We start from the raw sequence: 144,179 nt of genomic DNA on the forward strand, positions 1-144,179 counted from the left end.
ACCTGACACTCACAAGTCCAGTTGTGGTATGTATTACAGTCAGCTCTCTGCACTGTGGGACAACTCCTTTAGGTTTTGGACACGCATGATCAGTCGAACATTGACCACTCTGATGATCACAGTGATCTGGTATCACCACAATGATCAAGTACCATGTATGTAATCACACATTTAGAAATTCAAAAGAATCGCAGATCCATAACCTTATATATCCAATACTTTACTCCTCTCTTTCACCTTTCAGGGGATTTCATTTCCACAAAACTTCATCTTTGTATAGTTTTGCATGCTGTTCTCAGTTACTTATGTCTGTGACAACTCCATCTGTAGTTCAAATCTGGCAGTACTATTGCCATAAGATACACACATTTTCCCATTTATCATCATGTAACTCACCACCGTGTACTTTATGTAACTCACAGCTTACCCCATAATCTTTGTATGTATTTCATGGTACTCTCGCTCTTACTTTCTCTCTGCCTTTGTAAACTTTCAAAAAACATTATCTCATCTATATGAATTTTCTGACACTAAACTGAGTGTCACATAACAGGTTATTTAGTATATTCATTTAAAGAGTCAGCAACCCCATAGCCTTTTTGGTAATTAGATGAACAACTCTCACAGAATATGTCTGCTAAGATAACACAAGCTATTTTAGTTGGGTTATCCAACTATCTTTGTAATAATAAAATGCTTCAGAGCTTTACTTCACCCAGTATACTGCAGTCAGTATAGTGATCTCCCAGTAAGTCTCCTGTAATGGGACTATCCATTGCTGAGTATTAAGGATACCATGATTTCATTCAATGTCTTATTTAGCTTGTGTTAAACTACAGATTTGTAAAGAAATTCACATAATGATGATCACAACTTTATATACTAATGGAAATGGCATGGAAGTAGTGGGCTATTCTGATAACAAGAGGAGAATAGATGGCAGATCAAGAGAGATAGAGCAAAATTAATTTAATTTTATTTGTTGATTGTGTATGTGAACTGGCCTTCCTTAAACCATAATAAAAATAGTCAAAGAAGGCACCAGAAAGCCAATGGGAAGGGACACTGCCCAGGGACAGGATACTTTGAACTGTATGTGCAGAAAGGGGTGTATTAGGGAAGATAAGATGGAGGAATGCAATCATTAGCAAATGAACAGGAAGATACAGAAAGAGGAATGAGACGGCCTTGGAAGGTGGATTCTAAAAGCAAGGTGTCCACCTAGGGAAACACTCTGGCTCCCTGACAACTGAGGTAAACCATCATCACTGCTGCTGGTGAAGACTGTGGGCAAAAAAATACAACCACATGGCAAATAGATTGCATCCTATCTGATGCACACAATACTGGAACTGCTGAACTATATCCTTTTGAATGGTGTTCTTGAGGGTGCCTTTCAATCAACACTAATTTCTTTGAGGGTTTTGTAACAAAAGAAGTCAGCAGGTGGTATACACAGATTTTTTTAATTAAATATTGCAAGCAAGAAAACTGTAGTTAGTTTATATGGCAGCATGTGTGAATCTTAGCAAGTACACTGTGTTTCATTTCTTACACTTCCTAGACTGTGGCTGAAATCTGGCTAGCAGCCACATAGCAAAATAAACAAGCATAATTGTATACTTATGTATTTGTTATCACATTTTTCCAACAATAACTTCTGATAGCTCCCTCTAACTGACTTTTCCAGTTATTTAGTTAAAGCCTTACTATGTCAGGACTAGCCAGTCCACAGCAAGGCTAGTCACCCTGTGACAAGGCTAGTCACCTGACAATGTGAATGATGTGACACCAAGACCCCGTGTACAAAATGGGAAAAAAGGTGTTGATAAAATGCCACTTAGTTAAAGCCTTATTCTGCCTGCAGTAATTTCTACCTGTACTAGTTTAACTAGGTAATGCTGCGGTGGTGCAGCGGTAGTGTTGTTGCCTCACAGTAAGAGGTTCTCCCATTCGATTCTCGGCTGGAGTGCGGGGAGTGCCTTCTGTGTGGAGTCTGCATATCCTCTGCGTGATTGGGTGGGCGTTCGAAAGACATGCATAAATGGGCGTGTTTTCGTTGAAGGTTGAACGTCGAGCTGGCACCTCGGCGTTCGTCAAAATCTACTGCCAATCATTAGCAGACTGGAGTTCCGCTGTGGCGACCCCTAACCAGCAAAAAGCAGAAAGACAACAACAACAACTAGTTTAACAAGGTAAACTGTTATCAATGGACACAAACATGCCAAATTCGGCAGTACTAAGCTGTGTTTTAACAAGCTGGGTACAATAATTTAATTTATACATGCAGTCATACTTCTCCAGAATCAGCTTCCTCTTGGTGGTATAGAAAAGTCAGATACACTTATTACAGCCACAAACCTCAGTAATCATCCAGTTGACAGCAATGAAAACCATGTGGCAAGTAGGGAACATCAGAGGAAGCAAATAATAAAATAACTCTCTGAAATGTAAGTAAAGAGTTACCCCCCCACACCCTCCCCATAGTGGAAGCACCAGATGAAAAATGACTATTTCACTTCTTCAGATATTAAGGCCTTTTAACACAAGAGACATCATCTCAGTGATTGCAACAGCATTGTTGTAGAATACATCCCTGTTCCTAGCGATACATTCCAAACTATGAATATAAAGGTCTGGGGCACACATTACTTGTTTAATCTTTAGATTCCATCTGATGATATACCTAGTTTCATAGTTTCATAGTAGTGTACTAGGCTATCTGCCCGGGGGCATTTATAAGCCTAGTCAACAGTGATGTGGCTTTACGCCACCCCATACTATATAGTTGCGCCTCTCTAGTAGTGACACATGTGGAACCCCATTATTTAGTAAACTATACCTCTGTCTAGTAGTGACACTGAGGTCACTCCTGGGGTAAACTTGCGATCTCCCATCCATGCATCGAGATTTTTCTTGAACAGTGCCAATGAAGGGCTCTGTCTCACGTGAACTGGGATTTTGTTCCAGAGTATGGGTAACCTCTGTGTTATGAATCTATCCCTCCAGCATGTCCTATTCATCTTTGTGCAGAGGTTGAAATCTTTAGCTCGTGTGGTTCTGGTGGATTTGGATTTTTTGAGATGGAGCATGTCCATCAATTCCTGGTTGGACATGGCCCTGTATGTTAGGCACAAATCACCTCTGAGCAGGCGGTATGCTACTGAATAGAGCTGGAGTTTCTTTAATCTAGCTGGATAAGGCACATGTTTTAGACCTATGATCCTCTTGGTGAGGTACTTCTGGGGTCTTTCCAGTTGTTGCATGTGCCGGGTGAGATACATCCCAAATGGAGCATTATATTCAATCATGGGCCTGACAAGGGAGGAATACAGAGGTACAATGACCTCCTTTGATCTGGATGAGAATCCCTTCATGATGAGATGGGCAAGGTAGAAAGTCTTTCTGACCACTTTGGCAACATGGTTGTCAAAGGAGAGGTCACTATCGACTTGAGTCCCCAGGTCTCTGATTACATCTTCTGTATTCAGTGGGTTATTGTCTACGTGATAGTTTGTGGGTACTTTGTTTTTCCCAAAGGGATGACTATACATTTTTGGCGTTAAGTTTGAGGCCATGATTCCGGCACCAGTTGTCCGTTTCAGTGAGACCTTTCTGTAGGATGTGTGTGTCGGCAGGTGAATCCACTATGGCACCCAGTTTGCAGTCATCTGCAAACTTTGTCAGCCATAATCCTTCCATATTTGCTTTCACATCTGAGAAATAAATGCCGAATAGGAGTGGACCCAAGACTGAGCCCTGTGGGACACCACTTGTGACGGGTTTGGAGTCTGACATGGCTCCAGCAATTTTAACCTTATGGGTTCTGTTTTTTAGCCAATTTGCTACCCATCTTGTGACATATGGATTTACATTTAGGCTGCTGAGCTTGTCAATGATGCCAGAGTGTGGTATTGTGTCAAAGGCCTTAGCCAAGTCCAAATAGGCAGTGTGGACAGCCTTGCCCTCATCGATGGCACTAGTGACTGTCTCAAAGAAGTCAACCAGGTTTAAGAGGCAGGATCTGCCTTTTACAAAACCGAACTGTGTGGGATCAAGGGTCTGCAGATCCCCAATGTCGCCATTTATGAGTTCCATGATGATTCTTTCCATAGCCTTACAGATCAGGCTGGTCAAACTTGTGGGGCGGTAGTTACCTGGGTCAGTAGAATTTCCCCCTTTGTGGAGTGGGACCACTGTTGCTGTGCGCCAGTGTTCAGGTACATATCCTGTTGTGAGGCTAAGATTGAATAGAGTTCTTAGGGGTGAGTTTAGTTCATCTTGGAGTTCACGTAACACGCAACCGGGGATACCATCGGGTCCCATAGATGCTGTGTTTTTTGCCTTGTTGAGTGCTGATTTCACCTGTGTGTCTGTGATGACAGGTAGGTTACATTCAGCAGGGATAGTTACTTCATCTTTAGGGGGTGAGGGAGGGGAGAAATTTGCACTGAACCTATCTGCCAGAATGTTGGCAATGTCAGTAGGGTCAGTGAATTTTTTGTCATTGTGTACTAGCTCAGAGCATATCTGAGAATTTCCTCCCAAGGTTCTGACATAATTGAAGAAGGCTTTGAGATTGTCTTTGGTATCCTTGGCAATCTTTTTCTCAAAGTTTGCTTTAGATGTTTTTATGAGAGAGAGCCTAGTTTTTTACTTGTGCTGATCAGGGAAGCCTTTCCCTTGTGGGATTTGGCTCTGTCCTGCAGTAGCTTCCTTCTTTTGTTGTACAGTTTGTTTATAGCCGGGGTCCACCAAACCGGGCGTTTTCCCTTGGTGGAGAGGGTCTTGGTTTTGGTTGGGATTGCCTGATCCATGCATTCCTGGAGATGTCCGTAGAAGGCTTTTGTGAAGGATTCAGCATTTTGGGATGTGGTTTCCATTAACCCAGTAGGCTTAAAGGATATCATTTCTGACTTAAGGAGCGCAAAGTCAGCTTTTGAAAAGTTTTTCACTGTAGTCTTTTGTTCTGGGGGTGAGGGTGGGATATGTACATCCAACGTGATCAGTTTATGATCAGATCTTACTAGTGAGGGGTTTATATCTGGTGCGGAGCATTTGGACCCCATGTTTGTGATAATCAGGTCAAGTATATTATCTCTCCTCGTAGGAGAGGTGACCAGTTGCTCCATAGCATTTGAGTTTATGAATTCCAGGAATCTTTGGGCCAGGGTGTTAGGGCTAGAATAGTGGGCCCAGTCTATGTTGGGGTAATTGAAGTCACCCAATATGATGGTGTTTGGTGTGACATTCATATCCTCCAGTGTTTTCAGGAATGCTTGATGGGATTCCTGGGATTGGGAGGGTGTTCTATAACATGCGACCAGTTGTATGGCAGTTTTGCCTATGGTGAGTAAAACTTGTATGGTTTCTGATGCTTCATGAGTAGCCACCAATCGAGAGGTGTAGGTGTCCTTTATGAAAATGGACACTCCCCCTCCCTTTGTGGTTCGGCCTGGAACTTGAGGCCGAAACGCATGATATGAGGTATAGCCTGGTAGCGCTGGAGTGCTCTCAGGAGCCTTGAACCAGGTTTCAGTTACTGCACAGACATCGATGTTCTCCATACTGAGAAGTGCTTCGAGTGCCTGCATCTTGAGATTTAGACTTCTGGCGTTGAGCAGCATTACCCTTAATTTTTTTCCATTTTTGTTTTTATGGAGGTTGATTTGTCCTTTGAGCATTGCCTAAAAAGGCACTATGGGGTGGCAAGAGCCTTGGCCAGTATCCGGAAGCCCAGTGGTGACAGGTGCAAGCCATCCCTTGCGAAGCAACGTGGCTTGTCCAGCATATCATCCCAGGCTGACAGACATTGGATCCCCCTAGAATGACACCAGTGATTAAGCCAATTGTTAAAACTGATCATTTTGTCTTTGTACTGAGGCATCATTCTTGGTGAAAGCAGGATGCTGCTCAGGGTCAGGGTCATACCAGTCTGGGCTACATAATCGGAGAGCTCCTCAATGTCTCTTTTCATGTAGTCCAGGAGGTACGTCTCAGGTCATTCACACCCGCATGGACAATGACTGAATCATATTTGTACTTGCTTTGGAGTGACCTGAGTGCGTGTGTAATGTGGCGGATCCTAGCCCCCGATAGGCAGCTCACCGTTACCCTCTCCTTATTCAGCCTGGTAAGTGGAACATCGGTGTGTCTGACTATAGAGTCACCTATTACTAATGTCTCTGGCATAGTATTTTGCCTTAGGGGCTGTGATTGTGTGACACACCTGTTGCTTGAGGTATGTGTTGTAGGTGTTGTGTTTTGTGGGGTGTATTTCTGGGTGTCTGCTTTGGAGGCCTCTGTTGTTTTGGTAAGTTTTTACAAGAGCCTCCGAGTATGTCTTTGTGTTTTTATGTGTTTGGTTTGAATTGGTGGTGGTTATATGTGTGACTGGTTTTGCTTTGGGTGTGGGTACCATCTCTTCCTGACTGGTCTTGCCAGTCCTGAGTTGAGAGAGTTCAGCCTCCAGTCTGGCTATATAGTTGCATCTCTCACAAGTATATGTGTTAGTAGGAAGGAGGAGAGGGTTGTCTGTGTACATGAGACAATTGTAACATTGTCTTAAGATTCCCAGATTAACCAGCTGAACAAGAGAGGATGCTAGTGGTCTACCACTGACATACTAGAATATTATAAGGAGTGTTGTGCCTTTAAGGGAAGTGGGTATTCACAGGGGTAGTGGATGCCTGTGGTGCTTACTTTAGGGTAAGAGTGCTTGGTTTTATTATGAGTGCTTGCTAAGGATAGAAGTTGCAAAAACAAGTGCTAATATATACAGCTAGATAGACTGAGTAGAGCTTCTAAGGGAAAAATTGAAGAGCAGACTTGGCGGAGCCAGAAAAAGTTAAAACCTGTATAGAATAGTTTACACCTGTATAACCGCTGTTGCGCTAGGGCGACCCATAAAAGCGCAAAACGCCCTGAGGCGGATTTTTATACAGGGAACTTGAAAAGAGCTGGAAATGGTCCAAGGCAACCAATGAATTACAGCTCAAGTGCTGAGATCACTTCCCCCAGGGATAGATAGGCTGCTCAAGGCTCCCCACTCCCACTGGTGAGCTCAGAAACTTCCTTCTGTCCAAGTAAGGCAATGGCCAACACAGGAACTACACACAGCCCAGAATACAGCAAAGCCTGTATACTGGTCTTAACTAGTCGAGCAAAGGCGGGAAAACAAGGAGTATTTTTTTTTGTTTTTTGTTTTTTTAGAAAAGAACACAGAAATGCAGTTAGGCAAACAGTAAAATCGATTAACACAGGCTAGCACACTTTAGTGAGCAGCCTCAGCAATTAAATTAGCAAAAAAACAGTAATATTCGACCAGAGTCGACCAAAATCCTCATTTGTTTCATTATCAATTGCAATCACAGAAAATTAAATCACCCTCTTATTTCCAGGGTAGAGTGTGGCAAATGCTGAAAGAAAAATAGTGAATATTACCATAACTGTTTTTCTCAAGTGATATTGATGTGAAGGGGAATCGGAGATTGCAGAAGAAAAAGGATAATCGATTATTTCTATTGTGTAGCCTTCTGCAGTGGTTTAAAAAAAAAACTAATTTAGCTTTTGTCATGCATGGTAGCTGAGGAAAATAAAAATGAAGTCTGTTCCCCCGGGGTATAACGACTGCGGGGAGGACGGTGTTAACTGCCTCCATGGTGATTTTGATGATACCTGCCCTTGCTCACTGATCCTATCTACTGGAAAGATTGTTTCCCTCTATATTTACTTCGACTGCTGGGTAGATTCATTCATTCTATAAAATGAAGTTTTATTTGTGGGGTAATTTTTGGAGAGCTGTGACATCAGGGAATGAAACATATCCTTAAAAAAAGTCATGGATATATCTATTTTTCTCAAATATATCATCACCTGACAGCTTTGTTGCTGTAGAGACATAAAGCTGACCTATGACCCAAGAGAGCCAGATTCAATGACTGGCTCAGGCACTTGCTACAGCTGGTATGTGGTAAGACAGGAATAAAGGGGATGAACCAACTCACCTCTCTTTTTTTTGGGGGGGGGGCATACTGTGTGCTGATCTCCTTCACAGAAAAGAAGAAACATTCAAAAGTACCTGTTCTACAGGAAGTGGGATCATCTGCAGTCTCATGCTGCTTGCAGATGTCACAAAACGTAATCCAGTACCCGAGTGCATTACATGTTGTCCTCAGACCACCTACTAGGCATGCACAATCTGGATTCAGCAGATGGTGACCTAAGCAACTGCCTACTGGTGGGGTGAGGGGGCTTGGCCACAGCATTATTTTAAGAAAATAAAAAATAAGTATTTTTTCCCTTTTCACTTTGTGTCATGTCTGTTTTCTTTCTGTTTGTGTATGTGCGTATCTTATGACTTTTACATCCAATGCAGATGGATACAAGAGAATTACAATACTGGAACAGCATTATGTAGCAGATGGGCACAATCAGAACTTGGATGGAGCCTTACTTTAACTTGCACCCCCATGAGCAAACGCCAGTTGGGGCAACTTACAGGTATAAGACAGAAGCTGTGTGTGTGTGTGTGTGTGTGTGTGTGTGTGTGTGTGTGTGTGTGTGTGTGTGTGTGTGTGTGTGTGTGTGTGTGTGTGTGTGTGTGTAATGCCTAGTTAGACAGGGGTAGGTTGGTTACTTAACTTGCTCAGGCTAAAACCCTGTACCTTGACAACAGGAGACAACAGCCTTAATCCTCTACACTGTCAGTCACTTTGGTTACAGCTAGTCATTAGAGTTGGTTGAAATGTTCTGAAATGGGTACTTATGTCATTTGTTGGTTCATACATTTTGTTTCACTGCATAATTGGAAAAAAATTCAAAAGTACAAATATAAAATCCACTCAAATAAATGCTGCTGTATTTATCAAGAAATGCATTAAATCAGGAAGGTGAATCAAATAACACATGCATTTATGCAGGGTCCTAAAAATGTATGCAGGGGGCCTGTGGTTTGAAAATAGACCAATGACCAAGATACACTTAATCCACCATTGTCCATGAGCATAAGGGTCCTAAAAATGTATGCAGGGGGCCTGTGGTTTGAAAACAGGCCAAGGACCAAGATACACTTAATCCAACATTGTCCATGAGCATTTTCAGTGAATGTGAATTTCAATGCATTTTCAACTAATTAACGTGAACTTCAATGCATTTTCAATGAATGTGCTCTACAATGAAAGAGAAGTTAACTACTGGTCATGCTAAGTCTGTTTTCAATGTGCACCTGGTTTTGTTTAGCAAATGGCCATCAGGGTTTGTACTATAAATTTTGAAAGGAGTATTAGCAGTGCAACAGGTGCAGAAGCTTGTGGATACTAATACTACATTGTGTAGATGGACTGCAGACACTGCAGTGCAGTACAAGGATTGTACTGCAGTCCTGAGTGTGTTGTCCTTTATCTAAGATGTTATACCTAGGCCCCATCCACCTGCATTGATGATCTTTTATATCCACCTGAGCTACTGAAAAGAAAATGGGGAAGTCCCCTGGTGGCCTGGTCAAATTTCCTCTAGTAGTATAAATACCACCAATGGTCTTCCCTGAAAAGAGGCAGTACTTAGCCTAGTGCAACTAACCTGATCAAAATAACTAAAAGCTTTAAATTAAATTCATATATCTGTCTTAATTTTAAAAATAAATAAGAAAATAGTATGCACACTGACAGTTTTAAACAGTTTTATGGTAATGGAGGGGAGACAAGTAATGGGACACTGGAATGGCTGTGGAGGGGAGGGATGTATGGACTATTACCCTATTTAGGGCCCCATCTAACCATGATCTGGCTGTGTAGGCATGCATAAGGTTTAGGGCTTAGCCAAGAGAAGCCAACCCACTTCAAATGAAAGCACTGTACCCCAGCATCCAACTGTCACCCCAACAAGAATGAATGGTCAGAAGAGCTGTCAATAAATGAGTTAATTTGTTAATGGTCAAGGGTGGTGAAAGACCACTCCCAAAAATATACAATATATAAATATCAGATGGCTGATCAAATAATATACCTTGTATTAAAAAAAAAATGGGTATTTTATTTGTCTGTTGAAAGCCAAGCATTTCTTAAGACTACAGGAGGCGTGGTAACTGAGAAAGAAACATCAACAGAATTAAGAGACCAACTTCATAATGGGGTCACATATCTTATCTATGGTCTTATATAACTGATCTATTTTGCAGAATTAGATATTGCAAAGTTGCCCTAGTGAAACAGTTGTTCTACAGCATAAACCACTGTTGGCCACAATCATCTGGAACCAGTGATCAGATGTTGCTCTAAGGTCAACTGAGACTAGGCTGAAGATCTGAAAGTTTATTGGAGTGAAACCACAATAATTCAAGGAAATACTCAGGGTTCTAGCACCTTAGGATGAAGAGTAAATAGAGTCAATGAAGAATGGAAATGTTTCATAACAGCATGCATGAAGGCTATAAAACAGTTATGTGTCTGAGCCAGGTTAAGATGCATAAGGAGAGCTGATGGTGCAATGCAGAAGTGTAGGAAGTTATTAAAAGAAAGAAGAAGTGCAGTAAAAAGTGAAGGATAGAAAAGATGGACCAGACTAAGAGGAATACTGGTTGGCTAACAGAGAGGCTAAGAGACCGGTCACAAATAACAAAGAACAAGAAGCGGACACTCTGCCAGTCTCTGGAAAGCAACTCAGCAGATGGCTCAGAGAAACATTTTCAGGTTGCAAGGCAAAGACAGAAAGATAAAGAAGATAGTCAGACACCCTTCATATGGGGCTCACCAGCCCACAGGACATCAAAGGCAGATGGAAGGGTTACTTCCAGCAACTACTGAACGAAGAAAACTGCACAGAATCTGTACTGAACAATATACAGTCTGTGATGAACAAAGAAGAACTCACAATAGAGAAAGTAAGAAGAGCACTAAGGAAAATGAAGTCAGGGAAAGTAGCAGACTCCGCTGACGTCATGGCTGATATGATCAAGTATGAGTTAGGGAAGAAATGGCTCCTGAGGGTACTCATAGTAGTATGGAAAAGGAGGCATATCCTAGGTGACTGGAGAATAAACATTCTAATACCAGTGTACAAGAACAACTGTGGGCACTGTAGAGATATTAAACTCCTGTCACGCTGCACGAATGTTCTAGAGAGGATAACGGATAAATGAATATGCAGAGTAAGATGGGAGTTGAGCAGTTTGGATTCAGATCAGGATGCAGCATAACAACCTGATGTTTGCAGTTAGACAGAATGAGGAAAATAAGCTAGAAATGACAAAAGAGACTAACTAGGCATTCCTAGACTTGAAGAAAGTATATAACAAGGTACCAAGAAAGCTGTTTCTGGCAGCCCTGTGATGGTACAAAGTCCTGGAAACATTGGTAGAGTTAGTGCAGGTTATGTACGAGGTACCAATGATACAAGAAAGAACAGTGTTCAGACTCACAGAGAGGCCCCCAGAGAGACTGGGTGTGCATCAGGGTTCAGCTCTGAGCCCAGTGTTGTTCATACAGGTGGTGGACTACATTAGCAAACAGGTTAGAGGAGATAGACCATCAAATCTGCTGCATGCAGGCGATGTATCCTTACAAGCAGAATATGATCTAGAATAGCAAATGATAGGGGAATGGAATGCAAGACTGAAGGCAAATGGGATAAAACTCAATACCCTTGTTATGGATGTAAAGAGGTAAAATCAGAAGAAGCTAACAGTTGAGAGAGAAACACAAATAGTGAAACTGGTAAAAAGCTTCAAGTATCTGTGAGGGGTGATTGAGGAGATGGAATGTTCTGAGGAGGTCAAACCTAGAATCAGAGGGGCTGTAGTCAAATGACAGAGAATGCCAGGGATAGTGCGACAGAAGAATGCCAAAGAAGCTGAAAAGTAAGCTATACAAAACAGTGATGTGATCAATGCTTTTAAATAGCACAGAAACCGGACAGTGAAGGCAGAGCAGTTCAGAAAGCTAGAGGTGACAGACATGAAGTACCTGAGACATATGGTAGAATCACACTGTAGAACAGATGAAGAAATGAGGAAAGTAGAGCAGAATCCCAAGAAGTTCCAGTAGCACAGAAGGTCAAAGAGAACAGATTACAGTGGTGTGGATACATGCAGGAAAGCAAAAGATGATTTAGTGAAAAAGATTTGGGACAGACGGGAGAAGGGAGAAGTTAAGATGTTCATCAAACAGATGGATTTATTTCTTGAGAGAGGACGTGTGACAGCCAATAATGAATGCTGAAGAAGACAGGAGAGTTGCACTGAACTGAGACTGGGGGGGCAACAGGTGACATGACTACCCCACTATGTGTCAAAAATTTGAAAAAGAGGTTGAGGATGATTATCATTTTGTCTTTGCTAGCAGAATATGGCATGTTTTCTAACCAGTCATTAATTTGTTTAATTAACTTTGGTAAGATACAATATAATCTAGGTAGTTCTGTGCTCTCTTTGCCCAACTGTTGGAAGTGTACTTTTTTGCCCCCCCCCCCCCTTTTTTTTTGCTATATCAACCTTCTCTATCAAAAGGAAAATATACTTTCAGGATATGCTTTATGGGTGTTGTACAAATGAGGCCTGTCCTGTTTGGTTCTGTTCAGTTTGTCACCCTTTTTAGGAGCCATAGGCCAAGTTTTAGTATAATTCGCTTTCTGTATGTCTCTGAACTGAGGAACTAAAGGCGGTACTTCTCATATCCATTTCTTAACTCTCTGAATTTCTCATAATAGAGGAAGACAGGTTATAAGATTCACTATAAAAATTCTCCCATGTCATTTAATGAATTGCTGTACCTTAAAAGGCAATGCCCTCTGGAGGTCAGCTTGAAGACCACAAATACATAGAGTCTACTTTATATTCATACTCTTAAAATGAGACTATGGGCCAGATTCACAAAGGCTTGCACGGAGTCTAAGAGTAGAGTAAGACTCCATGCAGCCAACATGTCTACCGAGCGATCCAGGAACAGCCGGCAGGGGCGTGCAAGAGAGCTCCTAAAACTCCTCTTACACGGACAGGGCTAGGTTATGCAAATTACCTCATTTGCTGCTGAAAGGTATGCAAATGAGGTAAATTTGCAATTCAGGAAACCCTAACCTGTCCGAGTAAGAGTAGTGTTATTTGCAGAAATGTACTCCGTTGACAACTGAGTACGGTTCTGCAAATAGCAAAACGAAACCGTGACAGCTCCAAAAAAAGGATGCATCCAGTCGAGGAAGCATGCCAATGGCCAAAAATACGGCCATTGTCAATGTTCACCGATGCAAAAAAAAAAAAATAAATACATTTTTTTATCCCGATCGCCGATGTTTAAGAGTAGCACAGCGCCACGCAAACACGCTGTGCTGTAAAAACCAGAAAACCAATAATTAAAATCCACAAATGTGGATTTAACAATAATCCATAATATACAATGCAAGGGAATGGCAGTCCAAAGACAACATGGCTACCGAGTAGAGGTTGCTAAGGGGGAAAGCTCAGTCTAAGAGATGTAACCAATCATTAGTAGGTAATCCTATGCAAATGAGGGTAAGGATAGTGAAGCCCAAGTTAACATAGCAAAAGAGCACAGTCGGTGGAGTGTAGGAGTAGGATAAGGGGTGTAACAGAGTAGAAGATAGGTGACATCATGATGGGGGTATGTCTGAAAGAAGTGAAGCTCATTGGAGTAGAGTGGCATGTGTCTGCTGTCAGATACTAATCACTGGAAGAGGTGTGTCAACAGGTACCCTAGCTAAAGGCAAGAAATTGAAGGTGTATGCCGTGAACAACACTAAAGTTTCTTGTAGAAATGCCTGCAATGTGTATGCGTGCGTGTGCGCGTCTGTAAAACCGAATAAGCCAGTGTGCGCACGAGTTTAAGCTGGATAAAGCAAGCGTAAGGTTGTTGAAACCCGTGTAAGTGCGTTTGCGCCTGTATGCTAATGTTTTATCAAGAATAAGCAAGTTGTAGTCCGTGTAAGCATGTGTGCGTGCGTGTGAGCTGGTGTGCGTGTGTTTGCACTTGTTTGCACGGCGCTGCCCCCTGTGGAAACAGAAAGGGAAAAGGAAACACAACAAATAGTAGGAAGTTAAACAAGGAGGACTAGCAGAGCTAGCAGGTGAAAACAATCAGAATCAGGCAATTACACAGGCAGTACACTAGCCCAGCCCAGCACTTAAAACTCAGCAAACAACTTTCCACTATGTTTTTCTCAGAGACACTGCAACACTGCAGTAAGCTAATAGAAGTGAAAACTGAAAAAGCTTTACTGAGACAAAGAAATGTTAGGGGCTGCCATTGCTGCTATAAGGCGACATATGCAACATGCTGAGAGTGGTGACAATGTGAATGCTGCTAAGCAACCCACAGTAAGGAGACGGAGAAGAGTGTACAGGCCCAGGGTAACCTACCAGGGGCTACATGAGCTGGAGATAGTGGAGCGCTATAGAGTGGACAGAGACCTCATGCAGCAAATTGTTGAGCTGTGCAGGCCATGCCTCACACACAGAACCAACAGAGAGGAACCCATCCCAGTGGAAACCAAAGTATGTGTTGGCCTAAGAATACTAGCAACAGGTACCTTCCAGAGACCAACTGGCGATATGATGGGGATTTCACAGGCATCATCATCCAGGGTACTGCACCAGTTCCTGAATGCCATGTCAGCACATGTCGGTGATCATGTATATTTCCCCAGTTCCCGTGAGGTATTGGCCAGCAATATGCATCTCTTCCAGCAAATAGCGGAATACCCTGAGGTAGTGGGTGCAATAGACTGCACGCACATTCGCATCAAAGCACCAGCTGGTGAGCGGGGTAGGGTCTACTATAACCGCAAGGGTTACCCCTCCATCAACCCAGGTCGTGTGTGATGCCCAGGGCATAATAATGAATGTGTGTGCTGGCTGTCCTGGAAGCTACCATGACTCCCATATCTGGCATCTGACACAGCTGTACCAGACATTTGCCAATGGGGACAACCCTCATGGTCATCTAGTGGGGGATGCTGGATATGCACTTGAGCCATGGCTGATGACACCCATCAGAAATGCACACACAGCTGAACAGGAATGCCATAATGAGGCACACGCACAAACACGAAATGTAATCGAGCATGTGTTTGGACTACTCAAATCACGGTTCCAGTGCCTGGACACATCTGGTGGAGCCTTGCAGTACTCACGAACTACATGTACCTAAATAGTCATGGCATGTGCTATTCTACACAATATGCTCCTGTGAAAACAGCTGCAGCAGGAGCAGCATAGGGCCGAGCACTACAGCCCTCCACCATTGCCAAGGCCATCACAGGCAGAGCGTGACTCGGAGGAGGAACAACCTGAGCCTGCTCCAGTAGGCAGAAGGAGGCATGCCCAGTATGCTTTGGCCTTGGCAAAGAGGCAACGCATAGCATATACACTGGCTCAGTAGGAACCCTGGAAATGATACCTCTCTCCGACTCGCACATATAGTAAAAGGGATGCCTAACTTGACACTACCTGTTAACGAACATGTATAGGGAGTGTAAAATGTGCATCCGACATAGGCAGCCCTGCAGCACCACCTGAGGCATGATTGCCATGTGTTAAGCAATATAAAGCAGTGCTAAACAGCTCTCACCACTATTTAGTATATGTAAGCAAAATTGCACACACTAAGTAGCACAACTTCAGGCAATGTTGAGCAATATTGGGCACTGTTCAGCAAAGTTGGTTAACATTGATCAATGTTGTGCAAGCTTGGTCAAATATGGGCATAGTTCAGCTAAAGCAGGTAAACATGGTCATATTTGCTTCACTGTTCCTGAAGCAGTCTGTTCTGCCCAGTATGAAAATATGAAGCAGTGACAGTCCTTGAACCCAGGATACTGTGCACTATAGTCATAGTACAAAACCACTAAACCATGACAGTATGTCAGTGGTCAGCTTGTATGAAGAAATGTTGATAAGAGTATGCAAAGTATCTCATGGAAACCTTGCAGGCGTAGCATAATCCCTGTCGAGTTAAGACACAAAGGTGAGGCCTGCAGTAAGAGCAGAACCTGATTTTCAACACACATATAGTATAAATGTTAATATTGGTAATGTTCACACACATCAACAAATGTAGTGGACCTCAGACAGCAACATATTGCAAGGTCACACTGGGCATGCTCACACACTTGAATAAATGAGACAAATGTCAGTCAACAAAACAGTGAAAGGCCGAACTGGGCATGCTCACACACTTAGGGCATGTCTGAGTACAGCAGTAGGCCACACATATCTGCCAGTTGCATGTGTTAACCCAGGAACCTCACACTGTTCACCAATCCGCCTTGTGCACACAGTTATATGACAACAGACAAATATATAATATAGTGGAACCCTGTCATAATCAAGTATGTTATGCAGATACTTAGGTTGTTCATAGAAAGTGAGAAAGCAAAGAAGAAACAAAACCTGCAGTCAGTACCATCAATGAACAATGTGCATCCCAAACATTATCATAGGTTTAGAGGTTGATACTAGGCTATCTGCCCTAGGGCATGTATAAGCCTAGCCAGAGTGTGTTTGGCTTTCACAACCCTGCTAGATTAGTAGACTGTGCCTGTGAATAGTAGGTCACACAAGATAGCCCACATATGTTTATTTTATTGTGCCTCTGTCTAGCAGGGACCCAGAACATATCCAGGGCTAAGCATACGATCACCCATCCACTTGTCAAGATGTCACCTGTAGGTGGTCAGTGGGGGTCTCTGCATATGTGGGACTGGGATCTCATTTCAGAGTGAGTGGAGCCTCTGGGATGGGAATCTGCCACTCCAGCATGTCCTATTAATATCAGTGCTGATGTTTCTGTCCCTGGAGCATGTAGCTGTAAGGGACTTTGATATCCTGAGGTGGAGCCTGTCCATTAATTCTGTGATGGACATGGCTTTAAACAACAGGCACAGATCACATCCGAGTAGGCAGTATGCGACTGCGGAGAGCTGGGGTCACCATAGCCAAACTGCGCAAACCATCTGTGTGAGTCTGGTTAGGTACTTTTGTGAACATTACAGTTGCTGCAGGTGTTGGGTAAGGTACATCCAAAATGGGTCTTGTATCCAAGCATGGGCCTGATGAGTATAGGGGCACAATGACCCCACTTGATCTAGATGTGAAACCCTATGGGATAAGGTGGGTTATATAGAAGGTGTGTCCACCAACATTGGCAATGTGATTGACAAAGGCGAGAGTACTAACTACTCATGTCCACAAATCACAAATAACACCCACTGTACGTGATGTATCATCACCTATGTGGTAGTGTGTGGGCACGTTGTTATTACCAACGGGGATGACTATGCATCTAATGGAAAGTAGCTGTAGGCCATGGCTCTGGCACCAGTTATCCATCTCTGTGAGACCCTTTTTGAGGATGCTTGTGCCAGCTGGGGAATTGATTATGGCACACAGTTTGCAGTCATCTGCGAACATGGTCAGCCATATTCCTCCTGTGTTAGCCTGTACATCTGAGAAATATATACCGAACAAGAGAGTTCCCAGGACTGAGCCCTGTGGGATGCCATGTGTAACTGGTTTATAGTCAGACATGGCACCTGCAATACTGACCATGTGGGTGCTATCCATGATCCAGTTAGCAATCCATCTTGTGACATATGTGTAGATATTGAAGCGGGTGAGCTTATGTATAATGCCCGAGTGGGGTATTGTGTTGAACTGTTGTGCGAGCACCAGGTAGGCTGTGTGGACAACCTTCTCTATGTCTATGGACCTGGTAACTGTATAAAGACATCAAACAGGTTCAAGAGGCAAGATCTGCCCACAACAAAGCTGAATTGTGTAGGATCCAGTGTCTGTAGATTCCCAATGTCTATGTGTTTGGGTTCCATGACGATATGCTCCATAGCTTAGCAGACCAGGATAGTTAGGCTTATAGTGCGATATTGTCCAGGGTCCCTTGTGGCACCACCTCTGTGGAGCAGGAACACTGTTGCTGTACACCATTCCTCGGGTACATATCCTGTAGTAACTCTGATATTGAACAGTGACTTAATGTGAGTGTTAAGTTCGTCATGAATCATGTGTAAGCCACAGGCCAGGACACCGTCTGGTCCCATTGATGCTGTGTTGTCTGCTATGGAGAGGGCAGCACTCACCTGTTCATCTGTGATGTCAGGGAGGCTACACCCTGTTGGGATGGACATTTGCACTTTAGGTGGGATGGGGGAAACATTTCCACTGAACCTGTTTGCCAGGATGTTTACAATGTCAGTGGGTTCAGTGTATGTTTTGTCATTATGCAGTAACTCACAGCATATCTGTGAGTTCCCACCCAGGTCCCTGACATAACTAAAGAAGGCCTTGTGATTGTCCTTAGCGTCTGTTGCAAGTGTCCATTAGAAGTGGCCCTTAGATGAATCAACAAGTGATCGTAGCTTTTCCCTAGTACTGATCAGAGATGCCTTCCTTTCTGGGATTGTACTCTATCATGTAATAGCCTCCTCCTGTCATTGTATAGCTTATTAATGGCCGTGGTCCACCAGACAGGTCCCCTGCCTTTGGAGGAGTGAGTCTTGTAGTTATCTGGGATAGCACGATTCATGCATTCCAGTAGTTGTCCATAGAAAGGGTTTGTAAAGGATTAAGTGGTCTGAGCCATAATTACCACTGTCCCAGTGTCTTTGACGGATACCACCTCAGTTTGTAGAAGTGTGGCATTTGCTTATGAGAAGTACTTCACTGAGGTCACCTAGGATGGGGGTGTGGACAGGATATGTATGTCCAGTGAGATAAATGTATGTTCTGACCTTAACAATGAGGGGTATACCTCTGGTGTGGAACATAGAGTCCCCATGTTGGTGATGATCATGTCCCACATGTTTTACCCTCTTGTGGTTGTGGTGACCAGTTGTGCCATAGCATTTGAGTCTATAAATCCTAGCAACTGTTGTGCAAGGGTGTTGGTGCTTGAGTAGTATTCCCAGTCAATGTTTGTGTATTTGAAGTCAACCAATATAATGGTGTTTGGAGAGACCTTCATATTCCCCAGTGTTCCCAGGAATACTGAGTGTTGTTCCCAAGTTTGGGAGTGTAGTCTGTAGCACTCTACAAACTGAAATGCAGTTTGGGCCACTGTTAGTTGCACATGTACATTCTCCAATGCTTTGTGTAGTGCTACAAACCTGGAGGTGTGTGTATGAATGATGTGTATGGATACCCCCCCCCCTATTGTTGTTGGCCAGTCTGAGTCTTGTGTCTGAAAAGCATGGTATGAAGTAAAACCTGGTAGTGCTGGTGTGCTTTTGTGAGCCTGAACCAGGTGTCTGTTACTGCACATATATCGACAGTCTCCATACTGAGGAGAGTCTTGAGTGCGTACAGTATGAGGGTTAGACATCTGTTGTTGAGCAGCATTACTCTCCGTTTCTTTTACCCTGTAACATCTATGGAGGTGGTTTTGTCTTCTGAGCCTCGCTTAAAACAGCCACTATGGGGGTGGCAAGAGCCTTAGCCAATATTTGCAAGCCTAGGGGTGACAGGTGCATGTCATCCATACCAAAGCTATGTGGCATGTCGAGCATGTAATCCCAGGCTGACAGACACTGGATCCCCTTTGAATGACACCAATATGTTAGACAACTGTTAAAAGTGATCAGTTTGTCTGTATACTGTGACGTCATTCTTGGTGAGGGTAAGATGCTACACAAGGTCAGGGTCATACTGGCCTGGGCTACATGATTAGAGAGCTCCTCTATGTCTCTTGTCATGTAGTCCAGGGAGGAACGTCTGAGGGTTTACACACCAGCATGGTCAATGATGGAGCCATATTTGTACTTGCTTTGGAGTGACCTGAGTGCATGCGTTATGTGGCAGATCCTGGCACCTGACAGACAGCACAAAGTGACCTTCTCCTTGTTCAACCTGGTGAGTGGGACGTCAGTGTGTCTGACAATGAGTCACCTATTACAAGTGTATTAGGTATGTTGTTTACGCCTAAGGGCAGTGACTGTGTGGCACACTGACTTTGTGAACTATGTGATATGTGTGTATAGTTGTGGGTTAGCAGTTGTTTGGGTGTCTGCTTTGGATGTCTCTGCTGCTTAGGCAGAGTATATTCAAAGCCACTGAGTATGTTTTTGTGTGGTAATGTATTTGGTTTGCTGTCGTCATAGGTCCATGTGAGACTGGATTTGTGGTGTGTGTGGTTACCTTCACCACCTGATAGACTGTGCCAGTCACGGGTTGAGAGAGCTCAGCCTCCTGTTTGTCTATACAGTTGCATCTCTCACATATATCTGAGTTTGTTGGTAGGAGGACATGATTGTCTGTGTACATAAGGCAGTTGTAACATTGCGTCAAAATTCCAATATGCACCAGCTGGACTGGAGAGTACACACTAAACCGACCGTTGGACATGCCAGGATATTATGATGATATACTCTGTTGACTGATCACAAAGGATCAGTAGTGTGTTAAGTGTGTAAAAGAGTATAACAGAGGTTTAGTGGTCAGGTTTGTCATTGTTTTGGAAAGATTATCTGCGAAGGAGTACAGACAGAACCATGACACCTCCTTCAGCTATGTCAGAAATAGCAATGTACACTCATATATGTCCTGAGTCAGGGTCAACTGTACCTGACTGACAATGCCGACATCCTGTCAGACAGGCCCATACATACATACCCACCTCCCACTGACAAAAGGCCCTATCATCATACCAGGAGATATCACATGTAGAATGGGTAAACTGCTCCTCCCAAAGCCGAATGAATGCCATCACTTGGATAACATTGTTTCCCCATATGTGTCATAAGTGAACAACAGAACAAACAGACCCTGCACCTGAACAGTCTGTTGAGCCTCACCCTCTCTATAGGATCTTACACTGTTGAATGTGTTACAGCAACATATGGCACACCCCACAAGTGTTGGTGCACAACAGACCATGGGAACTATAGTCCTGTAAGCCTATGAAGTCTGAACTGCTAGGCCATGGAGTCCATCATGATTGCAGTCAGAAACAGAGCTATTGTAATCTGACAAACACACAACCCATCCAACTGTGGTATGTTAATGAGCAGATCATGTTCCCCAAACCTGCTAGATTGTTTTCAAGGCAGCCACCCAGGACATACATCACTGAAAGGAGCTACACACGTCCCACATAGACTTTGCATAGCCCTTTATCAACATCACAGACACATGTTGTATCCACAAAACCAACAATCTGTGCATAAATATGTATTGTCATATGAAGGAATGGCAATTTGTCCATGGATAGATCACACAAGCTAAGAATTGTGGAGTCCTGTTCAAGCTGTTCACACCTGCTGACCCACATGGTTCATTCCTGGGATTGCATAAAACAAAGTGCACACACATTACCATATCCAGTCTGATGATGTCAGCATCCTACAAATATAGCAGGAGAATCAAAACCACCCACTAAAGCATATAACCCGTCGTGTTAATGTGTATCTCTCTAGTATCATAACTTAGTTCGATAGGGGTTTGAATCCTGCAATTGCTGAGTGTGTGCGTGTGTTTTCTTTGAGAAGAGTGGCCTTTTTGTAGACTGTGAATACACAACAAAAGAGTTGAATTCCTCTTTGCCAAGCGTGATGATGTCAGTATCCCACAAATACAGCAGTGGAAATAAAAACTTTCAGTAAATCATATAGTGTGTCGTGTTAATGTGTATCTCCCAAGTGTCATGACATAGTTAAGTAGGGATTTGAATCCTGCAAATGCTGACTGTGTGTGTGTGATTCCCTTTGAGAGGAGTGGCCTTTTTGTAGACTGTGAAAACACAACAAAAGAGGTGAATTCCTCTTTGCCAAGTGTGATGATATCAGTATCCCACAAATACAGCAGTGGAAATGAAAAGTCCCAATAAATCATATAGCGCGTTGTGTTAATGTTTATACTTCCCAAGTTCATGAGTTAGGTAGGGGTTTGAATCCTGCAAGTGCTGAGGGTGTGTGTGTGATTCCCTTTGAGAGGATTGGCCTTTTTGGAGACTGTGAAAACACAGCATAAGAGGTGATTTCCTCTTTGCCAACTCTGATGATGTCAGTATCCCACAAATACAGCAGTGGAAACAAAAATGCCCAGTCAAGCATATGGCTTGTCATGTTAATGCATATCTACCTAGTGTCATAACATAGTTAGGTAGGGGTTTGAATCCTGCCAATGCTCAGTGTGTGTGCGTGATTCCATTTGAGAAGAGTGGCCTTTTTGGAGACTGTGAAAACACATTAGAAGAGGTGAATTCCTCTTTGCCAAGTCTGATGATGTCAGTATCCCACAAATACAGCAGTGGAAAAAAAAATTCTCACTAAAGCATATAGCGTGTCATGGTAATGTGTTCCTTTTTAGTATCATAACATAGTTAGGTATCGGTTTGAATCCTGCAATTGCTGAGTGTGTGCGTGTGACACTGTTGATCAATGTGTTGTGGGTTTTGCTTTTACTACTGTATGGCATTAAAACAACAGTATGTGCATTGCACACTTCAGGTATCTGTGTGGCAAATACACATATGTACATGTGACCTAAATTGGTAACTGTGTGGCCAAGACATATATGTACATGTGACCTCAATCACTTCATAGGTGTGTAGCCTGCTTTCAACATGAGTGCATCTGTTACCATTGACAGTTGTTGCTGCTGCTTCTTGGACCATAGGTCACATATGTATGTATGTGACAAGTCCAGCCACTGTAGTGATCTGTGCCCTAGGTCATCTGTGTCACACACACACATAACAGTTGCTATAGAATAGTGTGAGTGAGGGTGTATGCCTGTGGCATATTTCAGACATGTTAAAACACAGCCCAGTCTGTCAATAATGGCCATTCATTGTAGGTACACAACAACTCCGTGGATATGCATACAGACCCCTTATTGCTTATGTGATACACTGAGGGACATCAGCACACCTTTGGGAATGTGGATATCAAAGGACTGATGACATCACATGTGGCTGTTTGTACACATCGGTACCCCTGCTACATGTTGTGTGCTACTACCAATGTGGTACTGTCAGGATACTATGTGTAGTAAATGTGGATGACTATGCTATTGTTGGCTCATAGCTTCACAACATGGGTTTGTCAACAGGTATCTGTCTGTATGATACCCTTGTGGAGGATAATTGTCTAATCCGGGGAATGCATTGTAGGTCACTGTATGCATCACCAGATGTGGATGTACATATCCCTAGTGTGTCTGCTTGTACCTAGGATGGACACATGCCAAACAGGAGTGCTCACGGGAATGTGTGGTGGTCAATATCACTGGTAACTGGTATAGTACAATACCGGAATGATTCTAATGCTACTGTGTATCCCACAGCTGTGTGTCAGTTGTCAAGACATCATCTAACGATTGGTTAAAATCAGGCTGTTGAGGTTATGCACACTACCAGAATGCTAACCAATGACTGATATGTTTAGTATCACCCACAGCATAGTGTCATACCATGTCATACACACATGTGTACCCAAGTTGTGACATATGTGTAGTGAAATGCATACTGGACACCAATATGAAATATGAAGTATTAACACTGTGTAATACAGGGCATGTCACCCTTCCCATGTGCCCACCATGCACGCACATGCAAACAGTGCATCTCCACCATGTTCACAAATGTACACCTTGAAATCTGTACTGCACACATCACACACATAACATCCACTCACCGACACATGTTGCCAGTACCACACACATCAGCCAACTGGCACATGTGCGGACAATCCATGTTTGGAATTAACACTGGTGTAAACAATACTACATTGATAATCATTGCTTTGATGCATCATGCCTGCTCAGATATACCTACAAGGATATCATTACACTTTACTGTTGACAACATGCTAACATTGCTACACTGCTATTAGGTCACCCTGTGCATCAGCACCATGTTATCCTGTTCCTGCATCAATGTCACAGATGACAGGAGGTGGCATAGTTTCATCATATGCACAGGGTGTGTTATTGTTTTTCCAGAGCCCGACAATGACCCATCCAATCAACGTGTGTGTGTGTGTGTGTGTGTGTGTGTGTGTGTGTGTGTGTGTGTGTGTGTGTGTGTGTGTGTGAGGGACACCAGTACAGTATGGGTCAGTGTTGATGTAATGTGTGTGTGTCTGCATGCACACAGTACCCCCTTGTGGCTGCCAAATACGGGAGGTTGCAGGACAGCCACAGACTGTACCTGCCAGGCTGTACAGATCACTGTATCCAGCCACGGACACAGTACCTGTGCCTGGCAGGGGTGACACGGACAGTATCAGGTACTAAGCCAGACTGAGTACTATCGTCAGAGGCAGAGGGATGTTGACTGGACCCATATCCCTGCTGGGACTGGCCAGAGCCACGTGCACGTGGTCATCTCGGATAGTCTACCGACAGCCCAGCCACAACATTGTTGGGGCTGGTACTGCCACTATGGCAGCGGCTGGCACTTCTGTGTCATCCCCGATGACTGCCAGCTGATGATGTTGCTAGCATATGTCCATGTCGACGTCCCAGCTGTCCTGCACTGACCTGGCACATGGAGATTACATTGCAGAGGACATCTAGTGTCTCCCCACAATGTCTATCAATGACATCGATGTAATTGCGGATGGCACCAGCAAGGTCATGGATGTGGTCATTGATCGCGGTGTTATGAGCCCTCTGCACCCTTAGTCCCTGCCTAGTGTACAGTTCCATACATGCCTGTGCTTGCATCACAGCCCAGAACATACCTGAGGTTGTGAGACCTGTGCGGGCACGTCTGCCAGGGGCATTATGACCAGCAGTGCTCCCATGAGAACCCCTGGACATATGCCTATATGGTACCATTCTGGGTGTCTGGGCATGGCTGCTGTGTGGGGTTGCATGTGCCATAGATACCACACTGTCCTGGTCAATGACTACCATATGCTGTTCCTCACCTAAGGCCATTGGTGTTGAGGGATGTATTGGCAGTATGTATGTGCGCATAGATGGGGTGGAAAGCTGTGCACTGTCGATTGGTGGACCAACGACAGACCCTGCCAAACATGCCTGTGCCACAACACATGTATCATCATGTTCACTATTTGTGGCAGTGACCTCAGGTTCACTGCTGCACCCATCCAACAATACCTCAGCACCTGTGAGAGGGAGACAGGAAGCACACTTTAACATCTGTACAGGATGTTCGCACACATGCACACATGCACACATGAACACATGAACACATGCACACATGAACACATGCACACATGAACACATGAACACATGAACACATGCACACATGCACACATGAACACATGAAGACATGCACACATGAACACATGCACACATGAACCATGCACACATGCACACATGCACACATGAACACATGCACACATGCACACATGAACTCATGCACCCATGCACACATGCATGCATGAACACATGAACACATGCACACATGCACACATGAGCACATGAACACATGCACACATGCACACATGCACACATGAACACATGCACACATGCACACATGCACACATGAACACAAGAACACATGCACACATGCACACATGCACACAAATACACTACTCAGTCAAATTGACACACACACACACACACACACACACACACACACACCAACAGCAATATGGAACATATTCATTAGTGGTTGATGGTGGAGTACAGTATCACAAGCCAAAGAGTCCTATCACACGTGTCAGCATGCAGGATGTGTGTTGCTCAACAGCATGCAGTGCGAGTGTAGCGAGTCCTTGTTGATAACAGTATACATGTCGTTGATGCATGTGTGTTGTTCAATGATTGGCATCACCCTGGAACACAATGTGTACATGAACACAACATTGCACTGCAAGTCTGAAATGCTTTCGAATGTCCTGTGCACCATCACTCATAGGTATACATACCATGGCCAGATGCACACAACTGTCAGGTGTATAACAATGAATGCTATGTGTAGTACTGTAGGTACTGTAACTGGATGTAGTGTAGTACCATGAGCCATCATCAGGCAGCATCATGTGGTCACTCAAGGTCACTGATGTAGGTCACACTGGCAACTATCTTGCTGTACCTGACCTGCACCACTTAGGCTACATTTAACATTTCACAGACAGTTGTTACATGGGCATGTCAGGTGTTCAATAGGGAGCATTGCCTAACATGACTGTGTTGTGTGTTGACGTGTGTCACACTGCCCCATGATAGGTCTCTACCCCCAAGTATAGTATGTGTGTTGTGTTGATGACATATGGGATACTGGAGTATGACCTTACAGCAGGTGTCTACATATGCCATGTGTATCATATTAACACATATTGCATATGACAAAGTGGTGTATGTTGTGTGCATGTGTATTGACTCTGCCTATACAATGTCCACTACAGTGTACCCCACTTGTTTGGGATGCTCTGTGTATTGCATGTGTATGAGTCAGCTACTCATGTCACTGGAATGTGCATAGTCCCACAGAGAACATGCAGAGCATGCATTATGTGTAGGTGTTTAACATGTGTATATGGCCTACAACTCTCCTATGACATGCACATGTTATATGCTATATTAACTGTAGCCCACTCACCAGCATGGGTCTGCTGTCTTGCTATCACACCAGAGGGACCTGCAAGGATATGAGACAGTTTGTCAGTGTCAACAACTATAGCATTGCTGCTGTGAGTTTGCAATTATACAGTAGTACATGAGGTGACAGTCACAGGCATACAGATGATGTCCCAAATTATCAGTATTGCATGACACCAGGCTTCACATATTCTGCATACACAGTACACATCTGATAAATGCATATTATAACACTTGAAATAACAGTGTTCTACAGATATGCCATGTTACCTGCATGCTCTGTATCGCCATGCTGGGTGACTCCAGCCTCCATGATGACACAGGTGTGTTGTACTGGTTGGCCAGGGGCCACCACACTGAGGAGCAGCTCTTCCACTCTGGTGAGGGGGGGATGTGTGCAGCACCACCACCTGTGGCAAGCTGTTGTCTGTGGACATCGGAGGCATGCTGCCAGACATGTCTGATTAAATCACTGCAGTGATGGCATACCTGATCATAAGTCCGGTTATGCATGCCTACATCATTCACCCAATGGACAACATCGTGCCACAGTGCAGTGCGAACATGCTGGTCTTGACAGGTTCTGGAGAACAGCAGGTTATAATGGTGTATGAGGGCGTCTGATATTACTTCATCCTCCTCAGGAGAATATGCTGGTTTCCTGTTGTGTGACATTACCCTGGAAGACAATAAAACAGTAATTGTGAGCAAGTCATGTGGCGCACTCAACATTCTAAAGTACAGACATCAATGAAATGCCATATATATCAACCTATGGGCTGTCAGTAGATACACACTTTTAATACCACATATGACTGCTAAGCCCACAACTGCCTGACAGTGCCTGGCACATAATATATACCAAACCATGTTCTGCACAGCAACAAAGTGGAACCAGTATGTAAGACTATACAACAGTACATGACACACTGTATGTGACACAATGCACCACCTAGCCAAAGGCGGTGTATATGACGCTAATGCATACAGACATGTGTCATCCATTGAAATGAATGTACAGTACGGTTACAGTACTACCAGTACACCACGTTACTTGTTGATAACAAACCCCTCAGTAACATATGTGCACATTCATCACTATAGGTGGCATACTGCTGTACTACACTATACATGTTGCTAGATACACACTTATATCCTGTGACACACATACCACCGAGGCCATGTTACAGGCATACCCACACACACATCAGACATACCTACAAGACACAAAGGTATGGCAACCCAGATTAGATTTACCTGTGTACCATACCAGTACTGTGTGTCAGCACCTACATAACCTCATGCCTGAGGTATGTAATGTGTGAGGACTACAGGTAACAAACAAAACAGTGTTACCAAGCCATGTGGATATAAACCATACTGTGCTATTGAGGCCTACAGCTTCAGGTAGTACTACAGTTCATACGTGAGTTGTATTCACTAGTGTTAACAATCAATAAACATACATGTACTGCTTTAGCCTACAATGGCACACTCCAGTCAACAACATGGGACTACGTCACAATATATGCCATACTGCGTTTCCTGCCTGGCAATAGCATATGTACCTTTTGATGGGATTAGAGCTACAACACTACATACCATGGTATACACAGTTTCCCACTAGGCTATCACACATATACACATCTTTGACACATTCGCCTACACATTCTCCATCACACCCAGTCAACCTCACATAGCATGTGATGCAACAGGTACATGCGTGTGTGTATCGGGTCCTAGGTAGCTGATAGGCTGTTATCCGTAGGGCCTATGGAAGTCTAGACATATGCTACCCTGCACTTCAACACCCATGTAATGTAGGTTCATGTGCCCCTGTCATGCAGAGCCACAGAGGTGATTACCGGGTTGTGTTTCCTATCCCACATCCAATTATCATGATTATTCATGCCAACTGCTACTGAGGACCTTCATTTGCTGTTGATAGGTAGATGGTTCCACAGTATGGTATGTGTCTCTGGTGATAATGTGCCACTCAAGCATGCTCTGCTTTTTGACTTTACAAGGTTTAGATCAGTACAGTGTGTAGCTTGTATGGAGTTCCATCGGTTTACATGGAGGACGTCCAACAGCTGTGGGTTTGACATAGCTTTGTATATTAGGCAGAGGTAGCCTCTGGGTGGGCGGTATGCGACACAGTGTAGCTGTGGTTTTGTAAGACAGTCAGCATAGGGCAACTGTTTGAGTCCAGTAATACTCTTTGTGAGGTATGTGTCTGGCATCTACAGATGCTGTGGATGTCTTCTGAGGTACATACCAACAGGGACATTGTACTCTATGATGGGTGTTATGACTGATGAGTAGAGTGGAACACTGACCTCTGTTTCCATGGATGACACACCTTTACTGACGACATGTGAACTGTACTCAGTTTACATGACTAGTGTGGCACTGTGATTATCATAAGAGACACTACTGTCCACCTGTGTCCCGTAGTCTCTTATCACACCTTCAGTGTTGAGTAGACTATCACCTATGTGGTAGTTCATGGGTACAGGGCTTTTAACAACAGGGATGGCAATACATAGGTTCATAGGTTCATACTAGGCTATCTGCCCTAGGGCATTTGTAAGCCTAGCCCAGAGTTTTGTGGCTTTCACCACCCCTTTAGTATGAAGGATACTATGCCCATTATTTTGCTGTGCCTCTGTCAAGCAGTGACACCGAGGTTATCCCTGGGGTATACCTGCGATCTCCCATCCATTGGTCAAGATTTCTCTTGAACAAGGCCAGCGAGGTGCTCTGCCTCACATGTACCGGGATTTTGTTCCACAGCATAGGGAGTCTCTGGGTGATGAATCTGTCCCTCCAGCACATCCTATTAATAGTTGTGTTGAGGTTTAAGTCTCTTGCCCTTGTAGTTCTGATGGATTTAGATTTTTTGAGGTGAAGCATGTTCATTAATTCCGGGTTGGACATGGCCTTGTATGTCAAGCACAGGTCACCTCTGAGCAGGCGGTGGCGACTGAATAGAGCTGGAGTTCCTTCAGTCGGGCAGCATAAGACATATTTTTGAGACCCTTTATCCTTTTGGTGAGGAACTTTTGGGGCCTTTCCAATTGCTGCAGGTGTCGGGTCAGATACATTCCGAATGGGGCATTGTACTCAATCATTGGTCTGATGAGTGATGAGTACAGGGAATGATGACCTCCTTGATCTAGATGTGAATCCCTTCATGATCAGGTGGGCAATGTAGAAGGTCTTCCTAACTACTTTGGCAACGTGAGTGTCAAATGAAAGGTTACTGTCAACCTGGGTCCCCAGATCCCTGATAACCTCTTCTGTGCTTAGTGGATTGCCACCTATATGGTAACTAGGGGTAACCTTGTTTTCGAAGGGTATGACTATGCATTTTTTGGCGTTTAACTTTAGGCCATGGTTCTGGCACCAGTTATCCGTTTCTATGAGACCCTTCTGAAGGATGTCTGTGTCAGATGGGTTTTCAACTATGGTGCCCAGTTTGCAGTCATCTGCAAACTTTGTCAGCCATAATCCTCCTGTGTTTGCTTGTACTTCTGAAAAGTAGATGCTGAACAAAAGTGGGCCCAGGACTGAGCCCTGTGGGACACCACTTGTGACAGGCTTGGAGTCTGACATGGCGCCAGCAACTCTGACCCTGTGGGTTCTGTCACTTAACCAGTTTGCAACCCATCTAGTGACGTATGGGTTTACATTTAAGCTGGTGAGTTTTTCAATGATACCCGAGTGGGGTATTGCGTCGAAAGCTTTTGCCAGGTCAAGGTAGGCTGTGTGGTCTGCCTTGCTCTTGTCAATGGGCTTGGTGACTGTTTTGAAGAAGTCAACCAAGTTTAAAAGACATGATCTGCCCTTGACAAAGCCAAACTGGGTTGGATCCAAAGTCTGCAAGTCCCCTATGTCTTTATTTATGAGTTCCATTATGATCCTCTCCATAGCTTTGCAGACCAGGCTTGTCAAGCTGATGGGACGGTAGTTTCCGGGGTCGGTGGAGGCACCTCCTTTATGAAGTGGGACCACCGTTGCCGTACGCCACTCCTTGGGTACATATCCTGAAGTGAGGCTAAGATTAAACAGCTGCCCTAGCTGCGGGTTTAATTCCTCATTGAGTTTGTGGAGCACACAACCGGGGACACCATCTGGTCCCATGGATGCTGTGTTTTTCGCCTTGGAGAGAGCAGTTCTCACCTGAGCATTTGAGATGTTTGGGGGACTACAATCCTCTGGTATAGATATCTCTCCTTTTGGGGGGAAGGGGGGGGTGAAATTTGCACTGAACCTGTCAGCCAGTATGTTGGCAATGTCTGTAGGTTCAGTGATGTTTACGTCATTTTGAACTAATTCTGAGCATATCTGGGAGTTTCCTCCCAGGTTTCTAACATAGCTAAAAAAGGCTTTATGATTGTCTTTTGAGTCCTTAGCGATTTTTCTCTCAAAATTTGCCTTGGATGCTTTTATGAGAGATCTCAGTTTTTTACTTATAATGATCAGGGGTGTCTTCCCTTTTACGGATTTTGCTCTATCTTGTAGTAGCTTCTTCCTTTTGTTGTAAAGCTTGTTTATGGCTGGGGTCCACCAGACTGGACGCTTGCCTTTGGTACAAAGAGTCTTTGTTTTGTTTGGGATTGCCTGGTCCATGCAGTCCTGGAGGTGCTGGTAGAAGGCATTTGTAAGTGATTCAGCAGTTTGAGTAATGGTTTCTGCTGGCTCGGGGGCCTTGAAAGAGACCACACCAGTCTTTAGGAGTGTGAAGTCGGCTTTTGAGAAGTTCTTCACTGTGGTCTTTTTTATCTGGGGTGGGGGCGGGATGTGGACTTCCAGTGAGATTAGCTTATGATCTGATCTCACCAATGATGGGTATACTTCTGGTGTTGAACATTGTGACCCCATGTTTGTGATGATGAGATCTAGTATGTTTTTTCCTCTTGTGGGGATGGTGACTAGTTGTTCCATGGCATTTGAGTTTATGAACTCTAGGAACCTTTGGGCTAGAGTGTTGGGGCTTGAGTAGTGATCCCAGTCTATATTTGGATAGTTGAAATCACCCAGTATGATGGTGTTTGGAGATATATTTATCCCCTCCAGTGTTTTCAGGAAAGCTGTGTGAGGTTCCTGAGTTTGAGAGGGTGGCCTGTAACAGGCTACAAACTGCAGTGCAGTTTTGCCTACGGTTAACTGCACCTGGATGGTTTCCGATGCATCGTGCGTTGCCACCAACCTTGAGGTGAGGGTGTCCTTGATGAATATGGACACCCCCCCTCCTTTCTTGGTGTTGTCCGGATTTTGGGGCCGGAACGCATGATATGAGGTAAAACCTGATAGTGCCGGGGTGCTCTCAGGAGCCTTGAACCAGGTTTCAGTCACAGCACAGACATCGATGTTCTCCATACTGAGAAGGGCATCGAGTGCGTGCATCTTGAGGTTGAAACTTCTGGCATTGAGCAGCATTACCCTTAGTTCTTTTCCTTTTTTGTGTTCTAGGATGGTAGGTTTAGAATTTGAGCCCTGCCTAAAAAAGGCACAATGGGGGTGGCAAGAGCCTTTGCCAAAATCCAGAAGCCCAGGGGTGACAGGTGCAAGCCGTCCCTTGCGAAGCAGCGTGGCTTGTCTAGCATGTCATCCCAGGTGGACAGACATTGGATCCCCTTTAAATGACACCTTAGTTTAAGCCAATTATTAAAGCTGATCATCTTAGGGCGGCCATGGTCGTGCAGTGGTTAGCATTGCCGCCTCACAGCAAGAGGTTCTCCGGTTCGATCCTCGGCTGGGGTGCCTTCTGTGCGGAGTCTGCATGTCCTCCCTGTGGTCGCGTGGGTTTCCTCTGGGTGCTCCGGTTTCCTCCCACATCCCAAAGACATGCTGCAGGTGAATTGGACACTCTAAATTGGCCCTAGGTGTACGTGTGAGTGTGCCTTCTGTGGAAGGTTGGGTGCCGGGCTGGCAACTCGACACCGTAAAACTCCACTGCCATTCAATGTGCGGACAAGGTGATCCGCTGTGGCGACCCCTAACCGGGAAAAAGCCAGAAGAAGATTAAAGCTGATCATCTTGTCTTCGTATTGTGGCATCATTCTTGGTGAAGGTAGGATACTGCTCAAGGTCAGGGTCATACCTGCCTGGGCTACATAATCAGAGAGCTCCTCTATGTCTCTTTTCATGTAGTCCAGGGAGGTTCATCTCAGGTCGTTCACACCAGCATGGACAATGACTGAGTCATACTTGTACCTGCAGTTGAGTGACCTGAGTGCTTGCGTTATGTGGCGGATTCTAGCACCCGATAGGCAGCTTACTGTGACCTTCTCCTTACTCAATCTGGTGAGTGGGACGTCAGTGTGTCTGACTATGGAGTCACCTATGATGAGTGTGTCTGGCATTGTGTTTTGCCTTAAGGGCTGTGACTGTTTGGCACACTGACTCTGTGGTCTATGTGTTGCATGTGCTGTGCCCTGTGGAGGCAGTTGTTTGGGTGTCTGCTTTGGTGGCCTCTGCTGTTTTGGTAGGTTTTTGATCAGAGCCTCCGAGTATGTCTTTGTGTGTTTATGTGTATGATTTGAAGTTGTGATAGTGCTATGTGAGACCGGGTTTGTGGTGTGTGTGGTGTGTGTGGTTACCTTCTCCTCCTGTCTGGTCTTGCCAGTCCTATGTTGAGAGAGCTCAGCCTCCAGTTTGGCTATATATTTGCATCTCTCGCATGTATTTGTGTTTTATGGGAGAAGGAGAGGGTTGTCAGTGTACATGAGGCAATTGTAACATTGCCTCAATATTCCCAGATTCACCAGCTGAGCAGGAGAGGACACTAGCAACTGATCCATCGCCATGCTAGAAGGAATAGACAAAAACTTTATGTAGATGAGTTTGAAAAAGACTTCGGGGGATGTGGTGTTTTTTGGCCGGTGGGGTACTATGTATAATAAAAAGTCCTATATCAGAGTAAAAAGTACTTTAGGAGCAAGTGCTAGGCTTTACAGATAGAGAATAGTCTACTTAGGAATCAAGTAGAGCTGAACTTTTTAGTTAGAGAATAGGCTGGTTAGATTAGCAGTACAGTTCAAGAAGAGCTGTTCTAAGGGAAAAAATGAAGAGTGGACTTTAGGTAGCCCGAATAGTTTAACCTTGATTAACCGCCGCTGCTCTTGTGTGCTCCTGTGGCAACTCCGCGCTAAATCGCTCTAAAGCGCGCTAAAGCGTGCTTTATAGCAGGGGGCTGGAAAAGGCAGGAAATGACCCAAAATGGCCAATGAACTACAAGTTACTGTCTTAAACCACTCCTTTGAGGACAAACAGGCAGCTCAGTACTCCCCACTCACACTGGTGAGTAAAGAAACTTCCCCCTGACCAAACAAGGAAAATGGAGAAGTACAGGAACCAAGACAAAGCCCAGGGATCAGCAAAATCTGATCACTGGAGCAAACTAATCAGGAAAGTATGGAAAACAAGAATATTTTTTTGTTTTTTTTCAAGTTTTTTACACAGATAGGACAGAAAACACAGTAAATGCTTTGATTTTCGATTAAATGCTATCAAAAGCTAGTACCCTTGAGTGCATTACCTGTAGTTTAACTTTTAAGCAAACTTAAACTAGAAAGTGCAATAAACAATTCAAGCTTATAAAAACAGGAAAAACAGGTAATAACTCTATAAAATAGGCAGAAACAGTCGTCGAAAGACACAAAAGGTCGAAAATGCAGAAAAAAATACTTAGAATCTGGAAAGTTTGTCTTTTCTGGTCTCTGCTGCTCTAGGAACTCTGCTGGATACCACGAGGAGCTGGGCTGAGTTCTCTACAGCCAGAAAAGCCCGCCAAAGCGTGCTTTATAGCAGGGGGCTGGAAAAGGCAGGAAATGACCCAAAATGGCCAATGAACTACAAGTTGCTGTCTTAAACCACTCCTTTGAGGACAAACAGGCAGCTCAGTACTCCCCATGTACAACATTGAGCTGGAGCGTACATATGAACATCCACTGGTGTACACATAGATATGCATATCAGCACATATACAGTCCACCTTTCATGGTGGGAATATCAATTATGCAAAGGTTGAGGGGGTACAGTTGTGTAATGATATTGCACAGTCTTGTGCAGAATGCATGGAAGGTGTTCTCAGCCCATATATCTTTAGCAGGACCCCCAATCTGGAAGACTATAAACCTAACAAATCATACCCATGATGTTTGAACAACACATGTCATATGCCAGCACTGTATGCTGTCTTGTTTGACACACACTACAACCTACATATAAATATGCACATAATAACCTGCACAGACATATAAATGTCCACCCTTCACAAACAGTTGCAGTATGTCCCGTGCTCTATGCACATGTTCAGATGCTTATAAATCAGACACATATGTATCTCGCCATATGTGTGTGCCATACAGACACAAGGTCCACACTGTTGTAAGTCCGTACACCTCACGGATGACCTGTTGGGCCTTGCTACAACATGGACAGTTGTCACGTGTGCATATAGTAATAGTACAAGGGTATATATAGCTGCAAATGATACATTACTATACTAGCCTACTACAGCAGTTGCCAGTGCTAAGCTACACATTATTTGACTATCATGCATATCTTATTGTGTGACATCCAAGTTTATATAGGTGTTTGCACTACTCTCCCAAACTGCCATTAAATGCAGTACTGTACAGACCATAGATAACATGTTCAGATGTTTGACATGTAATGCTAAGCTACATATGTCCCAGTTATGTCCCACTGCACACAGCTACACACCAATTTCTCCATGGCAGTAGTTATACATGGCATCAGTGCATACATACCTACTGCTGCCACATATGCATGTTTCAGAGGATGTACAGTACTATTCATAAACATCTACTACTTGCGAGTAACTACAGAGTGTTACATACCTGTATGTCCCTTTCAGGTCCATCTGTGTATGCTTTCACAGTTTTTTTTATTATGTACAGATACTTACTTATGTTAACTTTTTTTTTTCTTAATTGATAACTTTAGTTTTGATTAGGTATATATATTTGTTACCTAATTTTTAATTTTTTTCTTACGTGCTACTGTCTGCAGGAGCTGTTCACTTGCTTGAACATGCAATGTAATGATTGCACGTGGGGATAGCAAGTACAATTTGCTTTTATAGGTATCTGCGCATGTGCATGTGATGCCCTCTGCATCAATTGTTGCCCAGCACTTGGTAAATGCATACAGCCTGCTGAGTGGTAATTGCAGTACTCACTGTCATAGCAACCCAATGCTATAAATTGCTAAGGTATGTAGGCATAGTCCTTTCAGATTTCCAGAGTGGGGCCCATGCTTGTTTGCTGTGGACACTGTTGTGTAAGTGAGAAGGTTGGTATACGTCTTATAATTGAAGCTGGAGGTGTAGACAGTGATGTACATGTTGTACTCAGACCTGACTGTTGCCACTTCCAGTACTGAGCTATCAGTGTAGAGTTTTACTCACCACTACAAATGCTTACACAAAATTTATGTGACTATGTAGTTTCTTTTCTACTCATATAATTAACTGCCATACAAATGTAGTTATTGAGACGTATTCTTTTGACACATGAACTGTTTGTGAACTGTTATACTGGGAATATTAATGTACTCACTTCTGCAGGGTTTGTGTTTTTTATTGTTGACATTAGCACAGGGTTTGCAGGACAACTGGACAATTCCAGTACTGAGTATACCTACCTACACACTTGGTAGACCCTAGACACACAAGTATCTTTTAATTGTTGGGGGGGTGGGTGCTTACATACAGAGAGCATTATGTATTAATGTGTAAATATTATCTTACTGGACTTACAGGATTGGTGTGTACCTGTCAGTTTATCAGGGCAGGTGGTCTGTCTGCATAGTTCCCAACTGTGAACCTATCCAGATGGTAGCCAGATGTTACACTGTCATTCTTTGTCTGTGCAACTCACAGGTGTTTTCAGCACTGGTACAATGGCATTGTTGCAGTCAGTTGCTACCAGTACATGGCTACATACATTGGTATTTCTGTGTTGTACTCCTACATAGGGGTATGCTTGTGGAGGTCCTACCAAAGTTATTTGCAGAGTGTGTAACAGCAGTATAGCCTATATGCCTGTGTGTTTGTGCCTCTGCCAGGCCTATGGAACACTCAGATACATCTTTGCATGGAGTCAGGGATAGGTAGTTGAAAGTGAGGTACACCTTACACATAATAGGGACAGTGGGTGTAGACTTCAGTGATGCAGTGCATGTGGATTAGTACTCCTTTCATGAAGTACAGGTGGTGTCTACTGTTATTATTGTCAGTATTCATTGTGTAATAGCCCACCTTTCTGACTGACATCAATACTTTTCTGAGGGATTCGGAGGGACACAGCTAAAATATGTTTCACAATCAGGGACATCCCTGGAAAGTTGTCACAGTTAGGAGGCCTGGCCTCTGCCCTACTTAGATATGCCAATGTTTGTCCTGCTATGATACTGTGTGGGGGTTGTAAAGTACCTCAGTAACATTATTCTGCTTGAATGGCTGCTTCTCACATCACACTCATGTAATACAATTCCACAACAATTGCTGGTAAAGATCCACAGAACAAGCTTTGTGTTATGGCCTTCCTATTTTTCTTTTACATTCACTCATTGTAATGCATGATATATTTTTGGCAGCACCAAGTTATTGTATATCTGTTGTGGCTTAGTGGTACTTCATGCAGTCTAATGTGCCCAAGGTCTGGGGTTCGAGAGTGACAGAGGTATTTTATTTTGCTGCTGAGCAGAACAAGGGCCCTAACAGAGTGGTTAAGGCACTTTTAAGCAGTTGTAAGCGGATGCTTAGCAATGCTTAGCTAAGTGCACACATGCGCACACTTGCTTAAACCCGCTTACTACTGCTTAAAAGTGCTTACTCCCACTAACCCCCGTGCTAATTTCTTTGAAAGAAAAGAAAATGGGGAGCTAGGAAAGTGGTGAAAAAGGGGGCACAAAGAGGGAAAGACAGTAGGAAAACAAGCTCGGGATGTGCAGGACGGCTGTAGAGAAGATCCATAGCTGCCCATTTCTTTAACAGCAACAGCTGTGCATATGCAATAAATTTGGATTGCAATTTGAAACCTTTCACCCCTGGGAGAGGGGTGAGGAAAACAAAGTATGTTGTACTGCCAATTATAATTATCAGTTTACATGTCCAGTGGACATGTGTGTGAAATGGGCAGCTATGTATGGGGCGTAATTTTTTTGTGGGTACAGATTGCCCTTTTTTTTCAGGTGAGAGTGGAAAGTGAGGTACAGGAAGTAGGTTTATTTGGGGAGGTAGGTTGGGGAGGTCAACAGACAAGACAAACAAGACGCATACAGGGGCAGAGTATGACACATGGGGTGGGTGAACACAATTGACGGGGACGGATGTTTGGAAATCGCAAGCCCATGAGCCTACAGATGGTAACAGTGGGACTGAGATCCCCACCCATGGGCAGTCACCACTGAACCTTCACACACCTGAGGGTAGCTGTGCTGGGGGCTGCGTAGGAGGGGCAGGCTCACCCGTGAGTTGCGCCACTCTCACCTCGAGCTGGTGTAGGCGATCAGCGACACACCACAACCTGGACCCTTCTGAGGGTGACAGGTGGCCATTCTCCGCCCACGCTTGTGGGGGGGGATGAGCCCCATCCCCTGCAGTGCTTCCACCCGAAGGTGGCACAGGGCCAGTGGAGGAGAGTAGCCCGGGCTGGGCACCAGACCTGCTGGTGCCAGGTGCAAATGCCAGCTGAGGAGGGACAGGGAGGTCCGCTGGGACCGGCCTTCCCATACATTCTGTGATTAGGTGTGTTTAATTACAACATAGACAACAGAATTCCAAATTAGTTGTAACAGCATGCAGTAATATTCCCATTAACACAACACACCAGGTTTACAACAGTTGAACAGCAAGCATAACACATGCATATTTTGAATGACAGTGGACATTCCAACAGCATGCAGGATGATTGGTGGCAACAGGCCACCAAGATTGTGGTGTTTGAACAGGGCACATGCATCAAAATAAGTGCAGATTTTTATAGAACAATAGGACATATATCCCAACAAATTATTTTAGATTAGACATACCCATTGAGGTGTGGAATTGCATTGTTTATGCACACGGAGTAGGGTGTAAAATAGAAACCTCCATTAACATCTTATTAGTACTTTTACTCTACACTACATTCCTATTGACTGCAGGTGTATATCCCCTACATGTATAATTACACTAGGCAACATGCATTAGATTGTGTAATGGGTTTGGCTAGTTCATTATATACCTGACCTATATCTGACATACTAACTGTCCAAGATGCAGATGTTACTGCTACATACTTGTATTTTTTTATATTTATGTATCTACATATCTGGATGTGTTCACGTGACATTTTCAATAATATTCTACAAAACCCTACATTTCATGTAGCACACTCACATTTCTGGGGAATACCTTGACAAGCTACTTGTGTGCCAGATTTACCTATGCATGACAGCCATTTACCAACTGTTGAGGACTGTTATATGCTTCACAGCTACTGGCACTTCCCTCATCCATTTTATATGGGACTGCACAACTGTGGGTTGACAGCACTTAACTCATTACATCTGAGTGATGCCTCCAGGTGCATTTGCAGTTAACTCCTGCTGACGCCTCTAGGCGTCAAATATGATTTGTTCATATTTGCATCAATAATTCCGAAACCTTTCTATGTACAAGTTTTTAAAAAAATTCATCTTGAAGCTTACATAATAGCAAACTCAACTGCACTAATATTTGACCTCTGTCTAGTGCAGATAAATAGATATTAACTGTTGTTTTTATGATATTAATTTATATAGATATAATTTTCATATTTTTCTAAATATCTCCATAACCTAGCAACACAGACAGAACTCCTTAGCCTCATATGAAAGCTCTCAGCTAGATAAATAAAAGGCTGCTGACAGTATGTGTAACTTGAGTGGATGCTGAGATATTGTAAGTTCTTTACAAAATATTACAAATGTAATAGTTACCGTGTTTACTATGACTTACAAAATTTAGTTTAAGACCTAGAACCTAAGGAATACGAAGAGTTTGACATTTACACTTCTTTCATAACCCCTGTGGTTCCAGAGATATGAACATTTGCTTGAAATGTGAGTTCATAATTTGATTCTGTCAAAAGGCTTAGGCTCTGCCCATTGGAAGTTACAGTGCAAACTTCCTGAGCTCCATTGGAATGAATGTGTTAATATGACAGTACTATTTATTTACTGCAAGGGTACAACAACATTTCAAAGTAAGTGACACAGACACACTCCAGGTATTATACATTTATTAATTACATTGCACACTCTTTTCTACAGGCTCTCTCCTTTATTTGATATTACAGTGCATACGGAAGACCTATTCAGGACATATTATACCTTTATTGATAGGTTACAACACTCTTTTTCAGGCTCGCTCACTTATATTAACTGACAGTATATGCAGTGATAGTATTCCAGACTTATTTTACCTTTATTAATGGGTTACTACACTCTATTCCTGGCTCTCTGACTTATGTTATGTAACAGTACATGCAGATAATTTATTCAGGGAATAAATGTTATATGCTTCACAGCTACTGGACCTTCCTTCATCCACTTCAAATGGGACTGCACAATTGTTGGTTGACAGCACTTAATACAGCAGTACTATTTATTTAATGCAAGGGTACAACAACATTTCAAAGTAGGTGACAGAGACACACTCCAAGTATTAATACCTTTATTAATTACATTCAGCACTGTTTTCTACAGGCTCTCTCCTTTATTTGATAATACAGTGAATACGGAACACATATTCAGGACATATTATACCTTTATTAATAGGTTACAACACTCTTTTTCACGCTCGCTCACTTATATTAAATGACAGTACATGCAGAGATAGTATTCCAGACTTATTTTACCTTTATTACTGAGTTAGTACACTCTATTTCTGGCTCTCTGACTTTTGTTATATAACAGTACATGCAGAGTATTTATTCAGGGCATTTTATAGCTGTATTATTGGGCTACAACACTTTTTTCATGCTCTCTCACATATATTATATAACAATACATGCAGAATAATTACTAACTTGCCTGGTGGCGCAGCCTTAGCAGCCTATCTGCATAGGCTTGCTGATTCATAGCACGAACACCTGCAGCTGTGAAGTAAATGAAGGGATATTGAGACATACCTATCCATTATTTAGACTATATTAGCATGTCTTACATGCTGCATTCCATGGTTACCTACTTAGTAGTGGGGCATCCTGCATATGACAGGCCTCCTGGATCCATTGGTTCAGAAGGTCCTGCTTCCATCTCTTCAGGTCTGCATGGTGGTGACGGACCTGCTCACCAGTCCTAGGGACACCTGCGGCACTGGTGAGTTCATGAGCCAACCGGTTCCACGCCTCTGCCTTATACTCTGTTCCTTGGAACTGGCCCTGCAGGAGTCGAGACTCATGACGATGGACTAGGAGCCAAACCATATATTTTGACTCCTCGATGCCCCAGCGTTGCGCTCGAAAGCGACTTCCCCCTCCAGCACCTAACATTCTAACTGCAGTTGTCGGCTACAATCAGTTATGGCGAGTATTCCCGCCTATGGAGCTTAAATATGCCTCATTTTGCACACTTTTTTGTGATTGGCCATTTTTGAAAATTCTCGGCTGACTGCAGACCTGCTTAGCAATGGTTAATCTACCATTTCTAAGTAAATATATATATATATATATATATATATATATATATATATATATATATATATATATATAAATATATATATGTTAACAATGGATGTTGACCCTAAGCTGTTGTAGCTTAGTGGTTCAGTACTTTGATTATAGTGCACAGTGTCCTGGGTTTGAGCCTTGTCATTGCGTATTTTACTACTGTCCAGACAGGTTAGTGGGTGTGGCTGTGTTTAAGCAACTTTGCTCTACGTTGCTCCACGTTGCCCGACGGTGCACTGGTTGGCGCGGCGCGCACCTCCGTGCAAACAGATTGCGCTGGGTAAAGCACTGTTTAGCTACGGGCAACTACATTGCACTGGATAAAGCGCTGCTTAATTACGGGCAATTATTTTGTGCTGGGTATAGCGTGCTTAATTACGGGCAACTATATTGCGCTGGGTATAGCGGTGCTTAACTGCGGGCAATTATATGTCAGGTTCCTTTATAAATATACGTTTTGTTTGCTGATACATAGGCCATTTCAATGCTTTTTAGTAAAAGTTTTATCATATCTGTCAGGGATTATTTCATATACCGATTTTGAACATAAAATAGGATGGGGAGTGGTGGGACTCGACCTGTGAATGCCTCCTCTTTGTGCGAACGCTCTACCACTATGCTATTACTATTTGGCATAATTGGCATACACATTCCTTATTATGCTCTTCCATGTCGAGATTGCTAACTGCAGCTAAGCAATGGGCACACCCAGGCACACACGCGCAAATACGAGCAGCTATATTGGGAATTATAAAAAAAAAAATGTTTTACTTTTTATAACTGTGCTGGGGGGTTACAATGTCAGGGAGTGTGGTGTTGGGTACATAAACATTTGAGCGGACTCGCTCTTGTGTGTTGACATTTTGCATTTACCACACTCGCAGGGGCGTGGACCTTTAGACTGCTTGGCAGTCAGACACGCCCCCTGCTTGCCTGCACGGTCCTGTTAGTCTTGAGGTAGAGTCAGCGTGCCTTCATGAATATTCATGGCACGCTGATGTCATACCGTTCAACTGCAGCCTCAGAGTAAGACTTATTTAGTCTTACACGGAGGTTTTGTGAATCCGGGGGTATGTGTTTATCTATGTCATGTAAACATCTTCTTCTTCTGAAGATGAAGGTGAAGGTGTTTTTTTCCTCTTCTGTTTTCCATGTATCTCTTTCCTAAGGTGCAAGTGAAGGTTCTCTGGACATAGGTCTTACTGTTAACCTTTGTTAATCAAAACAGGATACCTGGCGATCTTTGATGGTCACAGCCTACCAGCATTTACATTTACTGCACTGAAACTCCCTCTTGAATTACTCTGGGGTACTCTTTAGCAAAAAGTTTGTAAATAAATGATGGTGGTTTAAGAGGAGTTTTAGGTCTTCTGAAGAGCTGTATGACCAAAACAACATTTAGGCTTTTCAACTATGATTCTTTCTATATCAAGATGTTATACTTCCTGGGTTGTTCCAGTGGTGCAGAGGGATAATGTTCTGCCTGTGACACTGCTGACCAAAGTTCAATTATTGCTTGGGCAACTGATGGAGCAGCAAAGAGGTGTGACCCAAAAGAGTGGAGTTGATCTTCGGTGTAGCTAACAATCTTGGGGGGGGGCAGAGAGATGGAAACTCTAGGGGACATATAAAAAAAAAAGAGATGAAAGTAAAGATAGCTAAGCCCCCAGGATGCACTTAAGTTTCATGACCAGCCTCAGCAATCCCAGAGTATGTCCGGTGGGAATAGAAGGGTAACTGGTAGATCCAGCATGGACGTGGGGCACTGGGGGATAGGCTGGTAAAAATGAGATCCAAGGGGAGTAAAACATTTATAAATAAATAAATAAATAAATATATATATATATATATATATATATATATATATATATATATATATATATATATATATATATATATATCACCAGCATATGTTGGCTGTCATGTGGCACCATGGAAATTGGCTTTGTGACCCCTGAATTTTGAGGACAAAGTGCGGCATCTTCTTCTATAGCAAATCTTTGGTTTCTTTAGCATTTTCAGCATCAACCCATTCAAACAAACATTTTCTCAGTCATATGATCTCTTCAGTCTCTCATTTTTTGGGTTACTTTCACTTTCCCTTCTCCCCTTTTGGGGTTACTTTCACTTTCCCTTCTCTCCTTTTGGGGTTACTTTCACTTTCCCTTCTCCCCTTTTGGGGTTACTTTAACTTTCTCTTCTCCCCTTTTGGGGTTACTTTCACTTCCCCTTTTCCCTTTTTGGGGTTACTTTCACTTTCCCTTCTCCCCTTTTGGGGTTACCTTCACTTTTCGTTCTCCCCTTTTGGGGTTACTGTCACTTTCCCTTCTCCCTTTTTGGGGTTACTTTCACTTTCCCTTCTCCCCTTTTGGGGTTACTTTCACTTTCCCTTCTCCCCTTTTGGGGTTACTGTCACTTTCCCTTCTCCCCTTTTGGGGTTACTTTCATTTTCCCCCTCCTTTTCCATGTTGCCAGAAATGAATAGAGGTGAACAAATCTGTAACGGCTTTAATCTTCTTACAGTCAAAAAAAATCAGAGGGCTTTAAATTGCCTAAATTTTGTTATTATTAAAATTGTTAACAATGTTTTAATCCTTAACACTATGTGTAGCATCCAATGGGAAAAGACACTAGCCGTTGTGATCTTTGTTTGCTATATTTGCCAACCACCAGCACAGCCATTTAAGTTTTTTTTTAATATGGAGACATAATCTTAAGGTATTCAATGAAATTTAAGGAAGTCAATAAAATATTTCCCTTTTCCGACAAAAAGAATCAACAAAAGGTGAAGAACTTCCCAAAGAAGACATTCAAGAATAACCCCTTTTGGACAGTTTAGTGACTTATGGCAGGAGAGTGTAGTTAGGACTCATCTGATTGAAGGTTGCTGTCACATGGCTCAGTTTAGAGCTTTTAATTGGTTAAATTGTTTAATTCAGTTTGCTCATTGTTGCTACATAAGCCCTGCCTTTGCTGTGCTTGCACTTGTTTTAACACAGGTCCACAGACTTAAGCAACTAGCCAGTGCTCTTCTGTATTCATCTGTTTATGTGTTGTGCATCTCCGTGCACCATCGAGCTCTACTACACAATGAGGGTAAACATATAGATGCAAAAACTTCAACAGATACATTTTCCCTTATTAGCTACCTCTGATCTGGTTGAGAAATCCTTAAATTGCACTTTGCTGCTCAGAGAGCAGTTCAGCTGCATTTTTGCCCCTTAAACAGTTTCAAAACCACCAAATCTACAATAGTCATATACTATTTAGAGAACCCCGCTAGTATAGACCATTTATAGAGCACCCCATTAGTACAGACCATGTTTACAGCACCTAGTTATACCACACCCCTCCATTTTCACTCCCCACTGTGAAAGCAGGTTTTAACCTAGCATTATGGATGGCCAGTTTCCCTTCATTTCTCTGACCAGTCTGATCGACATGGGTATCCTAAGGCAGTGTAGCAACTGCCTCATGTACACTGACACCCCTTTACTCCTAAATCACCCAAGTAGAATTTGTGAGAAATGCATCTACACTAAGAATCTGGAATCCTTGCTCTCTCATGCACAAAACAGCAACACTGAACAGGTTGTCAGCTCACATACTACACCTCCTACGCAAACCATGCACTCAATACATAAACCATCATATACGGAGGTACTCACCCGGAAACCTACCTAAACACCAGAGACCTTCCAAACATAAACATGCTACACCTAATACAGCACCTACAGCACTTAGTACACATACATAAGCATCAGTGTCTCACCAAATAAGCCCTTAAGGCAAAGCACATCTAAACCAAATTTTTCAGTCAAAGGTGACTCCATTGTGAGACTCACAGATGTTCCACTCACCAGGATGGACAAGGAGAAGGTTACAATCAGCTGTCTATCGGATGCCAGGATACATGAGATCACACATGCACTCAAGTCTCTCAACAACAAATACCATTATGACTCCATCATAGTTCATATTGGTGTGAATGATTTGAGACGTACCTCACTGGACTATATGAAGAGACATGATTGAGTTCTATGAATATGTCTCTCAGGCACTTATATCCCTAGCCTTGAGCAGCATTCTACCCTCACCTAGGAAGATACCACAATATAAACAAAAAATGACTGACTTCAACAATTGGTTTAGATTCCGGTGTCATTCTAAGGGGATGCAGTTCCTGTCAGCCTGGGATGACATGGTTGATAGACCACTCTGCTTTGCCAGAGATGGTCTTCACCTGTCACCTCTAGGCTTTTGGTTACTGAGTAAGGCACTTGCCTCCCATATAGTGCATTTTTTGGGTAAGGTCTTAAGAACAAAATTTCTGACATATCACTCACAAATAAATTAAAGTTATGCTGCTAAACACTAGGAGTTTTTAATCAGATGCTGCACTGTCTGGAAGCACTCCTCTCCCTGGAGGATGTTGACATCTGTGCAGTCACAGAAACATGGTTCATAGCCACAGACAGTACCCTGGCCTTGCAAGGCTACAGTGCCTTCCACATTTGCAGACTACAAAATGAACGCACGAGAACCAAAGGAGGAGGAATATCTATATTCATCAAAGATAAATAGTTCAACTAACTGTGGGTAAGACCCTCCTTCAAGTCATCATTAGCTATAGGCCCTCATCAATGAACTAAGATACCCACTCTGTTTACTTGGACCTACTTGAGTCAATCAAATTGCAACCAATTGCTTTAGTCATGGGCAATTTAACTACCCCTCCATTGACTGGGAAACATATATGAGTAGCAACATGCTCACACAAAGGTTCCTGGACTTTGTTAATACTAATGCCCTGGAACAAATAGCATGCAACCCCACAAGGGGCTCAAATATTCTTGACATGGTGTTCACCAACATGGGTGACTGTTGCATCACCACAAGTATAGGAACCTCCCGGGTTAAATCTGATCAAAAATCATTCACATTTGAAGTAGCTACAACACCTGAACCCCTCTTAGATGAAATTGGGCTAAAAAATTCACCAAAGGTAATTATATCCTCCTAAGGGATGGAATAAATAATTTCCAAGCTCCTGTAAACAGACGACATTGACAACTATTCTAAGGTATACACAAATGCCCTGTACAAACACTTATACGAATATACTGACACAGCTCTACCTGACAGGATCAAAACAAGATCCTCAAGAAAAAAAAAAACAAGCCTCCCTGGTGGACATACAACAACAAAAAGAAGTTGCTGTCTGAGAATAAAAAGGAGAGGTCCTAGCAGTAGAAGAGCTCCCTCCCCTGCTTGAACAAACAAATAAGACAACTTGTAAAATCCTCTAAGGGCAACTTTGAAAAACAATTTAGCAAGCATAGCTAAGAATAACCATAAGGCATTCTTTAGCTATATCCATAACTTAAAAGATAGGACCCATACGTATGCTGATCTAGCTGTGGATGGCATCACATACACTGATTCTGCGAAAATAGCTAACCTATTAACTGACAGGTTTGGTGAAAATTTCACCCGCCGTCCCCTCTAAACATTCCACAAAGCATTCCCTCTGTATCTTCTCCATCTTGCATCTCCAAAGAACAAATGTTCTCTCCAAATCCAAAACCACAGCATGTATGGGACCAGACAACATCCCACGTTGCATTTTAAATGGTCTAAAACATGAGTTAGCAACTCCATTAGGTACTCTTCAACCATGCCTGAGTACTGGTTTTGTCCATGCTGAATGGAAACCAGCAACTATTATCCCACTTCATAAAAGGGGTACAGCAACAGACCCTGGGAACTACAGACCCATGAGCTTAACCAGCCATATCTGTAAGGCCATGGAATGAATCATTATGAACCTTATAAATAAGGATACAGGTGATCTCCAAACCCTTGATCTGACACAGTTTGGTTTTGTCAAAGGCAGGTCATACCTGTTAAATCTAGTGGACTTCTTCAAAAACATCACCAGCACCATAAATGAAGGCAAATCTGTGCATACAGCCTACATTGACTTAGCCAAGGCCGTCAACACAATCCCATATTCTGGCATCACTGATAAACTCTCCCAGTTGAATATCAACCCTTATGTCATCAGGTGGGTTGCTAACAGGCTCACTGACAGATCACACTCAGAGTTGGGAACTTTACCTCAACTAGCAGAGCTGTCAGCCGTGGGGTTCCACAGGGGTCAGTGCTGGGCCCCCATTGTTTGGAATATACTTCTGAGAAGTTCAGGCCAAAACAGAGGGGCTGTGGCTGACTAAGTTTGCTGATGACTGCAAATTATGTGCAAACATTGAATCCTCAAACAATGTCAATATACTGCAAGAGGGACTTACCCAAACCAATGATTGAGGCCAAAGCCATGGACTCAAACCCAATGCTAAAAAATGCATTATCATCCCCTTTGGTAAAAATGATATTCCTGCACACTATCATATCAATAATAATGCCCTAAGTAACAACTCAGTAGTGAGAGACATGGGAATGCAAGTTGACTGTAGCCTAAACTTTGACCACTATGTGTCTACTGTAGTAAGAAAGGCATTCTACGTCGCACACATCATTAGCAAAGGCATTGCCTCAAAAGCAAAAGAGGTCATAACACCCCTGTACTCGACCCTCATCAGGTCAGTAATTGAGTACAATGCTCAGTTTGGTATGTACCTTACCAGGCACCTGCAGCAACTTGAGAGACCTCAGCCATTTCTAACCAAGAAAATTCAGAGCCTCTAGCACATCATACATTGACAGACTGAAGTCACTGTCACTGAACACAGTAGTGTACAGACTGCTTAGAGGAGACTTGTGCCTGGCCTACAGAGCAATCTCAGATCCAAACCTAATAGAAATGCTGAACATCTGCAAGTCAAATGGGACAAGGGTGACCTGCTCCAGGGACCTTAACCTGGCCTGCAACATAAATAGGACCTGCTGGAGAGACAGATATGTATCTGAGAGGTTGCATCTCCTCTGGAACAGGCTACCAGTTCACATCAAATAAAGCCCCAATATGACACTGTTTAAGTGTAGCCTGGATGACTGGATTGGAAACCGTAAATTCCTGCCGGGGATTTCACCTATCACCTTCCTTGATATGGGCAGTCATTGCTAACTAAGATCTCGAGTTTAGGGAAGATCCTTTATATTGGGTTTCTCTAGTATTATATTGGGTACACATAGCTAGGCTTAAAAAGATCTTTGGGTCAATAGCCCAGTAACCATGTATGAACCTATGAACCTTTGTTTTGAGATTCTTTGAAGGACAAATCATGTATGCTGCTCTTAAAACTTCCCTATAGAGATGCAAACTGATTAGACTATGGTATGCCTACTGAAGGCATGCAGAAATGTTTTAACTTTGCTAGATTTTTGGTATGTCTTGGTTTTCATTACTCACTGAGTGTTAAACCTCACTTGTTAATTTTAAAAAATATGCTTGCTTAAACCTTTAAAATTTTATGTTCTCTTGCATGGATATGTCAATGGTTGACATGCTAAGTTGCTTAACAGATATGTTTTTTTTCTCTAGGAGCGCTGTGTCCCCGTGACCTTGTCCCATTAAGCTTGTCCCAGTCAGATTCAGCCCATTTGTTCCCATGTAGTAGAGAATTACCCCAACAGTACAGGGTGACAGCCATCCAGAAGGAGGGTTGTTGTACAGGCAGCCAATAGGTTTGCTTGTGTTCTCATCAGCATCCTAGCAAAGCATTTGTATGGACATGAGCTGCAATGGAACTCCTCCTGTGAGGGAATGCGGGTCTACACAGCCTGCTCTGCTGCCCCCCCCCCCCAAATTAGGTATTCACAGCTTCCCCTGCCAATTCCATTAGCTACCAAGTTGTCAGTGAAACACCAGTCACCTAGGTTGTATTCAGGGCTTTATCAGTGTATGCCATGTTATTAAACATATTTTGCATATAACAATGGGTACACGTTAGCTGCTTCTTTTGTTATCTGTTTGGATTTTGTACTTTCAAGTTTCTGAATTACTAAGTAATTCTGTTTGTAAGTCCCACTGTGTACAGAATAATTTTGCTTATTATGGGAGTATCAGATGATCTAATTTTAGGAGGAGGCATGATGCATTTTAAGTTTCTACGATAAGCTTATATTTACTTTACTCACTCAGCTGTGGATTATCATTTTCCTCATTGTAACTGTCAGAAATGAACCCCCCCACCAAATGTCTGCTCTATATCATGATTTATAGTCAGTAAAACAGGCTTTCAGGGGGCTGGATTTTAATAACGCTCAATTAGAGTATCTTCAGTTTTGTACCCTGGTATTCACCATTTTACGAGCAGTTGATTAGACAGGCATAAGTATACATGCAAACACATCTATACAGTTACTGCTGCCCCACTGACCAGGTGGAACTTATGACTCTGTGGCAGGCAGGTAGCAGTGCTACCTATCCATGGGTCTTCAAATGAATACCATATAAACCATGGAAGATTCCAGCAGTACATTAGTGTTACTAATGTCTCTTTCACTCTGATTTCTTTTTAACCTCCTGTTCATCACTCACTTCCCCCCTCCACCCATTAAAACATCAACGCCCTTCCTCACTTCTAAGGCTACCTCTGTTTCTTTTTACTTTTGCTGTCACTAATCCTCATCTGTGTGAAAGGATGGGGACAAAAAAACTGAGTCTTACACCTTGGAGGGTCCACATTCCATACAAGTGTACTGCTGCTGCAGTAGCCGATATGACCACACTGCTGGGAGTAGTGCCATGGAATATGGCACTGACTTCCCTACAAGACTTCAGTATACTAGATTCCTACTCCCTAGCAACCAGGGTTCAATACTGAGTACTGTTCATTATTTATTTATTTAATATTTGTTAACCAGGATAGTCCGACTGGGTGATTAAGCCCATTTTCAGCGGAGTCCCAGGGAGAAAAGCTCCACAGACAAATTTTACTAGATTTAGAGGACAAAACAGAAATTATGAACAACATAAGAATTCTTACATTATAGGGAAACATATTATAAACATCATGAGAATTATAAACATCATAGACACATTACTAAACACAGCAAATAATTAGATTAAATCTATTTAAAAACAAATAGAATATGGTAGGAGAAAGTAGAAAGAGGAGGTAAAACACTAGATAGAAACCAAGAAGGGGGGGGGGGTTAGAAGAGGAAGAGGTGAATGGACACAAAAGTAGAAACCAAGAAGGGGGGGTTAGAAGAGGAAGAGGTGAATGGACATGAAAGTAGAAACCAAGAAGGGGGGGGTTAGAAGAGGAAGAGGTGAATGGACACGAAAGTAGAAACCAAGAAGGGGGGGTTAGAAGAGGAAGAGGTGAATGGACACGATAAGTAGAAACCAAGAAGTGGGGTTAGAAGAGGAAGAGGTGAATGGACACGAAAGTAGAAACCAAGAAGGGGGGGTTAGAAGAGGAAGAGGTGAATGGACACGAAAATAGAGACCAAGAAGGGGGGATTAGAAGAGGAAGAGGTGAATGGACATGAAAGTAGAAACCAAGAAGGGGGGGGTTGGAAGAGGAAGAGGTGAATGGACACGAAAGTAGAAACCAAGAAGAGGGGGTTAGAAGAGGAAGAGGTGAATGGACACGAAAGTAGAAACCAAGAAGAGGGGGGTTAGAAGAGGAAGAGGTGAATGGACACGAAAGATGGAGAAAGAAGGATGAAGACAGAGGGAGAGGTAAGGTAGGGGAGACGTGTTAGGTAGAAATAGGGCAAGGATAAGATGTAATGTTGTGTGTGAGAACATAAATTAAACATTTGGATGGAAGGAGGAGAAGAGGAGAGTAGGTAACTGGGTGGATGAGTGCTAAATAGATGTATGACGAGGTTAGCTGGGTCATGTACATGGACAGAGCCAACTGCTCCTGAGGAGCACTCTTAGTTGGTATTAAACTTATAAAACTGATTTTGAAGATCAGGCCTGCATGGTCATCTAACGCCTTCTATTTATTCCTGCGCAATTGTGGCAACACCCTGTAAATAAGTACATGTTCAAAAACTACCTTTGTTTCCTGTTCGGCTTTAGGATGCATTCCTGCATGCCACTGCTCGAGATAATGAGACGCAGCTTTAGCTGCGAGGCGACCGTAGACGTGTAAACCAAAGAATAATTTATTTCCATGAGAAACACATTACAAGATCACAAACTTGTTGCATCTCTTTCTTCATAAGTATGTCAGGTAACCCAGAATTCACTGAAAATACTAAGTACTTGCTGGACTGTTGACCCCTTAGTCAAACAAGCCATGCACTCACAGTGAATTAGAACACAGAAGCTGGAGCAGAGTGAGCTGATTTCTATAGTCCTGGGTTTGATCACCTCAGTACTCATGTACCTACTGTGTGACTCTGAGCAAAGTCACTTAGCCAGACAGAGCTCCCAGGTTGCCTTTGAAAAAGGGTTTTGAATCCATTGATATTACATGGCTGAAAAACAAATTATCAAACTACAATTTTCGATCAGTTTTGAGAGAAAATGGTGCAGTTTATTCTCCTTTATATGTACCTAAGAACTTACCTTGTCCGTGAATATGTAGTCTTCTTTTTCTTCGAGTTGCAATGATGTTGAACTGCTAATCTATAAGCAAGATGGGTGTCAGGTCAGAATTTCAACCCTCCTCCACATACTTATGTAGATATTTGCTAATGCTAGCTGCATTTGCACGAAAGCAAGTCAGCTCTGAGTACAACTTTAGCAAGAAAGGTATAGCTGTACATTATACAGCTTCTTGAAACAATCTGTTTAGAGAAAGAAAACAATATTTTTTTTTTTTATTTTATTTATTTAACATTTGTTTACCAGGAAAATCTGACTGGGACAGAGCCCATTTTCAGTGGAAGTCCAGAGAGAAAGGCTCTAGACGTATGTCTTTTCCCCCCAAAATAAAATTTTGTCTTAATGTAGGGCAGGTAGTCAGAATCTCATGTACTAAGTGACTCTTTGTGTGAGTTATTCTCACATTGCCTACCTGCTTTCCTGCAATAAAGCTTGCCTAAAAGGGTGTGCAAACAATGAGACAGACTAAATGTGTTCCTATTCAAATTCCTTCTGTTGCACTACCAAATAATGTCAACAGGTGGCAACATTACAGCAGAAGAAACCATGATTTTTTTTTCCCCTTGACAAAAGAAGATGAAAAACAAGGCTCTAGGAACATGGAAGCCTGACAGTTCTGTATCCCATTTTACTGTCCAGCTCTAGGCTCTCATTCTTAGAAAAGAAAATGCAATTGAAATGTTCCTTTATTTCTTGACACATTACAATGATAATTTCATAGCTCTCAACCTCTTACATACAAAATCAGGGAGAAAAATAATCAGGAACACGTTTCAAATATTAGTGCCGCTGACTTTGGTAACAGAATAAGAGGGCTTCAAATGGCCTGCATTTTGAAGGTAAAAGAGATTTGCAACTGCAGTGACTGCAACTATATTCTACTGCAGCCCCTCAAATTTCTGCAAAGAATCACTAACAAAAGCTTCATAGTTACATATTGGGTTTCCAAAGCAGTCAGATCAGCAAGCCAGCCTGGGGGTACCTTCACATTAGGATAATGCCCCCAACAAACTTTGAAGTCAGGCAGTGGCCTCAGCTGACACTTATATGAGAAGGCTAGCCTCACCAGACTCTCAGATTAGCAGATTTATTTCACCAGATCCTCAGATCAACTCCTGATCTTGCTGAGTATTTAGGCTAGACTAGTGGTTTCAGCGGGACCATTATAGCAGGGAAATAATCTCAGGACAGCAGAAAACTGATCTTAGCAAGCAGTGATATGATATCCTTGATATTTCCCTACTCTCTTCAGTTTCAAACTCCAGGTGCATATCAGTAAAATGAAAACAAATATTCTTACATCCACATGTGACGTGGTTAGTATATAAAAGGCTGAATGTGTAGGGGACAAGGCCCCTCTGCAGAAATGTTGAGCTCACTTGTATGGTATTGTAGATAATTCACTTACAGTACATGAGTATTATCACTGAACTGCAGATTTGCAGAAATAGGCTTTATATTCTCTGAGCTGATTACATAGAAACTGATCATCCAACAATTAAACCCTGTTTTTACTGCGTAAACAACATACGGACCACTTTTAATAGGTTGTTACCTGTCATGTATATTCTTTTTTCATTTTTCAATTTATAAACCAGCTTTGCAGGGAGGAAAGTTAGTAAATTCGTTCATGCAGAGAAGGATGGAATAGCAAGTGAGTGAACTAAACAAATACTAGCACACTCTGAAATAAAACAAGCGTAGTTATCAAAAATTTGCTTGACTAAAATGCTGCGGTGTGCCTGGTAAAGGGTTTAAGCGTGTAGATTAGGGGTTTACCAAGTGTAATCAACCAAAACAGAATGGTAGAGCACATTTAATGCAAATGTACTCTGAAAGAAAGGTGTTCCTAAAATGTACTTAATTAGTTCTAATTTTGATCATAAAAGAAATATCATTCTTTCTGCTGCTACTTGCATAAAGAGCCCTACAGAGAGGGAGCTGTCACATAGGGCAACCAGAGATATTTCATCCTGGGTCTGGCATTGTTGAACCAGTAAAATAATGGCAGCGTGCCATACGAACTCCAGTGCAGATGAAAATAAAATGTAATACAGACGGGGGAAAGGAAGTTTATGAGAGAATGACTTTCACCCTTGTGTGAGGGGGGTATCCAGCCACTATGAGATAAAATTATACATCCAGCCACACTGCATAATAGAGGCAAAGCTGGACAAGAATCATCAGTCACTTAGCAAGCCTGTCAGTAGAATGTGGACTGAAGTACAAAGTGTGGCTTCCCAGGAAGTACTTCATCGTACCAGTCAGCAAGTAGAGAGCATGGTGGAGCAAATGAAAACGAAAGAAGCAGGTACAGAGAAACTCCCCAATATTATTAACTCTTCAGTAGCCAAGAAAGAAAAATCTGAAAACAGGACCGAGCAGAAAACATCTACTTTGTAGATTCTATGGAAAGAATGGAAGGACAGGACCCAGAAGAGTTCAGATAAGATTGGGTTAAACAGCAGATGGAGGATACCCTATTCTTAGAACTGCAAATTATCAGATGCCATCAGACAGACAGAGCAGCAGTGTGATCAGACAACCTTAGGCATATTTTAGTGAAATACTACAGTTTTCATTGTAAGGAATGTCTTGGCAGAAAGGCAACTATAAGAAAAGGGGTTCTAGTTAGCTGGCTACCACACCTGGGTGTTGGAAGACTTTTCAGCCCAAGTTCAAAGCAAAGGTGTACAAATGGCTGCTGTGATATAGAACTCTCTGAAAAATGGGGCAGCTGGTCAGATTATCTAGCCTTCTGGGGAAAGTCAAACTATGTGGGCAGAACCCCTGGAGGATGTGGTTCACATTTAATTAAGAAAGTTATGCATGGCATGGGGGAGGGATGGTAAGTTACACCGTAGTAGGCCCAGTAAGTGTGATCAGACGGGGGAATAGTGACAAGTAGTGCAGGGGATGGTGACAAGTAGAGTTATGCACAAGGAATACAAGATTATTTATTTATTTTATTTATTTGCAGTTTGTTTCCCAGGATAGTCCAGTTGGGCCTTGAAGAACCTGTTTTCAATGGAGTCCTTGGGAGAAAGGCTCCAGAAAATACAAGAATACAATAATACAAAATACAAAAATACAAATATACACTATAAATGGAATAAGTCACAAGAATACAAGATAAAGAATCACACAATTAAGAGGGAATTTCAAAATAAACAAAGTAATGAGTTGCCAATAGATTGGCATTATGAGATCCTAGCTAGTATACGGAATTAACTTCATTACAGTTACTATAGAAATATTATGATTCTTACCATCATTATTACAAGTTGTTTGACTGTAGGAGGCTATTTACAAATATAGTGGCTAGTGAAGAGAATTATGGGTGAGGAAATTATGAAGGATGGGAGCAAGAGCTTTCCCATTGTGCAGTTAGGTGTGAGTGAAGGAGGGTTTTGAAGACAGGGAGTCTGTTTGTTTTACGGATGAGAGGTGGAAGAGAATTCCAATGGTGTGCTAGTGACATAGATAGGAGGTGGTTGCCTGGTGGATGGGATGGTTTATGTAGTTCTATTAGATTCTGGGAATTAGATCTGAGGCACCTATCAGGAAGATGGATTTTGAAGGTGGAGACAAGAGAGGGGCAGAGAGAGGAGTTAAAAATAAGTTTGTGTGCTGGATCAGTTGGATATAGGTAAGATAGTTGGGTAGTTTTAGCCAGTTTAGTTGATGTAGGGAAATATAGTGATGGGTATTGGATCTATAGCCAGTTGCAAATTTTGAAATTTTATAGTAGAAGGAGGAGAGCTTTGATTTGAGGGAAGATTGCAGATTGATAAGAATAGATACACAGATGTAATGGTAACCAATGATGAGAGGGGACAATTGGTGGCTAAAAGTGATGCCATGATGTCTGGTCAGGAACTCACTGGGGTTGAGAACGAGAGGGGACAATTGGTGGCTAAAAGCGATGCCATGATGTCCGGTCAGGAACTCACTGGGGTTGAGAACGAGAGGGGACAATTGGTGGCTAAAAGTGATGTCATGATGTCCGGTCAGGAACTCACTGGGGTTGAGAACGAGAGGGGACAATTGGTGGCTAAAAGTGATGCCATGATGTCCGGTCAGGAACTCACTGGGGTTGAGAGTGCTGCAACCCTTGATAGAGCAGGAAATATACTGGCAATTGAACTAGTGTAGAAAAACCCCACTTACAGCCAGAGAGTTTTGAAGGAAAATGTGGGAAGGCTTGGATTCTCTTGATGATTTCATAGATAAACAGAATATGTAACGGAAGGAGTGAAGAACAAGGTGAGAGTGGTCACAAAGATCCTGAGGAATAAAACAGCAAGGAAATAGGACTAATTGATAAGTGGGTCAGGAAGGAACTGAGATGGCCTGACTCCAGGAGGGAGTTTCATCGGAGAGGTTAGAGGTGCATGTGAATGGGGCTATAGACAGTGTCGCAGTGTGTATTTTGTTACTGAGCATTAAATGGATACTGCATTCTCTCCTGTTCTTGCTTTATAGTTGTGGGGTTGTATCCTGAAGTGTTTGAGTCTGACTGGTGGGTCACTGAATGAATACAGCAAGAACAATGGAAAAGCTGGAAAAAACAGAGGGAGAGGAACCTAGCGAAGACAAGCTAGAATAAAATTATGGAAGAGCTATGTCTGTGAGTACATGTGACATGCCGCATTTCCATAACCAAGGTACATTTTCCTCTTAAACTGACTGTTTTTTCTGAAGATGTTGTTTGAATGTAATGGGGAGAAAATTGGCTTATTTACTGTTCATTGTTGGATGTTTATTTGCTGCACTGTAGTTAGAAAATTCAGTATTGTGTTGAGTTTTACCACAATTTGTTCAAAAGTGTGAGCTGGCAATGCAGTTTGGAAGGGGTTTGCCTTTTTCTTCACTGTGCTGCAACTGTGAATTTGATATATGTAATTTAGGTGTGTATGTGTGTGTGTGTGTGTGTGTGTGTGTGTGTGTGTGTGTGTGTGTGTGTGTGTGTGTATGAGATATGTGGGACACCCATATGGGGAGTGTGGAGGGGGCTTGCCTTTTTCCTTCCAGGAAAAAAAAAGATTTTGAGGAGTTTTTTATGTTTACTGATGCACAGTTTTTGGGAAAATACTGAGTCAAAATATATACTACTATGGTGAGAACAGTTTTAAATGAGTAAGGTAACAGACATGAATAACATGTTAATATATCAGTGAATTGATCAGACAAGGGGGGGTAGATGTGGCATCATGAGGTAGAGAGAGACTGGTGAAGTGATTTCAAGTTGAGGGTTGATACATGGTGTTTGCATAATAGGGGCAGCAGATGTGGACTATGGGTTTTTAGCTAATGTATGTAGAAAGGGTAATACAAATGTTTAAAGTAAATGTTCAGTTGAAATGTTACATATCAACATTTAAATGTTTTCTTCACACTGGGAGAAGTAAATGAAGTTAAAATGTATTTATCTAGCTATGTGTCTTAGTCAAATTAATAATCTTCATTGATGTGCATAGGCTGTTTTATTGTTTTAAGTTACTAGTTCATGTGGATTATTTGTTTGGGAATAGTAATATGACTATTTTTGCCAGCTTGGTATAAACTGTTCAATCTGCGGAGATTTGCAGGTGTTAACCTATATTAGTTTTCTTTAAATATGACATAATGACAATATTTCTAATGAGTTTTTAAAAAAAGAAGCAGTTATTAAAGGATTGGCTAGAAAGTACTGCATATACATTTCTGACTGTTCCCAGTCTAAAGAATGTGATGGGATTATTTGTGGGTGGCTGGAGGTCGGGGGGGGGGGGGCTTTATGACAGGATACAGGAAAGTCTTGGTTAAATTACACAGAAGTCTAGGTGAGATATATGCTGGTGGTGTCATGTGATGGGAAAGCGTGTGCAGGAGGTGAAATTAGGTGGTGAGAAGAGGGCTAGATCAAGAGAGCAGTATACTCAGCCTGATCTTTGGATGAGGCATGCCTGGTTGTGGCCTACACTTTATTTGACTTGGGGAGCACAGGTGAGAGAGATTCCAACCCCAGTGTCCATCAGATCGACCTATGGAGGTGTAAGTGGAGAGGTGCAAGAGATGGGAAGGTATGGATGGAAGAGATTAAGTACAGGGATGTGGAATTTGGGAGTATAACTTATCCAATGAAAAGGGAAAGTTGGTCACAGAAGCAATAAAGATAAGGAAGAAAGAAGTACTAAAGCTGGAGAGGGAGGGGTACATGTGGTCAAAAAGGGAAGGGAAAGGGAGTGGGACTTTGGGTCTATATCACATTATCAAAATTCCAAAATGTCGAACACCATAAGCTCGACCTTGAAATCTCGAAATGTGATATACTCGAATGCTCAGAACAGCAAATTTTTTCCAAGGGAAAAAAATTCGCTGTTCCGAGAATACACACGCACACAGCACAAGCACACCAAAATACATAATTCACACATACACACTTCACAGAACCCTACGCTAAACCATACATACACTACTAGCTATCCACGTACCTTAACCCACTAACTCTAAGGTCCCTAACTAACGCACACTCACCTTACCTGCTCCCTAACCCTAAGGTCCCTAACTAACGCACACTCACCTTACCCGCTCCTTAACCCTAAGGTCCTTAACTATCGCACACTCACCTTACCCGCTCCCTAACCCTAAGTTCCCTAACTATCACACACTCACCTTACCCGCTCCCTAACCCTAAGGTCCCTAACTATCGCACACTAACCTTACCCGCTCCCTATCCCTAAGGGCCCTAACTATCACACACTCACCTTTCTTCAGTCCATTTGCACACTTACCTTAACCCGGTCCATCACCTTCGCACCACAGTCGAGGAAATAGCGAAGTCACAGAAACGGCCCACCGAATACTTTCCCAGGGAAATTATTCAGTGTTCTGCAGCTTCGCTATGTCAAGCATTCACTGAATTGGGGTCGATATTATAACATTCCAAGTTTTAAGACTTCGATGTTATAATATAGACCCGGGACTTTTGGCTAGAGAAGAAGGGAAGTGGGGAAAGTTTAAGCATACAATAAACAAGAAGGGACATGAGGTGGGGGAAGATGGATTTGGGAAAGTAGAGCAAATTATTATGGGCCAAATAAAGATATGCAAGAGGTACTGTTGTCAATATTTACCAAACTGTTGAGATCATACAGGGGAAGGACAGAGTGATTAAGACAGCAGATCTCAAAATGGCATTAAGTGGTGGGATGCTTGGAAAAGTGGAATTCCATAAAGAACTTAAAAAGGTGTTAAAGAAAGGGATGGGTTGGCCTGGCCTTCTGGGTATAATGAGGAAAAAGACAGGAGCAAAAGGCCTCATTTTTTCCAAAAATGAGCTCAAGAAATCTTGCCAACTAGACAGGATCCCAGTTCATAGAGAAGCATTAGGAGAGGTTCTGGGTACTAAACTGACAAAAAGTGCATTATCGGGTTATTCTGTGGAGGTGGAATCTTGGACACTGGGAAAATAAATGGTAGATTGGATGCTTGAAGGAACAATGATGTAGTTAAAGCAGAAAAAAATGTAAATGGTTGTGGTTAAGTTGTAAGGAATGGGAGCTCATGGAAAGAAGGGAAGTCTTGAGGAAAAAAGGGAGACCAATATTCAGGAGCTGGAGGGGTGACTGAAAAGGCTGCAGCTGGAGGAGAAGGTGGAAGAAATAAAAGGTCTGGAGAGGAATGAGATTTTAGCCTAAAAGTGGAATTATAAAACTATGCAGAATCAAAGCTAGAGTAGGAGTTCCACAAAGGGAAACTAGGTTGCAAGTATTGGTGACCACTGTATGCAGCATGAGCCCACAGAAACTGGTGACCTCTGTATGCAGCATGAGCCCACAGAAACTGGTGACCTCTGTACTCAGCATGAGCCCACAGAAACTGGTGACCTCTGTACGCAGCATGAGCCCACAGAAACTGGTGACCTCTGTATGCAGCATGAGCCCACAGAAACTGGTGACCTCTGTATGCAGCATGAGCCCACAGAAACCAGTGACCTCTGTACGCAGCATGAGCCCACAGAAACTAGTGACCTCTGTACGCAGCATGAGCCCACAAAAACTGGTGACCTCGTTATGCAGCATGAGCCCACAGAAACTGGTGACCTCTGTATGCAGCATGAGCCCACAGAAACTCCTGCAAAATATTATTGCTTTCATCTATTGTCTTAGGGAGAGTCAGAGGAGGATGATATGTTATGACAGATAAGACTGAGTGGACAAAAAGTAGACATGTGTAATACGTGAGGTGGGAGGAATTGAAAGTGAGAGGGTGTAAGAGAATGCACCTGTAGGTAGAAAGGGATGCCGATAAAATGAATAAATCATACATGTGGAGACTGGGGAATGACATACAGATTGGTAACTTCAATTTGTTTATGAGCCACAAGCTCCAGGGATCTAAACCTTGTCATTACAATAAACAAAGCATGCTGGAGGGATAGGTTCCTGACCCAGAAACTCCCCAGACTCTGGAATAGATTGCCCATACATGTCAAGCAGAGTACTTCTTTGGCCCTTTTCAAAAGGAACCTTGACAATTGGATGGGAGAAAGGAAATTCACCCCGGGGATCACGTCAGTCACCCTGCTAGACAGGGGTCCAGGGAAGTAAATAGTGTGGGAAGAAATAGCCAGGAAATTGTTATGGCTAGGCTTGTATAGGCCCTAGGGCTGATAGCCTAGTACCAACCTATAAACCTATGAACCTGTGATGAAGGAGAAGGAAAGTCGAGGCAGTTTTAACAAGTTGGTGAGAAAAGACGTTACGAGAGTTTGAGACTGATGGAAGCATGACAGGGTGGGAGGGAAGGTTTTCGATTTCAAAAAGATAAAACAGAAGTGCTGCTGTAGTGAGATTAATCTACAGGAGGGTCATGACATGGGTAAATAAGGTCCTGCGGGAATGGAGAGGAGGAGAAAACAGTGGAGGAGACAGGAAATACTAAGGTGGGGGGAGGGCTAAGCCAGGAAATGTCTGTACATATGTAGACTATTGTGTCAGGCATATAGCCAGTAATGACTGACTCTTAGTTCATGTGGCACATATGTTTGGTGGGAGGGATAATGCAACTGTTTTTGTGAACAAAGGAGTGCTTTCTATGTCATCTGTAATCACAGACATTTCAAACTCACAAGCGTGTGGTGCAGGGTGATGGAGAGAAGCATTGTGGAACTTATTCAGGAAAGAGCAGGAAACCTTTGGCTTTAGCGGAAGGGCTTTTTGCACATGTAGAGAGCAGTAAGGATCAATGGGACAGAAGGAGAGACCTGTGATTAAATGAAGCTTGGAAGGTGATCTGGAAGACAACCAGGTTGATGAGGAATGCGGGACCAGTGGCAGAGATTCACTGCACACTTCTACATGGGTGATGAAATCCATCGTTGAAACTGACGGAGAGAAGGTGTTCAGAAGCGGTAGGGTGACAGAAACAGACAAGTTGCATATGTAAAGATCATGGTGGTACAGAGGGGGTTAACACAGGTAGTAGACTTAAGATGTATTGAAAGCAGATGGGGGAGTACTGGCTGTTTTGCTTGTTTGTGACAGAGCTGAATGGAGAGTTTGGGGAATAGAAGAAAGAATAGAAGTAAAGTTTCTAGCAGGTGATAAAACAGTTGAGTGCAGGGGCATGGAAGAGAACAGATAGTGAAGATGTTATATAACAGAAGTACAGGGTTTGGATTAAGTGGATAGGACAAGGGAGTAAAGGAAATAAATGTAGGCATTTGAAAAAGAGGTAGGGAGTAGGAGAGGATAAGGGGAGAGGGGGAAAGAAGGGGAAAGATGGGAAAAGGAAACAAGAGAATAAAAGGTTCTGGAGTGAAGAATCGGGAAACACAGTTTGACACTTGATACCAGGCTAGGTTACAGATGTGCCAGCTGTCTATAGAGGGGTGCAAAATTGAAGGAAAAAACAGAAAATTATAAAATTACATTCTTGAGTTCACAGAAGGAAAAAATGTTATGCAGAGTTACAGGTATAGGTTGATTAGATGCTAAAGAAAAGTGAACTGTAATATGCATGAAATGTACAGATATTGGGGAACTGCTTATTTAAAACATACTGTTTTATGCAAATATTAATAAAAAGATATAGACAACAAATGATCTCCTTCCATATAATGACAAAATTGGATAAGGAAAGACTCCCACTGTCCCGTCTCCTTGGAGCTAATGTTGGGGATGTCACTAAGGAAGTATGTGAATTCAGAATTTTCATAATGATTTTGACTTTGTAATTGTGCATTTTCATAACTTATTTATTTAGTTATTTCCAGTTTGATAACTGGGGAGGTCCACTGGGCTCAAGGAGCCTGTTTTTCAGTGGAGGCCCAGGGAGAAAAGCTCCATATTACATACAAGAAAATCAAACTTATGATTATTTAAAACAAATGTAGAATTATATACTGAGATATAGCAAAATACAATTGAAAAAAAATGAATACTCTTCATGACATATATGTAGTTGCTTAGAGAACCATTTGCACAGCATAAAGTTGAACTGAGGCAGTGGAATAAGCTGACAAATATTTAAAAATTATGAAATTATAAGTCTTCTGTTAGTAGTTACAAAGAGTGAATATTTGAAAGATAGAAGTCTGGGTTTAGTAGTATGTGGAAGAAATGAAGGAGGAAAGTGCGATGTGTACTAAGTATACATTCAAGATTCAGGTGAAAGAGGAGAGGGGCAGTTGAGTAGTAGAGAGGGAGGTGGTTGTTTAGAAGAAAAATAAATCTGGTGAAAGGAGAGAGAGGCAGTTGTTTAGTAGCAAAAGTGGAGTACACACGTCAGGGATGATTATAGCAGCTAGTTAGCAGCATCTCTTAGCATGAACCTTATATGTAGGTAGAAAGGAAAGAGAAAATTTCCAAATAGGGAGAGAGAGTAGAGTTACAAAGCTATGTACAGCATTTACATTATATACACTCAAGGTTTTGATGTTATATTATGTTAGATTCAGAGAGGGGAAGCTGTAGAGGAAAAACAGCAAGGTGTAGAGGTACATGTGGAAGTACATGTAAAGGAGGCAATTAGGAGAATAGGGGCATTAGCAGGATTAAGTAGGTAGGGTGCAATTACATTTCCAATTATGGGAGAGGTAGGAATGGAGCTGGGATTTGAAGTGTTCAAAGTTTTTAGAGATTCGTAGTGAGGGTGGGAGAGAGTTCCATTTTTTGGCTAAGGAAAAGGATAGGAGAAACTGGCCAGCGGGACGTTTTGGTTGTATACAGAAAGTAGATTTTGTTGGGCAGATCTCAGGGGTCTGTGAGGTGTGTAAGATGGTAAGATATTTGCTAGAGCAGGGCATGTAATAGATTTAAAGATTAATTTGTGGGCTGTAGTGAGTTGGAGGTGGTCAAGGTAGTTGGGAAGCTCTAGCCAGTTTAGCATTTGGCGAGAGCTACAATAATGTGAGGAGTGGTTAGATTTAGTAGCAAATTTAGAGATTTTGTTGTAACAGATTTCTAGTTTTGCAGAGATGGTGGAAGAGAGGTTTGTTAGTAGTGGAACACCATACAGTAGTGATGGTAGTAAGTCGGTCGTGGAGAGAGTTTGCCTTGTAGAAGGGGAGAGAAAGTAAAAGTTTCTGTATAGCATACCAAGTTTCTGATGATTTTGACTTTACGATTGTGCATGCTAGAATCAACAAAGTTGGATGCTCCTGTCTTCCAGGCATGGAGACAGATATGACTGACCTTGTGGATGCCTTTATGCAGGCTAGGAAATAATTTTCAGTTAATGAAATTCTTCCTTTACTGAGGATGGTACCTAAATATACAGAAAATATTATTGTTTTCATCTATTGCCTTAGATTGTGGTGTTGACCCAGGGGGGAATCATTGTCTCTCTGTTTGGGAAGAAATGTGTTGGTCTGGACATGCTTTGCAAAGGATGGGCTACATGTCTTTTCTTCAAAGGGTTCTGCATAGACTAATTTACCCCAGTGATTTAATTTCAGCCATGGCCAAATTAGAAGACATTAATAAGGTGAATGTGGGAATGGGACTCATCAATGCCTGCAATGTCAAAATAATAACTAAGCTGCCTAAATGCCTGCCTTGTCTTCGAGGAATCTGGGGGTATGCAGTACCACAAAGACATGGTTCAAGCACCTATTCTGAATTCTACAAATAACTGTTTATGACTTTTTCACTTAGTGTGGCCCGTTGACAAAGAAGGTGGTGTAGCAATTTTTGTAAGTCAATGTCTCAGACTTAGGGTTGTGGTCATGATGTACTCAATAACCAAGTTGCAATAAGTGCTAGAAACTATAATGTTATAGCTTGTTATAGTACCCCTTTTCATATCGCCCTAAGCACATCACCACCACTTCCATCATAAATCTATAACCCTCAACATACTAGAATATATTTTCCTTTACAGTCATTTAATTCACCCCTCCACTTAAGGGAAGAGCTACACCTTAACCAGTAATCAGTATTTAGACTTAATAAACGTAAAAAAAATTCATAAAAACTATAAAAATGCCATATAGGGGGAAGCACATACTAGAATTTGTCCTATCAAACACTGTTGCCAGCTATGCTAAACTAAGTTTTGCCCAGCACTCATTTTGCTCTGATCATAATGCAATGGCTTTCTTTATATACACTGAATCTAACCTAATAAAATGTGGCATCATCTTTAAAAATTTTAAAATGGCAAATATGATTTTATCCCTGTCAAGCATTAATATGGTGGAGCATTCTGCAATAAACTTAAATGGCAGAGTTACAGAATCAACAAATTATTAAAAAAGACAAGAGCATATATGCCATAAACACATCATCACCGTCATCATCATCATCATCAAGGCCCTTTTTACCTCTTTATCTAAATGGGGTTGGGGTGTCACATCAGCTGTCACCATCTCTCTTGAGTCTGTGCCACTTCCTACCTTTTTCAGTGGTTATTCCTGGCACTCACACATTTCTCTCGAACGTTTTCTTCACCAGATTGTCTTCTTTACTGCATATGCGCCTAAATCTCCATAACCTGCTCTCTGTAACCTTCTCTGCAACTGAAACTACTTTGGCTTCAGATCTGATATTGCCTGCGCCACGGTGTGCATTCTACCACCCATCTCAGACATTTCACCTCCATCACTTCTTGCCATTAACACAGATGACTATTATGAAGCCTTACACAACCATATCCAAAAAAGCAGGGAAACAATGTGGTGTGCTAGGAAAAAAGTGGTATCATCATAACAGTGCCAACAGATATAGTTAACACAACAACATGCAGATCTAGAGCAGATACAGTCTACAAAAGGAAACGCCATCCACTGTTTCTCCCTGCAACATCAGCCCACCCAAATTTACTTATGAAAGGGTCACCTCAGCTCTCAGTAAAATCAGAAACACCAGTTCCATGGGATCAGACAAGGTACCAAGAAGCCTGCTTTCTGTAATCAGAAACAGGCTGGCAAACTCCATTATGCACATTCTTAACACAGCATTAAACACTGGCTGTCTCCCTTCAGTTTGGAAGTAGGCCATTTTACTATTATGCACATTCTTAACACAACGTGAAACAGACTATGTTCCTTCTGTTTGAAAGCAGGCTACTTTGCCATTATGTATGTGAAAAACTGAGGGTCTGCCAGCCTAGCCAGATATAATTTTATAAATAAATGTCATTGTAAATATTAATATGATCCACAGGCTTGTGTAACAAATGTAACAAAACTGTTGTTATGTGCTAAACTTCAAAAATGTAACCACAGTGCACCCTGCTGGAAGAAAGCTGATAAGTAAAGAATTTACGACTGTATGTGATCTCAAGCTCAGAGTCAAGATGTCTGCAGCTAGAAATTATTTCCATTGTCTTAAGACATAAATAATTACTAGGTTTCACATGTAAAGTGTCTTTTATTGCTGTGGCTTCCTGGCAGGTGCAGATCAAAAAGAAATGTTAACATTTTGAGTTCTGTGAGCCTGAGAAACTTCAGCAGAGGTGTCAAGAATTACGTCATCTAAAATGACTCAGCAGTAATGTGTATTATCAATTTAAGGGCTATCTCAGAAAGTAAGAATAGCATTTTGTATTTGTTTTCAGACCTGTTAACAACTCACTAGCATTGTGCCTTGCTCTGTAAGTAGGATCTTAGATCTTAGTATTTCTCTTAGAGTTAGATAGAAATAGCAAGATTAGTTTAGCTGTTTTCTATATTTATGTCAGACTATCCTACAATGTTGCTTTAAAGTATTTCCTGTGATTTTTGAACTCTCTATTAGCGCTGTGTTGAATTAAAGAGTATTGTCTTGTGCTTTTATTATTTATTATTAAATATTTTTCAACCTTTTAACTGTGGCTGTTATGTGTGGACATAATTTAGGCTCTGAAAGTACTTGCATGTATTTGGTGATACTGTATAAGCCACTGTAAAATAGCCTTCATGTCTCAGTCACACTTATCCATTGGATAATAATAATAACATTGCACAGTAGAATTGTACACCCTTTGGTAAGGGCCTTTATAGTAGCTGATAGTAGTGGTTGGTGGCAGTTGGTACTACCATATAGTCTGGGCAGAAGGGGGCATAGCTGGAGAACCTGTGCCAGCCTTCCCCAGGAGTGTCTGTGTGTTTGTATATAACTCAAATCTCAAAGTGTAGGTGTGTCAGCTACTTGGGTATGGACATGAAGCACTGGTTGGACAGAGAGGGTGCTGGAGGTTTTGGTTTGACCACTCAGCTGAGATCTGAACCCTATAGCAGTGCCAGTGGGAAGTCTTATTGGGGATCTGGAGAGAAAGGGAGAAAGCAGCCCAAGACGGACTGTGATCTCTGTGTGCTCTTAAGGGAAATTGTACTTTACTGTGTGTGTACTTGTTATCCTCCCAATGTGGACGCCCCTCACTGGTGCTAGTGGTGAGGATTGAGGCTCCTTGATTACTGGCCAGTGCATGGGTGTCACAATGCACATACTTAACACAGCTTTAAACACTGGCTATGTCTCTTCTGTTTGGAAGCAGGCTACTTTGCCATTATGCACATTCATAACACAGCATTAAACACTGGCTATGTCCCTTCCTTTTGGAAGCAGGCTACTTTGACACCAGTATATACAGGAGACCCTTCCACTCTCCCAGTAATTACAAACTGATGAAACACACAAGTATATTGTGCAAGTTGATGAAGAAAATCCTCATGGAACTTAATCAGGTAGACACAAGAAACCTCATTCTTCATGAATTGACCCAGTGTATTTTTTTCCTAAAGGTAAATTTTTCTATGCTTAACCTCAGAATTTTCAGTCCATTGAGCTTACTTTGCTCTGGCCAATTCAATTAACACTATACCCAATGATGAAACCATATATAAAGTCATGGGCTGAATGTAAACATAACTGTAAAATCTTGGGTCTACAATTAAATATACTGACATGTACTACAGGTAAGAATAGAAGGACTACAGGTAAAAATATAGGTAAACAGTAGGACTACAGATAAGAATACAGGTAAGAACACAAGGACTACAGGTAAGAATACAGGTGAGAACAGGAGAACTACAGAAATTAATACTGGAAAGAATAGGAGGATTCCAGGTAAGAAAACAGGTAAGAACAGGAGCACTAAATGTAAGAATACAGGTAAAACAGGAGGACTACAGATATTAATACAGGTAAGAATAGAAGGACTCCAGGTAAGAGTACATGTAAGAACAGGATGACAACACGTATAAATACACGTGTAAATACAGATAAGAACAGAAAGACTCCAGGGAAGAACAGGAGGACAACTATCTTCACCATCCTTTCACTAATGCATTCCATCAGAGCTCTGTGCTGGGGTCACTCCTTTTTAACATCTTTCTCTCATGTCAAAACTGGCTGGAGTTTTTGTCTCACTAAATATGCTGATGATTGCAGAATCTAGAGCAGTATTCCTCACCCCACTGACACCACCTCCCTTAAAACAGCACTTAAAATTAGATAAATGTTGCACTAGAACTGACACATAAACATGGAACTAGAAATGTCCTTGCCTTCAGTGTCAAAATAATCACATTCTGGCATTTGCCAAAAAAGAAAAGATCCACCATTTTCCCATAGGACAACAGCTAAAAACTGATAAAAGAATGAAAGACTATTGAACTTTCATCCAATAACACCGCCCAGTTGTGTAAGTACACCAACCCTTAACCTGTCTATGATATGGCAGTAATGATCTAGCCAGCCAACGCAGGCACTCATTATGCTTATATATATATATATATATATATATATATATATATATATATATATATATATATATATATATATATTCGTTTTGTACTGTACAGCTGCAGGAGAAATAACCGCAAACAATGAAGCACACCAGGAAAGATTAACTAGTCTCAGAGAGGCACAGGATAAGTATGACTCTATAAGTATATGACTAGGGTCCTTATAAGCACTATAAGTGTAGCCATACAACCCAAATGTGACCTACAAATTTAATTTATATAGGTAGTGATTTACTGATTGCCTCTGTCAATCAGAGACATAGCAGCCAGACCAAGAGTGAATTTCTGATTACCCATCCATTGGTCCAAGTTGTGCTTAAAAAGGGATAGGGAAAAACTCTACTTCACATGGATGTGGAGCCTGTTCCAGATAATGGGAATCCTCTGATAGACATATCTGTCTCTTCAATGTGCCCTATTTACATTGTAAGCAAAATATAGGTCTTTTAATCTAGTAGTTCTGATGTCGTTTGTTTTGTAGATGTTCAAAAGGTTCATCAAAACAGATTCCAGGAATGTCCTGTATGCCAGGCAAAGATCACCTCTCAGAAGTGTGTATGCAAGTAAAGAGACAGGGCTTTGAGGTGATCAGTGCAGGACATTGTGTTTACTCCCTGTATTCTTTTAATATTGAACCTTTGTGGATGTTTCAGTTGCTGCATGTGTCTGGTCAGGTACATACTGAAGGGGATATTATACTCTATGATGGGTCTGATGAGGGGTGAGTACAGGGGCATGATGACCTCTCTGGACCAAGATGCCATGCCTTTGCTTAGACGTTGAGCAACATAGAAGGATTCTCTTACTATATTGAACACATGCTGGTTGAAGGCTAGCTTACTATCTATATAGGTTCCCAGATCCTTGACTAGTGAATCAACTTTTAAGGGTGTTTTATTGATGATGTAGTTACCCAGGGTGGGAGACTTCCCAAAAGATACTATAATGTATTTCTTGGTACTGTGTTTTAAGCCATGGATTTGGCACCAAGTATTTGTCTGTATTAGACTTTCCTGAAGGGTGTTCCCACCTTGAGGGGGTTCAATGACTGCTCACAGGTTGCAATCATCTGCAAACTTGGTCAGCCAAAAGCCTTTCACATTGGCTTTGACATCCAAGAAGTAGATGCCAAAGAGGAGTGGGCCTAACACAGAGCTCTGGGGGACTCCACTGGTGACCAGCCTCTTTGTGGAGATGGCCTCACCATTTCTAACCTCTAGTATTCTATCAGTGAGCCTGCTAGTTATCAAGCATGTTAAAGGGGTTTATACCTATTTCTGTAAGTTTGTTGACAATGCCTGAATGGGGTATTGTATTAAATGCTTTAGCCAGAACTAGGTAGGCATTATGCATTTTCCCTCATCCATTGCTTTAGTGACCTTTTCAAAGAAGTCCACCAGATTCAGTAAGCATGACCTTCTTCAGACAAAGCCAAACTGGGATGGATCCGGTATCTGGGTGTTTCCTTTGCCCTTGTTGAAAATGTCCATGATAATTCTTTCCATGGCAAATAAGACTAGTTGGACTAATGGGTCTGTAGTCTCCAAGGGACCATTGCAGTCCTCCATTTATGTGGCACAAAGCCTGTTTTAAGACTATAGTTAACTAATGACTCCAGGGATCCTGGTAAGTTATATTTTAGACTATTCAGGAGGCATCCTGGGATGTTATCAGGCCCATTGAGGCCATGCTGTTGGCTTAAATGAGCGCAGCCAGTACATGCTCTCTAGTTATACCTAGAGGGGTTATATTTGAGGTTAGTTTTGAGGGGATGGTTGGGGTTGAGAGGGGGATAAAGTTGGAAATGAGTTTGTTGCTGTATCTCCGGGCTCAGTGAACATTTCACCAGTAACGACCAGTTCAGCACATTGATGCCCATGAGGTTTCTGACATAGCTGCAGAAGGCTTTATGCTTATCTTTCATGTGGGAGGCTATCTTAATTAGCCCTCTTGGTTGCCTATTTACTTTAATGAGATTTTTTTTCTTTTTTATGGGAATTACACTTCCTGATTTTTGCCACCATCTTTTCACTTTTGTTGTATATCCTGTATAATTGGGGATGTTTGTTTCTAGGGCTAGTCCTGGGCTTACTTCTGGTAGGTACAGCAGCCTGTATGCAGCCATTGACATGGTTGTACAGCATTATTGAGAGTAATTCAGCACAGGCTACTGTGTTCTCTGGGTTTGGAGGGGCACTGAATTTTGACAATCCATCACTTAATAAAAGGTAATTTGCTTTGGAATAGTTCCTACATGTTACTGGTTTTAATGGCATTATGGAGTTGATTTTGATTTCAAATGAGACAGCTTTATGGATGGACTCTATCAATGAGGATGAGACATTGCAGGGATGTAGCTTTCCCCATATTTGTAAGCACGAGGTCCAGTATGTTGGAGACTCTAGTGGGTGTATTCACCATTTCATTTAGGGTGTTTGTATTTATAAAGTCCAGCAATCTCTATGCCTGTAGATTTAAGGTTGTGTAGGATTCCCTTTTTATAAAGGGTTATTAAAGTCTCCCATGAGTAGGGTGTTAGGCTGGATGATGTGTCTCCATTAGGTCCAAGTATGAACTGTGAGCTTCTTGGGACTTGGACGGTGCCTATAGCTGGCTAAGGTACTGTATGGGATTTTGTCTATGGTGATCTGCAGTGCGTCATCCTGTCTGACCACCCTAGAGGTGTGCTTGTTATTGATGTATATTGATACACCTCCTCCTTTAGCCCTTGTCTGTGCAGCCTGCATGGCTTCTTCAGTAACTGTTGTTGCTTGCATTAGGCAATGAGAACACCTGCTTAACTGTGTGTGGGTTCAGTACCCAGAAGCAGCAATTACTTGTTATTACTGGATAAGTGTTTATAAAATATTAACAGCAAAAATATGTCAGGAAGAATTCCATTATGATAATTGCAAGTAATAAATTATAATGCACATTTCCTATTTGTCATAGGGAAACAAAGGCTGCTGATTCTTATATCATAGCAGTGAGATTGGTTTATTTTAAGACATATAAATACCTTACCATCATATATGGATGTGGCAAAGGTGTGCATTAGTAAATTATCATAATTGTTTATGTATTATCAAAACAAGTTTGTTTAATATATACAGTACTGTGACATGCCATGTATCTTATATTTTTTTTGTCTCCCTCACCCTTTCTCTCTATTTTTCTAATTTTATTTTTTGTGGGGGATTATAATTTCTTAACAATCTGCTGTTTGCATAACTTGTTGCTGAAAATTAATCATCAACAGCCCAGAGAGGTACACTAACTGCTGCGTCTTGGCCTGCCATACCTCCACAGATGGCAGCACAGGCACTCAGCACTTCTGGGTCACAACCTGCCAGTATTGCCTCCACAACACCTCAACTACCTAATCCAACTGCATCAGGTAGCTCTGTCCATGCTGCTGATGTAGTGGTACCCCCTGGGAGCAGTTGTAGTGGAGATGGTGATTTTGTCACCTGGCAGGAGCTGACAGGGCTGGTGGAGGATATAATAGAGAGGGGCCTTGATGCACATATCAGCAAGGTTGAAAAGGTCCTGCATCACATTGTAAACATGATGCCATGTCCAGCACTGACCCAGATATCTGCTGAAGGAGATAGTGATGACAGTTCTCAGGGTGAAGACTAGATTTTCACTGCTGTAAAGCTGCATGTGGGTGCACCTTTGATATCCCCTATCTATAGGGTCTATATTATATATTTAAACTTTCAAAACTTTAAATACCATATGTTTGACAATATATGATCAAAGTTCAAAAGTTCGAATACAAAACAAACAAGCAAAAAAAAAAAACTTACCTTAACAGTGCAGGCAGGGGAGCAAGCCCCCCTGCACCCCCTACTCCCTACTTAAATATACCAACTCCAAGATCGCACTTCAGTGCAGAAAAGGGAAATTCTCCCATTCTGCACTGAATGGCGCCATTACATTTAACCTTTGAACTCTTGAAATGTCGATCATATGGTGTCGCCCTTTTGACATTCGACATTTCAAGTGTTTGGTCTTCTAATTGGATTCCTATCTATATCCCCATTCATGGTGTACCCAACCTTTTTTCTCCATCACCATCCCTGTCTGTCTTTCTTGTGTATCCTGTAACTATATGGATGCTTTCTACCCTACCCTATCTACCTACCTGACTCTCTCATTCCTAAGCACCTTTCCTAACATTTCTTTGTCTCCAACTGCAAAAATAATGGGTACCTGCTCTACAAAAAAATAAATAAATAAAATAAAAAATATGCCTCATACATAGCTCTTCACTTCACGCATGTGTCATCTTGACACAACTAATTTGGTCCAGTTGGCTATACAACATTATTCTGTTGTCACCCATCACTGGTATGGTCACTGTGTGTACAATTGGACATTTATGCTGTGAATAGGTGGCTAGCTATGGTGCTCTCCAATGAGTCTCCTGCAAATTCCTCTATTCTTTTGTTTGTGTCATGATCTCTACTTGCCAACCCATTTCAACAGTGTCCTATGCACTCCTTTATCACACATTTAATCTGGTCAACAATAGATTCACACACAATGTACATGGCCAGTAATGGCCATGGAAAAGACTTCACTTTGTGTCCTCTGCATTTGCTCAGAGTTTGGCCGTGCACAGAGATGCTGAGTGACAGTGAACACTGTGTGATTTCTTATTGCAAAAGATGAAGATTTCCATGTAATCTGCAGTGTTCTGTTTATGTTCACACAGATTTGCTTAAATACATTGCACTATGGGAATGCAGAGGAAAGGCAGACTAAACACAATACTGTGGAACAGTTAATGTAATAGGTCTGAAGCTGCTGTATCTATTAAAGTAGATGCTGTTATGTAGCATGTTAAGATAATTATCCTGAGTATAGCTTAATGTCTTTGCATAGTGTCATGGGTTCAAATATGGCTGTAGGTCAATTTATTAATTAATGACATTTGATATTTCGATCATACATTTAACTGCAAACATCTGTATTTCTCTCCATATAAAACATTTCCTTAACATAACATTGCAATACTGAAGAAAGGCATCATTTGTAAAAACAATGCAGGCCCAAGAGGGGAACATATAAAGCCAATCCTATCTTGGTTAGGTATTCATTTTTATCTCACTCTCCTACCCGTTATTTGTCTTTATAGCAAGCACTTTATTGCACAGAGCATGATTGATTAATTATGATTTAATAAGTAAGACTAACACACCATGCAGATGTTCCTACGTCCCACAAAACAAATTGCTGATACTTCTCTGTACATCTGTCTCTGTTTCTTCCTGTTCACCCCTTCCGCTTCAGTAAGCTGGCACTGTGCTTTAACTTAATTTTAATATTGTGAAGTAATAATTCCTTTGTGGCCTGATGAGCTAATGGTCACACGTATAGAAAGAATTCTGACTAATTTCAAGGGTTCTAATCCAACTATTAGCTAAATGTTACGGCTAGCTCTTGGTGCACTGTTTTATGTGTACCTGTTGGTTACATATTGCTGTGAGCCACCATTATCATTTTTCTGTCATAATCTAGTTTGTCCCTGCCTCCATCTCACCTTGTCAATTTATTTCTCCCTTTTATATCATTAATCTTCCACCTCTGTATTTGCACAATGCCTGGCACCAGGCAACAAATGTAACTTAGGTTAAATGGAAGTGCACAGCTCGTGGCAATATCTTGGGAATTGGTTGTCTTCATCCACATTACTCTGTCCTGCTTCATGCCACTATGCTAAGCTATGTTTAGCCGGTTTAATATAGTTTTCAACAAACTGATGAGCCGGATGTACAGATTACAGTGGTCAACAGGGTAATGAATATGGATACATACATTCATGCTTGTTGAAAAGTGTGTTAGTTGTTAATTATGAGAGGTATGACTTCTGTCTGTTTTAATTTCTCCAAATCTTTTGGGTTTCTGATACCATGATGGGAATGGACCCGATTTCTAAGTCAAAGTACAATTAAAGTTCATGAAATTAGTATTGTTTCACTCTGACTTCCTATGTGGTGTGCTTAGATAATACTCAAGTATAAATGTTTTTCTTGGCATGCTGTAAAGGTTTGAATACAGATGGATGAATAAATATTTTAGGATGTGTTCTCTGACTCCTGTGGATGTAAATGTTGGTTACACCTTTCCTTAATACATCATTATCCTGCTGATATATTACTGTGCTTGCAACCTATTGTGAAGCCTGTCTTATACAGATCCTTGCACAAATGTCAGCACAGGGCAACACAGACTACTGTTAATTCCCATTCTAAGTTATTATTATGGATGCGCTAACACTGTGCCATCAGCAGCACAATTCAGCTTGGCAGCGCTGAGTTCAAAAAGTGAAAATAATAAAAAATAAAACCAATGAATTATTGTTTTAGGTTGCACAACATTTGTATGTCTCTAATACTTTTGTCAACAGGTGATCTTGATTTTGAGATAATGCTGACTCAGTTAATTCAGTCATTTAAAGTATGTCTGCTATATAGAGTGCAGAACTCCAGCTGTGTTATATATTGAGTTAATCTATTCTCACATAATTCACCACTGCAGTGCACTGTACCATGTATGACTTGCATGTTTGTCTTCGCAATTCACATAGTGCAAGTATGAGACAATACAAGGGTGCAATCATCCTGACATGAAGTCACAGGAAAGTTTGATTGATAATCCAGTGGTGTACAACAGCAAATGTCTGTGTCATCCCATAACATGAAACATGTCAATGTCTTTCAAAGTAATGCAATATACATGAAGGACAGTACCTATGTTTTAATGAGAAGTATGCCATTACACATGATAATCATAGTGACGGCACATTCTCCTGTTTACACATATGCATTTGTTGCACAACCTGTGATGCACAGTACAGTCTGTCCCAAACGATGGATTTTAAAGTAGTTCAAATGTCCTATTTCACATTATTAATGTCAGACTTCTCCAGTGGTGCTTGTGACTAATATGATGCTCTCTAGATTTTGTAATTAGATGGGTAGGAGGTCTAATGTCCAACATGGAAGACATATGTGACTGTGTGTAACACTTGCTGCTGTATCCACTTCTCCTGAGAAGAATATATGTAACTGTTCATACAGCTCCCTTATCCCATTTTTTTACTGAAACATCTTGTATGAAAGATACTGATAAGGTCATCCTGACAAATGTTAGACCTCTGTGGCACGTGCATCTAATACAGTGCTCTTTAGATTTTGTAACTAGATAGATAGGAGGTCCAATACCCAACAATTACGACTTTTATGTCTATGGCTGTGTGCAACACTTGATGCTTTGTCTACTTCCCCTGATAAGATTGCCTATGTCATACATGATAATTTAATAAAGATGCAATGACAAAAGATCCACGTAGTCCCACACACGTAAAGCAAAACAGCTAATAACTACGTAGAAACACCACAAAAAACTGTAACACGGAGAAACAGCTGAAAAATTAAAAAACTGTCATGTATTAAAAAAATATAAAAGGTTAAGCGCTTTCATCTAAAAAATATAGACTTCATCAGAAAGATGTTTATTGAAAAAAACATATGCATTTAACTGTTCACACAGCTCCCTTATTCAACTTTTTAATAAAACATCCTCCATGAAACACACTGATGGGGTAATCTTGACAAAACAGCACTCTCTACCCTTAAGAGTCTGACTTTTGCTGTGGTGCTTGTGACTAATGCAGATCTTTCTACATTGTATAACCAAGAGAGGTAGGAGGTTCAATACTCAACATGGGAAATTTGTGAGTATATAATGCCTAGTGCTCTATACATTTCCCCAGGAAAAAAATGTATTTAAATGTGCACACACCTCCCTTATCCCAATTTGTACTGAAACATCCTGTATGGAACACACTGGAGAAGTTATACTGGCAGAAATACACTCTCAACCCTTGAGACTCACACTTCTCCTGTGGTGCTTACAATCAATACAATACTTCCTATATTGTGTAACTTGATAGGCAGGAGATTCGTTGCTCAATATGGAAAACTTATGTGTGTATGCATGTGTTTGTGTGTGGGTGTTTAGAGTTAGATGAGCAGGTCCTCAATCAACATCTACTCCTGATAAATATTTTAAACTGATATATGACTCCACCATCCACTAATCTCACCTTTCACATACACAACTTCTTTGCAACACAAGCATACTGTTTGTATTCTACTGAGTACAATTTTCAATACATTACTTAAAGAAAACAGGGCTTTTTTAGGCCATACTCATTCCACAACTGTCTAAATTAATGCTTTTTTAAGAGTTTCATAGATTGGAAAAACATCTATTCAAAGTTTTTAGAAGGAAAGTGATGCAAACATTTTTAAATCGGGGGTGGGGAAACATTTCCATTTTTCAAACAACAGGTGTTCTGTGGGGCAGTAATAAGAGCACACAATTATAAGTTTATATTCCTTGCCTACACCCATGTTACAACACACTGATGAGGCTACTCATTCACAAATGAATTGTCACAATTTAAATGCCACACTTATCCTGTGGTGCTTGCATTTCTTATACTATTCTCTAAAATCTGTAAATCGATAAGTAGTAGGTTCGAATATAGCAGTGCTTAACTTCTACAAGTGTCACTACAAGTGAATTCAGGATTGTTTTACATGTATTTATAGTGGCAACTTTTACAACTCCAGATGGATATAAAGGTATTTTAGCAGACTCATCTCTTTGGCAATACATTCCTGTTGTCATCCCTTCATAGTTACTATATGGATTACTTGTATTCAGCTTTCTCTGTGGTGCTGGCTGCTGAAAATGTGCTGTGTAAAGGGTGCAAGTGGATAAGTAGATGCTTCGAGTCTATCACTTCTTAAACAGTGTACTGCTGGCCACCTCACAACACCTTTATGTATACCTCTGTTTATGAGATGGATTTACAGTGGCACACTGTTAGCAAATCTTAATATTGTCAGGGAAAATAAATTTTTGGCAACACAATGATTACATAATGCAACATATCTGCAGTTTCTCACATTTGGAGTGCAAATTCTCTTGTGTTAGTTGACCCTGATACTGTGCATTGTCTAATCTGTAACTACATATGTAGGATGTTTGAGGCCAGCTGCATGTCTTTCACACATAATGTGTACACTACCCTTTGATTACATATGCAAAGTGCAGCTGTCCAGTGTTATTGTGGCCTTTGACCATATTTTAGCATAAACATCCAACTAATAAACAGTGATGATGTAATCCATTTAACTGCAAACTTTCCCAGTTGTACCTCACCATGTTGTGTGGCACTTGTGATTCAGGCACTAATGTTAAGCCTGTGATCTTGGGTAGCTAATTCAAATCTAGCCATTTTTGCACAGACTATGCTGTGTCAGTCTTATTGTGACTGCCCATGCTGCTAACACTGATATCAAACACATTTGCTGCATACACATACAGGTGTTGATCCCTCTTACAAAAAGATATGATAATTTGTCACATAGCAATACTTTTATGACATGTGATTACATTCTCCTTATAAAACACATGTCCTCTAGCACAAAGGAATGAGATGATATGTTGTATGTTGTTGACTTAGTACTGCTAAGACAGGCACACACATCCCTTAGAGCAATAACACGATATAACACATTCACAAGCCAGCATATCTCACAATTGTAGTGACACTACTACCCTGGTGTATTCATCCTGTACAACATCGTATTTTCTGTTGTCATATGTTCATGTGTTCAACATCCACATTCAGTGTTGTTAGCACTGTTGTGCCTTATACTGTAATGTATGAATGGCATCCACCACGGTTACAATGTGTCCATTTACAGTGGGATGGTATCCACCACAGTTACAATGTGTCCATTTGCAGTGGGATGGCATCCACCACAGTTACAATGTGTCCATTCTCAGTGGGAGAGGCCTTCACCATCCCTTTTATCTCAAAAAGATTCTTTACCAGACAAACATCTGATGTAATAAGTCAGCATAGGCGGAGTGTCATAATAGTGTTCAGATGTCTTCCATGGTGCTTGTGGTTGATCAACATGCCATTAGTTGCTAGAGTCACATAACTTGCTGTTCAGTTCCTGAAACAGTCAATATTATATAAACATACTGATGCTACATAAACACCATTGTATCTCATTGTTGTCATCCATTTTAATGTTGAACAATGATATATCATCACAGGTTGTGAATCCATGGCAGTTAAATGGTTATTTTTGGGCCTGTCATGCTGTGAGTGCTCCTGTGGCATATGCATTGAGTACTGGCTTGTATAACATACTTACACAGATAGTCTATGGTTCAATTCTGAGGCAGTGTGTGTATTACATGACGGAAACAGCCTCCAAGTCAAAGAAGCATTGAGATTGAACTGTTTACACGTGTAGCTCCTTTCCAACATTCTGACTAAATATGATTGTTCATATAGCCGTAACTCCTTTCTTAATGTATACATTTAATTCAGTTATTTGTGACACCCTCCGTTGCTATCTGATGTAGCACATGCAGTCATTACAGAGGTCTAGAGAGAAACTTGAATAATAGGCAGGTTTTGAATATGCTAATAACTGTCAGACAGCAGTGGCTTACACACAAATAATAGTTATGGCACACTCACCCTTCAATGGTATTCTTCATTACTTGACTGATACAAGTATGTCTGTGGCACCCATGAATGTTATTCATCTCTCTGATCTCTGTCCAAGCATATGTTTGAAAATGATATGATGTGGATGTTTCTTATGTCATTCATTGCTCACATGCATTATCTATTCACAAGATAATTATGCTATGTATTGCATGTCTTCATCTGGACGTGTGTTTATTATTGCAATTGTTTTTATCATACTGTACTTCTTAATGGCAGAAGAGGGATTTCATAAATGTTTTTTACTGTATGGCATGCTATGCTGTCAAAGAATTAGAAACTGTGACTGGTTCTCTGTTACAACACTTTCTAGTGTGTTGCTGCTGTTAAGTTGCTGTTATGTTACTGTTCCCAGTAATTCCATGTAAGCATGCTCAGTATAACAATGTCAGAGATGTTTTCAAATCACCAGTGGAAAATCTGAACTCATGACATGTCATCCAGTCTGTGTTGTCATTTCTCACTTATGCATATTCTGTGTTATAGGTTTATAGGTTAGTACTAGGCTAACTGCTCTTGTGAGACATTTTAAGCCTAGCCAGTAATCCCTTGTGAGACTCAAACCCCACACCTTGAGTTTGTAAGGGAAACACCTTAACCATTAGGCCACCCTCCCATGTGATACCATTTTCCTTTTACATAACTATATAATGCTTGTCTATCACATGTTCATAGCTGGTAAACCCTTTTCCTATTTCTTTTCACAAATATGACCATTTCTGATGTACCTGACATTGCAGTTGTAAGGTCCATTTGTTCTTGTGTATACATGCTGAGGTGTGGAATGTAGCTGTGGTGTCAGCTTGTATACCGAAACTCCCTGTATATACATCTCATAAGCAGTTCTGCTGTCTATGCATTTAATCCCATAATGCATTTTCTATCCTTGCTAACTATTATCTCAGCTCAGCATTTAATTGACATGTATTTCATACTTTCACCCCCCCCCCTTTGTTACACTGCAGGTTTTATCCCTATCACATCCATTATTAGCATGTCCATTTTATTTATGTGCATAAATGTGGGATTGTCATTGATAGTAATTATCTTTACACCAGTATTACATTTTATGTTGGAAATGCTTCTTACACACTTCTTCACATTTTCCTGAGGTATATGAATTCACTTTACACATTTTCCCTTCCACATTAATTATGCAGTATAACTTAATCTGTGTACAATTCCCCCATTCACTTCCCCTCCTTCTGTATTCTTTCCCTGTACTTACCCTTAATATGTCTGGGCTACAGCACATGCTTGTATATAAGCTTTGCTAATATGCAAGCCATTTTGTTTATATATTGTGCCCATGCTTGCAAGCACCTTTCCATGGACAAGAACACTATTCCTAGCCATGAAAAGGCGTTTTTTAAACACGTAGGCGTGATGAGCAGCATGCATATCTGATTAGTGCTGCTGCTCATCACACTAACAGTCTGACATCATCATATGGTGCCCACACAGTAGCTAATGAATCCCAGGAAAAGTCTCACTGCATTCCTTAAAAAAATTACAATGTGGAATGTTACATCAGAATGGCAACAAAGCACAAAATCAAGCACTTTTATGTATTAACATCAATGGTCCATGTCCCTTATCTAATTTACCTTTGAAAATATGGGACGGATGCTCTTTGATCATTCCAAACTTAACTAGTTATTAGTTGAAACCATAGAATGTACAGTAGTAATTTAAGGGAAATTATTGGACGGGAAAGTGGGAAGGAATGTACCAATGACTAACAAAGAATGATAACTTTCTAATTAGAATCTATTTTGAGTAGTATGTAAATTGAATAAGGGACATGGACTACTGGTGTAATGGGCATTTTTGTACCAATTGGTGATTGGGGTTTTTCTACAGTAATCAATGAAAATGTCTTTTGAGGATAGAGATTTAAGTGAAACTATTGGACAGGAAAGTACAAGGAATGAAACAATGACTAGTGAAGAATGACAACTTTCCAATTGGAATCCATTACAACTAATATGTAAAGTGGATAAGGGATGTAGACTATTGGTGGAACAGGTGTTTTTTGTACCAGTTGGTAAAAGGGGTTTGTCTGCAGTAACCAATGAAAATGTTTTTTGTGGGTATTTTAATTTACTGACTAAAACAATGGATATCTGATGAAGTCCATAACTTAATGGATAAAAGCACTTATGTACTGGTGTGTCTTTTAGTACAGGTTTTATTGTTCTTGGATTCTAAAAGCAGTTAAAAATTTGGTTTTACCCATTTCAGATTCTGTGCTGTGGATTTGTCCTGTTTTCTGGTTTGTCTAATTTGGAGCACTCATTTATTTGGATTGTATAATTTGTGAATGAAAATATTTGTACCTGATTTTGAAATATTGTGATTGTGGAGCTTTCCCCCATGCCTCCACTAAAAATAGGCACTTTCCAGCCCAGTCACACTTTCCTGGTAAACAAGTGTCAAATAAATAAATAAATTAGCATGTCTGTTCTAGCCGCCCATCCTGTCAGTTGTTGGTCAGTATAGTTATATTAGGTTTTTGACTTTACAGTAACTCCTTACAGATGTGGACTAGTCTTCACTTGTCAAGAAAACCAAACAGGCCAGCACTGACTTCCACAAAAACCTTTAATGTAAAAATAGTTTAGGGGGTGTGAATACCCATAAATGAATGTACAAAACTACTAGCACCCAAAGAGTGACAAAGCATACCGGTTTCAGCATAAAGCCTTCATCAGTGCTATCTAACAATATCACATTTAGTATATATGTATATATATATATATATATATATATATATATATATATATATATATATATATATATATATATATGACAGCCCATTAATGTACCACACAATTATCCAATCACAATTGTTCATTGAGACCTGGAGAAAATAAGCCGCCTAATGTAATTATCCACATTATTTCTTTATAATCCAAAAGAGAATGTAAGCTTTCTAAAGATGTATTTGGTTTGTATATTCTAACTATAATTGTGAACCTAAACCTAGCAGAGGGCTGTAATACCTGGTGTTTGTATAATGCATTTGTATTTCTGTGACATTTAATGTCACTCATATGTTCTGATATTCTAAGTTTAAATGGGCAAGAAGTTTGCTCGACGTAGAAAGCAGAACTGGTACAATTCACCAAATAGATCACCCAATCACTGCTACAATTTCCAAACATTTTTATATCATACACTTCAGGACAATTAAAGGAAGTGAATGAACTTTGTTTAGGGACCACTGCAAAACCTGCAGTGTCCGCATGGAAAACTGCCCATCACTGGGCCTCCTTGTAATGTAGTTTGTAAACTGTTATATACCACCTGATTGCCCTTTTTGTATTGGTTAAACCAACCCCACATATTTTTTCCCCTTCTATATCCAAACCTATATCTAAGTGGCAAAAACTGAGCTAGTCTGTCCTCTGGATGTAGAATGTCCAGATGTTTGTGTATAATATCTTGTAAGTATCTGGTATTGCCCCCCAAATTCTATAATAAATCTGAGATGTGAATCAGGTTTTGAACTTTTGTTCCTATATGTAAGAGTCTATTGTCTATTAACTTCTTGGACCACCTTACTTGCTAGATCAACATCATATTTTTGATAGCTTCTGTCATAAAATCTACAGGCCATATCACATGCCTGAAGATTATAATTCTCCGCAGTAGAACATATTCTTTTAAGTCTTAAAAATTGAGACTTTGAAATATTCTTAACGGCATGGGGAGGATGACAACTGGAGGCATATAACAAATTGTTGAATTGTGGATATTTCCTATAAACATTACTACTAAGTGTGTCATCTTCTAGTACTTTGACCTCCACATCTAAAAAAGTCACACTCTCCCAATGGTAATTCGGTATAAATTGAATCCCCCATTTATTTACGTTGAGATACTCAACAAACTTACATAAATATTGCTCATCTGACCTCCATATTAACCAACAATCTTCTAAATAACAACTCTGAAATGGGTATGCTTTGTCACCCTTTGGGTGCTAGTAGTTTTGTACATTCATTTATGGGTATTCACACCCCCTAAACTATTTTTACATTAAAGTTTTTGTGGAATTTGGTGCTGGCCTGTTTGGTTTTCTTGGCTTTCATGCTTTTTTTGGGCTGTGCACGTTGCCGTACATGCGTGGGATTCTGTTCTGTTCCTGTTTACAACATGGCTCCTCTTTCCCTGCACTGTTGGCGGTTCTACATCCTAGATGACATTTGTATGCAAAGAAATATGGCTATTTAGTTTTGAAACATTTTGTTGGGCTGGCTTCTCATTATTGAAGCCACAATTTGGAGATATATGTTGCACCACAGTTGGAACTATACATTTGTACAACCAGTAACTTTAAGGTACTGTTTTTGGGTTTGGGTTAATTTCGATTGAGACTGGATGTTTGGAATTTGTGATCACTGAAGAAAAAGCAACCCACAGGAGACAATAACTGTTTGTATTGGTGCTTTGGGGTTCAACGATCTTGTTATTGAGGATATATGTGATATTGGGAATATTATAATTGGTCGTTGCCATGCATATCGATTTGGGCCTCTTTTTGCAGTTGCCAGTGTACATCCATGTTTGATTTTCTTTGTGGTCTGCTTTGGCGTAACTGATTCAATGTTTGTGTTTCATGGAAATTTATCAAACATTTGGGAACACTATATTTGGTCATCATTTATATCAGCTTGTGCCTCATTTTGCAGTTGCCAATGTTCATCTACATTTGATTGTGATCGGCTTCGGTATGACTGATTAAACAACTTTGTTTCATGGACATTTATATTTATATCAAGTGTTTTTGGGGCTATATGATTTCAAGAACTGTCGTTTGTGTTTATACCTTTTCAAACAAAGGACTTTTGGTGATGTATAAACATTTTTGAAATATAGGTTCCACCATACGGAAACAAACAGTTTTGTTTGGGACTCATATATATATATATATATATATATATATATATATATATATATATATATATATATATTGCAATACTAATATTGTTTCTGTATATTAGTCACTTAGGAGGAGGTATATTTTCTAAATTGTCAGATATACTGCACTTTATTTTTTGGAATTGGGGGTATGTTGTGTTTTGACATACGCTAACTTACTATAGATATTGTAACGCATATGAACAACTCATTTATGTGACACAGTTTAGCTTGATGGAGCTGTGACATATTTTTCATTCACTTTACCATCAATGTTGTTTGTTTGTTTGTGTCTTTCGGCTTTTCCCGGTTAGGGGTCGCCACAGCAGAACTCCGGTCTGCTAATGATTGGCAGTAGAGTTGTACGTGCTGGCTTGCCGGGCCTAACGCACAACTTTCAACGAAGGAACACCCGTTCACGCATGTCGCCACACAGAAGACGCTCTAACTGAGAATCAAACAGGCAACGTCTAACTGTGAGGCGACAATGCTACCGCAGCACCACCACCGCAGTTTTTACCATCAATGGTGTATTTTTTATAAATTACTAGTTTGTGAATGGGTTCTCAGTTTCAGGGGCTCATTGATTTATATGCAGTTTTTGTATATTAACAAATCTGGTTGTATTATTAGATGTAGAAGTGAAGGCTGAAATCTGGAGGTGGTTGTTCATAGGTTCATAGGTTCATAGGTGTGTACTAGGCTAATGGCCCTGGAGCCTTTACAAGCCTAGTCCATAAGATTACCCTGGCATCAAGCCACTCAACCTTAGTTCCTAGTGCCTCTGTCGAGTAGAGCCACTGGAGTGATCCCCAGGGTGAATTTTCTATTTCCCATCCACTCATCAAGATTTCTCTTGAAGAGGGCCAGTGAGGTGCTCTGCTTGACATGTATGGGAAGTCTATTCCATAGCATGGGCAGTCTCTGGGTTATGAACCTGTCCCTCCAGCATGTTCTGTTGATTGTGGTAATGAGGTTGAGGTCTCTGGAGCATGTGATGCAAAGGGATTGTGATTTCTTTAGATGTAGCATTTCTAACAGAGCTGGGTCAGAAATGGCTTTGTAAGTCAAGCAGAGATCGCCTCTAATAGTTGGATTTTTTGAGTCTGTCCACATAGGACAAGTGTTTAAGGCCTAGGATCCTCTTTGTGAGGTACTTTTGTGGCCACTCCAGTTGTTGCAGGTGTCTAGTGAGGTACATGCCAAATGGGGCATTGTACTCGATGATTGGCCTAATGAGGGAAGAGTAGAGGGAGACAATGACCTCTTTCTTCCAGGATGCAAAACCCTTAATAATGAGATGTGCCACATAGAAGGACTTTCTGACCACAGTGGCAATGTGGTAGTCAAAAGAGAGGTTGCTGTCAACCCGTGTTCCCAGATCTCTTATAATGCCTTTTGTGTTCAGTGGACTACCATCAATGTGGTAATTCAAGGGAACCAGGTTTTTCCCAAAGGGGATGAAGACACATTTTTTGGCATTGAGCTTAAGGCCTTGGTTCTGACACCAGTCGTTGGTCTAATTGAGGCCTTTCTGTAGGATGTCAGCATCACTTGGGGAGTTAATAATAGCTCCCAACTTACAATCATCTGTGAACTTTGTCAGCCAAAGTCCCTTCGTGTTGGCCTGGACTTCAGAGAAGTAGATACTAAACAGGAGAGGACCCAGGACCAAACCGTATGGGACTCCACTCGTGACCGGTCGGCAGTGTGACTTGGAATCAGCTACTTTCACACTGTGGGTTCTATCTGTGAGCCAGTTTGCAACCCACCTAGTGATATAGGAGTTGATGCCTAGCTTAGTAAGTTTTTCTATGATCCGTGAGTGGGGAATGGTATCAAAGGCCTTGGCCAGATCAAGGTATGCTGTATGAACCACCTTACCTTCATCCACAGCTCTGGTGACTGACTCAAAGAAGTCAACCAAGTTGAGCAGGCATGATCTACCCTTCACAAAACCAAAATGTGTAGGATTCAGACTTTGGAGATTCCCTATATTCTTGTGTATTAGGTCCATGGTGATGCCTTCCATAGCTTTACATATCAGACTCATCAGGCTAATGGGGCGATAGTTCCCAGGGTCTGTAGTCACTCCTCCTTTATGGAGAGGGATGACTGTAGCAGTGCACCATTCAGTAGGGAGAAAGCCTGAGGTGAGGCTGTGATTGAATAGGGCACACAGGTGAGGTGCCAGTTCATTCTGCAGTTCATGTAGAACACAGCCAGGGATACTGTCAGTTCCCATAGAAGCTGTATTCATGGCCATGGACAGTGCTGTTTTTTAACCTGTGCAGCAGTAATACTGGGTGCCTGGCAATCTACTGGTATTGTGATTGGTCCTTTTGGGGGGGAGAGGGGTAAAGTTAGCACTGAATCTGTTTGCCAGTATATTTGCAATATCTGTTGGCTCGGTATAGGAGATACCATTGTGCAGTAGCTCAGAGCAAATCTGGGTATTGCCATGGAGATTCTTTGCATAACTATAGAAGGCCTTGTGGTTGTCTTCACTATCTGCTGTTTTTGGATTTATTGTTTTGGTTTTGGAAATTATCACATCATTAGGGTAATGAAGCCCTTCATTATGGTGTATGGCTCTACACTGATGTGTTTTTACAGTATGTTTTAAATAAATTTATGAATAATTTCTGGACTACATTGAATGTTCATTTAAGTGTTGGACGAAGAAGCGAATGCTGTTGTCTTATAGCTTTTGGAGTATACACACGTTTTGCTTTTTTTGAAAAATTTTAGGAATGTGAATGTGGGATAATTTTCTATGTATGGATGAATGTCTTGCTGCATTATTTATTTTTTTAATGTGCCAAAAAATGTTTTGATGGTACGGCCTGATGGTATGGTTTAATGTCTAATGTCTTGTAGGGTTTGACAGGTTACATATCTTCATAGGGTATGTGATAGCTTCAATTTTCAGGCTTTACAGGTGTCAAATTGATTGCACTTTAAAGTGAATGTTTTGATTTTGGGTGTGATGCAGTCCATGCTACTCAGTTATTTTTGAATTGGTGTTACACATATATCATTCATAGTTGGAATTTTATATTTCTTGTTTATATATTTTTCTATGGTCAATATAACATGGCTCAGACCAATATTACTCAAGGCCTTTTGGCTGATAGAGATGATATAAAATTTTTTGATGTTTGTATATCATCAACCAAAGGGGGAGCTTGGGATTCAGTCCAGTTTGACTCTTGTAAAGATCTATTTGCAAAGTTAACCAATGAGATGAAAGAAATGAGAATTCAGATTTGGCATCTTAGATTATTTAAGGCATATTCAAACAATAACATTACCCCACGAGGTTTGAGAGTCAGGACACAACCATTTGTTAAGGGAGTTGATAAAACTGTGTTAACTCAATGGGAACATGTACAACATTCATCTTCTATGAGTTTTGTAAAGATTTTGATAGAATTCTATGAACGTGGAATTATATCTTTGACTGGGAGTATAGGGGAATTATGCACTAAATTGCAGGATTACAAAGATCATGATATGTACCAAGCACAAGTCTCTTTACTTTCAGGAAGTTTGATACAATTAGAACAGGATTTGAAAGTTAGAATGATTAAAAAGTTTCAGAGAGATGTTAGGGGCTATTCCACAGGCAAACCATTTGTATTTAAGAAATCAGTTCAGTTTACTGATAATAAATCAGGCCCGTCTCAGCCCAATTTTAAAAGAAAAAGAAAGAGATCTATATTGAAAAATACCAAATCAACATCAGATACTTCAGGGGATGAATTTTCCTCCAATACAGATAATGAAGGAATAGTTTTACATAGTTTTACATAGTTCTCCACCTGTCAAAAAGGGTAATGTTGGTTTCCCTTTAGGAGATCTATGCGGGGAAGGGGGAAACATAGAGGAAGCAGGAACAAGTTTGGAAGCCATGTTGGCAGTGTTAACACACAAATAAATGATTACTTGAATGTTCACAATATTTCATCTTTGGAAATTTGTTGAATAAAGGTATGGGTTTTCTCCCCAAGTTCATGGTGTCAGAATTTTCTTTTGCACAAGATGTTATCATTTTTTGTCGAAAATTAAATTTAAACTATATTTTGAAAATTCTGAGCAATATGTTGAGAATTTGCACAATTTCAGGTTTAGGACCTCTACTTTTATATCTTCTATGAACAAAAATGTAGCCATTTTTCAAAATCTGGTGTTGAAAGAATTACATTTTTCTAATGTCAAAAATGTAGAACATTATCAGGACAATATTACTAGAGATGCATGCATGGCTCTACACAGTTTAAGCAAGAATAAGGATCGTTATCAACCAGGCAGATAAAGGGGGAGCAGTGATCATCTGGGATTGGCATATGTATCACAATGAAGCCATCAGTCAACTTTCAGATCAGCAATATTATCAACGTATGGATTAGGATCCTACTAATATTTTCAAAGCTGAAACTGAAAATTTTTTAACCCTGGCTTGTGAAGAAGGCATTACATCCAAGCATGATAAATATCATCGTACGATGGTGAATCCTGTCAAACAAATTTTCTATATGCTACCCAAAATACATTAAAATTATGACCCCCCCCCCCCCGGGTTGACCTATAGTGTCGGGGCGAGGTTCCTTAACAGAACCCCTGTCAGAATATTTGACCAAATATCTCAAACCATTGTTTACACATGTCAGAGCACAGATTCAAGACATGACACAATTTTTGAATATCATAAATAATATACAGTTGGAAAAGGGTTGGTTATTGTGCACTTATGTTACTGCACTTTACACAAATATTCCACAATGGGCTGGTTTATGAGTGCTTAATTTTTGGCTTTCCAAAAATCTCCCTTTATCCACTTGGATTCAATGCATTTCTTTTGTGCTTAACAGACCACGTGCTCAATAAAAATGTTTTTTTTATTTTGACAATGTTTGTTATTTACAACTGAAAGGGATTGCCATGGGAGCGTCTTTCACTCCCATTTATGTGGATCTGTTTATGGGCTATGTTGAACATCATTTAATTTATGACATCAGTCATAATTTATTTCTTGGGGAGATAAACATTTGGCGTCATTATTTAGATGATTGTTGGTTAATATGGAGGTCAGATGAGCATTATTTATATGAGTTTGTTGAGTATCTCAACAAAAATAAATGGGAGATTCAATTTACACTGAATTACCATCGGGAGAGTGTGACTTTTTTAGATGTGGAGGTCAAAGTTCTAGAAGATGGTACACTTAGTAGTAATGTTTATAGGAAATATGCACAGTTCAACAATTTGTTATATGCCTCCAGTTGTTATCCTCCCCATGTCATTAAGAATATTCCAAATTCTCAATTTTTAAGACTTAAAGGAATATGTTCTACTGCAGAGAATTATAATCTTCAGGCATGTGATATGGCCCATAGATTTTATGACGGAGACTATCGAAAATATGATGTTGATCTAGCAAGTAAGATGGTCCAAGAAGTTAATAGACAACAGACTCTTACATATAGGAACAAAAGTTCAAAACCTGATTCACATCTCAGATTTATTATGGAATTTGGGGGCAATACCAGATACTTACAAGATATTATACACAAACATTGGGATATACTACATCTGGAGGACAGACTAGATCAGTTTTTGCCACTTAGATGTAGGTTTAGATATAGAAGGGGAAAATATGGGGGTTAGTTTAACCAATACAAAAAGGACAATCAGGTGGTATATAATAGTTTACAAACTACATTACAAGGAGGCCCAGTAATGGGCAGTTTTCCATGTGGACACTGCAGGTTTTGCAGTGGTCCCTAAACAAAGCTCATTCGCTACCTTTAATTGTCCTAAAGTGTATGATATAAAAATGTTTGGAAATTGTAGCAGTGATTGGGTGATCTATTTGGTGAATTGTACCAGTTCTGCTTTCTACGTTGAGCAAACTTCTTGCCCATTTAAACTTTGAATATCAGAACATATGAGTGACATTAAATGTCACAGAAATACAAATGCATTGTACAAACACCAGGTATTACAGCCCTCTGCTAGGTTTAGGTTCACAATTATAGTTAGAATATACAAACCAAATACATCTTTAGAAAACTTACATTCTCTTTTGGATTATAAAGAAAGAATGTGGATAATTACATTAGGTGGCTTATTTTCTCCAGGACTCAATGAACAATTGTGATTGGATAATTGTGTGGTGCATTAATTGGCTGTCTTATATATATACTAATTGTGATATTGTTAGATAGCACTGATGAAGGCTTTATGCTGAAACCAGTATGCTTTGTCACCCTTTGGGTATTCCCGCCCACTAAACTATTTTTACATTAAAGGTTTTTGTGGAATTCAGTGCTGGCCTGTTTCATTTTCTTGACTTTTATGCTTTTTTTGGGCCGTGCAGATTACAGTACATGTGTGGTCTTCACTTGTGCCAGCTGATGGGTCACTGATCAGCCATAACAAGCTGAGTAGTCTACCCGATGCTTGAAATGACAGGGCTCCCCTTTCTTCTTAACCCCAATTCTACACAGCCCTTATAATCCTAGTACATAATCTCCAGTGAATCAACACTATATAAACCCCCCAGTAATAAGGTTCATTGTGGTTCTTTTTGAATCACACCATGGAGTGTTTCATAGGTTGTCTTGTTCAGTGTTCTATGCTAGCCACATGTCAAACTGCTGCACCAGCCTAGATGTCATTTTATGTCTTCAGGCAGCCTGTGTAACACATCAGTTTGGTCTGTCACTATTACTGAGCAAGCCTCCATAATGCTGTTGATGATTCCTTGCATGTCGTAGCCGTCAAAACCAAAAGGTTAAACAAAGTTAAGTCAAAGAGTCAGTCTGCCAGGTTTCACAAATCAAAGGAGATACCAAAATATTTATTTTACATTTGTTAACTGGGAAAGTCCGACTGGACACATGTCCTTTTTAGCAGAGGCCTGGGGAAAAAAGCTCCATGTACAGAGTAAAATATTACACTAGACAGTTAATATACAGTTGGATTACATACAATCATATATAACATCCATACATTTTAATGCCTATTAATAAAGCTGTTGAAAAATAATACTTTACAAAGGCAGAGTTTAAACATCAAACACTTCAGAGTAGTTGGGTTATATATACATTATAATATTGCAGGTAGGATGGAATATGTGTTAATGATAGAGTGGATAAGAAGAGTTCTGAGTAGAGGGGAGAGGGGATAGGTATATTTAGGGAAGTAATGAGTTGGGGGTGGAGGGGTTGGTGGAGAGTAGCAGGTGGCAATGATCTACAGTTAGGGTAAGCAGGAAAGTTTGTGCAACTTAACTTGTTTTTATTTCTTGCTTTAACTTCACTAATTAATAATATTATGCTTATTGTACTGTCGCCTCACAGTAAGATGTTGTCCTGTTCGATTCTCAGCTATAGCGTCTTCTGTGTGGAGACATGCATGAATGGGCATACCTTCGTTGAAGGTTGTGCGTCAGGGCCGGCAACTCGGCACGTAAAAATCTACTGCCAATCATTAGTGGACCGGAGTTCCGCTGTGGCGACCCCTAACCGGGAAAAGCTGAAAGACACAACAACAACAACAACAACCTTAAAGAGAGCATTCTCTTCTACATTATATATTGTTTACTTTGTTCTAATATTATTTACTTCTGTAGATATAGTACTAACTGATTTATTACCTAAACATACAGTGTAGAGTTTTTAAGTCTTGAAGCACATGCATTTATTTTGACCTTTGAACAAAATAATACAAAGCCCATCTTGCAAAATTATGCACTAAAGACTTTATTGATTAGCAAGGCCATTTATCTGGCACTCAGATTCCTTTTATGCATTATTATTTGCTAATGAATCCATAGTGATTCACCCTGCATATAAGAGCAATGGTCACATAATTCTCAACACAGAATACTGTGAAATAAATGCATTTTTTTAGGGAGTGATACAGTTGCAAAACCTAAAATCAAAATCTAATTGTATCATACTTCTGAACTTTAGCATAACAAATCTGGAGAAAGCCTAAGATATGGGAGGGCAAAGGCTCAGAATCAGGGACACCTGCTTAATTACTATTCTTAAAAACTTAGAAAGTTGCTGGAATAACATGTTTTACATTAGCATGCATTTTATGATGGATATAAAGTCTGAAGTCCAAATGTCTGCCAATTCTTTAGAGACTTCAGTCCTTAATGATTTGCCAGAAAAACACAAGTTTTATTGTGAACAGACCAAAAATATGAGGCAAAAATGTAGACAGTTGAGAGGTATGAATGGCGGGTCTATATTAATTAATTGAAACCCTTGATGTGGGGGGCTGTGCCTTCCACACCCACCTGCTAACTATATATACCAACTCCAATATCACACTACAGTAGGGAAAAGCCAAATTTCCTAATCCCTACAGTAATGCTGTCTCAGTCAGAATGGTTTGCTGAACTGAGTGTTCAATAAAATGCCATTTGAAATGCTGTTCAATGATCTGATCCTTCAATTAATTAACAGGGACCTATGAATGGTATTGTTTTGCAAGTCCTGCCTTTTACCACCCCTGTCTCACAGTATGTATGCCATCTATTCCATTCTCTCTTCTCATAAGGCAAATCATTTTACTATATTGGTTATGTATGTCATCTAGTCCCTGTTTTCTTCTCCGAAGGAAAATAATTTTACTATATGGGTGTGATCAAAACTCTGACCTAACATACTGTAATGTATTCACTGCTAACATCATAAGAGCTGTTTAGTCTAGCCACAGTGGTAGAAAGTCTACAAAAATAATGTGATAAAATTTAATTCCAGCAAATGAAAAAAAGAAGGCCCAGGGCATTGAACTGAGATTCAGTTTACAAAACTGCCAGCCTTAAATATGTTACTTCTGAGATCAGAAAGTCAGAGAAAAGAATATGCAGTCTGATAAATAAAACAAGCACCCGCGTTTCTCCATTGTTGTGCTTCTTAGATGGTAAGTGTTCATTCACCCGACTGCTGAACTGGTATTTGTATTTTTGTATACAAAATGGATACTCAACACACTACATTCCAGCAGATTCATGTCACTAGATTGATGATATTTCCAGCAAGTTCCAGTTCACTGAAACCACTTACTGTGAACACTAAAGGAAGCTTATTTTTGGTACAGGGGGGCAAGCCAGTCCTGCACCCCATCCCAGGGGGATGCATCCAGATTCACTAGATTTATATATATCTGTTACATCATCACACAAAGGTAGGATAAAGAGCAAACTATGATGCCACTGAAAATGGCGCTCAGTTAATTTGCTTTGTATCGTTAGCACTCAGTGAACGAGTATTACATCTGGTGTTAAGCTCCCATTCTAATAACTGCACACTAACAGATTTAGATTTTAAGCTAGAATCAACAGTAAGTACAAGTTTGTCTTGTTTATTCCTGTAAGAATTGAGAAACTGCATTGTTCCCCAAAAATCCTTACACTTGTTTAACTAGAATTGGAATTCAAAGTCTGTGAACTGATTACTATACTAAGTTTGTTTTTGTTTCAAATGCATGCAGTTTTAGGTCCTTATCTTATACAAATTCTTAATTTTCTGTATATTGGGTGTTCGTCTTTTTCTTATAGTATTTCTTCTTCCGGTGTTATTTGACAGAAATTAATTGCTGATATGTTGTTGCTGTTGTTTAACCATTTACTTAAGTCTTGCGCTGAAACTGAACACCTCGGGCCTACCCACCACTAATTCTTTATGTTTTTGTACACTTGCATTCATACTTAACTTAATACTATCTGTCCATCTTAGCTTTAACCACCCTCCTCTTCTCTTGTCTTCATTCTTCCCCTCATCTGTTCCTTCTCCTGTGAGTACTGCCCTTCCATTATGTGGCCAAAGTATTAGACATTTAGTTTTACTATTAGACATTGAACAGCAGTGATTTAGTTCCTTAAGTAATGAATTGTTTAACCTTCTTGCAGCCCATGAAATTCTCAAAACTCTTCTCCAACACCACCAGTCAAAAGCATCAATTCTGAGGCACAGAACCTTACCCAAAAAGTTGAGATCCCTCATCAAATCCTCTAAAGCTAACTATGAAAACACAATTGCAGCAGATAGTAAAGACACCCACAAGGCCTTTTATAGTTATGTAAAGAATCTCCACGGCAATACCCAGATTTGCATTGAGCTACTACACAATGGTATCTCCTATACCAAGCCAACAGATATTGCCAGTATACTGGCCGACAGATTTAGTGCCAACTTTACCCCCCCCCCCAAAGGACCAATCAAAATACCAGTAGATTGCCAGGCACCCAATATTACTGCTGCACAGGTTAAAACAGCACTGTCCAAGGCCAAGAATGCAGCTTCTTATGGGACCTGACAATATCCCTGGCTGTGTTATACATGAACTACAAAGTGAACTGGCACCTCACCTATGTCCCTTATTCAACCACAGCCTCACGTCATGCTTTGTCCCTACCAAATGGCGCACTGCTACAGTCATCCCTTTCCACAATGGAGGAGTGACTACAGACCCTCGGAACTATCACCCCATTAGCCTGACGAGTCTGATATGCAAAGCTATGGAATGCATCATCATGGACCTAATAAACAAGGATATAGGGAATCTCCAAACTCTGGATCCCACACAGTTTGGTTTTGTAAAGGGTATATCATGCCTGCTCAACCTGGTCGACTTCTTTGAGTCAGTCAATCGAGCTGTGGATGAAGGCAAGGTGGTTCATACAGCCTACCTTGATCTTACCAAGGCCTTTGATACCATTCCCCACTCAGGAATCATAGAAAAACTCACTTAACTAGGCATCAACCCCTATATCACTAGGTGAGTTGCAAACTAGCTCACAGATAGAACCCACAGTGTGAAAGTAGCTGACTCCAAGTCAGACTGCCAACCAGTCATGAGTTGAGTCCCACAGGGTTCGGTCCTTGGTCCTTTCCTGTTTGGTATCTACTTCTCTAAAGTCCAGGCCAATACAAAGAGACTCTGGCTGACAAAGTTTGCAGATGATTGCAAGTTGGGAGCTATTATTAACTACCCAAGTGATGTTGGCATTCTACAGAAAGGCCTCACTGAAACCAGCGACTGGTGTCAGAATCATGGCCTTAAGCTCAATGCTAAAAAATGTGTCATCATCCCCTTTGAGAAAAACCCAGTTCCTATGAATTACCACATCTATGGTAGTCCACTGAACACAGAAGGTGTTATATGAGATCTGGGAACACAGGTTGACAGCAACTTCTCTTTTGACCACCACATTGCCGCTGTGGTCAGAAAGTCCTTCTATGTGGCACATCTCATTACTAAGGGTTTTGTATCCAGGAAGAAGTAGATCATTTTCTCCCTCTACTCTTCGTTCATTAGGCCAGTCATCGAGTACAATGCCCCATTTGGCATGTACCTCACTAGACACCTGCAACAACTGGAGAGCCTGCAAAAGTACCTCACAAAGAGGATCCTAGGCCTTAAACACTTGCCCTATATGGACAGACTCAAAAACTCCAACTATTCTCTGTCTCATACCACCCACTTAGAGGCAATCTCTGCTTGATTTACAAAACCATGTCTGACCCAGCTATGTTAGAAATGCTACATCTAAAGAAAACCCAATCTCTCCACACCACATGCTTCAGAGACCTCAACTTCATTACCACAATCAACAGAATGTACTGGAGGGACAGGTTTATAACCCAGAGACTGGCCATGCTATGGAATAGACTTCCCATACATGTCAAGCAGAGCACCCCTCTTCAAGAGAAATCTTGATGAGTGGATGTGAAATAGAAAATTCACCCCGGGGATCACTCCAGTGGCTTTACTCGACAGAGGCACTGGGAACTAAGGTTGGGTGGCATAATGCCAGAGTAATCCTATGGGCTAGGCTTGTAAAGGCTCCAGGGCCATTAGCCTTGTACACACCTATGAACCTATGAACCTATAGGCCAATTCTCAAACTCATGCTATTGCTGGGAACATTGTACTCCTGACTATATGGACCTTTGTTGAACGTGGGATGACTTCACTCTTTAATAACCTATCCATGTTTGAAATAATCTCCTCCAAGTTGAATTTCATGGCTACAGTCACCACCTTCAGACATCTTTCAGCCCCCTCTATTTCCTCATCTATTTGGAAAACTTGACAGAGCTAGGTGATATAATCTTAGTTTTTTTTAATGTTGAGATGCAAGCCAGCTTCTACACTTTCTACTTTTATCTTCATCAATGGTGTCTTCAGCTTTTTCTCACATTCAACCATCTGATTGATATCATCTGGGTATCTGTCGTTGCTAATATTTCTCATGGCAATTTTGATTCCAGTATGTGATTCATCTGACCCAGCATTTGGCTTGTATAGCTTTGTTGTACTCCTTTCTTTGTCCAAAACTGCTCAGCTTTTCTATATTCAGCTATAAATGTATCTTCCTGATCTGGAGACAGATTCCTCAACAGCTTTTCTATATTCAGCTTTAAATGTATCTTCCTGATCTGGAGACAGATTCCTCAACAGCTTTTCTATATTCAGCTTTAAATGTATCTTCCTGATCTGGAGACAGATTCCTCAACTCTCTAAGAACTTGTCACCATTTGTTGTGGTCCACACAAAGGTTTACAAATTGCCAATAAAACAAAAGTAAATATTTTTCAAGTGCTCCCTTACTTTCTCTATTATCAAGCAGGTGTTGTGAATTTTATCTCTGGTGCATCTACGTCTACTGAAATCAGTGTGTTGGGAATAGCCCTCACCCATTGGCTGACTAACAACATGCTTGCACCATGGACTGTATTTAAATGCACTGGTTTTAGTGAATGCCTTTACCTGAAGAAGTCTCACCACCAGGTGGGACGGAAAGTGCTTTGTGTTCACAATTGTTTTATCATCTGCTTCATTATATATTCTGTATTTTTTATTTTTTGCTTGTGCTATATTAAAGAAAAGGAGCTACAGTACTTGGAGTGGACTTCTAAAACCTCCACAGACAGAAATGTTGCTTTTTTGCTGTCCTTTCTATTGAGAATATTTTTTGTTGCCACCTCTTGACAATGCCCTGAACATCCCTCTATGGTTCCGCAGGCACTCTGTTCACAAAATCTAACCCTTTAATTCTGTTCTTCAACCCCACTATATATTTATTTAGACCATATCTGAATCTATATCTAGTTGACTTTGGTGCTTTTCCTGTTTCATTTAATTTGATCCTAAATGTTTTGATGAGAAGGTTTAATCATCATCATCATCAGCCCCCTTCTCCCATTTTACATGACATTGAAGTCTCTTGTCAACTGTCACCACCTTTGTCAATTCATTCTTACTATCCTACCTGCTTTGACTGTCATACCTGATCATTGCAGGTCTTATCTGACGGTTGCAGGTCTTCCCTCATTCAGACTATTCATCTCTTGGCTGTGTGCCCTCCTGTGCTATTACCTTCTTCTTATCTCTCCCAAATCTTCCTTACTAAGCCACCTCCTGCTTTCCTGCACTTGTGACTGAACCTCCATATTCTGTGACAATCTCTACAATTCAAGACACTTCAGCTTCCACTCTGATGTCCTCCTTTCTTCATCTTTTCCACAGCATACATCATACTATCCATCTCAGACACTTCATCTCCATCATGAAACCTTCCTCAGCTGCTCAACCTTCCACCATTCAAGTTTTTTTTCCTTTCTCTACAAGTAGTTGGCCATCAACTGTCCTCAGCTCCTCTGTCTACAGATCTACCAAACAGGACTTAGCCCCCCCTCATCCCCAACCTCAACCCAACCCTAGTCTGGGAAAGTAAGCAAATCATAGGTGGTGGTGGAACATCATGCTCTGTGCTGAATAGTGTGCCCTAACTCCTGTTCCTCCATACCAACCTTCACAGCTGTACAGTCACTGCTCTCAGGAGGTGTCTGCTTGCCTCCATTTATGTGTAGCTTCATGACTGAGCAGCTCATCATATCATGGAGCTAGCCAGATCCAGTATGTTGCATATTACTGTGATCCTTTAGACTGCCTCCAACCCCCTCCCCCCCCCCCCGGGTGGTCAACACCAAGTAAACTGATCATTCCCATCCTCCTCTGCAGCCCCTCCAGCATCCGTGTCAGTAACTGAACATGGGTCATTTGGGGTGCAGTAAGGGCTTTATCCCTCTGTCCCCCAGGGCAACTCACTGTCCAGATTTCTGTGCCATGCAGTACATTAATGTTTTACAAGTATTGCACTAGAATACAGGACCATATGTAATAGTGCATTATGGATGAGGGGAGACTTTGCAAGTTAAATGACCCTATTAACTATTGCTAAGGCAGACGGAAACTGATACAAGCAACTATCAGCTTGAAACTGTTAACATCCGGTACAAGCAAAGAAAAAAACCTGTAGAGTACAGCATTAGAAAATATTACTCTTAAGCGAAGCTGATGCAGTAGTTTTCTTATGCACACACACACACACACACACACACACACACACACACACACACACACACACACACACACAAACACGCAGTCCCACATGCACAGGCAGGCACACACACACACACACACACACACACACACACACACACACACACACACACACACACACACACACACAAACACGCAGTCCCACATGCACAGGCAGGCACACACACACACACACACACACACACACACACACACACACACACACACACACACACACACACACACACACACACACACACATGCAGTCCCACATGCACAGGCAGGCACACACACATACACACACATATACACAGAGGTATGTGTGTGTGTGTATATATATATATATATATATATATATATATATATATATATATATATATATAGAGTCAAACACAAAGTCAATAATATAAAATGAAATAAATGTGAATGTATGGCAGAGTATCATAAAATTAAGACCGTAAGCTGATAAGAGACTTCATCCTGCAGTTCTGGCTTTCATTGTTTCAGTTTTTATTTATACACCAAACGACTCAGAGGATGTCATTGAACCAGGCCTGTGTTTCATGACCACTTTTGTAAAGAAATATCTGCTTATGGACTCCTGCCTAATTAACAACTTCATAAAATAAATGTTCACCAATAGTTTGTAAGTAACCTGTGATCCATTCCGCTAGATAATCTTAGCATTTTACAAGAAAAAGATGTGCAAGTTATGTGCCGAAAATGCTGTGTGTATAACCAATAGAAAATGGGCGATATATACATTTTATTTTTCCACTTCTTCTATGCTTGAAGATGTCTGCTGTTCCTGGATATAAAATAACTGTTAGCTCATTAATAGTAAATACATTTGAATATTTTACTATTTTTGCCTCTTTTTGTATTTTTTGCTTACTTTGATGTTCTTGGGATCATCTTTTTTTTTTACATGAATTCTTCATCAACTGTTACTGATGAAAAAAATATAAGAATGAACAACAGCCTGCGTTTTCCCCTCCCCTAGGCCTTGCACATAACTATTCAACAACTTTCCCATTTTAAGATCAACATATTTTGCAAGGCATAACTAAGAAGTTATAATATCAGGCTTTGACAACATGAGAACAAAACGTGTATATACATGCAAAACATAGAAAAACAATATACTCAGCATTCTGTCTTATAACCACAGAGGGAGGTACCAAAAAGTGTTAGAAAATTACTTTTTCAAGAAGGCATTGGTTATATTATTCAGAGCGAGAAAACCAAAAATTAGCCAATCTACTGCACAGAATTGTTAACTTGGTTATCAGAGCTGTTTTGGTGGGAATCATGAAGAAACAATAAAGTAATATATGTCGACTAATCTGGCATACTTATGCTGTTCCATTAGTTAGAGCAGGTAGTTTATGAAACCGCTATATCATGCAGCATTAAACGTGGCACAGCACATATGATTGAAAAGGGGTTGCAATGACTAACTCCAAATAACAAAGCCATGCCTTGCCATAGACAAAGCCTGCAATTCATAGTGAAAATGAAAGGCTCACAGCACTTTGTAAAAAAATAAAACAAATAACTGTAAATGGATAAGTACAGTGCTGAATAATAGTTTTGATCAACTCTGGTGATCCGTTTTGATCAGTCCTGTCTGACATATTGTCTGTTCACATCAGTTTTCATTCGTATTTGCACCAGTAATCCTTAACTGGACCAGTTTTACTAGCTTTACCCTTTAAACGGATTATCAGCTGAAACTTTCAACAGCTGGTATAACAGTAATTATAATCTTGTGGGATGTCACATGTAGTGCATTGCATGCATGGTGTTTAGTACGGTCTGCTAAATGTAGTGTGTTAGGGGTAAGGTGTTATGCTTAGCAGGTTTAAATTAGTCCGTTCTGTGGAATGTATTATCATTATGTATCATATGTAACATGTTATGCAGTGTAATGTGTGTTACATGCAATGTATTATTTGTAGGTATGTTTATACATAAAGGGTATACTACATGGAAGGTGTTATGATTGTTGTGATATGTGCATGGTGTTATATATAGCATGTAATATACTGAGTTATGTGAAAGATGTTACATGTGACACATTACACACAGAGCATTATGAATAATGTGTTACCAGTAATATGCTGCCTGTAATGCATCTAGTGTGTAACATGTAATGTTTGACAAGTAGGTTATTATGCATACTGTGTTACAGGAGGTACATTATTTGTTCCATGTTATATCTAGTATTTTACTTTTAAGTTATTATACACAGGGTATTATCTGTAGTATTTTGCATGTTAGGTGTTACATGAAGTACATTATTTATAGTGCACTACAGGTAAGGTATGTGTACCGTGTTAAATATAGTAAGCTGTGTGTAATGTTTTAATGCACAGTTTTCTGAAAGCTTTAAACTGTACTGCCTTAACAATAACACCATTTTGTGGCTTTCATTGTAACTGTATAAGTCCTCTGGGATCAGTGTACCAAGCCAGTGAACAATTACATAAATTCATTCAAGTAAATAAAGTTCATTTCTTTTCGTCATATTATTTCTAATTAAAGTGCCATCTGGAAATGCATTCATTTTCTCAGTGCTATTTTAATTAGTGCACATTTAGTCTCAGCAGATTCCTTTTTATTATTTTGAAGTTATATGTCATCTAACTGTGCCGCTTTGGGATCTTTGTTTTGATTGTGGTCCTTTATTCCATTATCTGTCAAAGCCTAAGCTAGTTTTATTATGCCTAGGGACATTTGTGGTGTTTTACTTTGAAAAAATGTTATTTTTAGAAGCGAAAAAGAAAAGTTAACATTATACCTTCACACATTCTGTATACAGATATAAGACAGTTTTCTTCTGAACAGTTATTTCATTCTTAGTTTAAAATTGTTAAATCTTCAATTTTATTTTTTTGCCTCCAAGAATTCATCTGTTTTATAGCCTGGGAACTGGGGTTCTTAGGATGAAAGCTCACCAAAGTCAAACTCAATGTATTTCAACAGGACATATTAAGGTTTCTACTGTTCACATTGTGAAGATGGGAAGAAACTGGACACCAACAACAGTATATGCTGATGTACATCAAGCCTTGGGTGGTGCTGAAGAAGAATGGTACAAAATATATCTTATGAAATGTCATGTGTTTTGCATAACTTCTCTTCAGTTTCATACACAAATTCTGATGAATGTTTGGAATTTGCTCTGAGACTTGATTTAACTCTTTTGCTCTAGGACAAATGGTTTTATATAATGACATTCTACAAAGATGGCCAATATTAGAACCTCAACAGCTGTTGTGGCACCTTCCATACATTCTTCTTCTTTCAGCTTTTCCCAGTTAGGGGTTGCCACAGTGGATTATCTGTCCGCTCATGATTGGCAGTGGAGATTTTTATGGTCTCAAGTTGCCAGCCCGGCGCCCAACCTTCCACAGAAGGCACACACATGCACACACTCACACCTAGTGCCAATTTAGAGTGTTCAATCCACCAACAGCATGTCTTTGGGATGAAACCAGAGCACCCGGAGGAAACCCACGTGACCACAGGGAGGACATGCAGACTCCGCACAGAAGGCACCCCAGCCGAGGATCGAACCGGAGAACCTCTTGCTGTGAAACAGCAATGCTAACCGCGGCACATTCCATACATTATAGGAGCTTATATCAAATCTCATGCACCAAGTCTTAGAATATGGCCACTTGAAGACAAAGGAGTTGTTTTAATGTGCAGCAATTCCTATACAGATTAGAAAATCCCTAATGAATCATCACAACCTCAGTGTGGCATATCTTAATAAACTGCTCTTTGCAGTATACCTATAGTCTTGATAGGGGTACTGTAAGGAATTATTTTTTTTTTCACACAGAGGCTAAAACAGTTAATTCATGGAACACCTCATATAAGAAGGCACTCATATCAAAAACAGTTGCTAAATGCATATGGTTCACACAATTCAGGTGAGGGTTAGGAGGCTATATACGATTGGCTAACTAAAAGTGACTACTTACATACCAAGGAAATAGGCAGAGCAAAGATGGTGGCTTTACTGTTTTAATGTTGTCCTTCCTGTGCCTAAAATGACAGTTGTTGTTGCAACATCTTTTAATTACATATTTAATATACTGCATGCAAACCTACACTATTTCCTGCAGCTGCAAATAATGTCACATATTAAAAAAAATACTGCAAATTGTAGAACTTTTATATCGCTTTAAAATATGTGTATGACCATACAAAATGCTGGTGCAGTTTATCAAAATTTAAATTAATATAAGCTGACAGTCTTGCATATTTTTTAAATGTAAAAACAATTTTGGAGCTCATTAGTACTAGCTAATTAAATTGTATGGCTGGTATGTATTTATCAAATTCTTCATGATTTATTTCCTGTCAGGCAAGTTATTTTCCCCTCATTTTACACTCCTGCATCAACTATGGCCGACGGCCGCCTCTCTCTCTCTTTCTCTGTCTCTATTATTGGATTGTATGGAAAGAACTGCCATTACACCATTGTTAGTTCTATTTTATACCAGCTATCACTGATGAACTGAGTCCTGGTTATCTCCCACAGTTTCTCCTGAATCCATTTAGGTAATTGATTCAGTCCCAAAAGGACCAAAATCCTCTGATCCCAAGTGGTAGCTGGACTTACCATGGACTTAGCTCTGTGCTGGCAGCTGTGCCTTGTATAGCAAACATGCATCCCGTAAGGATTTCAGTTTCATATCCATGGATACTCCTGAACCAGAACTTGATTTATAATTAAAGTATAACTGCGACTATAGATCTTGAAGTTATATGCCATTTTTTTATATTTACAGAAACAAAATTTTAATGCTGAAATACTTTAATACATGCACGTGTCCACACAATGATGCCAGGAGATGTCACTGTGGGCACCTACAACACTTATTCAATATATCACATGTCCACACAATGATGTCAGAAGATGTCACTGTGGGCACCTACAACACTTATTCAATATATCACATGTCCACACAATGATGTCAGAAGATGTCACTGTGGGCACCTACAACACTTATTCAATATATCACATGTCCACACAATGATGTCAGAAGATGTCACTGTGGGCACCTACAACACTTATTCAATATATAACATGTCCACACAATGATGTCAGAAGATGTCACTGTGGGCACCTACAACACTTATTCAATATATCACATGTCCACACAATGATGTCAGAAGATGTCACTATGGGCACTTACAACACTTATTCAATATATCACATGTCCACACAATGATGTCAGAAGATGTCACTGTGGGCGCCTACAACACTTATTCAATATATCACATGTCCACACAATGATGTCAGAAGATGTCACTGTGGGCACCTACAACACTTATTCAATATATCACATGTCCACACAATGATGTCAGAAGATGTCACTGTGGGCACCTACAACACTTATTCAATATATCACATGTCCACACAATGATGTCAGAAGATGTCACTGTGGGCACCTACAACACTTATTCAATATATCACATGTCCACACAATGATGTCAGAAGATGTCACTGTGGTCTCCTACACCACTTATTCAATATATTTCATTTATGATGTCAAGATTACTTTTAACATTTCTAAATAAACTATTACATAGCTAATTGTAGTAAGATGCCCAAGGCAAATCTAATTATGGTGGACAATGGTGATGCCATTATTCTCAACAATGAATACAAAATGCAAAATATTCATATGTGGGCTGGAAAGGGACAGATTAGAAGATGGCATGCTGTCTAAAAGTGATACCATTTTTAAATTCAGCCCTGATTCCATTTCAGGTCTATAATGCTTTTTCCTTTCCCATTTTTTTTGTTTTGAAATGATATTAGTAGGTGTGATATGTTAAAGATATTTATAACAGAACAAGCGGTGTCAGCTCTGACAATGGTTGGACCAAAGATGGTTGAGAACCTGCATGCTCGAGGAATGACTTAGTTTGGATAACTGTTATGTAATATAGTAAACAAAGATCTAATGAAACAAGGTAACAGTTTTATTCAGAAAAAAATTCCTGTCACATCTCATAATCTGCTGATGCTCTTCTTACTGGTGGAGAAGTTGTGCAGCTTAGCTTGTCGTACTGGATGAATAGCTTTTGTTTCCTCTCTCTGGGAGGAAGCACCATAACCTCTTGTGGATAAGTTTACCAACACATGGCATTCTGCTCCTCAGGATATGCCCAAGGTGCATGGTGGGTAGTCATATTCTAAATGCATCACCATCTATCGGGCTGGGCTTACTTGTGTCAACTTTGAAGAAGTGACAGATGTAGTCTGATCTCTTGGATCAACTCCCCGTGGTCCAGATTCTACACATGCAAGGCTAAGATCAATCTCCCTGTGGTCTGTATTCTAGACATATAAGGTTAAGTAAATCTGTTATGAAGCTCTAAGCTCATTTATTTGCCAAATTGTTTGAGATTCTTTCAGAATGGATATCTTTCTAATTGTGTTAAAAGATGCAGTAATTTTCTCAATCATCAGGAAATAATCTCTTGGAGCAAGCAGCTTGAAACTTATGACCGTATTTTACCCACCCTTTCATATGCAAGGCTATAGATGAAGTAATCTAGGTACATGTGCACTCCTAATTAACTTCACATGGCCTTCTAAATCGTTTTCTCTATAGCATTAGAAATGTTGTTATGCGGGTAGTAAGTGACTTCCTTACCTTTTCTTGCTTTGCATCTTTCAACTCCCTGGACCACAGTATGTGAATGAATGTCCTTGGTCCCACTGTGGCTTATCTCCCACAGGACTTGAACTGTTTGCCTCTTATCTCACAGGTTGCACTTAGTGCATGGATTCTGGTGATCCAGAAGCTATTTGCTAACCTTTAGTGTCTCCTTGGGGCTCCATTACTGCTCAACTAATGTTGTAAATCCTTCTACTTAGATCTTTCAAGGTAGAGCTATCTGCTGTCATTGCAAATGAGCTCAGCCAGGGAGGTGTGCAGACCTGTGCCTGATTTTTTTGATGTAGAAGTTCACATGGCTTCTATCCCTTAATAGGAACCAATAAACCATCTGGAGCTCAACCTAGCTAAGGTAGAACAATGCAGATTTATACCATCAAGAGTCCTAAGGGACAGACAATGAAGTTTTATGCTAGCAGGAGTCTTAAAACACAGACAATGCAGGTTCATAGCCAGCAGGAGTCCTAAAGCACAGACAATGCAGGTTCATAGCCAACAGGAGTCCTAAAGCACAGACAATGCAGGTTCATAGCCAGCAAGAGTCCTAAGTTACAGACAATGCAGGTTCATGCCATCAGGAATCTTAAGGCACAGACAATGCAGGTTCATGCCAGCGAGAGTCCTAAGGTAAAGACAATGCAGGTTCATGCCATCAGGAGTCTTAAGGCACAGCCAATGCAGGTTCATAGCCAGCAGGAGTTCTAAAGCACAGACAATGCAGATTCATACTAGCAGGAGTCCTAAGTTACAGACAATGCAGGTTCATAGCCAGCAGGAGTCCTAAGGCACAGACAATGTAGGCTCATAGTCAGCAGGAGTCCTAAGGCACAGACAATGCGGGTTCATAGCCAGCAGGAGCCCTAAGGCACAGACAATGCAGGTTCATGCCATCAAGAGTCCTAAGGCACAGACAATGCAGGTTCATGCCCAGCAAGAGTCCTAAGGCACAGAAAATACAGGTACATGCCAGCAAGATCCTAAGGTACAGAATGCAGGTTCATGCCAGCAGGAGTCCTAAGGCACAGACAATGCAGGTTCATACTACCAGGAGTCCTAAGGTAAAGACAATGCAGGTTCATACTACCAGGAGTCCTAAGGTAAAGACAATGCAGGTTCATAGCCAGCAGGAGTCCTAAAGCACAGGCAATGCAGGTTCATACTAGCAGGAGTCCTACGTTACAGACAATGCAGGTTCATGCCAGCAGGAGACCTAAGGCAGAGACAATGCAGGTTCATGCCAGCAAGAGTTCTAAGGCACAAACATTGCAGGTTCACACCGACAGGAGCTCTAAGGCACAGACAATGCAGGTTCATGCCAGCAGGAGTCCTAAAGCACAGACAATGAAGGTTCATTCCAGCAGGAGTCCTAAGGCACAGACAATGCAGGTTCATACTAGCAGGAGTCCTAAGGCACAGACAATGCAGGTTCATGCCAGCAGGAGTCCTAAGGCACAGACAATGCAGGTTCATGCCAACAGGAGTCCAAAGGCACAGACAATGCAGGTTCATGCCAGCAAGAGTCCTAAGGCACAGACAATGCAGGTTCATACTAGCAGGAGTCCTAAGGCACAGACAATGCAGGTTCATGCCAGAGAGAGTCCTAAGGTAAAGACAATGCAGGTTCATGCTAGCAGGAGTCTTAAGGCACAGACAATGCAGGTTCATGACAGCAGGAGTCCTAAGGCACAGACAATACAGGTTCATACTAGCAGGAGTCCTAAGGCACAGACAATGCAGGTTCATGCCAACAGGAGTCCAAAGGCACAGACAATGCAGGTTCATGCCAGCAAGAGTCCTAAGGCACAGACAATGCAGGTTCATACTAGCAGGAGTCCTAAGGCACAGACAATGCAGGTTCATGCCAGAGAGAGTCCTAAGGTAAAGACAATGCAGGTTCATGCTAGCAGGAGTCTTAAGGCACAGACAATGCAGGTTCATGACAGCAGGAGTCCTAAGGCACAGACAATACAGGTTCATACTAGCAGGAGTCCTAAGGCACAGACAATGCAGGTTCATGCCAGTGAGAGTCCTAAGATAAAGACAATGCAGGTTCATGCTAGCAGGAGTCTTAAGGCACAGACAATGCAGGTTCATGCTAGCAGGAGTCTTAAGGCACAAACAATGCAGGTTCATGCCAGCAGGAGTCCTAAGGCACAAACAATGCAGGTTCATACCAGCAGGAGTCCTAAGGCACAGACAATGCAGGTTCATGCCAGCAAGAGTCCTAAGGTAAAGACAATGCAGGTTCATGCTAGCAGGAGTCTTAAGGCACAGACAATGCAGGTTCATGCCAGCAGGAGTCCTAAGGCACAGACAATGCAAGTTCATGCTAGTGAGAGTTCTAAGGCACAGGCAATGCAGGTTCATGCCCAGCGGGAGTCCTAAGCCACAGACAATGCAGGTTCATGCTAGTGAGAGTCCTAAGGCACAGACAATGCAGGTTCATGCTAGCGAGAGTCCTAAGGCACAGACAATGCAGGTTCATGCCAGTGAGAGTCCTAAGGTAAAGACAATGCAGGTTCATGCTAGCAGGAGTCCTAAGGCACAGACAATGCAGGTTCATGTCAGCGAGAGTCCTAAGGTAAAGACAATGCAGGTTCATGCTAGCAGGAGTCTTAAGGCACAGACAATGCAGGTTCATGCCAGCGAGAGTCCTAAGGCACAGACAATGCAGGTTCATGCCCAGAGAGAGTCCTAGGGTAAAGACAATGCAGGTTCATGCCCAGAGAGAGTCCTAATGCACAGACAATGCAGGTTCATGCCAGCGAGAGTCCTAAGGTAAAGACAATGCAGGTTCATGCTAGCAGGAGTCCTAAGGCACAGACAATGCAGGTTCATGTCAGCGAGAGTCCTAAGGTAAAGACAATGCAGGTTCATGCTAGCAGGAGTCTTAAGGCACAGACAATGCAGGTTCATGCCAGCGAGAGTCCTAAGGCACAGACAATGCAGGTTCATGCCCAGAGAGAGTCCTAGGGTAAAGACAATGCAGGTTCATGCCCAGAGAGAGTCCTAATGCACAGACAATGCAGGTTCATGCCAGCGAGAGTCCTAAGGTAAAGACAATGCAGGTTCATGCTAGCAGGAGTCCTAAGGCACAGACAATGCAGGTTCATGCCAGTGAGAGTCCTAAGGTAAAGACAATGCAGGTTCATGCTAGCAGGAGTCTTAAGGCACAGACAATGCAGGTTCATGCCAGCGAGAGTCCTAAGGCACAGACAATGCAGGTTCATGCCCAGAGAGAGTCCTAATGCACAGACAATGCAGGTTCATGCCCAGAGAGTCCTAATGCACAGACAATGCAGGTTCATGCCCAGAGAGAGTCCTAATGCACAGACAATGCAGGTTCATGCCCAGAGAGAGTCCTAATGCACAGACAATGCAGGTTCATGCCCAGCGAGAGTCCTAAGGCACAGACAATGCAGGTTCATGCCCAGCGAGAGTCCTAAGGCACAGACAATGCAGGTTCATGCCCAGAGAGAGTCCTAATGCACAGACAATGCAGGTTCATGCCCAGTGAGAGTCCTAAGGCACAGACAATGCAGGTTCATGCCCAGCGAGAGTCCTAATGCACAGACAATGCAGGTTCATGCCCAACGAGAGCCTACATAATATTCACTTCATCTCTCCCATTTTAGAAGGGGAATAGATCAGACTATATTTCATGTTTGCATGATCTGGATGTAAAATGTTTCATGATAGCCTGACAAGTAAGCACCAAGTGTCAGCTATTGAATTATGAATTCCAATGGCTAATTATCATGATTTTCAGTGGGCCAAACTTCACTGAAGCAATGGGTTCACAATGAAAAGTTTTCCTTACCATACTTTGTGACCTCATAATTTGGTATAATAGTTTAATAGATACATGGATAGTAACGGGGATCTTGAACAACATGTAACAATTCAATGCAAGCCTATTTAGCTAAACAGGCTCATTGGATCATCAAGTGGCATTAAAGTGTCTCCATTAAATGTAGCAGATCTGTTGTCAAGACATCACATTTCCATCTGCAAAATATTGTGTAGATGAAGCACCAGATTCCATCATTGACTTAGCGGTTGTTAAGTCCTACACTAATGTCTTCTTATCTTGGCAAGTGTAATTCTCCCTACCTTGGGCTTATGGAGGGGGAAGCAAGTCCAATTTCAAAGAATGCAGAATTCCACAGTCATGCTTTTGTCTGCCTTTCTCTATTCCATCTTTATTACTCCTGTGTTTTGGGATTTGCATAAGTTTCATTCCGCTGACATGTCTATTTTTAACATTATATAACAGACTTTCTAATCTATAGATAGTATGTGTCTCACTAACATGAAAGAGCTGTTGAAGCCTTATTCCCTGCTGAGACTTCTTAGATTAAGTGATGGTGAGATTCATTTAGAGACCCTGTTAGGTCATGTTTCTGCATTCCTAGTTCCCAACCTGGGGAATCAGTGATCTTCCCTACAGCCATGCAAGACTAAGATCTCCTTTGAAAGATGTCTTAAATCGTCACTAAAAAATCTGTTTTTAATATTTTTTACTTTTTAATTGTTTATTTTGCTGTGGCTATACTGAGTTGTCCAACTAGCTGTTTGGTTTGCTACTCTTTCCCATTTTATTTCCAAGGTGTCTAGGCTCAGGCACCTAAAATAATAATATAATATAATGCAATATAGTAAGTAAACAAATAAATAAAACACAAAAACGCATTAAGTACTGGCAATAATTTCTGTTTAGATACCATGAAGCTCATCAAAGGCCCACAACTAAGAATTGTTTGTAACACAACAAAGACACTTTGCCTTCAGCCAATTTTTGTGATATGTATATTTACTGATTTATCAATAACTTGTTACTGTATACAATCAAGAATGTTCTTTTCTGTTCATAACTGTTTTTGTTAATGTTTAATATGTATAAATTGTTAGAGCTTTTTCTCCCCAGGCCTCCACTGAAAAAGGGCTATTTAGCTCAGTCAGAAAAACCTGGTCAACAAATGTAAAATAAAATAAAATAAATAACTAAATACTTAAATCTAACCCCATACCAAACACTCTCCTTCCTCTTGTATGTAGAAATCTGGGTACAGAACGTTTTGATCCCAGACATTTTGACCCCTGCATTAACACATTCTATATCTGGATCTGTAACACTTTGAATATAGTCTGATACTACTGTTATGCCCTACATCAGGGGTTCCCAAAGTGTGCACCGTGGCGCCCTGGGGAGCCATGGCTTCCTCACAGGGGCACTGCGAAGTAATAAGCGTAGCTGCAAAATAAACCACGGTTTATTTTTCAGCTAAGCTTATTAGTTCACGGCAAACTAAGTCTAGATCTACACTGTAGCTTTTTAGCAGAACTGGCATCAAGTATAGCAGCGGTCCCCGACCACCGGGCTGTGGACAAGTACCGGGCCATGGAGCACTTGGAATCGGGCCGTCAGGTAAAGAATGCCTGTATGAGTGTGTGTGTGTCTGTCTGCGTGTGTGAGTGAATGTGTGCATGAAAGCAAAAGAGTCTGTGTGTTTGAGAGAGATCGGAAGACTGAGAGCCATGTGTGAGTGAATGCAGGAATGAATGAAGAAGTGGCTGTGTGTGTGTGATTGAGAGATCTGGAGAGTGAGAGCGATGTGTGAGTGAATGCAAGAATGAATGAAGAAGTGGCTGTGTGTGTGTGTGTGTGTGTGTGTGTGTGTGTGTGTGTGTGTGTGTGTGTGTGTATGTGAGATCGGGAGAGTGAGAGCGATGTGTGAATGCATGCAGAAATTAATGAAGAAGTGGCTGTGTGTGTGTGTGTGTGTGTGTGTGTGTGTGTGTGTGTGTGTGTGTGTGTGTGTGTGTGTGTGTGTGTGTGTGTGTGTGTGATCGGGATAGTGGAGCGATGTGTGAGTGAATGCAGGTATGAATGAGGAAGTGGCTGTGTGTGTGTGTGTGTGTGTGTGTGTGTGTGTGTGTGTGTGTGTGTGTGTGTGTGTGTGTGTGTGTGTGTGTGTGAATGAATGTAGGTATGAATGAGGAAGTGACTGTGTGTCTGTGTGTGTGTGTGTGTGTGTGTGTGTGTGTGTGTGTGTGTGATCGGAAGAATGCGTAAGTGGGTGTATGGCATGTGAGTGTGACAGACAGTGAGAGCGATGTGTGAATGAATGCAGGTATGAATGTGGAAGTGACTGTGTGTGTGTGTGAGATCGGGAGAGAGTGAGAGCGATGTGTGAGTGAATGCAGGTATGAATGAGGAAGTGACTCTGTGTGTGTGTGTGTGTGTGTGTGTGTGTGTGTGTGTGTGTGTGTGTGTGTGTGTGTGTGTGTGTGTGTGTGTGTGTGTGCGTGTGTGCGTGTGTGCGTGTGTGCGTGTGTGCGTGTGTGTGTGTGTGTGTGTGTGTGTGTGTGTGTGTGTGTGTGTCACAGGGGGAAGAGAGTGAAGAGTGAGAGTGATCCCTGGCAGCAGCAGCAATGAGGTCTGTGTAAGTCTGGACCATACCACTGGACACATACCTCTCACCCTCTTAGATCAAGAAGGCTGGACAAAGCCAAAAATAGTGGGGGAACAAAGGCAAAAAATAGGGATACTTTTAAGTACTGCTCTCACAAACTTAGAAAGTTCATAGAAATGCAGGTTTTGCATTAGCATGAATTTTCTGAAGGGTATGAAGTATGAAACTGAACTGTCTGTCATTATTTTGTGACTTCAACCTCATTGATCTGCCAGTGATTTGCCAGAAAACAACAATTTTATGAGAAAAAGACCAAAAATATGAGGCAAAAATCTGGACATTCTGCAAAAATCTGTACAGTTGAGAGGTATGCTGGACAGAGCCAAATAATAGGGAGACATTTTAAATATTATTCTTATAAAATTAAAGTTAATAAGGTTACCATTAGGTTTGCTTACTGCTCAACCGTAGTAGATCAGTGTCATGCTGTTAAGCAGAATGTACACTTTTTTTGGTAACTGTCTTTTTATTGTACTTTTGAGCTTTTCTCCCCAGGTCTCCTAGTCCGGTCGGGCAGCCTCATTAAAAAATGTCAAATAAATAAATGAAATATGCACCTTATGCTTGCCGTGGGGGGACCTTGGGAAAACCTGGATTCAGCAAGAGAGCCGAGAATCGAAAATGTTTGGGAACCACTGCCCTAGTTAACAAGGCTTTTAAATAGTTTATAACACTCAGCAAGAATAGTGAAAACATATGACAATCAGATACAACTGGCAGAAAATAACTCATTATTAGACAGAACAAAATGTTATTCGCATTACTGGTCTGTAACCTGGTACAATCATATAGAACTCACATTACAAAAGTAAAAAGCCAGAACACTCTCTGGAGAATAAAACCAGCTTTAATAACAATTAAATACATTAAACTGAATAAAAATTCAGATATGCTGAGTAAATCTTCAAATATGCTAGTTAAATATGTTAACTTCATATGTAAAATTTATGATTGATTTCATTGTTAACATATTAAAAATTATTGTTATTTAAATTAATTATACTTAGGTATTAAACAACATATTATCTAAAATTCCTAATTAAACTATTAAAGTATTAAAATGCTTTTATTAAATGTAATTGGGGTCAACAGTCTGGACTCAAAACATCCGGGGTCAGACTGTCCAATAAATATTCTCATAGACAGTAAATGTGAATTTCAATATGAAAGTGTATCCAACTGCACTGGGGTCAAACCATCCAAACTGGCATGCTTCCAGAAATCTAGCTTGCCAAAGTACAATTCCAACCAAAACTGTTTATAAATGATCCTATGTATCATCCTTTTAAGCCACAACAGTCATGGCCTTCATAGTCATTCATAGAATAGAATATATCCTTCCCATTAGCTTATTAATGTCACCTCAAATTACCAATATCCTACAAAGGACAGAAGATAGCTTAAAATTCATTCATTTAAACCCCTAGAGTGACCAGTAGTGTTTTACTGATAACAAATCCACCTGGATACCCAAACTTATGTCATCCTTCCTGACAAACACATTCACCTTTAATTTCATTAATGACTACGACTGCACTTGTTACAAAATAAAATAAATTTCAAGGATTTTCAATAGACACTTACAAATCAGGACATCCCTTTACCTATTAGCTCTTTTGGTTTCTGACAAATACAGGTGGACAATTTCCTACATTTTCTCTTGCCAGTCTGGTTGATATGGGCATCCTGAGAGACAGTGTAGCAACTGCCTCATGTACACGGACAACCCTCTACTACCGTAACTAGGAACACAATTTGTGAGAGTTGCAATTACATCAAGCACCTAGTGTCATTGCTCTCTCCCCCACAAACCAGTATATCTGGCACTGAGAAGGTTGGCAACATGAACACCACACCTCAAACACCACCCACACACTTCTACATATACAGAGGTCCTCAACAAAAGTATACCCAAACAAAAGAGACCTCTGAAGCATAAACGCATGCAAACTCCACACCATAGACCACACATAGTCTACACACCTATGTCTCACAGCCACTAAGACCTAAACATAAACCCAACCTATTAGTCATAAGGAAACTCCACTGTGAGACACACAGATGTGCCCCTCATCAGGCTGGATAAGGAGAAAGTCACAGTTAGTTGTTTGTCGGGTGCCAGACTCTGCCATATCACCAATGCACTCAAGTCTGTCAACAGTTACTGTTATGATTTTGTCATAGTCTATATCGGGATGAATGATTTGAGATGTACCTCCCTGGACTATATGAAGAGAGACATGATCAAGCTTGCTGAGCATGTGTCCCAGGCAGGTATGTCCCTTGCCTTAAGCAGCATTCTACCATCACCCAGAATGATGCCTCAATACAAACAGAAAATTATCGACTTTAACAACTGGCTTAGTTTCTGGTGTCATTCAAAGGGGATCCAGTATCTGACAGCCTGGGATGACATGATTGACAAGCCACGATGCTTTGCCAGAGATGGTCTGCATCTGTCTCCTTTGGGCTTCAGGCTCCTGGCAAAGGCTCATGCCTCCCCCATAGTGCCTTTTTTAGGTAATGCGAGGTCAAAACTACGAACATGAAAATTTCATCAAAATGTAAATTAAAGGTCTTGCTGCTAAATGCTAGGAGTCTAAGCATGAAACTGCACTCATTGCAAGCATTCTTTACCCTGGAAGAAGCTGACATTTGTGCAGTCACAGAAATCCGGTTCAAAGCTGTGGACAGCACCATATATATATATATACATACATATATATATATATATGTATATAAAAGACATGCACACCTCTAGGCTGGTCAAACAGTATGATGCACAGGAAATACTCCAGGTGCAGTTAACAATTGACAAGACCCCTATTCAAATCATAGCTAGCTACAGGCCTCCAACTCAGAATCAAGATGCCCACTCCACCTATCTGGACCTCTTCGAATATATCAAGATTCAACCATTTACCCAGATCCTGGGTGACTTTAACTATCCAACCATAGATTGGACGAAATATTCATGCCAAAACACAAATGCCCAGAGATTCCTTGATTTTGTCAGTCCAAATGCCTTGGACCAGTTGGTTGACACCCCCACAAGAGGTGAAAATATCTTGGACTTGGTATTAACCAACATGAGTAACCACTGCAGCATCCCTATAGTGTCATCATCCCTGATAAGATCTGACCACGAAGCAGTCACTTTCAAAGTCACCACCCCCCCAACCCCCCATCCCCCAGCTAGAGTCAAACAAAAAGACTTCTCCAAAGCTGATTACAACCTCCTGAGGGAAGGTACAAACAGCCCCCTCTCCCTCCACAGAAACTGGCACATATGTCCAAACTTACACCAAAGTACTATATGAGCATTTATATAGCTGCATGGAATCAGGAATACCAGACAGGACAAAATCCTCCTCCTCAAAGAACAGTAAACCTGTCTGGTGGACATCTACAATAAATAAGCTATATAACAAAAGGAAATAATTGCTATCCAGGACCAAGAATGAGCAGGTGTCTAATTGGGTGCAATCTCTCCTTAGCCTGAATAAGCATATAAGATCACTAGTGAAATCCTCCAAAGCAAACGTTGAGTCCAAACTGGCCACATCCACTAAAGACAGTCATAAAGCTTTCTTCACATATGTCTGCAATCTCAAGGCAAGCACCCAGAGCTGCTCAGAACTGGTGCTCAAGAACACCACATACACAAACCCTCTAGATATAGCCAACCTGTTGGCAGACAGGTTCAGTGAAAGCTTCACTCCTCTGTACCCCCATCAGTAAAACAGAACATCCCCAGTACCTGCCCCCCTCCCCTTATCTCTAGGGAGCAAGTCATCACTGCCCTCTCAAAGGCAAAAAATATAACCTCCATGGGACCTGATAACATCCCAGGCTGCATCCTACATGAACTCAGGCAGGAACTTGCAGCACCATTAGGCACCCTATCCAACCAAAGCCTGAGTACTGGCTTTGTCCCAGCTGAGTGGACAACAACTACTGTCATCCCTTTGCACAATGGTGGAGCGTCCACCAATCCAGGAAATTATAGACCCATCAGCCTAACTACCCTGATCTGCAAGGTCATGGAGTAGATTATCATGGACCTCATTAACAAGGACATTGGCAATCTCCAGACACTTGATCCCACACAGTTTGGTTTTGTCAATGGGAGGTCATGCCTGTTAAATTTGGTTGACTTCTTTGAGACAGTCACCAAGGCCATAGACGAGGGGAAGACAGTGCACACCACCTACCTTGACCTGGCCAAAGCCTTCGATACTATTCCCCACTCAGGTATAATAGATAAACTCTCTTAACTAGGCATCAGTCCATATGTTACCAGATGGGTAGCAAACTGGTTCACTGATAGAAACCACCTAGTCAAAATAGGGGAAGCCACCTCAAGTAGTCAACCTGTAACAAGCAGTGTACCCCAGGGATCGGTCTTGGGGCCTCTGCTGCTTGGGATATACTTCTCAGAGGTGTAGGCCATAGTGGGCTATGGCTGACCAGATTTTCAGATGACTGCAAGCTGGGTACTGTCATCAGTTTCTCTAGTGATGTAGACATCCTCCAAGAGGGTTTCACTCAAACAAATGACTGGTGCCAGAAACATGGCCTCAAACTGAATGTCAGAAATGCATCATCATCCCTTTTGGGGGACAATGATGTTCCCGCAAATTATCACATTGATAATAAGGCACTAAGCATGTCATGTTGATAGCAAACTGACTTTTGACCACCATATTGCCTCCATTGTACGGAAAGCTTTCTACATGGCCGACCTCATTAGTAAAGGTATCTCATCCAGGGGCAAGGTGATCATAACATCCCTGTATTCTTCCCTTATAAGATCAATTATTGAATACAATGCCTCTTTCAGCATGTACCTCACAAAGCACATGCAGCAGCTAGAGAGACCACAGAGATTCCTCACTCAGAGAATCCAAAGCCTCAAACATCTACCCTACACAGATAGGCTAAAAGCCCTGTCCCTCTACTCAGTCTCCTACAGACTCCTCAGAGGTGACCTCTGTCTGGCATACAAAGCAATCTCAGACCCTGCCCTAAATGGACTACTGAATATCCGCAAGTCAAGCTCCATTTGAGTAACCCACATGCAAGACCTCAAACTGGTCTGTGACATCAATAGGACTTGTTGGCATGACAGATTTGTGTCCCAGAGACTCCTCCTTTTGTGGAATAGACTCCATCTCCAAGTAAAGCAGAGTACCTCATTAAACCTTTTTAAGCACAACCTAGATAACTGGATGGGGAACAGAAAATACACCTCTGGGATTCCACATATCTTCCTGCTGAACAGTGGCATAGGGTGCTGACTTGTTGGAACATGGAGTAAATTCTTGGCTAGGCTTGTAAGGGCCTCAGGACCAATAGCCTAGTAACTTTCTATGATCCTATGGTAAACCTTCTCTTCAGAAGTCCTCACGTACTTGCAGCACCTGAAAAAGCCTTTTATAAAATTATCTCAAACATTTGTAACAGACTTCCACAAAAATGAAGAACTTCAATGACATTATTACTTTTAGAAAGAGTCTCAAGAATTCTTTCAACAAGGAAGTAAATGCCATTGCAACAATTCCTTAGTGTAGTCACCACTCTACGTCCTGACATCTTTCTTAAATCTTTGCAGTCGGATGTGGTTTGTGGCAGTAATGCTGGACCTCAACAGATCTTGTACATTGAAAGATATTTGACGAGAGATACATGCAAAGGCACCCAGATATGGAAAATTTCACAATACAAAAGATAAGATCACAAAGGAGAATGTAGAATAGAAGATTAGTAAAGTAGAAGCTAAACAAATAGAAGCAGAAGTTATGGAATACCTGTGAATTGAATGATTTAGTGTAGAAAGTCCAACAGGTTATTTCACAGCACGATGGAGCATCCAGTCCCCAAAGTAGGAAGAAACAGGAGGAGCAGGAGACATCTGAAGAAGAAATATGGACATGCAAAAGAAAAAGAGATTTAATGTGGTGCAATATTTATGCAAAGGAGAAATCAAAACTAATCAATAAAAAAGACATTTGATGAGAAATACAGGCAAAGGCATCTGGATATGAACAATTTTACAATACAAAAAAATAAGAAAACAAAGGGGGGGGGAGTAGAAAACAAGATTAGTAGTGGAGAAGATAAAGAAATAGAAACTGACATGATGAATTACCTGCAAAATGAAGGATTTAGTGTAGAAAGTCCAGCTATGGTAACGTCAAAGCATAATGGAACAGTGAGTCCCCAAATGAAGGAGAAGCAGGTGGAATGGGAGGTATCTGATCAGTTGCCACATGAAGATACTCTGGATCCTTTTGTAGGACCCCAGTACAAATAAAACAACCAGTAGTTCCAGGATGCACAAAAGAACACCAGTAACCAAAAAGAATGCACCCAATGGTTGTCAGGACTCTAATAAAGTACAAAGCACATTTCAAAAGTTAAGTGCTTTCATCAAAAAAAAACAATGACTTCATCCAATAAATACGATGGTCAACCATTTGATTGGCTAATGAACTAATAAGTAAAAGCACTTTTTTTAAAAACACAGTATATAATAAAAACGTGAAATAGAAAAAAGAAAAAAATATATATAAAAAGATTATATTATAAATGCATTGCTGTAAACACATATATATTATACAAGTAAATAAATTACATGATATGAATGCATATTAAAATAAAAATGCATATTAGAATAAACATAACCATTAGTAGCTAATCATTTGTAAAAATCAATACCCCCACTCTTTAATTGTTGTTCTATCCTTTAATGCTGGAATGATAGATATACTATCATTCAAGCCAGGGGTAAAATTGGCAGCAAGTCTAAGTTGCCATAAAAGTTCCCTTTTGCAAAGCTGTTTTTTCCATTCTCCACCCCTAGGCTCAATGTGTACACCATCCAGGATACCAAATTTAAAACTGTGAAAGTTTTCACAATCCAAGGAATGCCTGAACAATGCATTAGTTTCTTTTCTGTTTTTCAATTCATACATATGTTCATAAATCTTTCATTTTAAAGATCTTTCTGTCTTTCCAATGTAATATCCTGGACAGGTGTCACATAATGCTAAGTATACTATACTCTGGGTATTGCAATTGCCATTTCTAAAAGTAATATGGGTTCTCATTTTGTCAATGTAATACTAGTTTCCTTAAAAATAAAACCACACTGTGGACAACATGCACAACACCTAGCACCTTTGACATTATTGTGGTCTCTATGTATAATGGGCATTTCCACTAGTACTTTTAAGTTCATCCCTACTTTAGTAATGAATAAAGGTTGGTCACCCACAACATGGTATATATCCTGGTTAGTCCTAAAAATACTCCATCTCCTTTGTAAAATACCTTTAATATCTTTGGATAGAACACTGTGCTGGACTGTACAAGCTTGTGTATAATTTACTGGTATAGAAGAAGGAACTGTTTTACCGAGGTGAGCCTGTAAAGAAGGTCCTGCTCCCAGGAGTGGTTTGTACTTCTTACCCCACTCATGGTATACCCCATCTAATATAGGCTCAGTCATGTCTCTAGGGTACCCCCTCTCAATAAACATATGATATTATCTCTTAAAGTTATACACACAGCACCATCCAGTGACAGCCAACAGCAACGAAAAGTCGGACCACTGACCACAAACAAAAACACTGAATATTGTTAGCGCTTTCATAGAAGGTCTGAAGAAGTGGTGTTTGAGACCATGCAAGGGCTAACCATATTCACTGTTTTTATCAGTTGTTCTACTATTAAACCTGCTTTGGGATATTTCAGCATTGGTCTGACTTTTTTTGCTGTTGGCTGTTACGCTGGATGGTGCTGTGTGTATAATTCTACTTATCTGTTGCTCCAGCATCTTATTTACACAAGTGGCTGTTTGGACTTTGTGTGTATATCTCTTAAAGTAACAAATTATTTTTTAACATCATCCAAATCCAAAGTCATACAAGCAATATGTATAGCTTGACCTTTAATAATTCTTTTCTTTTGTGAAAACAGATGGTGACTTGAAAAATGTAGGTAGGAATTACAAAAAGTACTTTTGCGAAACACCCTTGATTTAAAACCGTGTGAGGTATGAGAAAATAAAGTATCCAGATAGGATAACTCATTATCATCATAAGAAAAAGTAAATTTGAGAAAGGTTGTAGTCTCGTTTAAATATTCCATAAAAAGAGGGATGTTGTCCTTTTCCCCTTTCCATAAAATGAAAATATCATCCAGGTGTCTGTTATATAATAAAATGTGTTTAGCCCACCAGCTGCTGTTAAATACATGGTTAAGTTCCCATCCTAAAAGTACTATGTTCAAATATACCAGAGCTCACACCGCTCCCATAGCCACTCCGGAAACCAGAATGGAGGTCATGTACTGGTTACTACCCCTCTTACATTAGAGGCCATGTACGGGTAACTAACCCTTTTTACAGTGGGGCCATGTATGGGTTACTAACCCCTCTTACAGTGAATGCCATGTATGGGCTACTAACCCCTCTTACAGTGGAGGCCATGTATGGGTTACTAACCCCTCTTACAGTGAGTACCATGTATGGGTTACTAACACCTCTTACAGTGGAGGCCACGTATGGGTTACTAACGCCTCTTACATTGGAGGTTATGTACAGGTTACTGACCCTCTTTAGAGTGGAGGCCATGAAAGGGTTACTAACCCCTCTTACAGAGAAGACCATGTACAGGTTACTGACCCCTCTTACATTGGAAGCCATGTACGGGATATTAACCCCTCTTACAGTGGAGACCATGTATGCATTAATAACCCCTCTTACAGTGGAGGCCATGTATGGGTTAGTAACCCCTCTTACAGTGAATGCCATGTACGGGCTACAAACCCCTCTTACAATGGAGGCCATGTATGGGTTACTAACCCCTCTTACAATGGAGGTCATGTAGAGGTTACTAACCCTTTTTACATTGGAGGCCATGTATGGGTAACTAACCCTTTTTACAGTGGGGCTATGTATGGGTTACTAACCCCTCTTACAGTGAATGCCATATACGGGCTACAAACCCTTCTTACAGTGGAGGCCATGTATGGGTTATTAACCCCTCTTACAGTGGAGGTTATGTACGGGTTACTAGCCCTCCTTAGAGTGGAGGCCATGTAAAGGTTACTAACCCCTCTTACAGAGAAGATCATGTACAGGTTACTAACCCCTCTTACATTGGAGGCAATGTATGGGATATTAACCCCTCTTGCAGGGGAGACCATGTAGGAGTTGCTAACCCCTCTTACAGTGGAGGCCATGTACGGGTTGCTAACCCCTCTTATAGTGGAGACCATGTATGGGTTTCTAACCCCTCTTACAGTGGAGGCCATGTACGAGTTACTAACCCCATTTACAGTGGAGACCATGTACAGGTTACTAACCCCTCTTGCAGTGGAGACCATGTATGGGTTACTAACCCTTCTTACAGTGAAGGCCATGCACATGTTATCAACCCCTCTTACATTGGAGGCCATGTAGGGGTTACTAACCCCTCTTACAGTGAAGGCCATGTATGTGTTACTAACCCCGCTTACAGTGAAGGCTATGTATAGGTTACTAACCCCTTTTACAGTGGAGGTCATGTATGGGTTACTAACCTCTCTTACATTGGAGGCCATGTACAGGTTACTAACCCGTCTTACATTGGAGGCCATGTACAGGTTATTGACCCCTCTTACAGTGAAGGCCATGTACAGGTTACTAACTCCTCTTACAGTGGAGGCCATGTATGTGTTACTAACCCTCTTACAGTGGAGACCATGTATGGGTTACTAACCCCTCTTACAGTGGAGGTCATGTACAGGTTACTAACCCCCCCTTACAGTGGATAACATGTTTGGGTTAATAACCACTCTTACAGTGGAGACCATGCACGGGTTACTAACCCCTCTTACAGTGAAGGCCATGTGCAGGTTACTAACTCCTCTTAAAGTGGAGACCATGTACAAATTACTAACCCCCCTTACAGTGGAGAACATGTTCGGGTTACTAACCCCTCTTACAGTGGAGACCATGCATGGGTTACTAACCCCTCTTACAGTGAAGGCCATGTGCAGGTTACTAACCCCTCTTCACGTGGAGGTCATGTGCAGGTTACTAGCTCCTCTTAAAGTGGAGACCATGTACAAGTCACTAACCCCTATTACAGTGGAGACCATGTAGGGGTTACTAACCCCTCTTACACTGAAGGTCATGTACAGGTTACTAACCCCTCTTACAGAGAGGCCATGTACAGGTTACTAACCCCTCTTACAGTGAAGGCTATGCATGGATTACTAACCCCACTTACAGTGGAGACCACGTACGGGTTACTAACCCCTCTTACAGTGGAGACTATGTACGGGTTACTAACCACTCTTACAGTGGAGGTAATGCATGGGTTACTAACCCACTAACCCCTCTAACAGTAGAGGCCATGTACGGGTTACTAACCCCTCTTACAGTGGAGCACATTACTAATCACTCTTACAGTGGAGTCCATGTACGGGTTACTAATACCTCTTACATTGGAGACCATGTTCGGGTTACTAACCGCTCTTACAGTGGAAACCATGTACGGGTTACTAACTCCTCTTGCAGTGAAGGTCATGTACATGTTACTAACCCTTCTTCTAGTGGAGGTCATGTGCAGGTTACTAACCCCTCTTACAGTAGAGACCATGTACAAGTTACTAACAGTGGAGGCCATGTATGGGTTACTAACCCCTCTTACAGTGGAGACCATGTGTGGATTACTAACCTTTCTTACAGTGGAGGTCATGTAGGGGTTACTAACCCCTCTTACAGTGGAGACCATGCACAGGTTACTAAACCCTCTTACAGTGGAGGCCATGTACGGATTACTAACCCTTCTTACAGTGGAGACCATGTACTGGTTACTGTCCCCTCTTACAGTGGAGGCAATGTATGGGTTACTAACCCCTCTTACAGTGGAGACCATGTATGGGTTACTAACCCCTTTTACAATGAACAGTATGCATGGGATGAAATCCATCTTCCACCAGCTAGCCTAATTATGCTGAACTGATGGTTTATATTGGGTTGGGATGGGGTATGGGCTGTCTTATTGTTAGAAAAATATGTATTAGTGTATGTATTAGTAATATGCTTAGTGCATTTAAGGTTTGAAAAGGGTTAACACATTTATTCTATTTCATACTGCATAAATCTGTACAAACTGCAAAAGCTTTCCAATCTTGTCATGAAATATGCGTAGTTATGATCTTTGCTTATGCTCTGGAAATTTACAGGGAAGCAGATAATTTCTGCTTGTGTCAGGAAAATAATAAATAGATGTATCGCTTGTATTAATGATTATGAGATTTAGACAAGGAGTTCCGCTTATGCTGTGAGAAAATACACAACTGCAGAAGCTATTGATAATAAGAACAAAGACTGCTTGAAAATATGAACTGCAATCAGCGTTTACTTGTGTCTAAGCTAGAAAAGTACCTTGAAATGTAACACATGTATTAGAACTACACAATAGAAGCTTGTAGCGGGCTAAAGCCCCCAAGGCAAGGTTGTTTTTCTCAAATGTTTTTCATAAATCCCGTCATGTCAGCAGAAAATCTGAGTAACATCTGCTGTAGAACAATACAGAAAGTTGTGTTTAATTACGTCAACTATAGAAAGCAACGTTTTGTAGAACAGTATAAGAAGTGCATACTTCCTGTTAGTAGTTAGGCAAAATCCTGTATTTGCATGTTTTTGTCTCCTTGCAGCAAGTAATTAAATGCCATATCAGAACCTTACATGAATTGGTCTTTGAAGTTTTTTCCTTTGACAGATTGGTCTTTCGGACCGGAAAGCCTCACTTCGCCTCGGATCAGACGGGCCAGGTGGCTTGAAACCGTACGGGGAAGAAACCACATCGGTTCTTCTTATTTGAAAAGCCCTCTGACTGAATTGTCGTGCAAAAGAGGCCAGCCACTTTCTGATCTGCGACTGAAGGATGGGTTTTCACGAACTAGGTGATCAATCACGAAGGCTCAGGTAAGGTGAATCTACTTTTTTCTGTTTTAGATGAGGGACTAGATTTGTATTGTTTTTGTCAAGACTATTTTTTTACAAGTCAGGGACAGAAAAGATTACTGTCTTGTCATAGATCAGGGAAAACAGAATAGGTAGGCAGTCATTCTGAAGAGACTATAACAAAATCCGTGGTACCACGTTGAAAAATAAGAGAGGTTACGTAATGATTAAAAGGGTAGAACAAAATGGGTAATAATTGCACAAAAAGACCCCAAAATCCACCGTTAACAGAAGATGCAAAATACATGCAGTCGCAGCGCACTGATAATATTAAATACTATTCAAAATGGGTTAATAAGTATGAATTTGACGGTAAATTAGGAAAAATCCTTGCTTGTCAAACTTGTCAAACAGCTCAAAACCGATTCCAAAGGTTGGGTAAAAAAGCAACGCCAATTAGGAATTCCTCAGGCACACAGGTGGATTGAGGAGGTAAACCGTAGGGAACAAAAGAATAATAAATCAAAAGCGATGTTTTTAGATAAGGAGGACAATAACTTAGTGATAGCGTCGGCCCCTCCACCTCCCTTACCAGAATATGAAGCAAGTGAACAGGTTAGTCCACCCCCACGATATCCTGTTGTCATTGAAAATAGAGACATTACAAGAGCAAAACTGTTTATTAGAGATCCCATCGAAACCAGGCCTCGAACACGGGCAGGTAACTCAAAAGGAGACATTGAGTTATATCAAATGGTTAGGAATTCACGATCTATGAGTGAAGAAGAAATATGCCCACTTATAGAAGTACCTAATCCTCAGGCAGTGTATAGACCCTGGACTCCGGAAGATATCCGGAAAGCTACTGAGGGAATTCCCCATCCAAAAGTTAATTTTAGAAAGTTCTCAGAAGATTTACAAGGAATGAGGCTAAGATATAATTTAAATGGAGAAGAGGTAGAAAAAGTAGTTAGACAAATTGTGGGACCAGATTGGCACATGATTAGTGGCAACTGGAATCCCCGTGACGCTGCACACAGACCCCTCCCACATAGCAGCGCAGAACTAGACAACTGAGTAAAAGGTCTTACAGACCACATCTCTGAGAAATTGAAGCCTAGGGCAGACTGGACTTGCATTAATCAATGCATCCAACAAGGTGAAACTGTTGACAGATATTATGCCAGACTATTAGAATGTTTTAATAACCACTGTGGAATGCAGGTTCCTGAAGATCAGACACAAGATTCCCCATATGAACAGCAGTTAAAGAATGCATTTTTGAAAGGTAGTATTGCACCCATAAGCAGTTTTATTACAAAACACATGGTAGATCATCGTACAAGCCGGTTACAGTCATTACTTGAATATGCTAGTCATGCTGAAAGGCATTTTAATGGCAAAAAGAAAAAGAAAGCCCAAGTATTTTCTGTAGAAGATGGAGCAGAAGTTTATGTAGTACAGTCCAGGAAAAAGGGCAAGAAAATTGCCCAGGGAAACAAACAATCTGATCAGCGATCAGGGCAAGAAAAATGCCCAGGGAAACAAACAATCTGATCAGCGATCAGAGGACTTCGAAGGGCGAAAGAAAAGGGGAGAATGCTTTAAATGTGGTAAAAAGGGACACTTGGCAAGGGATTGCAAGAAAAACAAGAAGGCAACCACGGAAGACAAAGAGGGTGAGGACTGACTATATGATAGTCAGGAATCACTAGAAGGGGATAACGGAGAAAGGACAAATGAGAATGTGATAGAAGGAGTGGAGGATGTGACAGAAGAAATAGAGGAAGTGCAGGAAGTCACGGATAGTGAAGAAAATGAAATATTGGATTTAGCTTTATTGAGCTTAGAGCTCTATTTAGCAGAACAAAACCAGAAGTTACGCTCTTGGTAGAAGGGAGGGAAGTCAAATTCTTGTGTGACTCAGGGGCATCACGAACCCTGATACATCCCTCCAAACTGCCAGAAAATTCAGAGTCACCTGATTATATACTAGTAAAAGCAGCTAATGGACAGCTGTACCGGGAGCCTCTCTTCCGTGGCATCACAATAACTGATCCTGTTTCAGGATTGACCCAGAAAAGCAAAATTGTTGTTTCTGAAAAATGCCCAGTAAACCTCTTGGGCAGAGACCTTATGCAGCTATTTGCTATAGCAGTAGTTCCGACCATGCAGGGTATGGAAGCACAGCGATAAATTGATACCTTTGCAGTGCAATCGGAGGGTGAAGAGTTTTATTGGTACAGTCAGGACTTGGTTACGACTGGTCCAGGGACTGTGACTGAAGAATTAATGAATATAGCCATCAGTAAGTTCCCCTCCCTTGACATTGACAAACAGCACCTGTTGCACTGTACTCTGTATTACTGTAACACACCAGGACCTGATAAAGACTATGAGCAAGAATTGTTTAAAAATCATGCAAACAGATTGATATTACGTAATCTGTACTGGGACATGGAAGGGAACAGTGTGGCCAGCTGTTCATTGCCCCAGGAGTTCTTTGCACTTTATAAATCTAATCGATTACCACATGTTAGCTTAACCAAGGACAGAAACATAGAATGGGCAGACTTAGGAGAAAAAGTTACGAGATGGGAAAGGCAGACAGAATTAGAACTGTCAGAACAAGGAATACAAATACAGAGGCTGAACTGGATAACTCAAACCCACCCAGCCGTGCACTTGCAGTCTAGCGAGGACAGCTGATTAGCACTCCTATTAAAGGAGGAAGAGAATGCCTTACAGAACATACCAGAAACTCTCTGGTCAACAGAAAAGTCAGATGTAGGACTTATTCGTACAGCGGGACCAGTTACTATTACGCCAAAGTCAGCATTTAGACCACAGAAAAGACAGTATCCTTAAGGAAAGATGCAGAGGCAGGGATAAAGCCTATTATAGCAGCCTTACTTAAGAAAGGGGTACTGGTGGAATCTCCCGATTCACCATGTAACACACCCTTATTTCCTGTTAAGAAAGCAGATGAAGAATGGCGTATGGTCCAAGATTTACAAGCCGTAAATGATGCAATAATACCAAGAGCACCTACAGTGCCAGACCCACACACCCTGTTAAATGATTTAAAACCTCAACAGAAATATTTTTCTGTGGTAGATATCAGTAATGCGTTCTTTTTGATAGCGATACACCCTGACAGCCAGTATTGGTTTGCATTCACATTTCAGGGGAAAAGGTATACATATATGTGACTACCACATGGATATTGTGAAAGTCTGACAATATTCTCACAAGAAATGGCAAGCAACTTGGCGGGATTTACCCCACCAAGAGGCAGTCAGATTTTACTTTATGTTGATGATATCCTGCTGGCGGCCCCCGCCCAGCAAGATTGCAAAGAAGATACCATAGCGCTATTACAATTTTTAGCCACTGAAGGGCATAAGGTAAACAAAAATAAACTGCAGCTTTGGAAAAAACAAGTTAAATACCTAGGATATGTAATATCCAAAGAGGGTAGAACATTAGATGAGGACAGAAAAGTAGCAATTTTACAAGCACCAAAACCCACTGCCAAGAAGGAAATGATGTCCTTCCTGGGTACGACTAATTTTTGCAGGAGCTGGATTCCAAACTATGCCTTGGAATCTGCACCACTGACTGACCTGATATATAAAAAGCCTATGGCAGCACAGGACTTGCTGCAATGGACACCAGAAGCAGAATCTGCTTTCTGCAAACTGAAACAGTTAATAGCGTCCTCATTAGTTCTGGGATTACCAAACTATCATAAACGTTTTTTCCAAACTGTAGATTGTAAGCAAGGTTATATGACATCAGTGTTAACACAACAGCATGGGGACAAGCAATGCCCCATTGCTTATTATTCATCACAACTAGACCCAGTGGCATGGTCTTTACCTCACTGTGTACAAGCAGTAGCTGCAGCTGCAATGGCAGTACAGGCTTCGGCCTCAGTAGTTTTGCTCCACCCTCTCACATTGAGAGTGCCTCATGCAGTCGCAATTATTTTACTGCAAGAGAAGGTAGCATATCTTTCCCCTGCTAGGCATCTTTCCTGTATGACTATATTGTTGAGCCAACCTCATATGACAATTGAACGATGCACGACTTTGAACCCTTCTACCTTGCTCCCAACCCCTGCAGATGGCACACCACACTGCTGCCTGCAGGTGATTGAGCAAAAGACACTGCCTAGAAAAGATCTCACGGATGTCCCCTTGGATGATGCCGAGATGACATACTACATGGATGGCTCGTGCAAAAGGGGTCCTGCAGGACAGAACCTAGTGGGATATGTAGTAGTTTCTGATACTGAGATTATAGAAGCGAAACCTTTACCACACAACTTATTTGCACAGGCAGCAGAATTGATTGCCTTGACACGGGCATGTACCTTAGCAAAGGGTAAATGTGTGAACATTTTTACTGGCAGCCAGTATGCTTTTTCTACTGTACATGTTTTTGTGCAACAATGGAAAAACCGAGGAATGATAACATCTACTGGCAAACCTATTAATCATGCACAGCTTATTTTAGATCTTTTAGAATCTATTCAGTTACCTCAGAAAGTAGCTATTTGTAAATGCACAGCTCATACCAAGCAACAGGATAGGATTTCAAAAGGTAATGCGAGAGCTGATACAGCTGCAAAGCAGGCAGCTTCAGAAGTATTTCTTTTGAATGAGGAACTACAACCCTCTGAGATTTTAGACTTAGAAATGTTAAAGACAATGCAGACACTCACTATGCAAGTTGAGAAACAAAGATGGGTAAAACGAGGAGCAATTCTCGAAAAGGGGCTGTACATCTCTAAAGAAGGGAAACCAATATTACCATCTAATTTGTTTAGATATGCAGCTTTGTTGGGCAATGCCATGTCTCAACAGGGGGGATGGTACAGCTGGTGAACCGAGTTTTCACAACATATGGATTTACAAACTATTCTAAAAAATTTTGTTCGATGTGCCACATTTGTAACAAACATCATGCACAAGGGGCGTTGAAGCCCAAGCAAGGGAGTTTCCCTACACCACCATATCCATTTCATACTATCTGTATGGATTTCATAGAATTGAACAAATATGAAAATAAGAAGTATTGTCTTGTCATTGTAGATATGTTTTCCAGATGGGTGGAAGCCTTTCCGACCAAAAATCCAGACGCGGCTTCAGTAGCGAACGTCCTTGTTAAAGAAATCATCCCTAGATTCGGCATTCCGGAAAGGATCTACAGTGACAATGGTACACACTTTGTAAACCAAACCATACAACAGTTAAGTAAACATTTTGGTATTTCTTTAAAGAATCATTGTGTATACCATCCGCAATCTGCAGGGCTAGCTGAGAGGCATAATGGGATTTTAAAGAATAAACTAAGGAAATTAATAGTAGAAACAGAGAATAATTGGGTGTACTGTCTGCCTCTGGCACTGTTGAGCATGAGAACTGTTCTGAATGCAATAGGATTGACTCCTTTTGAAAAACTATTTGGAAGAGCTTATTATATACCTCATTGGAAACCTCTCATGCCCGCAGACCAGGAAGCTGACTGTACACTAGCAGAGTATATGAGAAATTTGTTGAATTCTAAACATCTGTTGCAGTCAAATTCTGTTTCAGATAAAGAACAAACTGAGACATCGGAAGTGGCAGTGGCCCCTGGGGAGTGGATCTGGGTGAAAACAATCAAAAAGAAAAACTGGATGACACCAAAGTGGGAAGGTCCATATCAGGTGCTCCTGTCGACACCTACTGCAGTCAAAATCACAGAACAGGCCTCGTGGATCCACATGACGCACTGCAAACTAGTTAAGAACTTTGAACTGGACAAAAATCTTGTCACATGTCAAGAGCAAATATGATAGAATCCAAATAAAACTACTCGGAAGAGTTGGAGAAAACAGGAATGCAGAACAACGATTTCCTCAGAAGTATTGCATAATCATCCTGTTAACTGTACTAGTGACAATAATCTTTTTGTTGTGGCCATTCCTTTTCCCAGCCACACAAACTGAACTGAATAAACGTGAAGCGTTGCTCATAGACTGGCACCCAAACTTCAACACTTACCAGGCCATCAAATATGTGTATGCTGAGACTTTCAATGTTTCGAATTGCTGGATTTGCACAGCTTTACCGACAGCATACATGGGATTATTGATGACTTCAGTCCCCCTAGGAGTCAACGAGACCTGGGAAAACTTGATTTATGATACATCAACTGTTACATCACAAGATAAAATAGCATTGCACTTGTCAGTTCCACAAAAAGGGACTGTGTGTTTTTATAAAAATGATACTGTTCAAGTGGGGTGGAGCAATTGCAATGTGACTGTTCCTTATAGATGCTACACTAAAGCTAATAACACAGGTTCTTATTGTAATACAAACTATGATTCATTTTTTGAATTAATGCACAAAACAACTGATGAAGTAAAGCATGATTCTGTTCTTTATAAACAGCTGTCTATAATTGATAGAAAAATGTTTCATGCAGGACAAGTGTATATTCATAGTAAAGTTACTACTAAAGTAGAGGATTGTTATTTTGTGTGTGGTAGAAAAGCATACAAGTGGTTACCTGAGAATTGGTCCAGCAGTTGTTTTTTGGGCTACTTGGTTCCGGCCATACGATACAAGGCAGTCTTACCTCGAGGGAAAATTCGGAATGTAGAGAAGTCGTCAAGAAACCTGTAAATCCAGTGGGGCAAATCGATGCGTGCTAGAAAAACCATCATTCTATAAGTGATATACTGACACACATGGACTTGAGTGACAGTGTTATATCGTGGGCAGGTATATTACCAGCATATGGACCAGTGAAATCGATCTGGGAGCTGAGAAAACCATCTAAACTTCTTGAAGTAATGAGCAATGCAACTTTTTCTGCCCTAGAATTGGTGACTGATGAACTGAATGCCATGAGAACTGTAGTGCTTTAAAACCGCATGGCTCTCGACTTCACCCTAGTGGCGAGAGGCGGTACTTGTGCTTTAATCCAGGAGGAGTGCTGTTCGTATATTCCTAACCATAAACACGAGATAGACAATCACCTTGAGATAATTCAGCAAGTGTTGGACATGACCAAACCAGGACCAAACCCACTGACGGACTTTTTCCAGAAATGGTTTGGGGGGTGGGGTACTATCCTAATGAACATCCTGATTGCTATTTGTGTAGGAATGATCCTACTGGGAGTATGTGTTTGCTGTGGCATCCCCTGCATGAAAAGACTGATCAAAGACCTTATAGACATGTCAGTTTCAGAAACCTTATATCAAAGTGCTGAGTTTGAAGAACTGTTAAAAAATTGAAAATGCTTTCATAAGTTTAAACTGAATGACTCTCTTAACTGCAAATCCTGAGTAGGAAGAGGTTAGGGGAAGAAAAACTGTTTATACTTATTTTGAAAGTAGAATAAAGTATTAAAAGGGGGGAAATGTTAGAAAAATATGTATTAGTGTATGTATTAGTAATATGCTTAGTGCATTTAAGGTTTGAAAAGGGTTAACACATTTATTCTATTTCACACTGCATAAATCTGTACAAACTGCAGTAGCTTTCCAATCTTGTATTGTCATGAAATATGCGCAGTTATGATCTTTGCTTATGCTCTGGAAATTTACAGGGAACCAGATAATTTCTGCTTGTGTCAGGAAAATAATAAATAGATGTATCGCTTGTATTAATGATTATGAGATTTAGACAAGGAGTTCTGCTTATGCTGTGAGAAAATACACAGCTGCAGAAGCTATTGATAATAAGAACAAAGACTGCCTGAAAACATGAACTGCAATCAGCGTTTACTTGTGTCTAAGCTAGAAAAGTACCTTGAAATGTAACACATGTATTAGAACTACACAGTAGAAGCTTGCAGCAGGCTAAAGCCCCCAAGGCCAGGTTGTTTTTCTCAAATGTTTTTCATAAATCCAGTCATGTCAGCAGAAAATCTGAGTAACATCTGCTGTAGAACAATATAGAAAGTTGTGTTTAATTACCTCAACTATAGAAAGCAACATTTTGTAGAACAGTATAAGAAGAGCATACTTCCTGTTAGTAGTTAGGCAAAATCCTGTATTTGCATGTTTTTATCTCCTTGCAGCAAGTAATTAAATGCCATATCTGAACTGTACGTGAATTGGTCTTTGAAGTTTTTTCCTTTGACACTTATGCACATATTACCATTTAATACACCTCCATGAGGGAATACAAATGTGTTTTATATGTGTGACACTTCTTGGATCACAATTCCTTATGTAGCCCTACTACAGAAACTATGATCAGTGTGCATTCATTAGAGGCATATATATGTATATATGTATGTATTTGTGTAGATGCATAATACACCATGCAGCAGGAACTCATGTGTTTCTCTCACTAAGGAAGTTATCTGCTGTCTCGCTGATGTATTTATGCCTCAGCATTGTTAATCTGGTGCATGTAATGGTAATCTGTTTGCAGTTGCATTCAGAAAATGTCTACTCCTATATCTATATGCTGTCAAACTAATAGATTATGTAAAGTCAGCCTGAGACAGTTGTAACATGAATTGTAATGCACAATGGCATGTTGGAAGAGGGTATAACACATGGATGCTTATTACTGTCCTTAATCCCAGTATGTTTTTTCTGAGGGGCAGTTGCCACAGCACAGATAAGACACTAATTATTTCTATAGTTATTCACTTTGTGTGTGTGCTATTGATCCCAAAGACAGAGTAATGTCACAAGCATCATGTGACATAGGCGCCACTTGGATTACATCAGTGTAGGCACATGTCAGGTATTGATGTGAATGTTTGCACTGTTCATTTTTCATTCCACATCTGGATGCCAAGCCTTTGCATGGAGCACAAATGCAAGCTCTTCCCTGTAGAGAATGAGATCCTGCTTCAGGTAGTCCTCCTCCATGCTTGGTGGATGAGCAGCAAAGATAAATCTCACTTGCCCTTTCATGACCATGTCTAATGGGACATTGTCAGTGATATCCAAGTTTTCAGTAGCCATGGAAAGAATTATGAGCAAATGAGATGCTGGGCCACCAACATGACAAATGCTGCCTAAGGTCATGCTATCTGCCGGGCACTGGAGCAGCAGGCAAACGGATGGAGCCCATTGACCAAACCAACATTATCAGAGGTGAAGGTGTTCCTCACCAGTCTGTGTTGGAGTTCTAACACCTCTAGACACTATAGTAGAGTTCTGTATAGGCACAGTGCTAGCCTGGCTACACAGAATATCCATGACAGATGTCCTCAGTGGACAAGACATAGCAGACTCAAGTATCTGCTCAGTGGGTAAACATGGGGCATAGTACAGATTAAAAATATTGTTACATAGTTTCACAGTAACTTCAAAGCTTCAGACTCCAAGACCACCACCACAAGGCATGTTACCAAGCATTCACCATAGCACTCTATAACACAGTATGCATTCACTTAGTTTGGTGCAGGTATTGCTAATGGGCCTTTTTTCAGAGTGAGTCATTTCTTCTGGTGTCTCCATAGATGAGGTTTTATCAAGCTCCTGCACAATAGATGTAGTAGTCCTGGTTTCAGAGACATGTCAGGCTCTGATAATGGTAGCAGCCAATGTCTGCTATGCCCAGGAGTCAGAGTGCCAGTGCTGTATGTGGGCAATATAGTATCCTCATATTCCACACCAGTCTGCATATGTTGCCTCTTTTTCTGTGGAACCCACCACAGACATACAGGAGGATAGACAAAATATATTACAGACAGATCTATCCAGGAAGGAATGGATTCCATGTGATACACTCTCCCTCAGATGAGCACATGGGAGAAAAGAGTGAATGTCATGTTGGTGGTCATTCACACCATAAATATTACCAACCATGTGAAGTGTTTCAATAACTGTGACCCAGTATATGGCCATGACCATAATGCAGGGAAAGGCTGACAATATCACCGTCCTTACTGAGCTTATTGGTGTTGTAAGAGGTGTGTGTGTGTGAGATGACCTCTACGAATGCATGGGCCACACCTCTGAGAATGTATGGGCCATACATCTGAGAATGCATGGGCCACATGTATAACATCATGGACATGTAGCACAGTGAGTTTGCACAAAGCAGGTATCTGTGTGAAACAAGGCATCATTGCAGATGCACTTCCCATGACTAGTCTGCCGTGACAGTAGGAGACCACAGTTAGGTATGCCAAATGACACCACATGAACCCTGCCATCCAGTGGTAAGGGAAGTACCTTACAGTGTGGACATCCAGAGGGCTGGAGTGCTGACACTATGGTGATCAATGGCAGGGACCACTGCTCATAGTCATGTAACACTCCTTTCTCTTGGCATGATGGGCAAGGCTGTGGATGATCTGCGTACAAATCTCCTCTGGGTGCTACGGACCTGTTTGCCATATCATACCAGAGTTCTGCAACTATTGAGGCTGTGTCCCAGTGCACACACACAATCAGTCTCCTACAAGGCCCAGTCTCCTCACCTACCCCCCACAGGTTTGATACCCACATTGCCAAATTATGTTCATGTGAATCACAGCACATGGGTGTGTACTCACACACTCACACACACACACACACACACACATACACACACACACACACACACACACACACACACACACACACACACATACACATTCTTGGCACTGAGGCCCTCCCCACCTGTGCATATGATAATAACTGTGCCCTACTTTCTGTTCCCTGTTACTTGGGTAGCCTATGTCTAACACACAGTGGCACCAGTCTGTGCATAGAATAGTACAGCCTGAGTGAAGGTTACATGCATCACTTTTTATTTTCTTTATTCTGCTCCAGTCTGGCCCATTGTTTTTTTTTTTTAAAGCAAGAACTTTATTGTATCTCCACAATAATGAAAAACATAAAGTGAATAAACAAACCAAAGGTAAACTATTCACATAAATGAATGAACTGAAGATGCCAGCATTATGCAACAATGAATAAACATGCACCATAATGACTTAACTTCTTGAGAAAACTTACAGCATAGTAATGCACATTAGCAATTAGTTCTTTGCTCCTGTTCACTTCAGCTGTTTTCCAAAATCTAAAAATTAAAGCCAAAGTCAGTGCTAGTATTTCTGCACTGAAACGTGTCAGTGACTTGGGCAAACCAGTCCTGCTATTATTAAAACCAAGTAGTCAAAAAGCAGAGTCTGAAAGAGAAAGAGCTGCATATGGCACTGCAAAAGCCACAGTATGTCCTAAAGTGCAGGACATTCCCAAATCATATGAAAATTGGAGGAGGACCCCAAGCATCTTCTGTGACATAATCTGTTAGGTAAATGGTGCCAACAATTGAACAATTTAAAATAGTAAAAGAGGTTTTTTGGAGAGAGACACAAATAAAAATACTTTACTGGCATATTCAAACATTTTTATCAATTGTGTCTAAATTGACCCAAGCAGACCATTTCGCTATATCCGACTTAAACACCCATAAAGGATGAGGGTTATCTTTCCTATAAATCCTACCAAGTTGGGGGGTCTAGCTCCAAGGATTTTGTTAATGAAGATATATCAGGCCAGCTCCCTTTGATTGCCTGTCTTAAACAGTGTGTATCATAAAAGAAGCTTCTGATCAAAGATGTAAAGGGTAAATTTTGCCACCAATGTAACATCTTAGTGGAATTCAGCTGAACAAAATCAATACCTCATATATCCAGCACATATACAAACCAGCCTTGATCCATTTATTCCACATTATATGCTCATGTTGTATAAGTAATCTATTATTTAAAAACCAAAAGGACCCAATGAAGTGGCTGTAGTTTCCAGTTTAAAAATAGTTTTAATCCACAAAAAAAAAGCACAAGCGCTTTCATAGGTTCAAATCCCACTTCTTCAGATGCTAACAACTGTTCAAACAAGAATGGTTTATATACATATACAGGAACACCTGAAGTAATTAAGTAGTGACATCACCTTAAAGCTACACTCATGTTGAAATGTTCAAAACAAAAATATTATACATCTACCTGCCTATATTTAACTACACATTTAAATACAATACTTAAGTTTTAACAATATGTAAAAAATATATAAAAACATTGCAATACATACTCTGCAAAATATATATAAATATTTACTATATATACCTATTACATATATTTTCACCTAGTAAAAGGTCTTTTCTTTAATAAAGGCTTGAGGGGAACATATTCATTCATTCCACAATCAGCATTACTATCCATTCTGCTTCTAAGTTTTCTGTGGCATTTCGTATGTCACCACCCCTAATATTCTCAGATGCTCTACTAGTAACTAAAAACGTAAATGTGTGTTCAGAATCAGTTTCATTCACATGTTTAGCTAAAGCACTTAAGCTGTCCTTCTTATTAATCTGGTAAAGATGCTCCCTGATTCTCTTTTTAAGCACTTATCTGTTTTCCCTACATAAAACTTTTTACATTTTAAACAATGTGCTAAATAAACCACGTTTAGTTTCACAAGTAGCATACAAATGCAAATTATATATTCTATGACAGTAGGGGTGTGTAAACTGTGCACACGTATCTATAAATTTGCAGAATGAACAACGTACACACGGTCTAGTACCAACTCTTACTGGGGTTACATCACTGTGCATAGTTTCCTTTTCTGGGACAAATTATTCTAAATAAAAATTTTGGTTCCACATCTATCATCTCCTTAACTTATCACTGGTTAGAATTCCCCAGTATTTCCTTACAATATCCATACACATGCCTACATTTGTAGAATATTCTAAAGGTACTCTCAGTTTAGTAACAATTTCCTTATTATTCAGACATTCTTTCCTGTTTTCAGAAAAGTAAGGTTTAGCATTAGATTGTCTTAATTTTACAACCTGCTGAATATTATTATTCAAAAATGATTCAGTGTACCCTCTGGCCTTCAAATAATTTCTGACTACTTCAGTTCATTTATGAAAATCATCATCACGCACATTTAGCCTAGAGGCCCTATAAACTTGTTTTTTAACCACATTTATAAAAATATTTGGTGGATGCATACTGTTCTTAAACAGAAGATGATTAACATGACAAACTTTTTATACTCTTTGGTATATATTTCTCTACTATTTTCGACTACTATTGACACATCGAAGAAGTTAATATTATTTTCTGAATGCACTGTTGTAAACTTCAAATAAGAGGTACTACTATTGATGTACCCCTCAAATCTCCATAGCTCTTCATATCTGCCCCCCATAGCATAAAATGATCATCTACAAACCTTCTCGTAAACAATATTTTTTCTTTGAATGGTCCCTGTAACATAAAGGGATTACCAATGTTTCATAAAGATAAAATTAATCCACCTTTGAGGCCAATAGTGTCAGGGAGAAGATGGTGTACAGAAACGATCTCCATATATATAGAGAAAAACATCTAAGGCCAATGTTGAATAATATTTATCAGGTTCTGAGAGATACAGAGCATTTTTAATGGATTTATATGCCTATATGAACAACAGAAATAAGGATGAGACATTTATATTAGTATCAATGGATGCTGTGTCCCTTTTCACAGTGATACCTAATGAGTCGGGCTTGAGGAGTTTAGAGAGATTCATTAGGGAGTACTCTAGTACTGAAGAAAGACGTATACATTTGTTATTAGCGCTAAGTTGGTTCTATACAACAATGTCTTTATTTTTGATAAGGATGTGTTTTGGCAATGCAATGGCATAGCTATGGGCACTTCATGTGCCACCAGCTACGCCAATGCAGTAATGGTTATATGGGAAACAGAATTTATGTTACAGGGACCATTCAAAGAAAAAATATTGTTTATGAGAAGGTTTGTAGATGATCTTTTTATGATCTTAGATGTGTCAATAGTAGTCGAGAATAGTAGAGAAATATATACCAAACAGTATAAAAAAGTTGTCATGTTAATCATCTTCTGTCTAAGAACAGTATGCATCCACTGCACATTTTTAAAAATGTGGTTAAAAACCAAGTTTATAGAGCCTCTAGGCTAAATGTGCGTGATGATGATTCACAGTTAAGTGATATTTTCATGGAAAGGAGAATAGATATTCACTTTTACAACTATTTGAACATCATTACACCCAGAATACCTATGTTCTTTGGCATCCCTAAAATTCACAAGGGTCTGTCTAACCCTCCCATGAGACCACTTGTGGATGGTAGGGATTCCATCACTTCATTCTGTGCCCAATATTTGGACTATGAACTCAAGAAAATTATAGAGAAGGAACCACAGATTTGTAAGGACTCATGGAGTTTCCTAGCACAGGTAAATGAAATTGTCTATGACGTCCATAACACTTTGGTGACCATTGACGTCAAAGACCTTTATACCGTCATTCCCCAAGACATTGGTTTGGAATGGGTGAATGAGATGCTCTTAAAACACAAAGTAACCCATGACACCATTACTTTAATTTATGAACTCTTAGAACTGGTCCTCAGCAATAAATGGATTGCCTTTGACAACAATTACTACCTACAGATCAGAAGGGTGGCCATGGGCTCACCATGTGGCTGGCTTTCACCAATGTTGTAATGGCAGACTGGGAGAAGAAGTATGTGTTCCAGACAGGTTATTTCCCAAAAATTAGGTTATACCTCCGATTCCAGGACGATATATGCCTAAATTGGAAAGGTTCTAGTAGGGACTTGGAGAATTGTTTGACTTACATAAATGAAACTATCACTTCCCTTCACTTATTTATTTATTTATTTATTTATTTATTTATTTATTCCAGTTTGATGACTGGGGAGGTCCACTGGGCTCGGGGAGCCTGTTTTCAGTGGAGGCCCGGGGAGAAAAGCTCCAACAATACATAGTTACATGAATAATTACTAAGAAACTTTGCATTACTGACAAATAAACAGGTAGCATTCATAAAGAAACAAACAATTACAATTTTGTTTAGGTGTAAAAGACAGGCAAATGGCCTTGAGGCTAGATTTTACAGTATAGTTATTTGTACATAATGCAAAAGAGCAAGGTTAGCTAGGTGAGAGGTTAGCCAGGAGTAAAAGTGGAGGAGACCTTGAGAGGTATAGGGTGAAGAGTACAGTTGCATTTCCTGTTTGAGTAAAGGTGAGAATGAAGAAGAGTTTTAATGTTTTCGAGGTTATCGCAGGTCCTAAGAGTGGAGGGAAGAGCATTCCATTTTTTTGTTAATGTGAAGGAAAGCAGAAGTTGGCCAGCTGGGCGCTTGGGTTTGTGGATGGTGATTAGGTTTTGGTGGTTAGATCTAAGTGTTCTATGGGAGTATATGGTTGTAGGATATTGGATAGTGCAGGGCACTTGGTAGGTTGGAATAGTAGTCTATAGGCAGTCGTGATTTGGAGAAAGTCAAGTTGGTTATGGAGTTCAAGCCAGTTTAATGAGTGAAGGGAGGAACAGTGATGAGAGGAAGATTTGGCTTTGGTAGGAAATCTGGAGATTTTATTGTAACATACTTCTAGTTTGGAGGATAGTGAGGAGGATAAATTAGTAAACAGAGGGGTGCCATACAGTAGAGAGTTAAGGAGATAAGTAGTGGCAGAGAGTTAGTCTGGTAGCAGGAGTGAGGAAGTGGTTGTTTCTATAAAGTAGGCTGAGTTTAGTGTGGGTTTTCTTTATGTTTAGCTGGACGTGAGTATTAAAATTTAGGTGTTCATCAATGGTTACACCAGGAAGTTTGGCAGAGGGAATGACCTCTAAAATGGAGTTGTTATGGCTGGTTATTTGGAATGAGTTTTATCAATAGGGGAGGACTTAGAAGGAGAGAATAGAAGGATTTTAGTTTTGTTAGCATTTAATGAGAGGTGATTTTGGAGCATTTAGTTTTTGGTAGTTGAGAAGGCTGTTTGTGTCAGTAGTTGAAGATCTGTTAAGTTGGAGGTGCAGCAGATCAAAGTAGAATTGTCAGCATATTGAACAATTTTAGTATTGGGTATGGCCTTGTAAAAGTCATTAATAAAGATGTTGAATAGAACTGGACCAAGTATGGATCCTTGGGGTACTCCAGTGGGGGTAGGACAGAAGGTGGAGGTGCACTGGCCCCATTTGACAGCCTGGGACCTGCCGGAAAGATAACTGGAGAACCAGGAGAGAGTTTTGTGGGAGAGATTGAGATTAGACAGATGATTAAGAAGGTGGGTGTGGGAGATGGTATCAAAAGCTTTAGAGAAGTCCAGCAGAACTGAGGATACTAAATTACCAGAGTCACAGGCTAAAGTAACAGTATGTAAGAAGGAAGGCGGTGTTGGCACTATGTCCTGGGCAAAAGCCGTGTTGGGTAGGAGAGAGTAGCTGGTGTTTGGTAAGGAACGGCAAGAGTTGAAGGTGGATGCATTTTTCAAGCAGTTCAGAGAGAGGGGAAAGGATGGCTATGGGGTGGAAATTAGATACGATACAGTTTTTGCCACCCTTGTGAAGTGGAAGAATATATGCAGTGCGCCATAGTTTGGGTACATAGGATTCAAGTAGGGATCTATTGATCAGGATGCTAATAGGGAGAGCAATACCATCGGAGGCTATTTTTAAGAAGGAGGAAGGAATGTTGTCGGGGGCATTGGAGCAAGGCTTTAGTTTAGAGCTTAGTTTCTTTATTTGGTAGGTGGAGATGGGTTTGAGTTCGAAAGTAGGGGGGGAGAGGAGGGAGAGGATGTTTGGTTGGGGTGGGGTTGAGGGTTGTTGTTAGTAAAGGTCTTGGTTAGCTCAGCAATAGAAGTGGTGAAGAAGGTGTTGAATATTGAAGCAATTTCAAGGTCAGATTTGCTGGTGTCGGGGCAGGGATTGTTTTTAGTACCTGGCCTAAGGAGTGAGTTGATAGAATTCCAAACTTTTTTGGGGTTTTTTGCATGATTTGTTTGCATTTTGATGTAGTATGACTTTTTATCTTTGATAACTTGTTTTTAGGCAAGATTTTTTAGTTGTTTCTATTTAAGTAAGATGTCTGGTTGTTTAGTTTGGAGGTAAGTTTTCCAGGTTTTATCTCTTTGTAGCATAATCTGTTTGGTGTCTTTGGTAAGCCATGGGGTGGTCTTAGTTTTTACTCTTTCTGTTCTTACTGGAGCTAGGGAGTTATGGACATATAAGAAAGTTGAATTGAAAAAGTCAACGGCTGAGTCTAATGGAAGAGATTTCAGGGGGTTCCAATTGGTATTCCTGAATGAATCAGAGAAAGTAGTAGGGTTAAAGTTAGAGAGGTTCTGAGTGTGGATAAACTGGTGGGAGTGTGGGGGGGGGGGTGAGGAAAGCTCGATGGGTGAAGGCAGGGAGGTGGTCTCCTAATGGGTCTGGCATGACACCAGATTGTATCACTTTATTTAAATGAGATACTAGGATCCAGTCTAGTATGGAGCCTGGGGGGTTGGTTTTGTTGGGTCTAGTGATGGTGTCAGTAAGTTGAGTGTAGTTAAATAGATTGATTGACATGGTGGGGTTAAGGTTGTTGATTTTGTTCCAGTCTATATTTACATCACCCAATATGTAAGTTTCCAGTTTAATATTTGAGGAGGCCCAGGACAGGATGTCTTCCAGGGTGTTGATGTTGTTACCTGGAGAAATATAGAGGGAAATGAAGCAAATGCTTTTATGATTGTTAATTTTTAGAAAGCCAGCTACAAGTTCATCATTATTGAAAGAAGGGATGGGATTAGAATATGGATAAAAAGACAGCTGGTTGGAGTAGACTAGTGCGACACCGCCACCTTGAGTACTTAGGCGGTCAGATCGAAGTGATTGAAATCCAGGGAGAAGGAATTCAGAGTCACTTATGTGAGGTTTTAGCCAGGTTTCAGAAATGGCTACAATGTCAGGTGAGCTGTGAGTGAGCCAGGCATGAAAGTGGGTTGTTTTATGTTTTAGGCTTTGAGCATTGATGGTGAGGAATTTGAAGTATTTATTGGTGGAATTATTGTGGGAGCTAGTGTGGTGAGTAGGAGAGAAGCTTGGTCCTGGATTAGGGTGAATGTCATCGGCTAAGCAGAGGTAAGTGAGATGAGGAATAAGTTGTTTTTGTTTGTACTTAGTTAGAAGTATCTGGTAATGAAAAGGTTTGGGTTTGTAGTATTTAGTAGTGATTGGGAGAAGTTTTACTTTGAAGAGGAGAGAAGGGTGGGAGGGAACTAAAAAGGCTGAGATGTTGTGGAAGTGTGTTGTGTGGGGGAGGTGGGGAGGCAGAGTTGGAGAGTGTAGATGGAAGTGAGTAAAGGAGGTGGCATGGTATAGAGGAAGTAGAAGAAGGATGAGGATGGATGTGGAAATAAAGATTTTAGGAGTAGGAGAGTGCATGATAGGTGGGGGCTGTTGGATGTAATAGAGAGGAAGTTAAGGGACTTAGGAGGGAAGGGCTGAGGTAGTGAGAGGCAGGTGGGGTGGAGGGAAAGTGTTGAGGATTGGTCAGGGGAGAGAGGGAGGGATGTTAGGAGGAGAATAAATGTAGGAGCACTTGGGGTGGATCTGAGTTGGGGGTAGGGTAGGGGAGCAGAGAGAGCCTGTAAGGTAAATGAAGTGGGTCAGAAACAAGGAAATGGAAGAGCAAGTCAGCGAGGAACAATCAGTGAAGTGAGTAGTAAGCACAGAGCAACAAGGCTCAGGAGTAAGGTGCAGTTCTGCTAAGAGAGATTGAGGGGGGGGGGAGGCAACAGAAGGTAGGGCAGGGCAATAGAGCAAGTAGGACAGACAAATATCCAGTAGTTGGTTTACTTTACAATAAAGTATTTAAAAGTAGGTTAATGTTGTCATCTAGTGGACAGATCAGTTAGCAGCTGATGGATGTCAACAGACAGGAAATTCAGGAAATCTCAAGGCAGGATACACCAGGGAATGATATACACACGGCAGGACAAAACTTTGGTTCTTTTGAGTGTTAGTACAGGTTCTGCTCAGGGGACCAGTACAGCACTGGGAAAGTAAGTGTTCACTTTAGATGGATGTCAACAGTCAGGAAATTCAGGATTCAGATATTGGTACAGTTGTTTCATCCCACTCAAAAGTTGTACATATCTTACATGAACCATACCATTAAATACTGCTTATCCAAATTCGGTCAATAGACAACAATAATTCACAGACAAAAAAATGAAACGCCATTAATATTCTAGTCCCAAACTCAGACCAGTCTTTTCAGCTCGTCGTCTTAGTATCTTCAGCCGTTGAATTCAAATTTGGTTCATCCAACAGGTAACCATTTTGACGAAGCTATTATGAATCCTTGATATATAGATAAAGTCACTGAAGAAATGATCACTATCAATTTATTATTTATTTATTTATTTAACATTTGTTGACCGGGAAAGTCCGACTAGGTTCCACAGATCCTGTTTTCATTGCAGGCCCGGGGAGAAATGCTCCAGAAGCATGTCTTTGAATCTTGTTCCGTACCGTTGCTCCCAGTTCTAACATTCCTGTTGTTTGCATCCTCTTCAGATTTTTCCGCCCCCTGCTTGCTGAATGACCTCTCACATTTTGCCCGCCTTCCTTCAAACTTCAAACGTTGCCAGGTTTTGCACTGGCATGAATTTTCTGCAGGGGCCGTGGTGAGATCAAAAGGCAAGCCCTGGACTGATGAAGACTGTCTCCCAGCTGGAAATGCAGATACCGTCTGGACTTCTTTGTGATCTTTTTGTGAAGATACGCATCCTAAACCTCTCTGGGGCACATCCAGTCATTCTCAAAGAACAGTACTCACCGCACATTATCACCATATCGCTGAGATTTAATAAGGTAGTTTCCCCGGAGTGTCTGTACATCTTGTAACTTCCGTGGCTTGTCATCAAGTTGTATGACTTGCTGGGTCAGGGTGTCCCCACGAATGTGCTTTACAGTACTGTTTAGCTGGTGTCTCTTCCCATTACTTCACATGGAAATATAGCACTCGATCCATTGAAAACTTAAAGTGATGTTGTGGAAACTCATTAATGTGCTTGGCTAGGGCATTGTTTAAACTGCCCTTCCTCATATCGTATAAGTGCTGGTAAATACGTTTGTTCAAACTGTTTATCATTTTCCCAATATAAAATTGTTCACATGACTGACATATGGCAATATAAACTAAGCACATTGGTCACAACTAATTTTGGGAATACAGTATATAATAAAGAACTTCTATTTGTTGCCTGCCTCAGTTCTGGTTCATTTTATTACAATTTTATGCACATTGTTTATGATTTGATTGATTGTGCTATTAGCTTATGAATTATTAGCTGTAGACATGTGACATACTATGTTATATACTTAATGGAGTGTTTATTTTTTAGATTGTATTCTGAAGAAGTCGTGAAGCGAATGCCAACGAAAGCGCTCAATAAAGTATTCTAGTGGATCTACCAGAGTGTTTCCTTGCTTCTACAACTTTCTTGGTTTTATTGTGTTTTGAATTTCACAATCTATATTAGATACCTTTGGGAGCACACAATCAGTGAGAAAATATTTTACTGCCATCTTAGAATACGTGGACAAAGCACTATATACTGTAAATTAATTAACATTCCGTAATAATCTTGTGTATCCCTTAACAATCAAAAAACAATTCCCCACTAACTCCTTTAAGCAAGAGAACGTGAGATTCCCTCTTACACTGTCATAAGTGTCTAGCCAGTAATTTGGTTAATGTTAGACCTTTTGTTCAACAAAACAACTGAATCCTCCCCCGTATTTCTTTCATCCATATAAATTCTAATGGCTTATATTTGTGGACCAATCCTTACAAATTCTCCCTATGCAATTTTACATTGTTACTTCCTTCCTTGATCTTAAATTCCTCCTGTTCAGTCTGAGACTGCAAGCCAATTAAATCCCTCATCCTTTCACTAATGCTTAAAGCTATCACGTGTCTCTCCAGTTATCTCCCTGACTTTGAGCATGAAACCAGTATTCCTTAGTCAAATGCTTAGCCATTCAGGTCTATACCGATCTTTTAAAAAGAGACGGTCTATTCCATCTAAAACGACTGTGTACCTATCCCTAATCCTATTGTTTGCAGAAGTTCAAGCGAATGGTTCAATAAACAAACAAAATGATGTGTTATTGATTCTGCTTGACCCAGCAATCTTTTATTAAACAATCAAAAATGCAGCTATATTAGCACTAATATCATGATGGCATTAAGAGGTG

The sequence above is a fragment of the Protopterus annectens genome, chromosome 13.part0 (assembly GCF_019279795.1).
Source record: "Protopterus annectens isolate FY-2018-M chromosome 13.part0, PAN1.0, whole genome shotgun sequence".
Classification (NCBI taxonomy): Eukaryota; Metazoa; Chordata; order Ceratodontiformes; family Protopteridae; genus Protopterus; species Protopterus annectens.